General features: G+C 42.4%; 3 protein-coding genes across 9 annotated transcripts; 1 reads left to right on the top strand and 2 right to left on the bottom strand.

The window, feature by feature from the left end:
* Positions 1 to 49,063: 49,063 nt before the first annotated feature.
* LOC109885447 (serine/threonine-protein phosphatase 2A 56 kDa regulatory subunit gamma isoform-like) lies at positions 49,064 to 92,381 on the bottom strand. Of its 4 annotated transcripts, XM_020477295.2 has the most exons (17): positions 92,254 to 92,381; positions 91,758 to 91,805; positions 90,139 to 90,304; positions 69,947 to 70,146; positions 61,953 to 62,063; positions 61,666 to 61,758; positions 61,430 to 61,560; positions 61,028 to 61,087; positions 60,821 to 60,929; positions 60,564 to 60,617; positions 59,988 to 60,158; positions 59,730 to 59,857; positions 59,511 to 59,612; positions 59,176 to 59,248; positions 56,947 to 57,057; positions 54,878 to 54,901; positions 49,064 to 54,371 (listed from the first exon to the last, which is right to left on the bottom strand). In XM_020477295.2, exons 1-16 carry the CDS (start codon positions 92,278 to 92,280, stop codon positions 54,890 to 54,892), a joined length of 1,596 nt encoding a protein of 531 aa, XP_020332884.1. In that variant the 5' UTR covers positions 92,281 to 92,381; the 3' UTR covers positions 49,064 to 54,371; positions 54,878 to 54,889. The 4 variants fall into 4 exon arrangements, with proteins under 4 accessions (XP_020332884.1, XP_020332882.1, XP_020332883.1 ...); XM_020477293.2 differs by lacking the exon at positions 54,878 to 54,901 and having other exon boundaries at positions 92,254 to 92,380; XM_020477294.2 differs by lacking the exon at positions 54,878 to 54,901 and having other exon boundaries at positions 90,139 to 90,301; positions 92,254 to 92,380.
* An 8,286-nt stretch (positions 92,382 to 100,667) lies between these two features.
* On the bottom strand, positions 100,668 to 113,683 carry LOC109885444 (heat shock protein HSP 90-alpha 1). Of its 3 annotated transcripts, XM_031800463.1 has the most exons (12): positions 113,435 to 113,683; positions 112,021 to 112,170; positions 111,704 to 111,814; positions 104,892 to 105,150; positions 104,644 to 104,777; positions 103,977 to 104,303; positions 103,618 to 103,783; positions 103,262 to 103,452; positions 102,333 to 102,480; positions 101,969 to 102,237; positions 101,417 to 101,750; positions 100,668 to 101,175 (listed from the first exon to the last, which is right to left on the bottom strand). In XM_031800463.1, exons 2-12 carry the CDS (start codon positions 112,168 to 112,170, stop codon positions 101,066 to 101,068), a joined length of 2,199 nt encoding a protein of 732 aa, XP_031656323.1. In that variant the 5' UTR covers positions 113,435 to 113,683; the 3' UTR covers positions 100,668 to 101,065. The 3 variants fall into 3 exon arrangements, with proteins under 3 accessions (XP_031656323.1, XP_020332881.1, XP_020332878.1); XM_020477292.2 differs by lacking the exons at positions 111,704 to 111,814; positions 112,021 to 112,170; positions 113,435 to 113,683 and adding exons at positions 105,552 to 105,701; positions 107,649 to 107,872 and having other exon boundaries at positions 104,892 to 105,261; XM_020477289.2 differs by lacking the exons at positions 100,668 to 101,175; positions 101,417 to 101,750; positions 101,969 to 102,237; ... (4 more) ...; positions 104,644 to 104,777; positions 104,892 to 105,150 and adding exons at positions 108,306 to 108,762; positions 109,001 to 109,334; positions 109,453 to 109,721; ... (3 more) ...; positions 110,683 to 110,991; positions 111,167 to 111,300 and having other exon boundaries at positions 111,448 to 111,814; positions 113,435 to 113,664.
* Positions 113,684 to 117,052: 3,369 nt separating this feature from the next.
* On the top strand, positions 117,053 to 128,349 carry LOC109885443 (WD repeat-containing protein 20). 2 transcript variants are annotated; one of them, XM_020477288.2, is made up of 4 exons: positions 117,053 to 117,369; positions 121,312 to 121,494; positions 125,088 to 126,540; positions 127,097 to 128,349. In XM_020477288.2, the coding sequence occupies exons 1-3, from the start codon at positions 117,121 to 117,123 to the stop codon at positions 126,498 to 126,500; spliced, it is 1,845 nt and encodes a 614-aa protein (XP_020332877.1). In that variant the 5' UTR covers positions 117,053 to 117,120; the 3' UTR covers positions 126,501 to 126,540; positions 127,097 to 128,349. The 2 variants fall into 2 exon arrangements, with proteins under 2 accessions (XP_020332877.1, XP_020332876.1); XM_020477287.2 differs by having other exon boundaries at positions 117,054 to 117,369; positions 125,088 to 126,482.
* Positions 128,350 to 144,179: the final 15,830 nt, after the last annotated feature.

Here is a 144,179-nt window from a genome sequence, read left to right as displayed (position 1 = left end):
TGCTGCAAACATGATTAGATGTGCTGCAAACATGATTAGATGTGCTGCAAACATGATTAGATGTGCTGCAAACATGATTAGATGTGCTGCAAACATGATTAGGTGTACTGCAAACATGATTGGATGTGCTGCAAACATGATTAGATGTGCTGCAAACATGACTAGCTGTGCTGCTAACATGATTCGGTTTATTGCAAACATGGTTAGCTGTACTGCAAACATGATTAGATGTACTGCAAACATGATTAGCTGTACTGCAAACATGATTAGATGTGCAGCAAACATGATTAGCTGTGCTGCAAACATGACTAGTTAGATGTGCTGCAAACATGATTAGGTGTACTGCAAACATGATTAGATGTGCTGCAATGATTAGCTCTACTGCAAACATGATTAGCTCTACTGCAAACATGATTAGATGTGCTGGAAACATGATTAGATGTGCTGCAAACATGATTAGATGTGCTGCAAATATGATTAGATGTGCTGCAAATATGATTAGATATGCTGCAAACATGATTAGATGTGCTGCAAACATGTTTAGGCGTGCTGCAAATATGATTAGCTGTACTGCAAATATGATTAGCTGTACTGCAAATATGATTAGCTGTACTGCAAACATGATTAGATGTGCTGCAAACATGATGAGTTGTACTGCAAACATGATTAGATGTACTGCAAACATGATTAGGTGTACTGCAAACATGATTAGATGTGCTGCAAACATGATTAGATGTGCTGCAAACATGATTAGATGTGCTGCAAACATGATTAGATGTGCTGCAAACATGATTAGATGTGCTGCAAATATGATTAGCTGTACTGCAAATGTGATTAGCTGTACTGCAAACATGATTAGATGTGCTGCAAACATTATTAGCTGTACTGCAAACATGATTAGATGTACTGCAAACATGATTAGCTGTACTACAAACATGATTAGATGTACTGCAAACATGATTAGCTGTGCTGCAAAGATGATTGGATGTGCCGCAAACATGATTAGCTGTACTGGAAACATGATTAGATGTGCTGCAAACATGATTAGGTGTACTGCAAACATGATTGGATGTGCTGCAAACATGATTAGATGTGCTGCAAACATGACTAGCTGTGCTGCTAACATGATTCGGTTTACTGCAAACATGGTTAGCTGTACTGCAAACATGATTAGATGTACTGCAAACATGATTAGCTGTACTGCAAACATGATTAGATGTACAGCAAACATGATTAGCTGTGCTGCAAACATGACTAGTTAGATGTGCTGCAAACATGATTAGGTGTACTGCAAACATGATTAGATGTGCTGCAATGATTAGCTCTACTGCAAACATGATTAGCTCTACTGCAAACATGATTAGATGTGCTGGAAACATGATTAGATGTGCTGCAAACATGATTAGATGTGCTGCAAATATGATTAGACATGCTGCAAACATGATTAGATGTGCTGCAAACATGTTTAGGCGTGCTGCAAATATGATTAGCTGTACTGCAAATATGATTAGCTGTACTGCAAACATGATTAGATGTGCTGCAAACATGATGAGTTGTACTGCAAACATGATTAGATGTACTGCAAACATGATTAGCTGTGCTGCAAAGATGATTGGATGTGCCGCAAACATGATTAGCTGTACTGCAAACATGATTAGATGTGCTGCAAACATGATGAGTTGTACTGCAAACATGATTAGATGTACTGCAAACATGATTAGGTGTACTGCAAACATGATTAGATGTGCTGCAAACATGATTAGATGTGCTGCAAACATGATTAGATGTGCTGCAAACATGATTAGATGTGCTGCAAACATGATTAGATGTGCTGCAAATATGATTAGCTGTACTGCAAATGTGATTAGCTGTACTGCAAACATGATTAGATGTGCTGCAAACATTATTAGCTGTGCTGCAAACATGACTAGTTAGATGTGCTGCAAACATGATTAGCTGTACTACAAACATGATTAGATGTACTGCAAACATGATTAGCTGTGCTGCAAAGATGATTGGATGTGCCGCAAACATGATTAGCTGTACTGCAAACATGATTAGATGTACTGGAAACATGATTAGATGTGCTGCAAACATGATTAGGTGTACTGCAAACATGATTGGATGTGCTGCAAACATGATTAGATGTGCTGCAAACATGACTAGCTGTGCTGCTAACATGATTCGGTTTACTGCAAACATGGTTAGCTGTACTGCAAACATGATTAGATGTACTGCAAACATGATTAGCTGTACTGCAAACATGATTAGATGTACAGCAAACATGATTAGCTGTGCTGCAAACATGACTAGTTAGATGTGCTGCAAACATGATTAGGTGTACTGCAAACATGATTAGATGTGCTGCAATGATTAGCTCTACTGCAAACATGATTAGCTCTACTGCAAACATGATTAGATGTGCTGGAAACATGATTAGATGTGCTGCAAACATGATTAGATGTGCTGCAAACATGATTAGATGTGCTGCAAACATGATTAGATGTGCTGCAAATATGATTAGACATGCTGCAAACATGATTAGATGTGCTGCAAACATGTTTAGGCGTGCTGCAAATATGATTAGCTGTACTGCAAATATGATTAGCTGTACTGCAAACATGATTAGATGTGCTGCAAACATGATGAGTTGTACTGCAAACATGATTAGATGTACTGCAAACATGATTAGCTGTGCTGCAAAGATGATTGGATGTGCCGCAAACATGATTAGCTGTACTGCAAACATGATTAGATGTACTGGAAACATGATTAGATGTGCTGCAAACATGATTAGGTGTACTGCAAACATGATTGGATGTGCTGCAAACATGATTAGATGTGCTGCAAACATGACTAGCTGTGCTGCTAACATGATTCGGTTTACTGCAAACATGGTTAGCTGTACTGCAAACATGATTAGATGTACTGCAAACATGATTAGCTGTACTGCAAACATGATTAGATGTACAGCAAACATGATTAGCTGTGCTGCAAACATGACTAGTTAGATGTGCTGCAAACATGATTAGGTGTACTGCAAACATGATTAGATGTGCTGCAATGATTAGCTCTACTGCAAACATGATTAGCTCTACTGCAAACATGATTAGATGTGCTGGAAACATGTTTAGGCGTGCTGCAAATATGATTAGCTGTACTGCAAATATGATTAGCTGTACTGCAAACATGATTAGATGTGCTGCAAACATGATGAGTTGTACTGCAAACATGATTAGATGTACTGCAAACATGATTAGGTGTACTGCAAACATGATTAGATGTGCTGCAAACATGATTAGATGTGCTGCAAACATGATTAGATGTGCTGCAAACATGATTAGATGTGCTGCAAACATGATTAGATGTGCTGCAAATATGATTAGCTGTACTGCAAATGTGATTGGCTGTACTGCAAACATGATTAGATGTGCTGCAAACATTATTAGCTGTACTGCAAACATGATTAGATGTACTGCAAACATGATTAGATGTACTACAAACATGATTAGATGTACTGCAAACATGATTAGCTGTGCTGCAAAGATGATTGGATGTGCCGCAAACATGATTAGCTGTACTGCAAACATGATTAGATGTACTGGAAACATGATTAGATGTACAGCAAACATGATTAGCTGTGCTGCAAACATGACTAGTTAGATGTGCTGCAAACATGATTAGGTGTACTGCAAACATGATTAGATGTGCTGCAATGATTAGCTCTACTGCAAACATGATTAGCTCTACTGCAAACATGATTAGATGTGCTGGAAACATGATTAGATGTGCTGCAAACATGATTAGATGTGCTGCAAATATGATTAGATATGCTGCAAACATGATTAGATGTGCTGCAAACATGTTTAGGCGTGCTGCAAATATGATTAGCTGTACTGCAAATATGATTAGCTGTACTGCAAATATGATTAGCTGTACTGCAAATATGATTAGCTGTACTGCAAACATGATTAGATGTGCTGCAAACATGATGAGTTGTACTGCAAACATGATTAGATGTACTGCAAACATGATTAGCTGTGCTGCAAAGATGATTGGATGTGCCGCAAACATGATTAGCTGTACTGCAAACATGATTAGATGTACTGGAAACATGATTAGATGTGCTGCAAACATGATTAGGTGTACTGCAAACATGATTGGATGTGCTGCAAACATGATTAGATGTGCTGCAAACATGACTAGCTGTGCTGCTAACATGATTCGGTTTATTGCAAACATGGTTAGCTGTACTGCAAACATGATTAGATGTACTGCAAACATGATTAGCTGTACTGCAAACATGATTAGATGTGCAGCAAACATGATTAGCTGTGCTGCAAACATGACTAGTTAGATGTGCTGCAAACATGATTAGGTGTACTGCAAACATGATTAGATGTGCTGCAATGATTAGCTCTACTGCAAACATGATTAGCTCTACTGCAAACATGATTAGATGTGCTGGAAACATGTTTAGGCGTGCTGCAAATATGATTAGCTGTACTGCAAATATGATTAGCTGTACTGCAAACATGATTAGATGTGCTGCAAACGTGATGAGTTGTACTGCAAACATGATTAGATGTACTGCAAACATGATTAGGTGTACTGCAAACATGATTAGATGTGCTGCAAACATGATTAGATGTGCTGCAAACATGATTAGATGTGCTGCAAACATGATTAGATGTGCTGCAAACATGATTAGATGTGCTGCAAATATGATTAGCTGTACTGCAAATGTGATTAGCTGTACTGCAAACATGATTAGATGTGCTGCAAACATTATTAGCTGTACTGCAAACATGATTAGATGTACTGCAAACATGATTAGCTGTACTACAAACATGATTAGATGTACTGCAAACATGATTAGCTGTGCTGCAAAGATGATTGGATGTGCCGCAAACATGATTAGCTGTACTGCAAACATGATTAGATGTACTGGAAACATGATTAGATGTGCTGCAAACATGATTAGGTGTACTGCAAACATGATTGGATGTGCTGCAAACATGATTAGATGTGCTGCAAACATGACTAGCTGTGCAGCTAACATGATTCGGTTTACTGCAAACATGGTTAGCTGTACTGCAAACATGATTAGATGTACTGCAAACATGATTAGCTGTACTGCAAACATGATTAGATGTACAGCAAACATGATTAGCTGTGCTGCAAACATGACTAGTTAGATGTGCTGCAAACATGATTAGGTGTACTGCAAACATGATTAGATGTGCTGCAATGATTAGCTCTACTGCAAACATGATTAGCTCTACTGCAAACATGATTAGATGTGCTGGAAACATGATTAGATGTGCTGCAAACATGATTAGATGTGCTGCAAATATGATTAGATATGCTGCAAACATGATTAGATGTGCTGCAAACATGTTTAGGCGTGCTGCAAATATGATTAGCTGTACTGCAAATATGATTAGCTGTACTGCAAACATGATTAGATGTGCTGCAAACATGATGAGTTGTACTGCAAACATGATTAGATGTACTGCAAACATGATTAGCTGTGCTGCAAAGATGATTGGATGTGCCGCAAACATGATTAGCTGTACTGCAAACATGATTAGATGTACTGGAAACATGATTAGATGTGCTGCAAACATGATTAGGTGTACTGCAAACATGATTGGATGTGCTGCAAACATGATTAGATGTGCTGCAAACATGACTAGCTGTGCTGCTAACATGATTCGGTTTATTGCAAACATGGTTAGCTGTACTGCAAACATGATTAGATGTACTGCAAACATGATTAGCTGTACTGCAAACATGATTAGATGTGCAGCAAACATGATTAGCTGTGCTGCAAACATGACTAGTTAGATGTGCTGCAAACATGATTAGGTGTACTGCAAACATGATTAGATGTGCTGCAATGATTAGCTCTACTGCAAACATGATTAGCTCTACTGCAAACATGATTAGATGTGCTGGAAACATGATTAGATGTGCTGCAAACATGATTAGATGTGCTGCAAATATGATTAGATGTGCTGCAAATATGATTAGATATGCTGCAAACATGATTAGATGTGCTGCAAACATGTTTAGGCGTGCTGCAAATATGATTAGCTGTACTGCAAATATGATTAGCTGTACTGCAAATATGATTAGCTGTACTGCAAACATGATTAGATGTGCTGCAAACATGATGAGTTGTACTGCAAACATGATTAGATGTACTGCAAACATGATTAGGTGTACTGCAAACATGATTAGATGTGCTGCAAACATGATTAGATGTGCTGCAAACATGATTAGATGTGCTGCAAACATGATTAGATGTGCTGCAAACATGATTAGATGTGCTGCAAATATGATTAGCTGTACTGCAAATGTGATTAGCTGTACTGCAAACATGATTAGATGTGCTGCAAACATTATTAGCTGTACTGCAAACATGATTAGATGTACTGCAAACATGATTAGCTGTACTACAAACATGATTAGATGTACTGCAAACATGATTAGCTGTGCTGCAAAGATGATTGGATGTGCCGCAAACATGATTAGCTGTACTGGAAACATGATTAGATGTGCTGCAAACATGATTAGGTGTACTGCAAACATGATTGGATGTGCTGCAAACATGATTAGATGTGCTGCAAACATGACTAGCTGTGCTGCTAACATGATTCGGTTTACTGCAAACATGGTTAGCTGTACTGCAAACATGATTAGATGTACTGCAAACATGATTAGCTGTACTGCAAACATGATTAGCTGTACTGCAAACATGATTAGATGTACAGCAAACATGATTAGCTGTGCTGCAAACATGACTAGTTAGATGTGCTGCAAACATGATTAGGTGTACTGCAAACATGATTAGATGTGCTGCAATGATTAGCTCTACTGCAAACATGATTAGCTCTACTGCAAACATGATTAGATGTGCTGGAAACATGATTAGATGTGCTGCAAACATGATTAGATGTGCTGCAAATATGATTAGACATGCTGCAAACATGATTAGATGTGCTGCAAACATGTTTAGGCGTGCTGCAAATATGATTAGCTGTACTGCAAATATGATTAGCTGTACTGCAAACATGATTAGATGTGCTGCAAACATGATGAGTTGTACTGCAAACATGATTAGATGTACTGCAAACATGATTAGCTGTGCTGCAAAGATGATTGGATGTGCCGCAAACATGATTAGCTGTACTGCAAACATGATTAGATGTGCTGCAAACATGATGAGTTGTACTGCAAACATGATTAGATGTACTGCAAACATGATTAGGTGTACTGCAAACATGATTAGATGTGCTGCAAACATGACTAGCTGTGCTGCTAACATGATTCGGTTTACTGCAAACATGGTTAGCTGTACTGCAAACATGATTAGATGTACTGCAAACATGATTAGCTGTACTGCAAACATGATTAGATGTACAGCAAACATGATTAGCTGTGCTGCAAACATGACTAGTTAGATGTGCTGCAAACATGATTAGGTGTACTGCAAACATGATTAGATGTGCTGCAATGATTAGCTCTACTGCAAACATGATTAGCTCTACTGCAAATATGATTAGATGTGCTGGAAACATGATTAGATGTGCTGCAAACATGATTAGATGTGCTGCAAACATGATTAGATGTGCTGCAAACATGATTAGATGTGCTGCAAATATGATTAGACATGCTGCAAACATGATTAGATGTGCTGCAAACATGTTTAGGCGTGCTGCAAATATGATTAGCTGTACTGCAAATATGATTAGCTGTACTGCAAACATGATTAGATGTGCTGCAAACATGATGAGTTGTACTGCAAACATGATTAGATGTACTGCAAACATGATTAGCTGTGCTGCAAAGATGATTGGATGTGCCGCAAACATGATTAGCTGTACTGCAAACATGATTAGATGTACTGGAAACATGATTAGATGTGCTGCAAACATGATTAGGTGTACTGCAAACATGATTGGATGTGCTGCAAACATGATTAGATGTGCTGCAAACATGACTAGCTGTGCTGCTAACATGATTCGGTTTACTGCAAACATGGTTAGCTGTACTGCAAACATGATTAGATGTACTGCAAACATGATTAGCTGTACTGCAAACATGATTAGCTGTACTGCAAACATGATTAGATGTACAGCAAACATGATTAGCTGTGCTGCAAACATGACTAGTTAGATGTGCTGCAAACATGATTAGGTGTACTGCAAACATGATTAGATGTGCTGCAATGATTAGCTCTACTGCAAACATGATTAGCTCTACTGCAAACATGATTAGATGTGCTGGAAACATGATTAGATGTGCTGCAAACATGATTAGATGTGCTGCAAATATGATTAGATGTGCTGCAAATATGATTAGATATGCTGCAAACATGATTAGATGTGCTGCAAACATGACTAGCTGTGCTGCTAACATGATTCGGTTTACTGCAAACATGGTTAGCTGTACTGCAAACATGATTAGATGTACTGCAAACATGATTAGCTGTACTGCAAACATGATTAGATGTACAGCAAACATGATTAGCTGTGCTGCAAACATGACTAGTTAGATGTGCTGCAAACATGATTAGGTGTACTGCAAACATGATTAGATGTGCTGCAATGATTAGCTCTACTGCAAACATGATTAGCTCTACTGCAAACATGATTAGATGTGCTGGAAACATGATTAGATGTGCTGCAAACATGATTAGATGTGCTGCAAATATGATTAGACATGCTGCAAACATGATTAGATGTGCTGCAAACATGTTTAGGCGTGCTGCAAATATGATTAGCTGTACTGCAAATATGATTAGCTGTACTGCAAACATGATTAGATGTGCTGCAAACATGATGAGTTGTACTGCAAACATGATTAGATGTACTGCAAACATGATTATCTGTGCTGCAAAGATGATTGGATGTGCCGCAAACATGATTAGCTGTACTGCAAACATGATTAGATGTACTGGAAACATGAATAGATGTGCTGCAAACATGATTAGGTGTACTGCAAACATGATTGGATGTGCTGCAAACATGATTAGATGTGCTGCAAACATGACTAGCTGTGCTGCTAACATGATTCGGTTTACTGCAAACATGGTTAGCTGTACTGCAAACATGATTAGATGTACTGCAAACATGATTAGCTGTACTGCAAACATGATTAGATGTACAGCAAACATGATTAGCTGTGCTGCAAACATGACTAGTTAGATGTGCTGCAAACATGATTAGGTGTACTGCAAACATGATTAGATGTGCTGCAATGATTAGCTCTACTGCAAACATGATTAGCTCTACTGCAAACATGATTAGATGTGCTGGAAACATGATTAGATGTGCTGCAAACATGATTAGATGTGCTGCAAATATGATTAGATGTGCTGCAAATATGATTAGATATGCTGCAAACATGATTAGATGTGCTGCAAACATGTTTAGGCGTGCTGCAAATATGATTAGCTGTACTGCAAATATGATTAGCTGTACTGCAAACATGATTAGATGTGCTGCAAACATGATGAGTTGTACTGCAAACATGATGAGTTGTACTGCAAACATGATTAGATGTACTGCAAACATGATTAGATGTGCTGCAAACATGATTAGATGTGCTGCAAACATGATTAGATGTGCTGCAAACATGATTAGATGTGCTGCAAACATGATTAGATGTGCTGCAAATATGATTAGCTGTACTGCAAATGTGATTAGCTGTACTGCAAACATGATTAGATGTGCTGCAAACATTATTAGCTGTACTGCAAACATGATTAGATGTACTGCAAACATGATTAGCTGTACTACAAACATGATTGGATGTACTGCAAACATGATTAGCTGTGCTGCAAAGATGATTGGATGTACTGGAAACATGATTAGATGTGCTGCAAACATGATTAGATGTGCTGCAAATATGATTAGACATGCTGCAAACATGATTAGATGTGCTGCAAACATGTTTAGGCGTGCTGCAAATATGATTAGCTGTACTGCAAATATGATTAGCTGTACTGCAAACATGATTAGATGTGCTGCAAACATGATGAGTTGTACTGCAAACATGATTAGATGTACTGCAAACATGATTAGCTGTGCTGCAAAGATGATTGGATGTGCCGCAAACATGATTAGCTGTACTGCAAACATGATTAGATGTACTGGAAACATGATTAGATGTGCTGCAAACATGATTAGGTGTACTGCAAACATGATTGGATGTGCTGCAAACATGATTAGATGTGCTGCAAACATGACTAGCTGTGCTGCTAACATGATTCGGTTTACTGCAAACATGGTTAGCTGTACTGCAAACATGATTAGATGTACTGCAAACATGATTAGCTGTACTGCAAACATGATTAGATGTACAGCAAACATGATTAGCTGTGCTGCAAACATGACTAGTTAGATGTGCTGCAAACATGATTAGGTGTACTGCAAACATGATTAGATGTGCTGCAATGATTAGCTCTACTGCAAACATGATTAGCTCTACTGCAAACATGATTAGATGTGCTGGAAACATGATTAGATGTGCTGCAAACATGATTAGATGTGCTGCAAACATGATTAGATGTGCTGCAAATATGATTAGGTGTGCTGCAAATATGATTAGATATGCTGCAAACATGATTAGATGTGCTGCAAACATGTTTAGGCGTGCTGCAAATATGATTAGCTGTACTGCAAATATGATTAGCTGTACTGCAAATATGATTAGCTGTACTGCAAACATGATTAGATGTGCTGCAAACATGATGAGTTGTACTGCAAACATGATTAGATGTACTGCAAACATGATTAGGTGTACTGCAAACATGATTAGATGTGCTGCAAACATGATTAGATGTGCTGCAAACATGATTAGATGTGCTGCAAACATGATTAGATGTGCTGCAAACATGATTAGATGTGCTGCAAATATGATTAGCTGTACTGCAAATGTGATTAGCTGTACTGCAAACATGATTAGATGTGCTGCAAACATTATTAGCTGTACTGCAAACATGATTAGATGTACTGCAAACATGATTAGCTGTACTACAAACATGATTGGATGTACTGCAAACATGATTAGCTGTGCTGCAAAGATGATTGGATGTGCCGCAAACATGATTAGCTGTACTGCAAACATGATTAGATGTACTGGAAACATGATTACATGTGCTGCAAACATGATTAGGTGTACTGCAAACATGATTAGATGTGCTGCAAACATGATTAGCTGTACTGCAAACATGATTAGATGTGCTGCTAACATGATTAGATGTGCTGCAAACATGATTAGATGTACTGCAAACAGTTAGCTGTGCTGCAAACATAGTTAGATGTACTGCAAACATGATTAGCTGTACTGCAAACATGATTAGATGTACTGCAAACATGATTAGCTGTACTACAAACATGATTAGATGTACTGCAAACATGATTAGCTGTGCTGCAAACATGATTGGATGTGCTGCAAACATGATTAGATGTACTGCAAACATGATTAGATGTGCTGCAAATATGATTAGCTGTACTGCAAATGTGATTAGCTGTACTGCAAACATGATTAGATGTGCTGCAAACATTATTAGCTGTGCTGCAAACATGACTAGTTAGATGTGCTGCAAACATGATTAGCTGTACTACAAACATGATTAGATGTACTGCAAACATGATTAGCTGTGCTGCAAAGATGATTGGATGTGCCGCAAACATGATTAGCTGTACTGCAAACATGATTAGATGTACTGGAAACATGATTAGATGTGCTGCAAACATGATTAGGTGTACTGCAAACATGATTGGATGTGCTGCAAACATGATTAGATGTGCTGCAAACATGACTAGCTGTGCTGCTAACATGATTCGGTTTACTGCAAACATGGTTAGCTGTACTGCAAACATGATTAGATGTACTGCAAACATGATTAGCTGTACTGCAAACATGATTAGATGTACAGCAAACATGATTAGCTGTGCTGCAAACATGACTAGTTAGATGTGCTGCAAACATGATTAGGTGTACTGCAAACATGATTAGATGTGCTGCAATGATTAGCTCTACTGCAAACATGATTAAATGTGCTGGAAACATGATTAGATGTGCTGCAAACATGATTAGATGTGCTGCAAACATGATTAGATGTGCTGCAAACATGATTAGATGTGCTGCAAATATGATTAGACATGCTGCAAACATGATTAGATGTGCTGCAAACATGTTTAGGCGTGCTGCAAATATGATTAGCTGTACTGCAAATATGATTAGCTGTACTGCAAACATGATTAGATGTGCTGCAAACATGATGAGTTGTACTGCAAACATGATTAGATGTACTGCAAACATGATTAGCTGTGCTGCAAAGATGATTGGATGTGCCGCAAACATGATTAGCTGTACTGCAAACATGATTAGATGTACTGGAAACATGATTAGATGTGCTGCAAACATGATTAGGTGTACTGCAAACATGATTGGATGTGCTGCAAACATGATTAGATGTGCTGCAAACATGACTAGCTGTGCTGCTAACATGATTCGGTTTACTGCAAACATGGTTAGCTGTACTGCAAACATGATTAGATGTACTGCAAACATGATTAGCTGTACTGCAAACATGATTAGATGTACAGCAAACATGATTAGCTGTGCTGCAAACATGACTAGTTAGATGTGCTGCAAACATGAATAGGTGTACTGCAAACATGATTAGATGTGCTGCAATGATTAGCTCTACTGCAAACATGATTAGCTCTACTGCAAACATGATTAGATGTGCTGGAAACATGATTAGATGTGCTGCAAACATGATTAGATGTGCTGCAAATGTGATTAGATGTGCTGCAAATATGATTAGATATGCTGCAAACATGATTAGATGTGCTGCAAACATGACTAGCTGTGCTGCTAACATGATTCGGTTTACTGCAAACATGGTTAGCTGTACTGCAAACATGATTAGATGTACTGCAAACATGATTAGCTGTACTGCAAACATGATTAGATGTACAGCAAACATGATTAGCTGTGCTGCAAACATGACTAGTTAGATGTGCTGCAAACATGATTAGGTGTACTGCAAACATGATTAGATGTGCTGCAATGATTAGCTCTACTGCAAACATGATTAGCTCTACTGCAAACATGATTAGATGTGCTGGAAACATGATTAGATGTGCTGCAAACATGATTAGATGTGCTGCAAATATGATTAGACATGCTGCAAACATGATTAGATGTGCTGCAAACATGTTTAGGCGTGCTGCAAATATGATTAGCTGTACTGCAAATATGATTAGCTGTACTGCAAACATGATTAGATGTGCTGCAAACATGATGAGTTGTACTGCAAACATGATTAGATGTACTGCAAACATGATTATCTGTGCTGCAAAGATGATTGGATGTGCCGCAAACATGATTAGCTGTACTGCAAACATGATTAGATGTACTGGAAACATGAATAGATGTGCTGCAAACATGATTAGGTGTACTGCAAACATGATTGGATGTGCTGCAAACATGATTAGATGTGCTGCAAACATGACTAGCTGTGCTGCTAACATGATTCGGTTTACTGCAAACATGGTTAGCTGTACTGCAAACATGATTAGATGTACTGCAAACATGATTAGCTGTACTGCAAACATGATTAGCTGTACTGCAAACATGATTAGCTGTACTGCAAACATGATTAGATGTACAGCAAACATGATTAGCTGTGCTGCAAACATGACTAGTTAGATGTGCTGCAAACATGATTAGGTGTACTGCAAACATGATTAGATGTGCTGCAATGATTAGCTCTACTGCAAACATGATTAGCTCTACTGCAAACATGATTAGATGTGCTGGAAACATGATTAGATGTGCTGCAAACATGATTAGATGTGCTGCAAATATGATTAGATGTGCTGCAAATATGATTAGATATGCTGCAAACATGATTAGATGTGCTGCAAACATGTTTAGGCGTGCTGCAAATATGATTAGCTGTACTGCAAATATGATTAGCTGTACTGCAAATATGATTAGCTGTACTGCAAACATGATTAGATGTGCTGCAAACATGATGAGTTGTACTGCAAACATGATGAGTTGTACTGCAAACATGATTAGATGTACTGCAAACATGATTAGATGTGCTGCAAACATGATTAGATGTGCTGCAAACATGATTAGATGTGCTGCAAACATGATTAGATGTGCTGCAAACATGATTAGATGTGCTGCAAATATGATTAGCTGTACTGCAAATGTGATTAGCTGTACTGCAAACATGATTAGATGTGCTGCAAACATTATTAGCTGTACTGCAAACATGATTAGATGTACTGCAAACATGATTAGCTGTACTACAAACATGATTGGATGTACTGCAAACATGATTAGCTGTGCTGCAAAGATGATTGGATGTACTGGAAACATGATTAGATGTGCTGCAAACATGATTAGATGTGCTGCAAATATGATTAGACATGCTGCAAACATGATTAGATGTGCTGCAAACATGTTTAGGCGTGCTGCAAATATGATTAGCTGTACTGCAAATATGATTAGCTGTACTGCAAACATGATTAGATGTGCTGCAAACATGATGAGTTGTACTGCAAACATGATTAGATGTACTGCAAACATGATTAGCTGTGCTGCAAAGATGATTGGATGTGCCGCAAACATGATTAGCTGTACTGCAAACATGATTAGATGTACTGGAAACATGATTAGATGTGCTGCAAACATGATTAGGTGTACTGCAAACATGATTGGATGTGCTGCAAACATGATTAGATGTGCTGCAAACATGACTAGCTGTGCTGCTAACATGATTCGGTTTACTGCAAACATGGTTAGCTGTACTGCAAACATGATTAGATGTACTGCAAACATGATTAGCTGTACTGCAAACATGATTAGATGTACAGCAAACATGATTAGCTGTGCTGCAAACATGACTAGTTAGATGTGCTGCAAACATGATTAGGTGTACTGCAAACATGATTAGATGTGCTGCAATGATTAGCTCTACTGCAAACATGATTAGCTCTACTGCAAACATGATTAGATGTGCTGGAAACATGATTAGATGTGCTGCAAACATGATTAGATGTGCTGCAAATATGATTAGATGTGCTGCAAATATGATTAGATGTGCTGCAAATATGATTAGATATGCTGCAAACATGATTAGATGTGCTGCAAACATGTTTAGGCGTGCTGCAAATATGATTAGCTGTACTGCAAATATGATTAGCTGTACTGCAAACATGATTAGATGTGCTGCAAACATGATGAGTTGTACTGCAAACATGATTAGATGTACTGCAAACATGATTAGGTGTACTGCAAACATGATTAGATGTGCTGGAAACATGATTAGATGTGCTGCAAACATGATTAGATGTGCTGCAAACATGATTAGATGTGCTGCAAACATGATTAGATGTGCTGCAAATATGATTAGCTGTACTGCAAATGTGATTAGCTGTACTGCAAACATGATTAGATGTGCTGCAAACATTATTAGCTGTACTGCAAACATGATTAGATGTACTGCAAACATGATTAGCTGTACTACAAACATGATTGGATGTACTGCAAACATGATTAGCTGTGCTGCAAAGATGATTGGATGTGCCGCAAACATGATTAGCTGTACTGCAAACATGATTAGATGTACTGGAAACATGATTACATGTGCTGCAAACATGATTAGGTGTACTGCAAACATGATTAGATGTGCTGCAAACATGATTAGCTGTACTGCAAACATGATTAGATGTGCTGCTAACATGATTAGATGTGCTGCAAACATGATTAGATGTACTGCAAACAGTTAGCTGTGCTGCAAACATAGTTAGATGTACTGCAAACATGATTAGCTGTACTGCAAACATGATTAGCTGTACTACAAACATGATTAGATGTACTGCAAACATGATTAGCTGTGCTGCAAACATGATTGGATGTGCTGCAAACATGATTAGCTGTACTGCAAACATGATTAGATGTGCTGCAAACATGATTAGGTGTACTGCAAACATGATTAGGTTTACTGCAAACATGATTAGCTGTACTGCAAACATGATTAGATGTACTGCAAACATTATTAGCTGTACTGCAAACATGATTAGATGTACAGCAAACATGATTAGCTGTGCTGCAAACATGACTAGTTAGATGTGCTGCAATCATGATTAGTCGTACTGCAAACATGATTAGATGTGCTGCAAACATGACTAGTTAAATGTGCTGCAAACATGATTAGATGTGCTGCAAACATGATTAGATGTGCTGCAAACATCATTTGATGTACTGCAAACATGATTAGATGTGCTGCAAACATGATTAGATGTGCTGCAACCATGATTAGTTAGATGTGCTGCAAACATGATTAGATGGGCTGCAAACATGATTAGGTGTACTGCAAACATGATTAGATGTGTGCAAACATGATTAGCTCTACTGCAAACATGATTAGATGTGCTGCAAACATGATTAGTTAGATGTGCTGCAAACATGATTAGATGTACTGCAAACATGATTAGCTTTACTGCAACATGATTAGATGTGCTGCAAACGTGATTAGATGTGCTGCAAACATGATTAGCTCTACTGCAAACATGATTAGCTCTACTGCAAACATGATTAGATGTGCTGCAAACACGATTAGGTGTGCTGCAAACATGATTAGATGTGCTGCAAACATGATTTGCTCTACTGCAAACATGATTGGATGTGCTGCAATGATTAGCTCTATTGCAAACATGATTAGATGTACAGCAAACATGATTAGCTGTGCTGCAAACATGACTAGTTAGATGTGCTGCAATCATGATTAGTCGTACTGCAAACATGATTAGATGTGCTGCAAACATGACTAGTTAAATGTGCTGCAAACATGATTAGATGTGCTGCAAACATGATTAGATGTGCTGCAAACATCATTTGATGTACTGCAAACATGATTAGATGTGCTGCAAACATGATTAGATGTGCTGCAACCATGATTAGTTAGATGTGCTGCAAACATGATTAGATGGGCTGCAAACATGATTAGGTGTACTGCAAACATGATTAGATGTGTGCAAACATGATTAGCTCTACTGCAAACATGATTAGATGTGCTGCAAACATGATTAGTTAGATGTGCTGCAAACATGATTAGATGTACTGCAAACATGATTAGCTTTACTGCAACATGATTAGATGTGCTGCAAACGTGATTAGATGTGCTGCAAACATGATTAGCTCTACTGCAAACATGATTAGCTCTACTGCAAACATGATTAGATGTGCTGCAAACACGATTAGGTGTGCTGCAAACATGATTAGATGTGCTGCAAACATGATTTGCTCTACTGCAAACATGATTGGATGTGCTGCAATGATTAGCTCTATTGCAAGCATGATTAGATGTACTGCAAACATGATTAGCTTTACTGCAAACATGATTAGATGTGCTGCAAACATGATTAGATGTGCTGCAAACATGATTAGCTCTACTGCAAACATGATTAGCTCTACTGCAAACATGATTAGATGTGCTGCAAACATGATTAGGTGTGCTGCAAACATGATTAGATGTGCTGCAAACATAATTAGATGTGCTGCAAACATGATTAGATGTGCTGCAAATATGATTAGATGTGCTGCAAACATGATTAGATGTGCTGCGAACATGATTAGGCGTGCTGCAAATATGATTAGCTGTACTGCAAATATGATTAGCTGTACTGCAAACATGATTAGATGTGCTGCAAACATGATGAGTTGTACTGCAAACATGATTAGACGTACTGCAAACATGATTAGGTGTACTGCAAACATGATTAGATGTGCTGCAAACATGACTAGTTAGATGTGCTGCAAACATGATTAGATGTGCTGCAAACATGACTAGTTAGATGTGCTGCAAACATGATTAGATGTGCTGCAAACATAATTCGATGTATTGCAAACATGATTAGATGTGCTGCAAACATGATTAGTTAGAAGTGCTGCAAACATGGTTAGATGTGCTGCAAACATGATTAGATGGGCTGTAAACATGATTAGGTGTACTGCAAACATGATTAGGTGTACTGCAAACATGATTAGATGTGCTGCAAACATGATTAGCTGTACTGCAAACATGATTAGATGTGCTGCTAACATGATTAGATGTGCTGCAAACATGATTAGATGTACTGCAAACTGTTAGCTGTGCTGCAAACATAGTTAGATGTACTGCAAACATGATTAGCTCTACTGCAAACATGATTAGCTCTACTGCAAACATGATTAGATGTGCTGGAAACATGATTAGATGTGCTGCAAACATGATTAGATGTGCTGCAAATATGATTAGATGTGCTGCAAACATGATTAGATGTGCTGCAAACATGATTAGGCGTGCTGCAAATATGATTAGCTGTACTGCAAATATGATTAGCTGTACTGCAAACATGATTAGATGTGCTGCAAACATGATGAGTTGTACTGCAAACATGATTAGCTCTACTGCAAACATGATTGGATGTGCTGCAATGATTAGCTCTACTGCAAACATGATTAGCTTTACTGCAAACATGATTAGCTTTACTGCAAACATGATTAGATGTGCTGCAAACATGATTAGATGTGCTGCAAACATGATTAGCTCTACTGCAAACATGATTAGCTCTACTGCAAACATGATTAGATGTGCTGCAAACATGATTAGGTGTGCTGCAAACATGATTAGATGTGCTGCAAACATAATTAGATGTGCTGCAAACATGATTAGATGTGCTGCAAATATGATTAGATGTGCTGCAAACATGATTAGATGTGCTGCGAACATGATTAGGCGTGCTGCAGATATGATTAGCTGTACTGCAAATATGATTAGCTGTACTGCAAACATGATTAGATGTGCTGCAAACATGATGAGTTGTACTGCAAACATGATTACACGTACTGCAAACATGATTAGGGGTACTGCAAACATGATTAGATGTGCTGCAAACATGACTAGTTAGATGTGCTGCAAACATGATTAGATGTGCTGCAAACATGACTAGTTAGATGTGCTGCAAACATGATTAGATGTGCTGCAAACATAATTCGATGTATTGCAAACATGATTAGATGTGCTGCAAACATGATTAGTTAGATGTGCTGCAAACATGGTTAGATGTGCTGCAAACATGATTAGATGGGCTGTAAACATGATTAGGTGTACTGCAAACATGATTAGATGTACTGAAAACATGATTAGATGTGCTGCAAACATGATTAGGTGTACTGCAAACATGATTAGATGTGCTGCAAACATGATTAGCTGTACTGCAAACATGATTAGATGTGCTGCTAACATGATTAGATGTGCTGCAAACATGATTAGATGTACTGCACACTGTTAGCTGTGCTGCAAACATAGTTAGATGTACTGCAAACATGATTAGCTCTACTGCAAACATGATTAGCTCTACTGCAAACATGATTAGATGTGCTGGAAACATGATTAGATGTGCTGCAAACATGATTAGATGTGCTGCAAATATGATTAGATGTGCTGCAAACATGATTAGATGTGCTGCAAACATGATTAGGCGTGCTGCAAATATGATTAGCTGTACTGCAAATATGATTAGCTGTACTGCAAACATGATTAGATGTGCTGCAAACATGATGAGTTGTACTGCAAACATGATTAGATGTACTGCAAACATGATTAGGTGTACTGCAAACATGATTAGATGTGCTGCAAACATGACTAGTTAGATGTGCTGCAAACATGATTAGGTGTACTGCAAACATGATTAGATGTGCTGCAAACATGACTAGTTAGATGTGCTGCAAACATGGTTAGATGTGCTGCAAACATAATTCGATGTACTGCAAACATGATTAGATGTGCTGCAAACATGATTAGTTAGATGTCCTGCAAACATGATTAGATGTGCTGCAAACATGATTAGCTGTACTGCAAACATGATTAGCTGTACTGCAAACATGATTAGCTGTACTGCAAACATGATTACATGTGCTGCAAACATGATTAGGTGTACTGCAAACATGATTAGATGTGCTGCAAACATGATTAGCTGTACTGCAAACATGATTAGATGTGCTGCTAACATGATTAGATGTGCTGCAAACATGATTAGATGTACTGCAAACAGTTAGCTGTGCTGCAAACATAGTTAGATGTACTGCAAACATGATTAGCTGTACTGCAAACATGATTAGATGTACTGCAAACATGATTAGGGGTACTACAAACATGATTAGATGTGCTGCAAACATGACTAGTTAGATGTGGTGCAAACATGATTAGGTGTACTGCAAACATGATTAGATGTGCTGCAAACATGACTAGTTAGATGTGCTGCAAACATGATTAGATGTGCTGCAAACATGATTAGATGTGCTGCAAACATGATTAGTTAGATGTGCTGCAAACATGATTAGATGTGCTGCAAACATGATTAGATGGGCTGCAAACATGATTAGGTGTACTGCAAACATGATTAGATGTGCTGCAAACATGATTAGCTCTACTGCAAACATGATTAGATGTGCTGCAAACATGATTAGATGTGCTGCAAACATGATTAGATGTGCTGCAAACATGATTAGCTCTACTGCAAACATGATTAGATGTGCTGCAATGATTAGCTCTACTGCAAACATGATTAGATGTACTGCAAACGTGATTAGATGTGCTGCAAACATGATTAGCTCTACTGCAAACATGATTAGCTCTACTGCAAACATGATTAGATGTGCTGCAAACATGATTAGGTGTACTGCAAACATGATTAGATGTGCTGCAAACATGATTAGATGTGCTGCAAACATGATTGGATGTACTCTAAACATGATTAGATGTGCTTCAAACATGATTAGATGGGCTGCAAACATGATTAGGTGTACTGCAAATATGATTAGATATACTGCAAACATGATTAGCTGTACTGCAAACATGATTAGCTGTACTGCAAACATGATTAGCTGTACTGCAAACATGATTAGCTGTACTGCAAACATGATTAGCTGTGCTGCAAACATGATTAGCTGTACTGCAAACATGATTAGCTGTACTGCAAACATGATTAGCTGTGCTGCAAACATGATTAGCTGTACTGCAAACATGATTAGATGTGCTGCAAACATGATTAGATGTGCTGCAAACATGATTAGATGTACTGCAAACATGATTAGATGGGCTGCAAATATGATTAGGTGTACTGCAAACATGATTAGATGTACTGCAAACATGATTAGATGTGCTGAAAACATGATTAGGTGTACTGCAAACATGATTAGATGTACTGCAAACATCATTAGGTGTACTGCAAACATCATTAGGTGTACTGTCAGAGTGACCATTGGGTTCTTGGTCAACTCCCTGACCAAGGCCCTTCTCCCATGATTGCTCAGTTTGGCTGGGCGGCCAGCTCTAGCAAGGTTCCAAACTTCTTCCACTTAAGAGTGATGGAGGCTACTGTGTTCTTGGGGACCTTCAATGTTGCAGACATTCTTTGGTACTCTTCCCAGATCTGTGCCTCAACACAATCCTTTCTTTGAGCTCTATAAACAATTCCTTCGACTTCATGGCTTAGTTTTTGCCCTGACATGCACTGTCAACTGTGGGCCCTCATGTCCAATCAATTGAATTTACCACAGGTGGACTCCAAATCAAGTTGTAGAAACATCTCAAGGATGATCAACGGAAACAGGATGCACCTGAGCTCAATTTCGAGTATCATAGCAAAGGGTCTGAATGCTTAGGTAAATAAGGTGTTTTTTCCCTTTTTAACACATTTGAAGAAAAAAAATGTAAAAACCTGTTTTCGCTTTGTCATTATGGGGCTTTGTAGTTAGATTGCTGAAGATTATAATTTTTAAATCTATTTTAGAATAAGACTGTAACGTAACAAAATGTGGAAAAAGTCACGGGGTCTGAATACTTTCCGAAAGCCCTGTATATATGCTTGGTTTAGAGTTATTTGGCAACTTTAGTTGAGTGATACAAACCTTAGAATGATATCAAATCATATATTGGCAGTATGATGTGACTATAGGATATTGATGATTTCAAAAGGTCTCAAAAAATGCTTGTTCTTACCTCAGGCTACACACGCTGTTCTCTCATCAAGTGATCATATTGTCAACCATAAGACTATTCTCAGTTTAGTCTTGTCTTTACTAATATGTAACATTTGATTCGGAATGGCACATTATGAAATGGGCAGGAACAGGGGCAGGGGATTAAAGACTCAGGGGGGGCAGGGGAATGCACTCAAATAGGGAATGGAGGACACTTTCTGTTTTTCAGTCATGGGGGGTCGGCTACTGGCTTTAGAGTGGAGCATGTGCTTAAATACAGCTCTGATCCTCCTCTTTTTATTGGCAAGTGGCAACCATCAAAATTCTGCTTTCACATGGAATTGCTTGTTTTTGCTTGTTTGTTTTTTTCACCTTTATTTAACCAGGTAGGCTAGTTGAGAACACCTTTATTTAACCAGGCAAGTTGAGAACAAGTTCTCATTTACAATTGCGACCTGGCCAAGATAAAGCAAAGCAGTTCGACACAAACAACGACACAGATACACATGGAGTAAAAATGTATGTATGTATGTATGTATGTATGTATGTATGTATGTATGTATGTATGTATGTATGTATGTATGTATGTATGTATGTATGTATGTATGTATGTATGTATGTATGTATGTATGTATGTATGTATGTATGTATGTATGTAGAAATGTCTGGTTTGAAAAGCACACAGCCTATTTCACTACATGCATCAGACACTGTTTGACGAGCAGGCAGCCTCTCGTTGCATGACAGGTGATATTGCTCCCAAACTGTGTATGTCATGGGCTCGCCAATCCTGTTCCTGCAGCTACCCAATGGTTCATTTGGTAGACCAAGGGAAATATGTTCGGGAACATCGATACAACATGTTTTCACTACTAAACATATTTAATTAAAAAACGGTTGTCTCTGTGCGCTAGAGATAGGAATGAAGGAGAGAGAGGAGATGTAAACGCACAGTGGTGATAGAATGTATTCTGTTTATAAAATAATGTGCCAGCCTATTAATTATTGAAATATAAAAAAATGACCTATTACTTGGCTATTCAAAATCAAATTCACTATAATTGTTGGCTAACTCAAAGCAGCCCTGCACAATCAATAAACCGGCAGCACAATCAATTAACCAACAGCATTGCCTAGGGCTATACGTTCTCTCTCAGAATCATGGATAGAAATTTGAGCATAGCATTAGATAATCAGTCCATCTAGTATGCTCAATAATACATTCCACACTTAAAGGCGATTTCTATAATGTGTTTACCTTTGGAATAGAGCAACTATGTACCAAAGACATCTTAAATCTATGTTTTATAAATGTTTTTCTGCCGTTGTAAAATGCGGTAGGCTAATTATCGTTTTTTTTTTCTCGTTTTGAGCTCATATATAGTAGGCTTATGCTTATCCATCAGCTCTAATATGTGTATGGGTGTTTTGAATGAATCATCACCTTAGAAAGTGCTGTTCATTTTTGTTGTGTTTGGCTTTGAAACAACATCCATAATGACCATGTTTTCCACTCAGTTTCAGCCTGTTGTTGAGCTTCTTTCTTCAGATTGATCAATCACAGTGAGGTGAGTTTTTAAAGCATAATAATGTTTTGATGAGTGTGTGATGTAATTATAGATGGCATTTGCGTTAAATTCAGAGTGGTTAGAGGGACAGTAATAGCCCTGAGTAGCCATTAGTGACCTGACTGTCATTAGAGAGATGGGTACTGAACTTATGTACATAAAAGGAGATTACTGTGACTGTTGTCAGTATATGTGGAAAACAGCAAGACCGGGAAGAGGTGGAGATGTACAGTTCTGTGTGGGCTCTTTTGGCTTGTCCTCGATGTTTGAGCTTTTTCTGTAGGATTCCAAGTTGAATAAGTCAATTTGATGGTTTAATCCTCTTGAAACTATGAAGGAATCCTCCTGAGTAAAACATGCGAGTGTCCCCCATTTCTGTACTTTGTGGTCCTCTGTAGTCCTCCCCGAGATAGTAGGCGAAACATTTCAATGCAGGTATTCAATGCAGGTATACTCAAAAGAAAACAAACATCTTTCTATACTTTGTTGATGGCAGGAAAGTACAATTTCTTACCCTATTTTAACATTGAGTCTCAAAATTACTAGATTAAAATGATCAGTACTTGATTACCTACTCAAAAACAAAAGGTTAAAAAAAAGCACATTAAAACACAACACAAATTCCAAATAAAATAGCTGAACAATCAGCCTAGGCTTCCATAAGTGTGCCATGGCAACCTACAAAATTATGACCACACATTTCTATAGAATGGAGTGTGTACTTGTAAGTATTATAAATATCACCAGCATTTTGTAGATTATATATGATCTCTTACACATATGAACATACAAGTAACTGCCAGACTAATGGAGGAAACGAGGATACAGGTGCTTCCACACAGGTGTAGTTCCTGAGTTAATTAAGCAATTAACATCCCGTCATGCTTAGGGTCATATCTAAAAATGCAGGCCATTATTTTGGCTACCATGGCTATGCCCCCTAAGGATGACAATGCCCCCCATCAAAACAAATCAAAGTTTATTTGTCATGTGCGCAGAATACAACAGGTGTAGACCTTACAGTGAAATGCCTACTTATAGGCTCTAACCAATAGTGCGGAAAAAAAGGTATGTGTGTGTGTGTAGGTAAGTAAAGAAATAAATCAACAGTAAAAAAGACATTTGAAAATAACAGTAGCAAGGCTATATACAGACACCGGTTAGTGAAGCTTATTGAGATAGTATGTACACGTGGATATGGTTAAAGTGACTATGCATATATGATAAACAGAGAGTAGCAGTAGCGTAAAAAGAGGGGTTGGCGGGTGGTGGGACACAATGCAGATAGCCCGGTTAGACAATGTGTCGGGCTAACTGAGGTAGTATGTACATGAATGTATAGTTAAAGTGACTATGCATATATGATAAACAGAGAGTAGCAGTAGTGTAAAAAGAGGGGTTGGCAGGTGGTGGGACACAATGCAGATAGTCCGGTTGCGGGTGCACCGGTTAGTCGGGCTAACTGAGGTAGTATGTACATGAATGTATAATTAAAGTGACTATACATATATGCTAAACAGAGAGTAGCAGCAGCGTAAAAGAGGGCTGGGGGGGGGGGGGGAACACAATGCAAATAGTCCGGGTAACCATTTGGTTTCGAACAGGAGTCTTATGGCTTGGGTTTAAAACTGTTGAGAAGCCTTTTTGTCCTAGACTTGGCACTCCGGTACCGCTTGCCATGTGGTAGTAGAGAGAACAGTCTATGACTGGGGTGGCTGGGTACTTTGACCATTTTTAGGGCCTTCCTCTGACACCGCCTGGTGTCAAGGTCCTGGATGGCAGGAAGCTTTGCCCCAGTGATGTACTGGGCCGTATGCACTACCCTCTGAAGTGCCTTGCGGTCAGAGGTCGAGCAATTGCTGTACCAGACAGTGATGCAACCGGTCAGGATGCTCTCGATGTAGCAGCTGTAGAACCTTTTGAGGATCTCAGGACCCATGTCAAATCTTTTTAGTCTCCTGAGGGGGAATAGGCTTTGTCGTGCCCTCTTCATGACTGTCTTGGTGTGTTTGGACCATTCTAGTTTGTTGTTGATGCGGACACCAAAGAACTTGAAGCTCTCAACCTGCTCCACTACAGCCCCGTCGATGAGAATGGGGACGTTCTCGGTGCTCCTTTTCCTGTAGTCCACAATCATCTCCTTAGTCTTGGTTACGTTGAGGGTTAGGGTATTATTCTAGCACCACCCGGCCAGGTCTCTGACTTCCTCCCTATAGGCTGTCTCGTCATTGTCGGTGATCCGGCCTACCACTGTTGTGTCGTCTGCAAACTTAATGACGATGTTGGAGTCGTGCCTGGCCATGCAGTTGTGGGTGAACTTAGAGTACAGGAGGGGACTGAGCACGCACCCCTGGGTAGCTCCAGTGTTGAGGATCAGCGTGGCAGATGTGTTGCTACCTACCCTCACCACCTGGGGGAGGCCCGTCAGGAAGTCCAAGATCCAGTTGCAGAGGGATGTGTTTAGTCCCAGGGTCTTTAGCTTAGTGATGAGCTTTGAGGGTACTATGGCGTTGAACGCTGAGCTATAGTCAATGAATAGCATTCTCACATAGGTGTTCCTTTTGTCAAGGTGGGAAAGAGTAGTGTGGAGTGCAATAGAGATTGCATCATCTGTGGATGTGTTTGGGCGGTATGCAAATTGGAGTGTGTCTAGGGTTTCTGGGATAATGGTGTTGATGTGAGCCATTACCAGCCTTTCAAAGCACGTCATGGCTACGAACGTGAGTGCTACGGGTCTGTAGTCATTTAAGCAGGTTGCCTTTGTGTTCTTGGGCACAGGGACTATGGTGGTCTGCTTGAAACATGTTGGTATTACAGAGTCAATCAGGGACATGTTGAAAATGTGCTGAGCACCTGCCAGTTGGTCAGCACATGCCCGGAGCACACGACCTGGAAATCCATCTGGCCCCGCAGCCTTGTGTATGCTGACCTGTTTAAAGGTCTTACTCACGTCAGCTACGGAGAGCGTGATCACACAGTCGTCCAGAACAGCTGATGCTCTCATGCATGCCTCAGTGTTGCTTGCCTCGAAGAGAGCATAGAAGTGATTTAGCTCATCTGGTAGGCTCGTGTCACTGGGCAGCTCGCGGCTGTGCTTCCCTTTGTAGTCGGTAATAGTTTGCAAGCCCTGCCACATCCGACGAGCGTCGGAGCCGGTGTAGTATGATTCGATCTTGTGGAGACGACGTCCTCGATGCACTTATTGATAAAGCCAGTGACTGATGTGGTGTATTCCTCAATGTCATCGGAAGAATCACGGAACATGTTCCAGTCTGTGCTAGCAAAACAGTCCTGTAGTTTAGCATCTGTTTCATCTGACCACTTTTTTATAGACCGAGTCACTGCTTTCATTTTTGACCCTGCTTTCATTTTTGCTTGTAAGCAGGAATCAGGAGGATAGAGTTGTGGTCGGATTTACCAAATGGAGGGCGAGGGAGGGCTTTGTACGCGTCTCTGTGTGTTGAGTACAGGTGATCTAGAATTGTTTTTCCTCTGGTTGCACATTTAACATGTTGATAGAGATTTGGTAGATCTGATTTAAGTTTCCCAGCATTAAAGTCTCCGGCCACTAGGAGCGCCGCCTCTGGGTGAGTGGTTTCCTGTTTGCTCATTTCCTTATACAGCTGACTGAGTGCGGTCTTAGTGCCAGCATCTGTCTGTGGTGGTAAATAAACAGCCACGAAAAGTATAGCTGAGAATTCTCTAGGCAAGTAGTGTGGCCTGCAATTCCACAGGGCACGAGTGGTCATTGAATGATTTGGTGAGAATGAAAACGATGTTAACCATATGCCTTGGCTGTCTCAGTCACCAGATCTCAACCCAATTGAGCCCTTTCTGGAGCGGCCCGAGACAGCGTTTTACACCACCATCAACAAAAAGACCAAATTTGGAATTTCTCATGAAAGATTGGTGTTGCATCCCTCCAACAGTAGACACTTGTAGAATCTATGCCGAGGCGTATTGAAGCTGTGCTGGCTCGTGGTGCCCCAACATCCTGTTAAGACACTATGTTGATGTTTCCATTATTTGGGCAGTTACCTGTATGTACGTGTAAAATATGATTAGACTACATTTGTAAGATCATTGAAGATCTCTTGCACATATGAACATAATTGTATCCATTGATAATGCTGCCATCAGAAACTGTCACATGTACAATCTTTCACATTGTGGTCTGTGAAGCTTATGTTAGGAACTCAGTGCTGCCAGTGATCAATTGACAGGACTTAATCCTAAATGGCTCCCTGTTAACAAGCAAGTGAATAGACCACTTGTCCCAAAAGAGGTGGGGGAAAGTTGAAGGGGGATTGGAATAGGGGAGGTGAGTAATATTTTGAAACAGTCGTCTTTTCACTCACAGGATACAGTATTGTTGATTCGCTGTCACCTAAGACAACTTTTAACCCTAACCTTGACCTCAAACACCTAACCCCCTACACCTAACCCCTAACCCTAACTCTTAAGCCTAAAATAGCCTTTGTCCTTGTGGGGATCAGCGAATTGTCCCCACTTGTTCCCAGTTTTGCTATCCTTGTGGGGACAAGAAGTCCTAAAAATCAAATACACACACACACACACAAAGTGATTCTTCACCCCATATCACCTGTAAACTAACTCCACTCCATTCACACACTGGCTCCTATTCACATGGGTTTGTTTTTATTGACCCAATGTATTTTTTGTGTTGACACCATTTGACCTGACCCTTGACCCCTATGACCAGACATCTAACAATTATCCTGGGGATTATTAACCCTTTCTAAAGGCGAATCTGCTTGACCCATGCAGTTGTTAGACCAGAACAGCCTTTTGTAGGGCCTTTGTACCAACAGGGAATGTGTCCTGCATGCCCGGTCAGTAATTTGTTTAGATAGCTGGCTAGACTAAATTACCAATCAAAGAATGTTGAGCTGACATGGGCTGCTAATGCACAACCACATTTCGAAATGGCACCTTGTGTATTCTAATATTATAGCTCAACAGTAAGTAGAGACCCTGACTGTGTCCCTCCCTCCTATGTCACCTGTGCCTAGGGTTGGCCAGAGAGAACAGAGAGAACATGTAGTCTGGGCTCTTTGGCACTGCCATTGCAGATATAGAACCAGGAATGACAAAACCACAAACAGATCAAACTAAATGAAATAGTCTTCCATATCCACCTTTATTGTTCCCGAAGGTCAATTTTATTGAAGTGAATTTTAGACATACAATACCCTCTCTGACCCCGGTGAACTCCACTGTCTCTGGTTGATTCATTCATTTAGTGATTTATTGATTGATTTAATGAATTACTTAGATCATTTAAAACATTCAGTTAAAACACCAAAGCAATAGCAGTACGTTGGTTGTTTATTCCTTTATCAATCATTCAGTACTTTTGCAGGTTCTTCAAAAAGCTGAATAATATCAAAATAAAAAAGAAAGCTATGATTACATATCATGATATTAAAAAACGATTCATTGATTTGAACATCTATTGAGAGAGGGGGACATTTAATTTAAATTATTAATTTGATAGAAACTATTACATTTGCTCCTTACTACACAGTAGACCAGAGTATTACAGCAGACCAGAGTATTACAGCAGACCAGAGTATTACAGCAGACCAGAGTATTACAGCAGACCAGAGTATTACAGCAGACCAGAGTATTACAGCAGACCAGAGTATTACTGCAGACCAGAGTATTACTGCAGACCAGAGTATTACAGCAGACCAGAGTATTACAGCAGACCAGAGTATTACAGCAGACCAGAGTATTACAGCAGACCAGAGACTAGAAAGGACAGTTATCACAAGGAGGAATCCCAGTTGTCTGCATACCTTTAATGAGCTCTGAGCAGAGTATCAGGCTGTGTTGGGTTCACTCTTCTTCTCTAGTGCCATGGAGAACATGGCTGACCTACTATACCCACCAGCCAGCCACCTTCAAACGTTTTCAATTATGTGTTTGAGTTGTAGTTGCAGTTTCATTTAGCTCGTGATGACCCCATAATAAGTGTGCTATTTCACCCTCACATAGCATCAAAAAGGTTACACCATTGTTTTTGGTAAACGTGTCAACTCACTTGCTGAACATTACTTAGCTTAGATTAAGGGGTTTTCCACAGAATCATTGATAAACCACTAATATCACCACTGAATCCACTGATAAACTGAATGAACCGTGACTGACGTCTGTCGGTCTCCGTCTGCTGACCAGTCAAATGTTTCTGCTCATATTTACGCTTCTCGCTTTCTACTTTGACCCCTTTGTAGCTATTCCAGAAGAACCATCATCACAACACATCTAAATAAGGTAATTGAAGTCATAAAATGTATTTAAACTCTTTGTCACAGCTCCTCCTGCTGAACAGTGGCTCCATTAGTATCGGTCTCTGAGTTTCTAGAAAACCACATTCCCATGGTCTCAGCTGAGAGGGTGAACTCAAATCAACTCCCTTCAACACTCCAAACCCCCCGCCCATGCCACTCATTAAGCTAATCAGTGGAGAGCATTCTGTTGAAAAAGAGCATTCTGTTGGGGGAAGATTTAATTCGATATAACGTCGTTTGAGTTTGAGGAACAGTGCTCTGTATGCGCAAATCATTGTCATTTGGAGAGGTAGGGGATGTAAAATATGTAGTTTAGTCTGATGAGCTTATAGACCTCTCCTCTCCCCCACCCTGACCCACCAGAGGCAGTGACAGCATCACTATCTGTGGGTAGAACAGAACCAGAGGCTGAACATCAGGTGACTGGAGTCATAGCAGAGTGATGCTCACAGATCTGGGACATCTCAGAGCACTCCAGGACAGTGTGCACGGGACTGTGTGCACGGGCCATCTGTGCAGGAATGAACACCAATCAACTGAAGCCAAACCAACAAACTGATACAAAAAAAATGTTTTTACTACAGAATCAAGTGAAACATGTAAATGTAATGACAAGGGGCCTGTTTGAGGGGACGGACAAACAAGCAATTTTCCAGAACCACAGCAGCAACACATGTCCCAGAGTAGGATGGAATCAGAACACCATAACAACAGTCTAATCTCTCTGTGTGTGTGCCACTCTAAATGTTTCATTCAGCGGCCCTATGCGGACCACTGTGAGGTTACACTGACGTTACACGAGTGGTCAGAACATTACGTGAGTGGTCTGAACACTGCTTGTCCTATCTGGCACAAATTGAATCTCGTGAAATGGCCACACTTTAAGTCACGCACAGTGAAGGTCTGCTGAAATGAGAGGGACGGGTTGTTGTTCGGTAGAGCAGGGGAAACTGGGGCTTCGGTTAGTGTTTACAAATTACATGCATCTTCCTTTAAATATATATGGCCACTGTTTTACCAATGCCTCTGTATCTACCTGGTTGAATACATGTTATGCATTCAAATGGTAAAACTTGTGTACATGTTACAGAACAGGAGTACACAAGACACATGCTCCTCCACCCCACTTGTGACACAAAGACATGTACTGTATGGGACTCGAACGTATCAGTCAAACAGTATGTACACACACACACACACACACACACACACACACACACACACACACACACACACACAATGGAGGAGAGAGAGAGAAGAGCAGTGTTCTGCTGGGATGACATTTCACTCAATAATCTGATGACCTTTTATGATAATATTTAATTTGATCAAACACTCCTTTCCTCCGGGGAGACTTAGAGATAGATGAAAGCCTGGGTGGCAGACACATGGACACGAGAGGAGGCTATAAGTGTTGTTCCTGCCAGTCCCTCAGTGCGTCAGACTCTGTAAAACACAAGACCAGTGTTCTGATTGGATACAGGAAGTTATGCTGTTATGAAAGCTGCAATGCACCGTCAGGTGGATATCTATTCTTTACCCATTCTGGGGAATTTAGAAAATGTGTAATGATCATGGTCAACAGTTAATGCAAGACCCAAGTTAAATTAAAGTATATGTCATCACACACATGATAATTACACACAGGATAATTATAAACATGATAATTACACAACAATCCTAAAGTGGATGGAAATTAATAGCAGCCTATTGGAGAGCTGTATGGGGATGGTGTGAATGTTGCAATGGATAGAAGAAAATAAAGAAAGGTGGGAACAAGACAAGATGTTGTCGTCAGTTTTTTTTTTTGGGGGGGGGGGGTCAGTCCAGCATCCAATCATCACTCGTCATGTTACCTCAGCGTGGTATCTGTATCCCAAGTTGCCATGGCGATGTGGTTGCTATGAGATCAATCCATCTGTAGATCACATAGTGGCTGGCTGAAATCGGACTCGGTTCTCTGCTCAAAAAGGACTCAGTTGCACTCAGTTAAAACTCCTAGCTCTTTACACTCTGGCTTGTCACTGAAATCTTATCACCTATCACAAAGATTTAGAAAATACATATCTTTCTAACAGTAGAATCAATAGCCTTAATAGGAGATCATGCTCATGCTGCAATGAGAAAGAACTAATGACTGATTCTCCATAAGCATTTATCTTAGTGGAGAGTGTGTTGAATATAAGATGGACTGTTATAGATCCCCTAACCACAGCTGCTCCCCTCACCCTCATAATCAATGAGATCAGTGAATAACTCCAGTATAGAACTACTCTCAACAGTTTCCGGGTTAAAAAAATCAATAGGACGTGTTTCGACAACAGCATTAGTCATACCAACAAAAACAATGAGGTCAGACTGCATTGCATAGCTAGTTATAATTAGCTACCTTTCACTGCACAACTAAGGCCCGTCTGTCAGTCATGTCTAGATGGGATGCAGCTTTTGTCAAATTTGACGTGAAAATTAGATTTGTTTTGCATTTTCGCTAAACCGAAACCTTTTCCTACTCTTAGCTTTATTCTCCTAACCTGCTATGTCAAATCTCCTAACCTGCTGCATAAATGATTTTAAACCTGCTACAAAAAGTCAATTTTTACAAAAGCTGTATCCCTTCTAGACAATACCTTGTCTGTCTGGCCAACTCCAAGTGCCTCTTGCCACCCAACACAGACTGTCCCTCCCCCTTCCCCTCTCTCTCTACCCCCGTCCCTGCATATCCCAGGGACTCTCATGCTCAACATGGTGTCACCGTATGACGCATGGCCCAGTACCTCTGACGTGGGGCAGTGGAAGAGCCCTGGCTGCCAATATACAGTACACTCACCTTCCTAATACCACCAATCAGCTTATTTCCCCTGTGACCTCAGATACCTGAACTTCTGGTTGATTTCTCTCCTCCATCTGCACTTCCTCTATCAGTGTCCTGGATTATCATTATCCTTCTCATCTCCCATGGGAACTGGCCTTGAACCCGCATAGAGAGAGAGAGAGCACATATTACAGACAATATGGATGGTGTGTGTGTGTGTGTGTGTGTGTGTGTGTGTGTGTGTGTGTGTGTGTGTGTGTGTGTGTGTGTGTGTGTGTGTGTGTGTGTGTGTGTGTGTGTGTAGGCTTTGTGTTACACATGGGTCTGTTGAGGGTCTCTATAAATAGACTCATGTTACATGGATGTTAGAGCCTCAGGCCTTGTACAGGGAGATATCAATCACAGCAACAGCTGTTGGCAGTCTACAGTACAGTACAATACTAGATTATAATAATTTGTCACAACAGAAACTGGTACCGACATACACCGGATATTGGAAACTACAGAAATTGAACACAACATAAATTGGATACACACACTAACAGACACACACAGGGTCAGGGGTCAAAGGTGATGGTGGGCCCCAGTGCAGAGCCCCTGGTCCTGGTTCCAAACTGGGAAATGGGAAGCACACATACCTATTGACTTTTTCAGTAAAGTGAATGAAGTTTTCTAGCATAATGCAGCTAGTCACCATCCCACCTGAATCTGAAGGAGGTTGGTGTCAGAAGTGGGATTGTGAGTGGAATAAGGAGGCATAGGAGTCAGGTCTCCATTATGCAGGAACTGTGTGTGTCTGGTTGGCTTTTCTCTTCAGAGTTTCAGCCACAGAGGTGTGATAACGCTAAGGATCAATCAAAGGATATCACAAAATCAATATGAAAGTTACAGTCTGTTCCAATAGCTCATCATGGACCCTGTAACCTTCCCCTGTCTGGTGTTTATGATATAACTCTGACTCACAGTTGAACATCTGAATCTCTCCCTGCCGCCAGAGGTTACACTCAGCCCCCCTGATGTTATGTGGCCACCTTTAGCCTGCATCCCCCCGGAGTGAGCTGGAGAGATCCCTTGTTGCAACATTAATTAGCAGGATATGTTCTGTACAACACAGAAGAAACACCCTCGGATTGACAGATTACTGCAGTCAGCGATACTCAGGTATAATATATTTTTTATATTTTCAAAATAAAACAACATTTGTTTTAGGCTGTTCAAAAATTATATACATTTAATTACAGAGATAAAACCAAAATGAATTGCATTGAATACTGTACTTCTAAGAGCAACAAGTGATTAAAATCAGTTTTATGTGAGTGTGGCGAAATAGTAATTAATCCATTCTCTTTATTTAGCACATCAAAGACATTCATTATGGCAGATTTATCAAGTTCATGGTCTGCTCAAACAGCAGAACAATGAAGCAGTTTTTTCTGTTTAAATGTTCTGATGGTATTTCATTAAAAATGGAGTGCCGAATTTAACTTTAAAAAGTTTATTATTATACTGTATTTTACACTAATTCTACCAATAGTGTGATTATGTTGAGCAGTTGGACTGTAAAAAATGTGATCAGATGTCTCTACTGTCATGACTGTCCTGTGAGGATCAGAATGGGTCAGATCAGCTTGGCAATGGATGACAGTAACCAGACCCTCTCTCACACACAGATGGGGGGAGAAGGGAGCTGATGTGGGGTTGACAGCTCACACCCTGTTATAAATCAAGGTGAAAGATCTAGGGTCTCCCTCTCCAGTATTAACCAAAGGAATGTTCTTTGTTAACATACCTTTCCTGCTGAAACTAACATGTTTAAAAGTGAATACTGGAACAATATTTCTAACATAAGAATGTGGGGAATGGTCAGAGGTGATCTAAAGAATAATAACTTCATATTGTTTTTTGTGATGTCATTAAAAAGGTTATAAAGGAAATACTGTAACTTGAAAAGTAGACCCACTACATGTACGAAGTCTCCATCCTCTATGTTGTATATTAAATATGAACAATTATAAGAATTTTTGTTAAGATAGGAATGTGATTTTAAGAGCCATGAGATCATTTGTCTCCTATAAACTTTGTATAGTAAGTAGCCATGCCCCGAGTGAGTTCAGAGAGTGTGTCAGCCTGACGGAACCATCCCTTTCTACCAGAGTGCACAAAAGGATTTAACTTAACTTTGAACCTCAACACAAGGTGAAGAAAATAAACTTACCTCCCAGACCAGGAAAGATGGGGAGCTGCAGCCCATGTCTAAAGCGGTTTGAACTCTGAATATCAACACGAAGAAGAGGCAAGAAGCCCCAAATTCCTAATGAGTTAATTGTTACATGATTAATTTAAATCTGGTAACAATTAAACATAGTTAGTTGATTCGATAAATAACAGTCATCAGATAAATGAAAGTAAACTTTTTACTTACGAAGGCCCATCGTTCCCCAGGGACCATAGCCATGGATGACTTCTCTCCATCACATTCTGTTCCCCAGGGACCATAGCCATGGATGACTTCTCTCCATCACATTCTGTTCCCCAGGGACCATAGCCATGGATGACTTCTCTCCATCACATTCTGTTCCCCAGGGACCATAGCCATGGATGACTTCTCTCCATCACATTCTGTTCCCCAGGGACCATAGCCATGGATGACTTCTCTACATCACATTCTGTTCCCCAGGGACCATAGCCATGGATGACTTCTCTACATCACATTCTGTTCCCCAGGGACCATAGCCATGGATGACTTCTCTCCATCACATTCTGTTCCCCAGGGACCATAGCCATGGATGACTTCTCTCCATCACATTCTGTTCCCCAGGGACCATAGCCATGGATGACTTCTCTCCATCACATTCTGTTCCCCAGGGACCATAGCCATGGATGACTTCTCTCCATCACATTCTGTTCCCCAGGGACCATAGCCATGGATGACTTCTCTACATCACATTCTGTTCCCCAGGGACCATAGCCATGGATGACTTCTCTCCATCACATTCTGTTCCCCAGGGACCATAGCCATGGATGACTTCTCTCCATCACATTCTGTTCCCCAGGGACCATAGCCATGGATGACTTCTCTCCATCACATTCTGTTCCCCAGGGACCATAGCCATGGATGACTTCTCTCCATCACATTCTGTTCCCCAGGGACCATAGCCATGGATGACTTCTCTACATCACATTCTGTTCCCCAGGGACCATAGCCATGGATGACTTCTCTCCATCGCATTCTGTTCCCCAGGGACCATAGCCATGGATGACTTCTCTCCATCGCATTCTGTTCCCCAGGGACCATAGCCATGGATGACTTCTCTCCATCGCATTCTGTTCCCCAGGGACCATAGCCAATGATAACTTCTCTCCATCGCATTCTGTTCCCCAGGGACCATAGCCAACGATAACTTCTCTCCATCGCATTCAATTCCCCAGGGACCATAGCCATGGATGACTTCTCTCCATCCACTCTGTTCCCCAGGGACCATAGCCATGGATGACTTCTCTCCATCCACTCTGTTCCCCAGGGACCATAGCCATGGATGACTTCTCTCCATCGCATTCTGTTCCCCAGGGACCATAGCCATGGATGACTTCTCTCCATCGCATTCTGTTCCCCAGGGACCATAGCCATGGATGACTTCTCTCCATCGCATTCTGTTCCCCAGGGACCATAGCCATGGATGACTTCTCTCCATCCACTCTGTTCCCCAGGGACCATAGCCATGGATGACTTCTCTCTATCCACTCTGTTCCCCAGGGACCATAGGGCATTTATGACTTCTCTCCATCCACTCTGTTCCCCAGGGACCATAGGGCATTGACGACTTCTCTCCATCCACTCTGTTCCCCAGGGACCATAGGGCATTTATGACTTCTCTCCATCCACTCTGTTCCCCAGGGACCATAGGGCATTTATGACTTCTCTCCATCCACTCTGTTCCCCAGGGACCATAGGGCATTGACGACTTCTCTCCATCCACTCTGTTCCCCAGGGACCATAGCCATGGATGACTTCTCTCCATCCACTCTGTTCCCCAGAGACCATAGCCATGGATGACTTCTCTCCATCCACTCTGTTCCCCAGGGACCATAGCCATGGATGACTTCTCTCCATCCACTCTGTTCCCCAGGGACCATAGCCATGGATGACTTCTCTCCATCCACTCTGTTCCCCAGGGACCATAGCCATGGATGACTTCTCTCCATCCACTCTGTTCCCCAGGGACCATAGCCATGGACGACTTCTCTCCATCCACTCTATTCCCCAGGGACCATAGCCATGGATGACTTCTCTCCATCCACTCTGTTCCCCAGGGACCATAGCCATGGATGACTTCTCTCCATCCACTCTGTTCCCCAGGGACCATAGCCATGGACGACTTCTCTCCATCCACTCTGTTCCCCAGGGACCATAGCCATGGATGACTTCTCTCCATCCACTCTGTTCCCCAGGGACCATAGCCATGGATGACTTCTCTCCATCCACTCTGTTCCCCAGGGACCATAGGGCATTGATGACTCTTCATCACAATCTGTTCTGGGTTGTCTGCTCAATCTCGTTCCACCCCATGCCAGATCTTTTGGTGTCTGCAATAAAATGCCATTGATATCAAATTGATAATTAGCTCATTATCATTTCAGAAATATATTTGTCAATGCACCTTTGATCTGGTGTACTTGGCTGTTATAAATACATATCAGTACACATCATTCTTCTTACTCAAATGTACAAATGCTCCATCCAAGCAGAAACATACCTGATTCTACAAATCAACTAATTGTAATGCTCCGGGTGTCGTGGGTGTGGAGTCAAACGCAGGAGACAGAGAGTGCAATGCTGTGCGTCTTTAATAGCACCAACGCACCACAGGGTGCTCACAATAGAAACGTTCCCAAACACAGGGAATGAAAATGTACAACGGAAAAAATCACGACCAGGCACTAACACGTACCTCTACAACAGAGCCGAAGGTTACACTGAAATAATCCCGCACAACAACCAGGCGGGCCGGCTGTCTAATAAAGACAAACTAATTATACATAAACAGGTGCTACCAATAAACATACAAGGAGGGGGAGGAAAGACAATCAGTGGCAGCTAATAGGCCGGTGACGACGACCGCCGAGCGCCACCCGACCGGGAAGGGGAAACACCCTCGGTCGGACTCGTGACACTAATCATATTCTCTAATCAAGGCTTTGATTAGTAGAATCCCTGTGTTACAGCTTGGCTGAAGAAGAAAAAAGCCTGGACGCACACACACGCACTGGCAGGGTAAGATTGTCTACTCCTGTTCCTGACTGTCAGAGTGTGGTCTTGGATACCTGTGGTTTTCCAGTGTGGTCTGAATGTACCTTTGGCCCAAATACAGTACAGCTGCAGCCAGACACACAATAACCTATCCATTAGACTCTCACACAGAGAGGGTGTTGTTGTTCCCATTTGACTCTGGTAAACAATAGCATAGTCCCTGTGTGTGTGTGTGTGTGTGTGTGTGTGTGTGTGTGTGTGTGTGTGTGTGTGTGTGTTGCTTCAGACGGTGACAGCGGGAGTGTGTCCTGGTGTAACTCTGTGGTATCCTGACAGTCATCCGTCCCAGCTTCCCTGTTGATTGGATTACTGCTGAGGAGACCGAACCAGCTTTATCCCCTTGACACACACACACAGCCCTGCCTGCCCCTTATTAACTGAACTGAGATCACGGCGGCGCTCATCCTCTCACCTCTCCTTACCTCAGACGAACTCTCAGCACCCCCCACCTCCTCCTCTCCTCCCCTTCTCCCCTCCTCCTCCCCTCCTCTTCAGGCAATTGGATCTTGGTTTCTAACTCTCAGCTCGCCTGGACTGATTGCTCATCTAACACTGTCTGCCCCTTGTCTTCTAAATATATCATATTTATCCAACTTTTCTTCTCCTACACTTTTAGAAAAAAGGATTCCAAAAGGGTTCTTCGTCTGTCCCCATAGGAGAACCCTATTTAGTTCCAGGTAGAACCCTTTTGGGTTCCATGTAAAACGCTCTGAAAAAAGGGTTCGGCGTGAAACCCAAAAGGGTTCTTCGTCTGTCCCCATAGGAGAACCCTGTTTAGTTCCAGGTAGAACCCTTTTGGGTTCCATGTAAAACGCTCTGAAAAAAGGGTTCGGCGTGAAACCCAAAAGGGTTCTTCGTCTGTCCCCATTGGAGAACCCTATTTAGTTCCAGGTAGAACCCTTTTGGGTTCCATGTAAAACGCTCTGAAAAAAGGGTTCGGCGTGAAACCCAAAAGGGTTTTTACCTGGAACCAAAGGGTTCATCAAAGGGTTCTCAGAAAGGGGAACAATTGCAGCACCCTTTATGGTTCTAGTAGCACCTTTTTTTCTAAGAGTGTAGCAACCATGGCTAGGTTCCAATATCCACACTATCATACCGTTTAGAAAGCATGCCCAAGACATACCTTCATTCTAAGTGGTATGTTAGTGCAGATATCAGAACAGGGCCAATGTCTATAGTATACTAAGGGCATCTATTTCCTGGAAAATCGGGGTGTCCTCTTAACACTGAACACACTGTGAAATCTCATAATGGGGCAAAGGCGGAAATTGGAATCAATCTTTAAGATGGTTCCTGGGCAAGAGCCAGAAAATATCCACCAATCACAGAAGTGCTCTCTGCTCCTGGAAGACACACAAGAGCCAATCAAGATAGCAGAATTCCTGGAAGTTGCATCTTCTATTAAGAAGCAAGAGGGTTCCAATTAAAAACAACATACCCACTGGGCACAGACGTTAGTTCAACATCTGGTTTTGATTTATATTTGGCTGAGTTGACAATATTTCACCATGTCTTTGGATTTAGGTTTGGGGGGAGACGGAATGCCCTTACGTTAGTGACTTTTTGCAAATCTGATCAGTTTACTACGTTGATTCAACGTCAACATATAGATTTTTTGGGTTGAAATTACGTGGACAACATTCTGATTCAACCATTTTTTTCCCTAGTGGGAGGTCACTAAAACTGTACTTCGTCAAAGTTATGCCCTATTACTTTGTAATTACAATGTACAAAGTCACAGAGCAGTTATAGACAATGAGCCTGTTGTAATACTACAGAAATGTATATCTTCCTTTCTTGGATAGTTAGGGAGCTAACAAAATTAGGTAGCCAAGATGCCACGACATTCAATAATCCAGTCAGCTCAGATCAATAAACATTTCCCAGTGAACATTTCCAAATAAATTAGGATGTAACGGGGTTATTCCTGGGAAGGAGAGGAGGACCAAAACGCAGCGTATTTGAAATTCACGTTTGTTTTTAATAAGAAAACTATACATGAATAAACTACAAAAACAACAAACGTGTAAACCCGAAACAGTCCCATGTGGAACAAACACTGACACAGGAGAAAATCACCCACAAAACCCAACACCAAACAGGCTACCTAAATATGGTTCCCAATCAGAGACAATGACTAACACCTGCCTCTGATTGAGAACCATATCAGGCCAAACACAGAAACAGACAAACTAGACACACAACATAGAATGCCCACTCAGATCACACCCTGACCAAACAAAACATACAAACATACAAAGCAAACTATGGTCAGGGTGTGACATAGGAGGAAATGATCCATTCTATTTTCAAGAACTAGACTAGAATATTGCTGAGCCGTCGTTTTTCTTTTCAGGGCTAAGTGGCACTCTTTCTGAAGGGAAAAGGCAAGGTGCAAAAAGTCCAGCCTATCGCGGACAGCTTTTTGTCTAGGGTGAACTTTGAGTTCATAGAGTACATCCAAACACCTAACGGCAGATTGACAAACCAGCTAACTGTGCCAGCGACTCCAATCCCCATCTGTCTGCTTTCCATCCATTTTCCATTCCTTGTGTGGCCGATTAGTAGCTATGTAACCCTCTCTTCAGGACAGAACATCCCCAACACCAGTTCTATATATTTATCTGGTAAAAACCTGTTAGGAGTTACTACAATCTCTCTACGATACTAAATTAGGGGTGGGAAAACATTTCGGCTCGAGGGCCACATGGGGATTTTGAAATTCAAAGAAGGGCTGCATTTTTGGGGGGACCAATTGTTTGTTAAAATCAATTTGCGGGGACCTCCCGAGTGGCGCAGCGGTCTAATGCACTGCATCGCGATCCCAGGCTCTGTCACAGATGGCCATGACTGGGAGACCCATGAGGCGGCGCACAATTGGCCCAGCATTGTCCAAGTTAGGAGAGTGTTTGGCAGGCCGAGATTTCCTTGTCCCATCATGCTCTAGCGACCCTTGTGGTGGGCCGGGTGCAGGTACGCTGACACGGTCGCCAGGTGTACTGTGTTTCCTCCGACACATTGGTGCGGCTGGCTTCTGGGTTAAGCGGGCATTGTGTCAAGAAGCAGTGCGGTTTGGCTGGGTCATGTTTCAGAGGACGCACGGCTCTTGACTTTCGCCTACGGGAGTTGCAGCGATGGAACAAGACTAACTACCGATTGGATATCACGAAATTGGGGAGAAAAAAAGGGCGAAAAAAATATCTCAATGGCTGGATTTGTATGTCTCGCGGGCAGGATTTGAAGTGCCTTGTGAGCCGTACTTTGCCCCCCCCCTTGTGCTAAATGCATACTGTAGCTGACAGAAATGTTTGTTTCTGTCTAATGCATTTATTTGTTAAAGGCATAGTTAATTGAAATACAGTAGGCTACTGATGTCTGAGTCTCAATAACCCTTTGAAGCATGTTTCTGAATGTTCAGCCTATTTTATTCAAGATGGAGACAAAGAAGCTTTGGTAAAGTGTGACGGACTCCAGTATCTTCAGCGGACGTCTTGTGTTATGGTTCTAGGCTGGACCAAAAGCACACAGGGTAAAAACAGCCAGTCTCAAGGTTTTTGTCTTGTTGTGCCCCTTGGACAGGGTGAGAAAGGGACATTGGCTAAACTCCACCCGCTCTGTAGACGCCACTCATATTAAGTCAATGCTGGGCACTCAATTCAATTCAATTCAATTCAAGGGCTTTATTGGCATGGGAAACATGTGTTAACATTGCCAAAGCAAGTGAGGTAGATAATATATAAAGTGAATATATAAAGTGAAATAAACAATACAAATTAACAGTAAACATTACACATACAGAAGTTTCAAAACAATAAAGACATAAAAAAATGTCATATTATATATATATACACAGTGTTTTAACAATGTACAAATGGTTAAAGGACACAAGATAAAATAAATAAGCATAAATATGGGTTGTATTTACAATGGTGTTTGTTCTTCACTGGTTGCCCTTTTCTCGTGGCAACAGGTCACACATCTTGCTGCTGTGATGGCACACTGTGGAATTTCACCCAGTAGATATGGGAGTTTATCAAAATTGGATTTGTTTTCGAATTCTTTGTGGATCTGTGTAATCTGAGGGAAATCTCTCTCTAATATGGTCATACATTGGGCAGGAGGTTAGGAAGTGCAGCTCAGTTTCCACCTCATTTTGTGGCCAGTGAGCACATAGCCTGTCTTCTCTTGAGAGCCATGTCTGCCTACGGCGGCCTTTCTCAATAGCAAGGCTATGCTCACTGAGTCTGTACATAGTCAAAGCTTTCTTTAATTTTGGGTCAGTCACAGTGGTCAGGTATTCTGCCGCTGTGTACTCTCTGTGTAGGGCCAAATATCATTCTAGTTTGCTCTGTTTTTTTGTTAATTCTTTCCAATTTGTCAAGTAATTATCTTTTTGTTTTCTCATGATTTGGTTGGGTCTAATTGTGCTGCTGTCCTGGGGCTCTGTAGGGTGTGTTTGTGTTTGTGAACTCTCCTGCTCTCTTATGCTAGGTTTCACCATCTCGCTTTACCTCCCTCCTTGTTTATCTTCCTCCTCTCTTTCCCCCCCTTACTTAATTTCGGCATCACTCTCCCCCCTTCTCAGGGTCAATTTAACTTGAAGTGTGTTTTAATGAAGATGGAGCCGACATAACCTCTGAGCTGAGTGAAGCACAGGCCCTTGCTCCTGCACCAGCAAAGACTTTTCCCGGCTAACTTTTATGTTCTCTGACAAATGTGGTTCATTATTAAAGTAGAAGAGCAGCACAGGGTGATGTAGAGTATCCCAAACTAGGTATGTCGCTTAAAGCCACTCATTCACACACTCGCTCTTTCCCCTCTCTTCATATCTTTCATTTGCTCTACATCTTTTTTTCGCCATCCTTTTCCCTGTTTTTCTCTCCCTCTCCGGGTAGATCGATTCGCGCTACCTTGATCAGTGTCATAACTCCACACCTCTCCCTTGCTCTTTTCCTCATTCTCCCACTTTCTCTCCCCCCCCCCCTCCTCCCGTCTGTCTGCCCCCCCCCTCTCCTCCCTCTGTCTGTCTGCCTCCCCCCCCCCCCCCTCTCCTCCCTCTGTCTGTCTGCCCCCCCCCCTCCTCCCTCTGTCTGTCTGCCTCTCACCCTCCCTGGCCCTGCCTGCTGCCACACCACTCCAGTCAGTCTGCTGACCACAGAGAGAGCTGTTTTGGTGGTGAGTGAGTCGCATGGTCCCATGACTAAGGGAACAGAAAGAAAATAGGTCAGGGAAAACAAACGTATCCCTCTCTGAAGCAGCACAGCGGAAGGCCTGATCTCTTTATGATGGAATCACACGCTGCTTCTATACTGAGTTCTGGCACTACAGGAGAGAGATGCGGGAAGGAAACAGGTAGGGAGAGAGTGTTTGTGCAAGAGAGAAATACAGTGAGAGAGAGGTAGATAAAGACAGGTACATGAAGAGAGAGAGACAAAGACAGAGAAATTAAAAGAGACGGAGTCACATCCAAGCTGCTCCAGACCCCCAGGGCAGTGTGAATCAGTTTCCTGGTCCTCAGTAGCTCTTTCCTGGGTAGCTGACCCCTCCATCTTCTCTCTGTCTCCAGTTCATCCACAAGCTGCTGGAGAGGGGTGCTGAGTCATGTAGAGGTGGGAAGGAACACACACACAGACATTGTTGAATGTTTTTTCTAAAATATGATTGGACGCAATCTCAATGGGGTCCCTTAAAAGTTCCGAGCCGTGTTTCCATGGCAATAGTAGCTGACACCATCCTGTCGTGACAAGATGTTTTTGGATACAGAGACCTCGGGTAGTGGCGCAGCAGTGAGATTTAACACTGGAGATAGAGGGGCTATGCAGGACAACAGGCACAGAACCAGTATATCCTCTCTGAAACTCTCTGGTAGCCTACACAAAGCAAGGCGCTTTGGCTGTTCGCAAAAACATTAAACGAACTCAACGACCTCATCTGAGAGACAGAAAGCTAGAAAGAGCGAAGAGGAAAGAGGGAGGGTAACCACAGGAGGGAGAGAGAGAGAGAGAGAGAGAGAGAGAAAAATACTCACTTTGACAACCAACCGTTGACGTATTTTCTACGTCTCAGATTCCTTAAAGAGAACATTTGTTTTGGGATAAATGGCAAGCAGTGTCGATAAAGCTAATTATTTGTTTTTAAGAAACACCTCCAAAGGGTCAAATGCGGACACTCTTTTCACTTACATGAAGGAATGATTATGACACAGACTGAGGTTAGCCTGTGGCTAATGTTGTTCTAACTGGGAGTGATCCACACTGTCTATTACAACACAATATGTAAGTATATTCTAACTAGGTTATCAACGAAATTAAGAATTACTGCATGTATCATCATCATCATAAACGCTATTACCATCACAATAGTCATTATTATCATCCTGATAAGGATCATGGCGTTGAATGAGCATATTAATTATAGACATGATTCCCTGAGCGGCTGGGCGTGTCGGTCCGTTGGATGGATGGATGGTGTGCGACCAGAGCAGGGCTCAGCAGGGGTACTAGACACAGAAAGGTGTGCCTAGGTGGGGCGGTCGCCAAGCGACAGTCAGCCCCGTCTGTTCTCTAAGTCGCTGGAGAACTGCATGACCCTGGAACAACCTATTAACAGTCAGGGGCTGGCACTGTTTGGCCAATTGCCCCACTACACCACCATCTAGACAGCACAGCCCAGAATTACACTTACCTCATCTACGGGTACGTCCCAAATGGCACTGAATTCCCTATATAGCACACTCCTTTTAACCAGAGCCCTATGGACCCTGGTCAAAGACAGTGCACTAAATAGGGAATGTGCCAATTGGGATATAGCCCAGGAAGCCTATATTGGTAGATAACTAATAAAGTTAAAGGTTTGGCCTCAAAAGGTTATGACTTGGTTCTGTGGTCCAATATCCACACTAGAATCATTGTCAGGTGGCATCACTCATGCGTGAGGTTTATCCTTCAGTGCAGGCAGAATCTGACGTAAGACAACGCACTAGAACACCATTTAAGAGGTCATGTATTTGGCATACATTGAGACTTGGTATGCTATGGATATTGGGACGTAGCCTGTTAGGTTAGTTTCAAGAGAGAAACTCTGGGCCTGCACAAGGCCTTCCTGCAAAATTAAGTTTCATATTTGATTTTAATTTCCTCTTAATGTCTTCTGTTGGATCACATATCTAACATACTGTATATAACATAACCCAACATGAAATAGGCCAGAATTCAATCTGATCAAGCTTGTAGACAACACGAAGTTCAAACACAAGGCAATCTGTCGCTAAACCATCAATACATGCTAAAATCACCCATATAGCTTATTGCTCAATTGCAGCCAATTTACCACTCCCTAAAGCGAATATCGGGGAACATTTTTTGTCCTGATTGCTGTCCATATTGGTGTCGAGGGAGTTGGGATATGCAAAACATTTACAATTCACATAACTGACATTTTCAACCACTCCCTGACCGAGTCTGTAACACCAACATGTTTCAAGCAGACCATCATAGTCCCTGTGCCCAAGAAATCGAAAGTAACCTGCCTAAATGACTTACGCCCTGTAGCACTCACGTCTGTAGCCATGAAGTGCTTTGAAAGGCTGGGCATGGCTCACATCAACACCATCATCCCAGAAACCCTACACCCAGTACAATTTGCATAACACCCCAACAGATCCACAGACACAATCTCTGTTGCACTCTATACTGCCCTTTCCCACCTAGACAAAACAAACAACTATGTGAGAATGCTGTTCACTGACTACAGCTCAACACCATAGTGCCCACAAAGCTCATCACTAAGCTAAGGACACTGGGACTAAACACCTACCTTTGCAACTGGATCCTGTACTTCCTGACGGGCTGCCCCCAGGTGGTGAGGGTAGGTAAGCAACACATCTGCCACATTGATCCTCAACACAGGGGCCCCTCAGGGGTGCGTGCTTAGTCACCTCCTGTACTCCCCGTTCATCCACGACTGCGTGGCCAAGCACGATTAACACCATCATTAAGTTTGCTGACGACAACAGTGGCCTGATCACCGACTACAATGAGAGAGCCTATAGGGAGGAGGTCAGAGACCTGGACAACAACCTCTCCCTCAACGTGAGCAAGACAAAAGGAGATGATCGTGGACTACAAGGAAAAAGAGGGCCAAATACGGCCCCAATCACATCAACAGGGCTGTAGTGGAGCAGGTTAAGAGCTTCAAGTTCCTTGGTGTCCACATCACCAACAAACTATCATGGTCCTTGGTGTCCACCTCAACAACAAACTGTCATGGTCCTTGGTGTCCACATCACCAACAAACTATCATGGTCTTTGGTGTCCACATCACCAACAAACTATCATGGTCCTTGGTGTCCACATCACCAACAAACTATCATGGTCCAAACACCAAGAAAGTAGTGAAGAGGGCACGACAACAACTATTCCCCCTCAGGAGACTGAAAAGATTTGTCATGGGTCCCCAGATCCTCAAAAGGTTCGAGAGCATCCTGACCGGTTGCATCACCCCCTGGCATGGCAACTGCTCGGCATCCGACCACAAGTCCTTTCAGTGGTTGGTGAGTACGGCCCAGTACATCACTGGGGCCAAGCTTCCTGCCATCCAAGACCTATACACTAGGCAGTGTCAGAGGAAGGACAAAAAATGATCAAGGTCTCTAGTCACCCAAGTCATAGACTGTTCTCTCTGCTACCGCACAACAAGCGGTACCGGAGCGCCAAGTTGAGGTCCAAAAGGCTCCTTAACAGCTTCTACCCCCAAGCCATAAGACTGCTGAACAATGAATCAAATGGCCACCCGGACTATTTACATATACCTACATTGACTCGGTATCGGTGCCCCCTGTATATTTTTGTTATTTATTTATTATTAAATCATGTATTTTACTTTAGATTATTTTGTAAATATTTTCTTAACTCTATTTCTTAAAACTGCATTGTTGGTTAAGAGTTTGTAGGTAAGCATTTCACAGTAAGTTCTACACCTGTTGTATTCGGCGCATGTGACAAATAAAACATGTATTTGACGACAAGTATTCCCCATTGTGTCAGTGAACAGACTCTGGACTAATCTCAACATTGGAGTATTTGACATATGAATTTGACCCTGGTCTGGTTCAAATGTGTAAACTAAGCACCCAGTCAGTTGGCTGTCCCATTTACGCAACAGGCAAACTAAAATGAGTATAGTGTTTCTAAGCAATGACAAGCCCCCATCTGCTCCATTTAATTAGTTTCATGCAACTGGCCCGTCTAGCAAATATGTTCAGAATGTCTGGTTCACTATGATCGAAAGATTCCTTGTTACTTGTATTTGATTGATTTCTGGTGCTGTGTAAAGTGACCATTTTAAACCACAAGATGGTAGCAGACGGTTTCAATAGGATGCTCTAGTTGATACTGGGCCCAGGTTTCAATGCTTGGAAAATGCTTGTTGCTTCCTTCCTTTCGGACATCATAGTTGGTGTAAGTTGGTATGCATGACAATGAGACAAAACATAAAAAGTCCTACAATGCATTATGACTGCATCATCAGGTTTATTGGGTGTTCTACCTAACTTTGTTTTTTTCCGGGAAGCCCATTTCAAAACTATTAAATTGTTTTATTTTTTATCAATGTAAACTTAATAAAACAAAAATCAGATATGTAGAAAACATTTTAAATTGTAAGGTCATCTTTGAAAACTAACAATTATCAAAATAAAAGCTAGACAGTCAGGGAGAATCTAAAATGTACAAAAATAGGCATTAAAACAGGTTTCCATCCAACCTTAACAGAGTAAAGTACTTTTTGTATTTTACAGCAACAACCTGGGAAATGAATGAGCCAATTGGAAGCTGGGGATGATTAGGTGGCCATGATGGTATGAGGGACATATTGGGAATTTATCCAGGACACCAGGGTTAACAACCCTACTCTTACAATAAGTGGCATGGGATCTTTAGTGACCAGAGTGAGGACAACTGTTTAATGTCCCCAACACAGGTCCATGTTCCCAATCACTACCCTGCAGCATTGGGATATTTTCTTTTAGACCAGAGGAAAGAGTGCCTCCTACTGGTTCAGAGCTTCATAGGTAAACCATCAGTGGGATATGCTGCTGTCAAAAATGCATGTGGGATAAAAAAATAAATCATGACAGGCCTGGTGGAAAAATTACATTTTTCGTTAAACTTTTCAAATGTCGACAAAACTAAATACGCTGTGTCGGTAAAATTAGATGAGAAATGTCAGTGGAAACGCTTATGTGCAAATATTGATATAATAACCATCATATCGAAGTAAACCTCCCAATACAACTCGTCAGGAAAGCATGCAGTTTATTAGGTAAATGAGAATTTAACCGAAAAGAGTATTTTTATGTGAACTATGTCATCACACACAGCCTTTTATCTGGTGAGAAAATGCACTTAAAAAAAATGTATATCTTAGAATATTAAATCTGTCACCAATTGGATGGAAACCTAGCTATTCAGGAGTATTTGTCATGGCATGTGGCCCCCATTGATTGTGTTTGTTTGTGTCACAGATGGCATAATTAATGCCAGCAGCATACCACTACTGGTCTCCTGGATGGGAGACCAGATGCTGCTAGAAGTGGTGTTGGAGGCACTCTTTCCTCTGGTTGAAAAAAATAACCCAATGCCCAGGGCAGTGTTCGGGGACACTGCCCTGTGTAGGATGCCGTCGTTCAGATGGGACATTAAACGGGTGTCCTGACTCTGAGGTCATTAAAGATCCCATGGCACTTATCATAAGATTAGGGGTGTAAACCCCGGTATCCTGGCTAAATTCCCAATCTGGCCCTCAAACCATCACGGTCACCTAATAATCCCCAGTTTACAATTGGCCCATTCATGCCCCTCCTCTCCCCTGTAGCTATTGCCCGGGTCATTGCTGGAAATGAGAATGTGTTCTCAGTCAACTTAACTGGTAAAATAACAAATAAAATAAGCTGTGTAGAATCGAGAGAAAAAAAAAAAAGAAAAAAGAAAAATCGCTTTAAAACTAACATTTTATTTCCGCAAAATGTGTAGAATTCCAAGAAATTTGCCTTAAAACAGTTAAATTTGGTAACCAACCACCTGAAACCCATTTTTATCCATAACAGAAATTATGCATTATACCAGCAGACTTAAAATAATATTAACAATTGTTCCAATATCTAGCATACAATGAACCTGTCAATAAAACAGCTCAGGTGTTAATGGAATCGGTATTGTTTGCATAAAGCATTTAAATGTTTGGGAGCATAATTAGTGCACAATTGTCTTTTTATAGTTTACTCTCCGATAGACAGCACTGCTATAAAATGTTCTCTGGTATGAGTCAGTGTATGCCTTCTACTGTATTAAAGATGAAAAAAAAACACAGGCTCCTAAATGTACATATTCTCTCTCGGTGATGTGTTGTGTGGAGATATAATATTCTAGTCAAAGGCAATCTCCAGATTCTGAGTGACGGAGATAAGTTGGAAACATTGATAAGTGATCATCCGTGTCCACGGATACAGAACTAAATAAGGATAGGGGATGGAGTTCGTCAAGGAGTAGTCTCACATGGCCATCCTTCCAAATCGTGTCACAGGCTTCCCAGGGTAGTAAATGAGGAATTAGGCAGCAAATCATGAAAGCACTGCCTGTTCTAGGGTGAAAATATAAAAACTCACATGTTCTCTTTATTTACCATATACAGCTAGATAGATGTACACCACTGGAGAATTTGGATAAAAGCACACAATGCAGATGTAGGAACTCATCACATACTTTAAAATGCTGAAAAAGAAAATCTTGGATTACAAATCGATAAAAAAAAAATAGTAGAATCCAAATTCAAAACTGTTCTAAAATGCATATAGGTCACGTGTTGACGTCTGTGCCACATCAACTGTGGTAGCTAATAACCTTCGTTTTCTGTACACAGGGGACATTCTGTACAAAATATTACATCTACCATGTAGTAGCTATAACAAAACAAAGTACATTATATGTACAATATTAGATGAGGCCAATTATCATACAGGGTGTAAACCAAAAGACACTTGCAGAATCATTTTCAAAATAAACAAAACCATACAGTGCCTTCGCACTGTAAGTATTCAGAACCCTTGACTTTTCCCACATTAGCCTTATTCTAAAATGGACGGAGAAAACAAACTACTGAGCAATCTACACAGAACCCCACAATGACAAAAGGGAAACCCGTTTATTTTTTTAACGTTTGCCAATTTATAAAAAAACAGAAATACCTTATTTACATAAGTATTCAGACCCTTTGCTATGAGACTAAACATTGAGCTCAGGTGCATGCCGTTTCCATTTACCATCCTTGAGATGTTTCTTCAACTTGGTTGGAGTCCATCTATGGTAAATTCAATTGATTGGACATGATTTGGAAAGGCACACACCTATCTATATAAGGTCCCACAGTTGGCAGTGCATGTCCGAGCAAAAACCAAGCCATTGAGGTCAAAGTAATTGTCCGTAGAGCGCCGAGACAGGAGTGTCGAGGCACAGATCTGGGGAAGGGTACCAAAACATTTCTGCAGCATTGAAGTTCCCCAAGAAAACAGTGGCCTCCATTCTTAGAGGAAGTTTGGAACCACCAAGATTCTTCCTAGAGCTGGCCGCTCACCGTTCTGGGGAGAAGGGCCTTGGTCAGGGATGTGACCAAGAACCCGATGGTAACTGACAGAGCTCCAGAGTTCCTCTGTGGAGATGGGAGAACCTTCCAGAAGGACAATAATCTCTGCAGAACTCCACCAATCAGACCTTTATGGAAAGAAAGCCACTCCTCAGTAAAAATGCACGACAGCCTGCTTGGAGTTTGCCATAAAGCAACTAAAGACTCGCAGACCTTGACAAAGAAGATTCTCTGCTCTGATGAAACAAAGATTAACCTCTTTGGCCAGAATACCAAGCATCTGAAGGAAACCTGGCACCATCCCTACATGGAAGCATGGTGGTGGTGGCATCATGCTGTGGGGATGTTTTTCAGCGGCAGGGACTGGGAGACTAGTCAGGATTGAGGCAAAGATGAACAGAGAAACGTACAGCGAGACCATTGATGAAGTCCTGAGTGTTCTGGAACAGGTTCTCAGACTGGGGCAAAGATTCTCATTTCAGCAGGACAACGACCCTAAGCACAGAGACAAAACAATGCAGGAGTGGCTTCGGGAAAAGTCTCAATGGCCTTGAGTGGCCCAAATAGAGCCTGGACTTGAACCCAATCGAACATCTCTGGGGAGACCTGAATATAGCTGTGCAGAAATTCTCCCCATCCAACCTGACAGAGCTTGAGAGGATCTGCAAAGAGGAATGGGAGAACCTCCCCAAATACAGGTGTGCCAGGCTGGTAGCATCATACCCAAGGAGAGTGAAGGCTGTAATCACTGCTAAAGGTGCTTCAACAAAGTACTGAGTAAAGGGTCTAAACACCTATGTAAATGTTCTAGATTAAAAAAAAATACAAAATGTGCCCAAATTTTAAAAAAGAAAAAACTTTCTGCTTTGTCATTATGGGGTATTGTGAGTAGATTGGTAAGGGGGAAAACTGAATACATTTTAGAATTAGGCTGTAACATAACAAAATGTGGATCAAGGGGTCTGAATACTTTCCAAATGCACTGTATGTAAAATATAGAGAGCGTCACAGATGCTACAATATTAAAGCAATTTGATGAACAACAACAGTCACAAAAAGAGTCCTCTCTGCTCTCAGGACACTGGGAACAGCCAGGGATCCATTCACATTCAGTCAACTGAATTTCCAAATTCTCCTCTGTGAAGCAATGAGGAACATTTGTATTTCAGATTACTTCCTTAATTGACCCAAACCCTGGTGCCATCCAGTTGTTTGTGCCATCTATAAAAGCACTCTACCTCCTTTTAGTAATTTTACAGCAAAATAGTTGGGGGGGCGGCATACATTTATGGTGAATGATATTCTTTAAGACAAAGAAAATAATCTAGAAAGAGACAGTGAAACGTCATGATAGTAATATAATTACAATTTGCACATTCAATCTGAACATCAGAGTTTTTGCAGGCAATGAAAAAGACCCTGCACACATCCAGAAGTAGTGTCTCACACACAGCTTCTCTACAGGGATACAGCCAGAGTGCATGTCTGTCTGGGGACTCAAACAATGGTGCATCTTAAAATGGCACACTATTTCCTATATAGTGCACTTCTTTCGATCACGGTCCATAGGGGAATAAGGTGAAATTTGGGCGACATCCTAAATGGAACAGGGCGAGGGCTAATAAGATCAGGTTGAATGAGAAGCATCCTTCTCTACACGTTTTTCCATCAGGCACACAGAGGAACTGACGTGACTAAACAGACCAGACGAATGATTAATTCATTTTGGATCTTGGGTTTTTATTCTTCAAGTTTTATCAGGAAGTGCTTCTATCTTAAGTCTTTGGGGCTTACCCACTCCTCTCTAGCTTGACCACAATCATTGATCTGCTTTGTAGATTTAACAAAAACAACTTGTATGCGTTTTACACTAAACATGGCCCTAAATACTCTGTGGGTAGGTGTGAGTGTCATTGTGTTTCAACGTGCGTCTCTGGTCTGTTGGGAAGCTAATGCTAAATTGAACATGGTTCTGCATTCACATAACACTGCTATTCTACTCTGTTTAGCCGCTTGTACAATAAAGGCACTATGAAAGGAAAGGCTTGTGATGAATTTTGACTGACTACAGACAATGATCTTATGTGACTGAACTAGGCTACTTAGTTATCAAGGTATAAAAGCAACATCAGAAAGTGGTTATGAAGAGTAGAGAGCAGTGAGGAGCAGGTATTCCTCTGTGTGTAGCCCAGTACAGCTCCTCCCACACTACAGCTCAATGGGAGTCTGTAAACACTGAACTAGAACACAGACCTCAGCTTTCACAACACTAACATGACTTGGATGTCTTGATCAATACTGATTATGAATGAAGACACGAACAGACCGACAGGGAATGGGATTGACGTGTTCACATGGACAGTAAACTCCAATGGATCCAGAAAACAATTGATGTGCTGTGCCCTCAGTCTTAGAAAACCATTAACCATTGTTCGAACCAACCAAACACACTGCAACTTATTGCCTACAATATCATACAGCTAAGGGTGGATACGTTTTTAAAAAAGCAAGAAAAAGCAAGCGTGAGGTTGGAACCAAACTAGGTCTGTACAGACCAGCTGATGTCCAGTGGACAGAAGAACCCCCCTTTCACTAAGCCAAGCACATTTAGAGCCACAACTTTATTACGTCTCTTGGCGGTCCCCAATAATTCCCCTCCCATCAAATCAATCCTAGCAGAACACAAGAAAAAGATTACGCTTATGGCAATAGCAGCAGTAACTAGGCAACAAAGAATAAACATGAGATAGGACTGTGCTTTCCTCTCTATGCTGAGAGAGCGAGAGAGGAGACTAAACTGCTTCTTCCTTCGCCCATTACGTACAGTATGCATCTATAATACATGTCTGTCTGCCAATCCTATTGCCAGTGCCAATGACATCTAGAATGAGGATGAGAGAAAAACAGAAAGAACCCAACAAATTAAAACAATAACAGAAGACCTGAGAAAAATGACCACAAGGGGACAGCACTGCTTTTACAAGACAGAGAGAGGGAGGGAGGGCAACAATGTCATGTTTGGTGGTCATGTCATACAGTCCTGTGCCATTGACATCTCTGGGCAGGGCTGCAGCGAACTGGGGAACACTTCAGAGTTGGACTGGTGGAGTTGTTTGAGCTGCAGCTTCTTTCAGCCAGGCCATTCTGTTTTGTTCTATTCTGGTCTGGACCGTGTCTGTGCTGGACTGTTCTGGGCCCCCCGGGGCTGGTCTGTCTGTCAGTATGTGGTGTCTGACTGTGTATGTGTGACTGTCTGTACGTCTGTATGTGCGACTGTCTGTACGTGTGTGTGTGAGAGAGAGGGAGACTGTCTGTACGTCTGTGTGTGCGACTGTCTGTGCGACTGTCTGTACGTGTGTACGTGTGTGTGTGTGTGTGTGTGTGTGTGTGTGTGTGTGTGTGTGTGTGAGAGAGAGGGAGACTGTCTGTACGTCTGTGTGTGCGACTGTCTGTACGTGTGTGTGTGTGTGTGTGTGTGTGAGAGAGAGACTGTCTGTACGTGTTTGTTCGTGTACGTGCGTGTGTCTTTAGTGTCCGTCGTGTGGTGTGACCATATCATTGGCCCTCCGGTGCGTCTCCAGGGCCTTGACGGTGGAGATGTCCTGAGGCAGCTCAGACTTCCTCCTGACCAGCGGACGCTCCTTACGCTCGTTCCTCTGGAGCTTTCGGGGGAGAGGGAGAACAGTTATAGAACAGTCAAACCAAAATCTACGAAGTAGTAAGGAATCGCGGAGATCATCCTATGTGGATGTATTCTCCAAATAGCATGCATGAGGTTGCGCTGGCTGTTAGCCTATTCAGCGTGGTGTCTAAGCAAGCTAGATCCTCCCGTCCCTGATTGTTATTAAGCTGCTGCTAATTTGCATAAACGTCGGACTCTTTAGTCACCGACAGTTGAAGTCTGCGTTCGGGGAAGCATCACGACTGTGTTGCTTTGTGGATGTGAGGTGCAATTTAGGGAAAAGAAGATGCATCACTTATTCTGCTGTTATATTGCACATGCAGTGAGAGGAAAAAAAACTGGTTCTTTGTTAGTTGTAATTTCCCAGACGGACGTAAATGTTTCACCATTAAAAGATCCCAGCTCAGTAGCTAAGCCACATTTAATTTATCACATGCTCCGAATACAACAGGTGTAGGTAGACCTTACCGTGAAATGCTTACTTACAAGACCTTAACTTTATTTCTTGAACTGCATTGTTGGTTTAATGAAAATAAAAAATAAAAATACATTAAATATATTTAAATTAAAGTTACAATAAAATAATAACGAACCTATATACAGGGGGTACCGGTTAGTCGAGGTAATTTGTACATAGGTAGGGGTAAACTGACTGTGCATAGATAATAAACAGTGAGTAGCAGTGTAAAAATAAAGGGGGGGTCAATGTAAGTAGTCCGGGTGGCCATTTGATTATGTGTTCAACAGTCTAATGGAGCATTTTGGACCTAGACTTGGCGCTCTGGTACCACTTGCCATGCAGTAGAAGAGAGAACATTGTCTTGCTGTGTTTAGACCATGATAGTTTGTTGGTGATGTGTACACCAAGGAACTTCAAACTCCTGACCCACTACACGACAGCCCCGTCAATGTTTAATGGGGGCCTGTTCAGCCCTCCTTTTCCTGTAGCTAACGATCAGCTCATTTGTCTTGCTATCATTGAGGTAGAGGTTGTTGTCTTGGCACCACACTGTCAAGGTCTCTGACCTCCTCCCTATAGGATGTCTCATTGTTGTCAGTGATCAGTCCTACCACCATTGTGCCTTTCTAGGGAGTTTTTCCTGGCCACAGTGCTTCTACATCTGCATTTCTTGCTGTTTGAGGTTATAGGCTAGGTTTCTGTACAGCACTTTGTGACATCGGCTGATGTAAAAAGGGCTTTATAAATACATCTGATTGATTAATTAATGATGGTGTTGGGAGTCATGCTTGACCACGCAGTTGTGGGTGAACAGGGAGTACAGAAAGGGACTAAGCACGCACCACTGAGGGGCCCCCCGTGTTGAGGATCAGCGCGGCAGATGTGGGGATGTTGTGTTGTTTTCTACCCTTACCACCTGGGGGCGGCCCGTCAGGAAGTACAGGATCCAGTTGCAGAGGGAGGTGTTTAGTCCCAGGGTCCTAAGCTTAGTGGTGAGCTTTGAGGGCACTATGGTGCATCCTTGTTTCTCGCTCCCACCTTTGATAACGAATGACCTCCAATTGTTTGATTGCTAGAAGTAGTGCCTGGTCTTATGGAGGCATTAGACTGATCACACATCCTCTTTAAGAGACGGGGGAACAGTTACACATCCAGAGCCCATAAACCTAAACAAACCTTCTCTAGTCCTTGATAGTCCTCAGTGTTGCTAGAATTTAAATAGCATGTTTAACTAGGTCTATCACGTCTTGACTAGATCTCAACTTGTATACCCAACTCAGCCCAATCCATCATGTCCTAGATATGTAGTAGGCCTGTATGAAGTGTACACTATAGTATAAATTACCATCAGCTCTCCCGCCTTAGAAATGTGAGCCTGCCGTTAGATGATTGTCGATAAGTACATCACTCACAGCCCTCTTCCCCGACCATGTCCCTCTCCAACCTACATTACATCCCAAATGGCACCCTATTCCCTATGTAGTGCACTACTTTGTACCAGGGCCCATAGGGCACTGTTGAAAGTAGCGCACTATATAGGGGATATGGTGCCATTTATGACAGCCTGGGCAGTAGGCAAGGAGAGGGCTGTGAATGGCATACTTCTACTCCTAACCATGCGGCACTATTCCTGTTCCTACACGTCTGTCTCCACCCCTCTTAACCCTTAGCCTACAATTTCTGCACCCCAGCGGGAATCTAATGAACATAATACAAAATCCCCATCAACATCTGACTGTTGAAGCTAGAGATGTTTTTGCATGGGCAGCGTCTCAAAACACCACATCCGCCGATATCACCCTCTACCTTCAGGGGCCTTTAAATTACACATCTAATAGATACATGATACTTGGTATGACCATCTTAAACAATTCCATAGTGTTAGCTTAGAACATCCCCCACCCAGGCTTAGACTCCAGGGTTAAAACTGCAACAAGGTGTGACAGGAAGCACCAAATTCTGATGCTACATTTCAAACAGCTCGGGAGACTGTGCTCTGAACCTTCACACGAACAGTCTAATTCAATGCACTGACTGCATGGAGGACGTCAGAGGAATAGCACGGTAGCCCGCCCGCCCCCCCAACACACAGTACCTGCGTGGCTTCTTCCTCTATGGTCTTCTTCAAGATGTTAACATCCTCCATCATTGGTCCGTCTGTCTCCATAGGACTACCCAGGTCTGATGGGTCCACGTACACCAGGAACTAAACACACCGAGAGAGAGAGAGGAGGGTAGGATTATAATGAGACAACAGGAAGTAAACCCAGCGGAGAGGTGAGGAACTCCCAGAACCAAAGATAATGATATAGACCTTTTTAGATCATTTGGTCAAATCCATGATGAGTCAGATGATTTCTGTTTGTTGGGTTTTGAGCCATAGAATACACCTACGTATCTGGTGCTGCCTGGGCTGTTCTGTGGTGGAGGACTAGTGGCAAAACTACTGGCTCAGTTGGTAGAGCATGGTGCTTGCAACACCAGGGTTGTATGTATGTATGTATGTATGTATGTATGTATGTATGTATGTATATATGTATGTATATATAGTGGGGAGGACAAGCATTTGATAACCTGCAAAAATCAGCAGTGTTTCCTACTTACAAGGAATGTAGAGGTCTGTAATTTTTATCACAGGTATACTTCAACTGTGGGACGGAAACTAAAACAAAATCCAGAAAATCACATTGTATGATTTTTAAGTAATTAATTTGCATTTTATTGCATGACATAAGTATTTGATCACCTACCAACCAGTAAGAATTCCAGCTCTCACAGACCTGTTCATTTTTAATCCCTCCTGTTCTCCACTCATTACCTGTATTAACTGCACCTGTTTGAACTCGTGACCTGTATAAAAGACACCTGTCCACACACAATCAAACAGACTCCAACCTCTCCACAATGCCCAAGACCAGAGAGCTGTGTAAGGACATCGGGGATAAAATTGTAGACCTGCACAAGGCTGGGATGGGCTACAGGACAATAGGCAAGCAGCTTGGTGAGAAGGCAACAACTGTTGGCGCAATTATTAGAAAATGGAAGAAGTTCAAGATGACGGTCAATCACCCTTGGTCTGGGGCTCCATGCAAGATCTCACTCCGTGGGGCATCAATGATCATGAGGAAGGTGAGGGATCAGCCAAGAACTACACGGCAGGACCCGATCAATGACCTGAAGAGGGCTGGGACCACAGTCTCAAAGAAAACCATTAGTAACACACTACGCCGTCATGCATTAAAATCCTGCAGTGCACGCAAGGTCCCCCTGCTCAAGTCAGCGCATGTCCAGGCTCGTCTGAAGTTTGCCAATAACCATCTGAATGATCCAGAGGAGGAATGGGAGAAGTTCATGTGGTCTGATGAGACAAAAATAGAGCTTTTTGGTCTAAACTCCACTCGCCGTGTTTGGAGGAAGAAGAAGGATAAGTACAACCCCAAGAACCCCATCCCAGCCGTGAAGCATGGAGGTGGAAACATCATTCTTTGGGGATGCTTTTCTGCAAAGGGGACAGGACGACTGCACCGTATAGAGGGGAGGATGGATGGGGCCATGTATCGCGAGATCTTGGCCAACAACCTCCTTCCCTCAGTAAGAGCATTGACCATGGGTCGTGGCTGGGTCTTCCAGCATGACAACGACCCGAAACACACAGCCAGGGCAACTAAGGAGTGGCTCCGTAAGAAGCATCTCAAGGTCATGGAGTGGCCTAGCCAGTCTCCAGACCTGCATCCAATAGAAAATCTTTGGAGGGAGCTGAAAGTCTGTATTGCCCAGCGACAGCCCCGAAACCTGAAGGATCTGGAGAAGGTCTGTATGGAGGAGTGGGCCAAAATCCCTGCTGCAGTGTGCGCAAACCTGGTCAAGAACTACAGGAAACATATGATCTCTGTAATTGCAAACAAAAGGTTTCTGTACCAAATATTAAGTTCTGCTTTTCTGATGTATCAAATACTTATGTCATGCAATCAAATGCAAATTAATTACTTAAAAATCATACAATGTGCTTTTCTGGATTTTTGTTTTAGATTCTGTCTTTCACAGTTAAAAATGTCAAAATTACAGATCTCTACATGATTTGTAAGTAGGAAAACCTGCAAAATCAGCAGTGTATCAAATACTTGTTCTCCCCACTGTATGCATGTATGTATGCATGTATGTATGTATGCATGTATGTATGTATGCATGCATGTATGTATGCATGTATATACACAGTCGCTCTGGATAAAAGCATATACTAAATGACTAAAATGTCAAATGCTTAAGAGAGCAAGAGACAACGGGGCTGGATTAAAACACACGAGGAAAGATGCTTAGAGCTCACCTGAGGGTTGGACTTGGCCAGATTCTCAATCTTCACCCACGCCTCTTCTCTCTCTTTCCACTTGGCCTTCTCTCTTCACACACAAACAGGTTTAGGGAGACAGTGGAACAGATCAGACAATGACGGGTTTAGGGAGACAGGGGAACAGACATCACAACGACAGGTTTAGAGAAACGGGAAGAAAGATCAGACGACAGCGGAACCGTCATTTCAAGATGAAATCTGCTAAGTGGAGACAGACGTAGAATGAAACTATGTGGGTGGACGCTGCGAATGAATGAACAGTTATGACAAAGGTTTTATTCAGTGTGCGTTTAGAGGTAAAGTAGTCTTACTTGTTCTTCTCTGTTCTGAACTGCTGTGTGCAGTCATCAAACAGCTTCTGGTTCATCTCCATGAAGAGCTTCAGGGCGTTGTATATCAGACCGTGGATCGTCCTGCACACACACATTAACCATACATATGGACCCATGTTTACTTCTCGTTCACAGGGCAGCAACAGAGAGACTGAGAAAGAGTCTGCTCCATAGTGGTAGGTTAGCAGAGTGGCTCACTTGTTCCAGTGGGTCTTGGAGTTGAGGTAGAGCGAGGGGAACATGATAGGGAGGATCCTGGCAGCATTGTCACTGATCAAACTCATGATGTACTCATTGTTCCAGTAGTACAGCGCTCTCTCTGCCACCTGATACACACACAGAGAGGGATGCCTGGTAAGGCCACACCATAGCACAGATAACAATACACACACACAAGCCTGGACATGCACAACACACACTGCACACTGCATGAGTTCCACCAGATCAAGAACACACCTGGAAGTGAGGGCTGGACACACACTTGGCCAGCTGTCTGAAGAGAGGCTCCATGACCTTGACGAACTCAGAGGGTTCGATGACGTCCAGGATTTCTTCCAGCTCATTGAGGAACATCACCTCCTTCGGACTGTGTGTCTTCGGCCAGTACTTCAACAGAGCCATCACCGTCTACGAGATTAGTCATACATTAATACTGAACTAACCAGTCCCTCCCACAGAGCTGTGGGTCTAACTAACCAGTCCCTCCCACAGAGCTGTGGGTCTAACTAACCAGTCCCTCCCACAGAGCTGTGGGTCTAACTAACCAGTCCCTCCCACAGAGCTGTGGGTCTAACTAACCAGTCCCGCCCACAGAGCTGTGGGTCTAACTAACCAGTCCCGCCCACAGAGCTGTGGGTCTAACTAACTAGTCACACAGAGCTGTGTGTTTTGGCCAGTACTTTAACAGAGCCATCACTGTCTATGGAGAAGATTCACACATTCACACTAAGCCAGCATTAGAGCAAAGTACTAACCTCACGCATTCCATGGGGGAATGGTGATTTTTGCCCAGCGAACAGCAAGATGTCTTACCGGTTCTGTGAGAGTGCTGTCCTTCTCTAGAAACTGCACCACGCAATAAGCCAGCTAGAACAGACACAGAAACAAAAAAGCAGATTAACTACAACCATCATGTCGATGCCGCTTAATACAACTAATAAAACACTTATTACAACCTATTACACATATAGGCCTAATCAAAAGGTTTATTGTATTGCAGGCCTAAGGCTTTAACTGCATGGTCTTTAACAGTAACGTGTTTGAAACCAAAGGTAGTTAGGGAAAGCTACCTGTGGGTGATAGACACTAAGGGACTTGACTTTGTGTAAAGGCAGCAACACTTTCAACAGGAAAATCTTGTGCTCCTCTTTCAACGGTAAGGCAAAGCCATTGATTATGCTGCAAAACAGAAGGATTTGAAGGTTGTGATCAGCAATGTAATACTTCTGATCAACACAAAACAATATAGGCACAAAAACGATTAAAGAACCACATACCTTCCTAATATTTCCAATAACTCTGCTATTCCGTTATGACGTTCTGTTTCATAAATGAACCTGGAAAGAAATGACAATGTCAAAGCAGAACAGAGCAGTTCAATAAATGGTCATTTAAACATTGGCAATCGCCATGTTGTGTCTCCCCATTCAAAGGCCTTTAAATATTTGGTCTTGCCCATGTCTCAAGGCTTAAATATCCTTATTTAATCTGCATCCTCCCCTTCATCTACACGGATTGAAGTGGATTTAACAGGTGACATCAATAAGGGATCATACTGTAGTTTTCACCTGGATTCACCTGATCGGTCCGTCATGGAAAGAGCAGGTGTTCTTAATGTTTTGTACACTCAGTGTATGATAATACAATTTCATAGTACAGTATTATGACCATTTACTCACTTATAGAATATGTTATTGATCTGTTTCCTGATGTACGCTCTCAGGCCCAGGAACTTTCCGTAGATGCGATGCAGAGTGGTCTTTAGAAAGTCCCTTTCCCTAGGGTCTTCACTGTCAAACAGGTCTAATAGCTGTGGAGACAATGCAGCAGGTGACCTTAGATCACATGTACTTTCTCACACAATCTCACATCCTGTTTATTTACTTCCAGTGAGAAAGGTCCAGTGCTTAGCTACCTGCATTACAAATTTCTGGTCGATATACTTCTTGGCCACATTTGGTTGAAAGTCTGGAGACTCCAGAAACCGGAGGAAGAACTCGTAGACGAGCTGGAGAAAGAGCAGAGGTGTACATATCAGTGGTATGAAACGGTGCAGCGTTAAATTGCTTGTTTGTGTGACTGTGCGCACGACCGTGGCGTGTGTGCGTGCGCGCAACTCCAAGTGTGTTGCACCGCCGTGCGGTACGTGGTGTGCGGTATGCAGTGCATGACTGTGCGGTATGCGTGACTGTGCGTGTTTACCTGGAGGTGTGGCCACGCGGCCTCTAGAGTGGGCTCATCCTCCTCTGGGTCAAACTCAGCCCCTGTGGGGTTGGATGATGGAGGCAATGTCCTGAACATGTTCACTGCAAACTGAAGGACAGACAGACAGGCAGGTCACGACACAGCACTTCATATTATTACCATAAGGGCTATTGGAAGAACTATCCTAAGCATGTGTCAATGGTTGGCCAACTCCAGCACTTCGGAAACTGACATTTTGGGTGTCTCAAAATGAATACTACCATGCTCTGCTCACACGTCGGAGAAAACATTTCGAAGTATGCATCGCTCCAAGCTTCAACGGAACGTATGCACAGAAATATGACGCAACCACATAAAAAAAGCAAAAATTATTGAAATCAATGGAAGCCATTATTTTGGGCTTAAGAGATGAAATAAACTGCAACTATGTTGCCGGACTACAATATTTTCTTGATATGTTAATAAATACATAGTGTTCATTTTGGCATGTTTACCTGCCTACAATACCCATTGTGCAACCCCATAGTACGTCAATAGGTCTAACTGGCCACAAACAATTGGTAACTAGCTAGCCACGAAGAACTGACAGCTCGTCATCTAGACTGCATAACATCGGTTATCAGTCATTTTTGCCTTTTAAAATAGCTGGCTAGCTAGACTATTACGATTCACATATAGCTAGCTGATCATTCCGAAGTTAAGTTTATGTAGTCTTGTGTTGTCTGTATTGCCATTAGACTGGCTGGCTCGCAGCAGATCGAGTCTTACAGGCAGTAATGCGTTACAGGGCAAAGTTGTGCTGAGGTGACTGAGGCACGAACAGCTCGTCTCCCGACTCGTGTAAGTATTTGTAGCGTAGCTAGTAACAGATTATATGAATGTTTTCACAGTTTTCACAGAGTACTTGCAGGCTGTGTCGTAGCCCATACAGCCATGGGTCATGACGAGTGCTAACTTAGCTAGCCCGCTAACTTGGTCAGCTTTCTAACCATGGTTCATGAGGGTTAACAACCTATAGTTACAGCACTAGCAAGTTACCTTTTACTAGTAAACAAGTATGGTCATTGTCTAGGCTAATATTTTAAGTTGCAAGCTAATGCATAAAGTTAAAACAAGTGGTCTCTTGCTGAAGTTAGCTAGCTTGTTACTTTCGTTAAATGTCTGTTGGTGTTGTGAAAACACTAACATTTTACTAACGATACCAGGCCAAGCATCACAATCACAATTGAGGATGTGCTACACCAAAAACCTGCCAGTGATACTCAATATGTTATATGAATATATTCATATTATAATTACTTGCTACTATGGCCTATTTATTGCCTTACCTCCCACCATTTGCACACACTGTATATAGACTTTTTCTATTGTGTTATTGACTATGTTTTGTTTATTCCATGTGTAACTGTTGTTTGTGTCGCACTGCTTTGCTTTATCTTGGCCAGGTCGCAGTTGTAAATGAGAACTTTATCTCAACTAGCCTACCTGGTTAAATAAATAAAAAATATTTAAAAACTTCTACTCAATACAACACGTATTGAATTTAACTTCACACTGTATAATAGAATACTGCAAAGAATGGCTGATTTGCCCCAACTTGCAAAGGTCTACCTGTGATTTGTCTGGACGAATGGGAGGAAGGAATACACATGCATAATGATCTGCATATCATTGTGGCAGTACAGGGAGAACACTGCTTGAAACCAGCTTGAAACCCTCCCTCTTCAGTAAACAGAACCACACGCTCTCCCTCCATCTCAAAAACACTCCCAAACATACTGCTGCCAACTTTAAAAACCTTATGCACCAAACAGAATTTCTGGAGCACCAGAAATCTTAGGCTTCCAATAGGCCAACATGATTCATTTCTCATGAGTAGCAAAGCAGACCCTTTCTTCCTGTGCCAATCAAATTTGCCTAGACCTACTGTCAAGTTAGGTTGTTAGCTAGGAAACATGACTGAACATTGTTATCAAACCGATAGAGACCCGGGATTTGTTTCAAACGGCCAGCGACATGGTTTGTGAAATTATGTTTTTAGAAAGGGGAGCTCCGGTAAAATTGTTCCTTTTTTTAACCGTTTGAGCTAGAGACAAGCCATTTTCTTTGCTGTAAGCATGCCTTTTGCGAAGCTGTGCCCTATTTGTCCTCTCAAACTTGCAAAGTCTACTCAGACTGGCTTGTGCTCTTGGTTATACAAGGGGTGAAATTATACAATGTATCAACTTTGCTTGATCTGCAAGCTGCTCCAATGTATCAGAAGACTGCGTCCCTACTCGCCATCACATCCCCACACGCCATCACATCCCCACTCGCCATCACGGCTATATATTTGTTATAATTGATGGAGGACTAAATGCCGCAGGAAGACCAGACAGAGATGCAGGTGAGTGATGGCTGGAAGGGGATCCAGCTGCCGGCTGGCTGTGTACAGCTGCCACATGTGATAGGCGCATGAAAGTGAAGCGGACATTATTGGACTGGCGCATACAAGAGTCTAGTTAATGTTGCTTAAATTCAACTTAATTTCTAAACAAAACCGACTATTAAGATTGCATAAACAGGCGTAAGCGGGTTCTTTAGATTGGTAGGGACAACAAAAAAACGTGGTAGTATCTTATGAAACAGTACTACGGTATTCTAAAATGTTGGTATCATAAGTACCATGAGGTTTTGATACCATGATATTACCCTGGTACCAGTATACCATGCAACACTAGTCTATGTAGATAATTTTCTTTACTGACAATATTGCAATGTTAAACCGAATCAGACGTTTAAATCTACAAATGTTTGACGTATAACGGCTGAGAGTAGTCGTGATCCAGGAAAGTCAAGCATAGATGAGCAGCCGACATGACTCAATTTACTCTAAAAAGGTCCAAAGTAATGAAATAGCACGGGAGTGCCTAGTGCCTCAAAATGTATGCACTGAGGATGGGGGTGTGGAGCAGGGTAGAAGGCATATTAAGAAACACACTTTGTTTCATGTGTATTGTGAATACAAGAGTATAAGAGAACAGTACAGATGTCCAGCCGACCTCTTCACCCATCAGGCTGCATATTCTTGATAATTTACATATTCATAAATTAAAAACCTTTTCAATCAACACAGCCACAGACCAGTAGAACCAGAGAGAGGATGATGTCAGGACCTTTAAGATTACATTTATCAGCCCCCCCCCCCCAATGAGAAGCAGAATTTTTTTGTTTTAACCAGCCGAAGCTACTCTTTTTGTTCACCTCTCCAAGCCAGCAGCATCCCACCCTACATTCCAATGTTGGCTTGCCTCTGAAGCTAAGCAGGGTCGGTCCTGGTTGGTCCCTGGATGGGAGACCAGGTGCTGCTGGAAGTGGTTGGCAGACCAGTAGGGGGCACTCTTCTCTGGTCTAAGGAGATCCCAATGCCCCAGGGCATTGAAGGGTACATTGCACTGCATAGGATGCAGTCTTTCAGATGGGACGTTAAATGGATGTACTGACTCTGTGGTCATAAGAAAATCCCATGGCACTTATCATAAGAGTAGGTGTGTTAACCACAGTGATAAGGCAAAATTCCAGACCAATTTCATCATCCACCTGATAGTTCATGTGTGGTGAGCGTTCTGGCACAAAATGGTTGCCGTGTGTGCCACACGGTGGTGGATGAGGCGAGTTTCTCTCCGTAAAGCGCTTTGAGTACCTCAGTTTGTAGAAAAGCGCTATATAATTCCCATTCATTCTCACCTTTCAGATGACGACCCCCCCACCCCCAGCAGGTTGAGTTAAAATGCACTCACTTAACTGAATTATCAATGTAACATTTGTTTCTGATGCTGTAACAATAATGCATCAATTGGGCGCCCCCTCAAAGAGCCACCCATCATGGTCTATCTAACCATAAAGAACACACCCTTTAGAGTCCGCCTCGTCCACACTTTGATGTTAAAAGCAGTGAACACATCAAAGTGAAAGACTCAGGAAGGGGAGAACTAAAGTAAACCAAGAGTATATTCTTATGCTGATTTGGCAGCGGCCTTGCATTTTCTGCTGCACTGATCAAATAGAGGCAGGATCAGGAGAATGAAGGGACATTTGCACCTTGATCATCCTTGGTTTCCTGCTTTGATAAACATCAAAGCCTGTTTTAATTCAGACCTGGCTGGCTGGCTGGCCGGCAGGCAGGCAGCACCACGACACATCACATCCCCAGCCATGTATATCTGTTACAGAGGTAGGTGAGCCCATGATGACGAAACCACAAAGGATGAGTTCAGATTTTCACACCAATCTGATTTCAGTCATATGTGGCGTAACACAGATATTGAGCCCACAGTGCTAGCCCTTGGCCGATGTCTAGCTAGGTAGACAATAGGCCTACTGCTAGCTGTACTATAGAATAACAAAGTCGGCCCCGCCTCTGACTCTGGGTAACAGATTCAAATTCGGTGAGTGTAAAGCAGTTTCCACTCTCTGCAATGTGCTGGTTTCACAGAGTTCACCTGGAAGGGAATGGGACGCACCTATGCCTCAGGAACTAGAAAAGAAAACATCTAGCCTAACTAGAACTGAAATAACTTGAAGAATTTCTGCCAAAGGCACCCTCGAGAAAAAATGTGAGACTGAGAAATGCGAAAACTTTGTGGTATGTGAAATATGCCATTTGAAAGCTTCTGTGACAACTTAATTGATTGAAATGGCTTATAGCTTTCATGACCACTTGATAGCAGGGTTATGAATTCACTCAAGCCAGAAAGACAGAGGCCTACACAAAATGGTTGTGTCTATGGACACTAAATGTGTTTGCAACACAAACGTCAGAGGGTCGTTTTTGGTGACCATTAAAAGCAAGTTTGAGGACAATTTGGAATGTGACAAATGTAAAATGTTCCTTAATGTTTAAAAACATTTGTTAAAACGCTAAGAAACATTGTTAAATCAATTACAAAATTCCACATCAATTTACAATACAGAATGGTTCGATTACGTATGTATGAACAACTAGGTCCGGGCGATGAAGTTATATCTACCACATCCCTTTACAGACAGATTACTGTAGATGCGTTATGTCGATAGCGACAATTGATAACTTAAAAGTTTTTAAAAGTGCCGCATCAGGTCTGTATCTTTTCAGTCGTGGCCAAAAGTTTTGAGAATGAGACAAATATTAATTTCCACAAAGTTTGCTGCTTCAGTGTCTTTAGATATTTTTGTCATATGTTACGATGGAATACTGAAGTATAATTACAAGCATTTCATAAGTGTCAAAGGCTTTTATTGACAATTACATTGATGCAAAGAGTCAATATTTGCAGTGTTGACCCTTTTTCAAGACCTCTGCAATCCACCCTAGCATGCTGTCAATTAACTTCTGGGCCACATCCTGACTGATGACAGCCCATTCTTGCATAATCAATGCTTGGAGTTTGTCAGAATTTGTGGGTTAAAAAAATAGATGTTCTGTTCCCCGAGCCACTTAGTTATCACTTTTGCCGTATGGCAAGGTGCTCCATCATGCTGGAAAAGGCATTGTTCTTCACCAAACTGTTCCTGGATGGTTGGGAGAAGTTGCTCTCAGAGGATGTGTTGGTGCCATTCTTTATTCATGGCTGTGTTCTTAGGCAAAATTGTGAGTGAGCCCACTCCCTTGATTGAGAAGCAACCCCATACATGAATGGTCTCAGGATGCTTTACTGTTGGCATGACAGGACTGATGGCAGCTTTTTTTTCCGGATGCCCCAAACAATCGGAAAGGGGATTCAGAGACAATGACTTTACCCCAGTCCTCAGCAGTCCAATCCCTGTACCTTTTGCAGAATATCAGTCTGTCCCTGAGGTTTTTCCTGGAGAGAAGTGGCTTCTTTGCTGCCCTTCATGACACCAGGCCAACCTCCAAAAGTCTTCTCACTGTGCGTGCAGATGCACTCACACCTGCCTGCTGCCATTCCTGAGCAAGCTCTGTACTAGTGGTGACCCGATCCCGAAGCTGAAACAACTTTAGGAGACGGCCATGTCGCTTGCTGGACTTTCTTGGGCGCCCTGAAGCCTTCTTCACAACAATTGAACCGCTCTCCTTGAAGTTCTTTTTGATCCGATAAAAGGTTGATTTAGGTGCAATCTTACTGGCAGCAATATCCTTGCCTGTGAAGCTCTTTTTGTACAAAGCAATGATGACGGCACACGTTTCCTTGCGGGTAACCATGGTTGACAGAGGAAGAACAATGATTCCAAGCACCACCCTCCTTTTGAAGCTTCCAGTCTGTTATTCGAACTCAATCAGCATGACAGAGTATCTCCAGCCTTGTCCTCATCAACACTCAAACCTGTGTTAATGAGAGAATCACTGACGATGTCAGCTGGTCCTTTTGCGGCAGGGCTGAAATGCAGTGGAAATGTTTTTGGGGGATTCAGTTCATTTGCATGGCAAAGAGGGATTTTGCAATAAATTGCAATTCATCTGATCACTCTCCATAACATTCCGGAGTATATGCAAATTGCCATCATACAAACTGAAGCAGCAGACTTTGGGAAAATTAATATTTGTGTCATTCAAAACCTTTGGCCACGACTGTAGAATTCTGCTTCGGCGTAAGAATGTTCTGTATTTTTTCCCTGACAACAATAGACGCTGCGGTGTTATTTATGCAGTTTAATGGTATGGTAGCTAGATGTGTCTTATACTAAAATGTATTGGTAAGTCACGGTATTTAACAAACTTTAAAGTACTTTTTTAGGAGTGAGTAGTCTGCGAGCATGCAGCAGGCGAGCCGGCTTCGCGCAGTAGCTCGAGATTATGATTGACAGTTCTGGTTGCCTAGTAATGGAAGCAGTAATTCCTTTAAAAGACAAGTAAATGTCAGTTCATCTCACCAGAGAAGGTTTCGTGTGGGCATTTAAAAAAAAAATACATAGTGTAGACTACCCTAACAGACAAACATGCTGCAGCGCTTTCAAGGGGCCACATTCCATTGTCTGAAAAGCGTAATCAAAACAGGCTACTGGTATTGTGATTTCATACGAGGCAAAAAAAAACACAGTAGGCTACGCTTGGAGGCTATACCAGTTATAATGTTAACATGGGCATTTTAAAATACTGACTATGGTTTTCAATAATGTAAAATGTATAACACATATTACAATAACCACCTAAGATATGCCAAATAAAATATCTCCAGCTCGGGGCTCCAACTATGCATTTAGTTTGCGAACTTGTTAGCTAAGTAGCTAGCTTGCAAGATCAAGCAGTTTTATTTATTTTTTTACAGCAGAGAATCAAATCGCCTCCTGGATCAAGATCCCTGCAGCTTACAATTGTTTTGTGCGAAGATATGTATTTTTACGGTCTATATTATGGTCTGGAAACAAATGGCGCTTCTTGTGTATGAAGGTCAGGATATGAAGATCCGGATACCGCCCAACCCTAGAGTAGACTACCCCATGCTCGCGAGACTGGCCCAAAACCGTAGGTGACAGAATAGGCTAGGATATTCTATTCGCAACAGACCGAAGTCTGCACACCGCTAGCCAAGAGACAGAGCAGGCAGGCCAGCACGAGAGAGAGAGGCAGGCATGAGAAGGCCGGCTGGCGGTCATATGTTAAGATAATCTATAAACACAGAAAACAATATGTTTTTATAACTGAACTGTGATTTTAAGTTAATTAAAAAAAATGTTTTTCAGTTAAGGGTATATTTGTTTAACATTACGGGTCCCAACTTCGTTTAAACGTTTTAACTTTTAAACGTTCACACCCCTAAGGACAATACATCAATGTGACCAGAGGGCCTTCTCCACTGACTAGGCCTATGTGCACCACACAATAAACAGAAGAAGAAAAACATCATGAAGGTGTAGAAGGGTTGAAAAACCAGGAACCAAAAATAAGCAAAACAGGTCCAAAAGAGGGAGGGAGTACTAACAAACACTTTTCTTTCCCTTTTATGTTTAAAAATGTTTTGGGACAGTGTGCACTAATAATTACAACCAAGGCATTATTCACTGTGTCTACTGACCACGTGCACCACCTCTGGGTAGATGGGCTCTGTGATGACGTTCCTGTTGTGGGTGATGTACTCCACCATCTCGCTGAGCGCTGCCCGCTTCACCTCCTTCCATTTCAGGTCGCTCAGAGGGTCCGACAGAAAGTCAAACAGGACGCAGCACTGACGCAGCTTCTGGACAAACAACTTTTCCTGCTCCGCCGGAGGGACATCTGGGGAGGGGAGGGGGGGGGGGGGAGATGAGTCAGATTCATTATCCACACAAGGAAATTCATTTTCACTGCTTGACAAAATACAGAATAAAGAAAGGCAAAATAACCAAAAATCCAGCCACAAAAAGAAAAGGAAAAAGAGTATCAGACACCGACGCTCCTGATTACAGAGCCTACTGAACGAATACAAATGTAAACACGTTCAATTCAGGCTCAGGGGCACAGAGCGTGGCAGCCATAAAATAAACATTAACATCCAAATATCTGCTCAGTCTCCTTTCTGTGCATGAAGGCTCACTCAGGTAGATACACTACATGATCAAAAGTATGTGGAACATCTCATTACAAAATCTAGGGCATTAATGTGGAGTTATTGCAGCAAGGGGGGGGGCTAACAGCCCTATACTTCTGGGAAAGCATTCCACTAGGGTTAACATTGGAAACAAGTCCCAGCAGCATTCAGCCACAACAGCATTAGTGAGGTTGGCCGCTGACGTTGGGCGAATAAGCCTGGCTCGCAGTCGGCGTTCCAATTCATCCCAAAGGTGATCGATGGGTTTAAGGTCAGGGCTATGTGCAGGCCAGTCAAGTTCTTCCACAACTCAACAAACCCATTTCTGTATGGACCTCGCTTTTGTGGAAGGCGGCATTGTCATGATGAAACCGTAAATGGGCTTCCCCAAACTGTTGCCACTAAGTTGATAGCACAGAATTGTCTAGAATGTCATTTTATGCTGTAGTGTTAAGGTTTCCCTTCACTGGAACCTAGCTCGAAACATGAACAGCTCCAGACCCTTATTCCTCCACCAAACTTTTGTTTGCACTATGCATTCAGGCAGGTAGCGTTCTCCCAGATTCGTCCGTGGGACTGCCAGATGGTGAAATGTGACTCATCACTCCAGAGAACACGCATATCCACTGCGCCACAGTCCAATGGCAGCGAGCTTTACACCACTCCAGCCAACAGTTGGCATGGTGATCTTAGGCTTGTGTGCGGCAGCTCGGACATGGAAACCCATTTCATGAAGCTCCCCACGACCAGTTCTGATGACATTGTTTCCAGAGGCAGTTTAAACTCAGTAAGTGTTACAACCAAGGACAGATTTTTTTTGCGCTACAGCACTTGGTGGTCCCGTTCTGTGAGCTCGTGTGGTCTACCACTTCGACTGAGTCGTTGTTGCTCCCAGACCTTTCCACTTCACAATAACAGCACTTACTCACTAGCAGGGCAGACATTTGACAAACTGACTTCTTGGAAAAGGTGACATCCTATGACTGTGCCACATTGAAAGTCACAGCTATTCAGTAAGGCCATTCTACTGCCAATGTCTATGGAGAATGCATGGCGGTGTGCTTGATTTTATACACCTGTCAGCAAAAGGTATGGCTGAAATAGCCAAATCCACTCATTTAAAGGGGTGTCCACATACTTTTGTATATAGTGTAGCTAGCGAGCTCATCACGCATCATTGCCGTGTGCACTGTGCATGCGATGACTGACCACAACCTGACAGAAATCAATATTTAGCAGCAGCCAGCTTCATACACTAGGCCTACATGACAATTCCAATCTGAAGAGAAAACAAATGCAGTCTAACAAAGCTCTCCGACGGTACATTCTGGTAAACCACTCAGAATGTTTCTTTTAACCTGTGTTAGGTACACAAACCCTATTAGTTTAAAAATGATTTATAAATGAGTGCCTTGAATTTTTTTGTTGCAAGTTTGTCATTTTGATCTTGGTTGAACTGACCTACTACCACTACCTGCACACTAGGTCACCACTGAAGCAGGAGAGAGAAAGGACTTTGGATCAGGGGCCATATACACAAAGCATATTTGACCAAGATGGTGGTATATACTGACAAGATACTGGAGTCACCGCTCTTACAATGGGTTAAATGTTCCCAAAGACCAAAGGCAGGCGGGAACATTCTGGCCAATGAGAAGGCAGAAACTCAGATATAAAATTGTTTCTCAAAGATGGAGGAAAAACTATGCTCGCATGATGGGTACCCTAACCATGGCTGGTTAGCTGAGACTTAAACATTCATTTTGGTTCCCAGAACTAAAACCTTGGCTTTAGCTCAGCGAGATATTGCTGTCTTGAGTTCAATTCCTTACCTGGTCAGGTACATTGGTGCTAAGGATGGCATCTATACAGACATGCTGGATTTAAGCCCTTATAAATCATTTCTGATAGGTTAATTTGTACATTGAGGGTTTTATCTATTTTAACAAACCTTTATTTATTTTTTCACTTTTGTATTGTAGATTACTTTTTATATAAGCCCTTGGGCTTCCAACCACATCCACTTCATTATAAAAAATGTTTTGGGGGGGGTGGGTATTTTCTTCAAACTGCATTGTTGGTTAAGGGCTTGCAAGTAAGCATTTCACCTGTTGTAGTCAGCGCATGTGAGAAAATGTGATGTATTTTTTTAAATCTTTGTTGTTTATCACTTGTTTTATTTGGTGCAAATAAATTATATGTTAAACCTACAAAACCACTGAGAAGGACAACCTCCACCAGTATCATCCCACCAAACACACAACCTTATGAGTGAAACACTGCCTGGCTCTCAGACTTTTAGTTTCCACAGCATGACCAAGAGTGTGTCCCAAACAGAACCCTATTCCCTATGTAGTGTGCTACTTTGACCATAGGTCATTTGGGACAAAGCACCAGAGAGAATCCTACAGAAAAGGTTGAGGAAACAGGGACGAGGGCTTTTGATCATATAGCACAGCAAATCATAGCACAGCAAAATTCACCAAACCTGCTGATTGTCCAAACTAGACAATTCTATATAGGCCTAAACCTGTGTGTTTTTTTTTTTTTTTAAGTAAAAAGAAACTACCTGATTTGGCAGCCCAATGCTAACACGACCCCTCTTCTTCATTATCCCCTGTTGCATAAAGCTGCTCCTGCTGTGGAACATGCCTGTGTCAGGAGTGTTCAGACACATTGTTGTTCTAACATGCATGTCCCATTATCCACTCCTCCATGCCTACCCTACCCCAGTCCTAGTGCCATTACACAACAGCCCTAGGGTTTCCCATCATGCCTAAAATATTAAAGGGAGGTGTACCCCACACACACCTGACAGTGTATGTGTGCATGGGCTCATGCCCTTATTGCCTCCACAGACATTTACAAGTTAAGAGAAAGCATCTGAACATTCACTATGGGTGTAAAACAGGGCACAGACTTAGGATCAGCTTCATCATACCTCCCAGTGAACACAAGCACATCTGAAGGGTTGATGCACAGACCCGGACTCAGCCAAGGCAAAACGGTTAGGGCAATTGTGTGTCAAGAAGGGCCTACTTAATGCTTTAGGACAAGCTGAAAGTGTGAACTGCTTTGCCTAAACCAACTGCTTTGAATGTTTGCACCATTTTTATGCAAAATAATAGCATGAATGCATTTCTCATAACTAGGCCTAGTAACACCAGTGTTTCCCATAGGATTGTTTTCAGCAGTGGTGGTAAGGGGGGGGGGGGGGGGGGGTGCTACTAGCGCTAACGTAATGACATGCTAGCTGTTGCCATAGACTTCCAGTCAATGACTATCCATTTAAAAGTGTATCTCGCCAGAAATAGACAGTATTCCAAACATTAAGAACATCTTCCTAATATTCGAGTTGCGCACACCCCCTTTTGCCCTCAACAGCCTCAATTCGTCGGGGCATGTACTCAACAAGGTGTCGAAAGCGTTCCACAGGGATGCTGGCCCATGTTGACTCCAATGCTTCCAACACTTGTGTTAAGTTGGCTGGGTGTCCTTTGGGTGGTGGACCATTCTTGATACACAAGGGAAACTGTTGAGCGTGAAAAACCCAGCAGCATTACAGTTCTTGACAAAAAACGGTGCATCTGGCACCTACTAACATAGCCCATTCAAAGGCACTGACCGAAAAAAGGACATTATCTTCCAGCTGATGGCACAACTCGAGTTGCACCGCATTATTTATGTCTCATGCACAAATGCATGTTGTTACTCCTATGAACAAAGGAAGTTACAGTTTCAACGATAGTGAAAAAGACCTAAGCCAATAATAATAATAATAATAATAATAATAATAAATAATAATAAATAATAATAATAATAGCATAAGCCTATCGATACACATTCCTACTCATGCATTGCAGCGGCAGAGCTGGTTGAAGTAGGGAGAACGAGCTTTTTATGGATTATATAAAGTGTGAAAGTAAATCACCCAAAAACAGCAGCTCTTTATTGTATTCACTGACGGTCTCTAGTTAAGGTCAGAAAAGTTTTGAAATTTCATAGTATTCAGTGCGCTCGAGGAATCTTTATTTTACAGGTTACTGTATGATAATCTGAGACATCCGATAGGCCTAGCGCTGGCCAATAGGTGCACTTGCTTGCTCCCCATGCCCGCCGGGAAGGCAGAGTTTGCTCCTTTAGATACATGAAACCATTTAAAAAAAAAAAATGGGAACACTTCGCCTACCCGGCACTCAGGGCAGCTGAATCCGGTGCACCACACCCCCCCCGTTAAAAAAAAGGAAATCAAGGTTTTATTGTTTGGCCATTGACTGGTTGGTGACCACTTACCTACACTGATTGAAGTGGATTTAACAAGTGCCATCAATAAGGGATCATAGCTTTCCCCTGGATTCACCTGGTCAGTCTATCATGGAAAGATGTCCTTAATGTTTTGAACACAGTATATTTTGAAGCGATGCCGAGGTCCAACGCTGCTAAATGAAGAGTGGAAACACTGAACACAAGTCTACACCTCTAAGCCAAAATGGTAGTGTCACTCCTACAGTGTCTCAGCAGACTACTCACAACAACAGTGCCAGAGGCCATAAGCTTTTATGGAGATTTGAACGACAGCTGATGCATAATACATTGCCAGAAAAAATGTCATGACAACAATATGCAGCAGCAGGTCACAGGTGTCTTGGCAAAATCTATGTGCATAATAATACAAGACTGTGGCCATGGGGACAATACAGTACGGTTTCCATAAAAATGCACTCGTTTTGCAATCAGGAAACCGTAGTTTCTTCACTATTAGTAAAAACAGAATACCAAACAATGTATATTCAATGACTAGTGTCTGCTACTGTTGTACTAATTTGGTCCTTAAAGCTACTGCTTAACACTGAAGATGTATGAAACAGATGTCCTTCAGTAGTGGTTGCACATTTGTCTGTTTTAAAGCTACACATTTTGCCATGGGGCAGAGAACATTTGACCTTTTAAGCCATTTTCCTGCAATCCTACATATTTTGCCATGGCTTATGCTGTGTTCTTATTCTATCGGAGTGACTCAAACATAGCTGATTAGTTTTAAAATTTGTTTTTATAAACAATGGTTGTTAGTTCTCAAGATGATCCCATTTAAAAATATGTAGCTCCATTATCTGTTCTACATACTTTATATATCTGGTTATAGTTTACACTGAAATAATTTTACCATCCCAAAAAATGATTTTTTTAAATGTAGTAATATTTTTGGGAGCGGCAACAACTAAATGAATATAGGGAAAACACATCCATCTCCACTGCGAGGGACAGAGTAAAGCAAAAGGGCTCTGGGTGACACCAAACACACAAACGACTGTGACCTCACATCCTTTGACATCAGCAGTCTTGGTGGGGGATGGTAGAGGCAGAAGGCAGTAAACTAGCCCCCTTCCCCTCCCTTTCTCCCACACTGAGCTATGCAATGCCCTAGCAAAAACCTTCCTTTATTGCCTACGACAAAAACAATCTTCACTTGCTCCAAAAACTCCCCAGGTGCCCAGACAGTAGATAAGACACCCTTCCCTGCCGCCTCCTAGAGTAGTCTCAAACCCTTTATATCCGCAAAGCACATTAAAACAGCTACAGATGGTAAATGGCAACATTTTTGCCCACCTCCCCTAGCGTGCGCACACACACACAGAGAACCAGATATAAGACAGAGAAAAGAAAAAGCCAGCTAGCATTGCTCACCTCTGAAATGCATGAGGGCCACGGGCTGAAAAGGCCCATTTGAGCTCGGTGCATCCAGAACCATGACGCTGGCAGCACTAGTGCCTGTCAACATCTAAGGGCTGGGGTAGAGGAGAGGGTAGCACAGGCTAAGGCGAGGAGCCAGCCTCCATTTTAACACCAAACACTCCGAGCAGAAAATGAAACTCTGCTGCAGTTGGAGGGAACAGGCTAGTTTGTGATGTCATCACTCTACAGAGTCTGATTGGCCAACCTGGGTCACATGGGGCAGGCTGTCAGAATGCATAAGCATGAGGCAGGTCGAGGGGATTTGCTGGTGGGCTGGGGAAGAGGCGGGACCTTTGCAGTGATTGGAGCAGACCCAGGAGGTCTGGCTAACAACCTCAGTGGGAAAGATGACTGAAGCTCTGAAAACCTTACCCCTCATCTCTTTTCCTTCTCTGTCTCACAAACATCTACCCTGCCCCCGCACCTATTACAATAAATGGCATTCCATCAGAAAGAGCAATGTAAATAAATCAATCAAGACTTTCAGACAAAGTAACCCCCTACAAACAAACAGTGTAGGATCGGTCTAAAAGGCTACACATTATCACCCGCCTTATCTTGGCTCTAGGAAAAACACAGTCCATTGATACTTTATACAACGTACAGTAGGTCAGACCTATACACACCTATTGTTAGGCTGCATCTTATCTCTGGCTCACAACAACAATAAGAGGATACATAATGACAGTGATTGATGAAAGACGTGAAAAATAGCAAAACACTTGGAGGCATTGACTATCATTCAGTAAAATCGGAGGTCCCGTGTGGGTGCGTGCACATACAGATGGCCCAGGTATAAGAAACAGGAAGCCACAGTTATAACACAGGAAGCTAGTGAGCAAATGTTCTGCCTCAGCTGCTCTCAGAGTGAGCAGTTACATCACTAACACCAGCACAACAGGCAGACACACAGTGCGCACACAACCACTATGGCTCACATTCTTCTCTTGCTCTTAGTCGTGTATGCATGTCAGACATAGGATTGCCTACCTGTCACCAGCCAAGAGTAATTAGCACCTCTGAACAGTGTCAGTAGTCAAGCTCTTTAGTTCACACCGCAAAGGCCATGAAGTTGGCAGTCACAAGGCCTTGAGGTGGCAGTAGCATTGTTTGGCAATGCATGTCCGTTTGCGTTGCTTAGTGTTAAGGTCTAGATTCCAATGTTAGTTAGCTAGATGTGCCAATGTTGCTATTTTGTAGAAAGTCATTTTTGAAAGAGATGGCCACAGCTAGAAAAATATCTATCAAATGACGAACAATGTAATTCTCTCCATAATCCCATACTGCCACTGCCAGCCCATAGCGACATTTTTAGCTAGCGCTAGCATATTTGCTAGCTAGCACAACATAGCTATTGAGCTAAGGACAGGCATTGTGATTGAATTATAATGGAAATACTAACTACAGTGGTTAGCTAGCTAGGAGGAAGAATTTCAAATCAAATTTTATTAGTCACATGCTGTAAGGTTGTAACCGGTGTAAACCGTACAATGAAATGCTTACTTACGAGCCCCTAACCAACAATGCAGTTAAAAAAATATGAATAAGGAGAATAAAAGTACAAAGTAAAAGAGCAGCAGGAAAATAACAATAGCGGGACTATGATTCACCGAACAATATTTTTAAAGTACTTTAAGTTCTAATTTCAGTCTCCTCAATCTCCACTAACCGAAGCAAATTGTATGGATTTTTTTCCTATTAACAATGTAAAATCAACATCTGTACAGAAAGGCAGATGAAGGCCACATCAGAGGAGGAACTTCTTGATGCAAGTAAAGCCTTTAAGTCCGGGAAAACTCCAGGGATGGATGGCAGACCAGTGGAAGTATATCAAACAAAGATTGATATATTCAGAAGACCATTATTAGCATGTTTTAACCACTCCTACATAAAACGGTGGATTATCAGACATGCAAAAAGGTCTGATATTATTACTGAAACAGGATCCAAGTGGTATATAAACTCAGCACAAAAACAATAACCCTTTTACAAGACCCTGTCTTTCAAAGATAATTCATAAAAATCCAAATAACTTCACAGTTCATTGTAAAGGGTTTAAACAGTTTCCCCATGCTTGTTCAATGAACCATAAACCATTAATGAACATGCACCTGTGGAACGGTTGTTAAGACACTAACAGCTTACAGACGGTAGGCAATTAAGGTCACAGATATGAAAACTTAGGACACTAGAGGCCTTTCTACTGACTCTGAAAAACACCAAAAGAAAGATGCCCAGGGTCCCTGCTCATCTGTGTGAACGTGCCTTAGGCATGCTGCAAGGAGGCATGAGGACTGCAATGTTGCCAGGGCATTAACTTGCAATGTCCGTAATGTGAGACGCCTAAGACAGCACTACAGGGAGACAGGACGGACAGCTGATCGTCCTCGCAGTGGCAGACCACATGTAACACCTGCACAACAGCTGCCCGAGATACACCAGGAACGCACAATCCCTCCATCAGTGCTCAGACTTGGTGGAAGATTGGGGTAACATATCACAGTAAGAACTGGCATATCTGGTGCAGTCCATGAGGAGGAGATGCACTGCAGTACTTAATGCAGTTGGTGGCAACACCAGATATTGACTGTTACTTATGATTTTGACCCCCTCTTTGTTGTTCCATTTCTGTTAGTCACGTCTGTGGAACATGTTCGGTTTATGTCTGTTGTTGAATCTTATGTTCATACAAATATTTACACATGTTGAGTTTGCTGAAAATAAATGGAGTTGACAGTGTGAGGTCATTTCTTTTTTTGCTGAGTTTATATAAGATCCAGTCCATAAAAAAATAAAATGGAGGCCTCTTACACTTCAGTGTTGCGATACAAAGATTCTAGCCAAATGCTTGGCTCATAAAATTAAAAAGGTTTTGTCAAGATATATTATTCATCCTAATCAGACAGGTCTTTTTTTTATTTCACCAGGTAGGCTAGTTGAGAACAAGTTCTCATTTACAACTTCGACCTGGCCAAGATAAAGCATAGCAGTGTGAACAGACAACAGAGTTACACATGGAGTAAACAATAAACAAGTCAATAACATAGTAGAGGGGGAGAAAAAAAATCTATATACACTGCTCAAAAAATTATAAAGGGAAGACTAGAATAACACATCCTAGATCTGAATGAATGAAATATTCTTATTAAATACTTTTTTCTTTACATAGTTGAATGTGCTGACATAATCACAAAAATGATCAATGGAAATCCAATATATCAACCCATAGAGGTCTGGATTTGGAGTAACATTCAAAATTAAAGTGGAAAACCACACTACAGGCTGATCCAACTTTGATGTAATGTCCTTAAAACAAGTCAATGAGGCTCAGTAGTGTGTGTGGCCTCCACGTGCCTGTATAACCTCCCTACAACGCCTGGGCATGCTCCTGATGAGGTGGCGGATGGTCTCCTGAGGGATCTCCTCCCAGACCTGGACTAAAGCATCCGCCAACTCCTGGACAGTCTGTGGTGCAACGTGGCGTTGGTGGATGGAGCGAGACATGATGTCCCAGATGTGCTCAATTGGATTCAGGTGGCGGGCCAGTCCATATCATCAATGCCTTCCTCTTGCAGGAACTGCTGACACACTCCAGCCACATGAGGTCTAGCATTGTCTTGCATTAGGAGGAACCCAGGGCCAACCGCACCAGCATATGGTCTCACAAGATGTCTGAGGATCTCATCTCGGTACCTCTGGCGAGCACATGCGAGCACATGTGCGGCCCCCCAAAGAAATGCCACCCCACACCATGACTGACCCACCACCAAACCGGTCATGCTGGAGGATGTTGCAGGCAGCAGAACGTTCTCCACGGCGTCTCCAGACTCTGTCACGTGCTCAGTGTGAACCTGCTTTCATCTGTGAAGAGCACAGGGCGCCAGTGGCGAATTCACCAATCTTGGTGTTCTCTGGCAAATGCCAAACGTCCTGCACAGTGTTGGGCTGTAAGCACAACCCCCACCTGTGGACGTCGGGCCCTCATACCACCCTCATGGAGTCTGTTTCTGACCGTTTGAGCAGACATGCACATTTGTGGCCTGCTGGAGGTCATTTTGCAGGGTACTGGCAGTGCTCCTCCTGCTCCTCCTTGCACAAAGGCGGAGGTAGCGGTCCTGCTGCTGGGTTGTTGCCCTCCTACGGCCTCCTCCACGTCTCCTGATGTACTGGCCTGTCTCCTGGTAGCGCCTCCATGCTCTGGACACTACGCTGACAGACACAGCAAACCTTCTTGCCACAGCACGCATTGATGTGCCATCCTGGATGAGCTGCACTACCTGAGCCACTTGTGTGGGTTGTAGACTCCGTCTCATGCTACCACTAGAGTGAAAGCACCGCCAGCATTCAAAAGTGACCAAAACATCAGCCAGGAAGCATAGGAACTGAGTGTGGTTACCACCTGCAGAACCACTCCTTTATTGGGGGTGTCTTGCTAATTGCCTATAATTTCCACCTGTTGTCTATTCCATTTGCACAACAGCATGTGACAGTTATTGTCAATCAGTGTTGCTTCCTAAGTGGACAGTTTGATTTCACAGAAGTGTGATTGACTTGGAGTTAAACCACACAATGTAAGTGTTTCCCTTTATTTTTTTGAGCAGTGTACATTGTGTGCAAAAGGCATGAGGTAGGCAATAAATAGGCCATAGGAGTGAATAATTACAATTTAGCAGATTAACACTGGAGTGATAAATGATCAGATGAACATGTGCAGGGTAGAGATACTGGTGTGCTAAAGAGCAGAAAAGTAAATAAAATAAAAACAGTATGGGGTTGAGGTTGGTAAATTGGGTGGGCTATATACCGATGGACTATGTACAGCTGCAGCGATCGGTTAGCTGCTCAGATAGCAGATGTTTAAAGTTGGTGAGGGAGATAAGTCTCCAACTTCAGCGATGTTTGCAATTCGTTCCACTCGCAGGCAGCAGAGAACAGGAAGGAAAGGTGGCCAAATGAGGTGTTGGCTTTAGGGATGATCAGTGAGATACACCTGCTGGAGCGCGTGCTACGGGTGGGTGTTGCCATCGTGACCAGTGAACTGAGGTAAGGCGGAGCTTTACCTAGCATGGACTTGTAGATGACCTGGAGCCAGTGGGTCTGGCGACGAACATGTAGCGAGGGGCAGCCGACTAGAGCATACAGGTCGCAGTGGTGGGTGGTATAAGGTGCTTTAGTTACAAAGCGGATGGTACTGTGATAAACTGCATCCAGTTTGCTGAGTAGAGTGTTGGAAGCTATTTTGTAGATGACATCGCCGAAGTCGAGGATCGGTAGGATAGTCAGTTTTACTAGGGTAAGTTTGGCGGCGTGAGTGAAGGATGCTTTGTTGCAAAATAGAAAGCCGACTCTAGATTTGATTTTGGATTGGAGATGTTTGATATGAGTCTGGACACCTAGGTACTTATAGATGTCCACATATTCTAGGTCGGAACCATCCAGGGTGGTGATGCTAGTTGGGCATGCGGGTGCAGGCAGCGAACGGTTGAAAAGCATGCATTTGGTTTTACTAGAGTTTAAGAGCAGGTGGAGGCCACGGAAGGAGTGTTGTATGGCATTGAAGCTCGTTTGGAGGTTAGATAGCACAGTGTCCAAGGAAGGGCCAGAAGTATACAGAATGGTGTTGTCTTCGTAGAGGTGGATCAGGGAATCTCCCGCAGCAAGAGCAACATCATTGATATATATAGAGAAACGAGTCGGCCCGAGAATTGAACCCTGTGGTACCCCCATAGAGACTGCCAGAGGACCGGACAACATGCCCTCCGATTTGACACACTGAACTCTGTCTGCAAAGTAGTTGGTGAACCAGGCAAGGCAGTCATTAGAAAGACAAAGGCTACTGAGTCTGCCGATAAGAATATGGTGATTGACAGAGTCAAAAGCCTTGGCCAGGTCGATGAAGACGGCTGCACAGTACTGTCTTTTATCGATGGCGGTTATAATATCATTTAGTACCTTGAGCGTGGCTGAGGTGCACCCGTGACCGGCTCGGAAACCGGATTGCACAGCGGAGAAGGTACGGTGGGATTCGAGATGGTCAGTGATCTGTTTGTTGACTTGGCATTCGAAGGCCTTAGGCAGGGCAGGATGGATATAGGTCTGTAACAGATTGGGTCTTGGATGTCACCCCCTTTGAAGAGGGGGATGACTGCAGCAGCTTTCCAATCCTTGGGGATCACAGATGATACGAAGGAGAGGTTGAACAGGCTGGTAATAGGGGTTGCGACAATGGCGGACAGTTTCAGATCCAGATTGTCAAGCCCAGCTGATTTGTATGGGTCCAGGTTCTGCCGCTCTTTCAGATCATCTGCTATCTGGCTTTGGGTAAAGGAGAAGCTAGGGAGGCTTGGTCGAGTAGTTGCAGGGGGGGGGGGGGGGGGGGGGAAGCTGTTGGCAGAGGTTGGAGTAGCCAGGAGGAAGGCATAGCCAGCCGTTTAGGAATGCTTTAAGTTTTCGATTATCACGGATTTATCGGTGATGACCGTGTTACCTAGCCTCAGCTGGGAGGAGGTGCCCTTGTTCTCCATGGACTTTACAGTGTCCCAGTTAGAGCTACAGGATGCAAATGTCTGCTTGAAAAAGCTGGCCTTTGCTGTGTGTATTGGTTCATGACTTCACCTGAACAGTTGCATATCGCGGGGACTATTCGATGCTATTGCAGTCTGCCACAGGATGTTTTTGTGCTGGTCGAGGGCAGTCAGGTCTGGAGTGTACCAAGGGCTATATCTGTTCTTAGTTCTGCATTTTTTTAACGGAGCATGCTTGTCTAAGATGGTGAGGAAGTTACCTTTAAATAATGACCAGACATCCTCAACTGACGGGGTGAGGTCAATATCCTTCCAGGATCCCCGGGCCAGGTCGATTAGAAAGGCCTGCTCGCAGAAGTGTTTTAGGGAGCGTTTGACAGTGATGAGGGGTGGTCGTTTGACCGCGGATACAGGCAATGAGGCAGTGATCGCTGAGATCCTGATTGAAGACAGCAGAAGTGTATTTGGAGGGCAAGTTGGTCAAGATAATGTCTATTAGGGTGCCCATGTTTACGGATTTAGGGTTGTACCTGGTGGGTTCCTTGATGATTAGTATGAGATTGAGGGCATCTAGCTTAGATTGTAGGACTGCCGGGGTGTTAAGAATAACCCAGTTTAGGTCACCTAACAGAACAAACTCTGAAGCTAGATGGGGGGGGCGATCAATTCACAGATGGTGTCCAGGGCACAGCTGGGAGCTGAGGGGGGTCGGTAGGAGGCGGCAACAGTGAGAGACTTATTTCTGGAGAGATTCATTTTTTAAATTAGAAGTTCGAACTGTTTGGGCATAGACCTGGAAAGTATGACAGAACTTTGCAGGCTCTCTATGCAGTAGATTGCAACTCCTCCCCCTTCAGCAGTTCTATCTTGACGGAAAATGTTATAGTTGGGTATGGAAATCTCCGAATTTTTGGTGGCCTTCCTAAGCCAGGATTCAGACACGGCAAGGATCAGAGTGTGCTAAAGCAGTGAGTAAAACAAACTTAGGGAGGAGGCTTCTGATGTTGACATGCATGAAACCAAGGCTTTTTCGATCACAGAAGTCAACAAATGAGGTTGCATGGGGACATGCAGGACCTGGGTTTACCTCCACATCACCAGTGGAACAGAGAAGGAGTAGGATGAGGGTGCAGCTAAAGGCTATCAAAACTGATCGCCTAGAGCGTTGGGGACAGGGAATAAAAGGAGCAGATTTATGGGCGTGGTAGAATATATTCAGGGCATAATGTGCAGACAGTATGGTGGGGTGCGAGTACAGCGGAGGTAAGCCCAGGCACTGGCTGATAAGAGCGGTTGTATCTCTGGACATGCTGGTTATAATGGGTGAGGTCACCGCATGTGTGGGAGGTGTGACAAAGGAGGAATCAGGGGTATGAAGAGTGGAACTAGGGGCTCCATTGTAAACTAAAACAAACCTGAACAACAGTTTACGTTGACGATACATTGGAGATAATACAAGACATGTACTGGAAACAATAGAATACTGACATATCTGGGAAAAAAGGCATGGTTTTCATAGCTGATTTTGAAAAGGCTTTTGATAAAGACTTGAGTTTATATATATAAAATGCCTAGAATATCAATTTTGTAGAATCTCTTAAAATGGGTTTAAGTATAGTAACCCTATGTAAAAAAAAAAAAAAATTATAATGGCTACATCTCAGTAAGTTTAAACTGTCAAGAGGAGAAAAACAAGGTTGTCCACTATCGGCATATCTATTTCTTATCGAAATGTTAGCTGTTAAAATTAGATCCAACAATAACATTAAGGGATTAGAAATCCATGGCTTAAAAACAAAGGTTTCATTGTATGCTGACGATTCATGTTTCTATTAAAACCACAATTAGAATCCCTCCACAGCCTCAGGAGGATCTAGATACTTTTGCTAACCTCTGGATTTAACCAAATTATGGTAAATCTACTACATTCTGTATTGGATCACAAAAAAAAAAAAGTTTACATTACTGTGTAGTTGACCAATAAAATGGTCTGACGGGGATGTTGACATACTCAGTATACTTATGATAGAAATTCTCACTCCAATACATTTTTTATTGAAAGTTAACAAAAATAGATAAGCTCTTGCCATCAAAGGGGGGGGGGGGGGGGAGAAATCGCCCTGATTAACTCTAGTCACATCACAGTTTACCCATTTGCTTATGGTTTTGCCTACACCTAGTGACCCACTTTTTAAATTGTATGAACAAAACAATATTATATTTGGAATGACAAGCCAGACAAAATTAAAAGGGCCTATTAACATAACGAATATGAATTCGGAGGGCAGAAATCAGTCATACAAAAGTTACTCAAATCCGAAATGGTTCTCTAGTAAATTACTAAGGATGTCTCACCCCATGTGCAAAGGCAGGCCTTTTTTCCCCTTTATTCAGATTACACTTTCCGTTACTTGAAAACTATATCTCCAAAATATTTTTATTTATTTTTTAAACAAGGGGGGTAGAAGCTGTTGTACCTAGACTTGGCGCTCCGGTACTGCTTGCCGTGCGGTAGGAGAGAGAGAACAGTCTATGACTAGGGTGTCTGGAGTCTTTGACAATTTCTCAGCCTGGTGTAGAGGTCCTGGATGGCAGGCAGCTTAGCCCCAGTGATGTACTGGGCTGTACTCACTACCCTCTGTAGTGCCTTGCGGTCGGAGGCCAAGCAGTTGCCATACCCGGCAGTTATGCAACTAGTCAGGATGCTCTCGATGGCGCAGCTGTAGAACCTTTTGAGGATCTGAGAACCCATGCCAAATTTTTTCAGTCTCCTGAGGGGGAACAGGTTTTGTCGTGCCCTCTTCATGACTGTCTTGGTGTTCTTGGATCATGTTAGTTTGTTGGTTTTGTAGACGCCAAGGAACTTGAAACTCTCAACCTGCTCCACTACAGCTCCGTCGATGAGCATGGGGGCATGCACGGTTCTCTTTCCTGTAGTCCACTATCATCTCCTTTGTATTTACTGTTGTGTCTATTGCATCTGTGCACTTAACCAGCTACCATCCCATAACTTACATTGCACATGAAGTGTGACTGGCTCATGACATTTAACCGATATATGGAGAAAATTCCAAATTCCAAACTCCGGTCCCCACGTGGGGGTTTGTGCTCTCGGATTGGGGAAAGGGGGATACCTAGTCAGTTGTACAACAATGCATTCAACTGAAATGGGTCTTCATTTAACCCAACACCTCTGAATCAGAGAGGTGCAGGGGGCTGCCATAATTGACATCAAAGTCTTCGGCGCTCGGGGAACAGTGGGTTAACTGCCTTGCTCAGAGGCAAAACGACAGATTTTTACCTTGTCAGCTCGGGAATTTGATCCAGCAACATTTTGGTTACTGACCCAACGCTCTAACCACTAGGCTACCTGCTGCCCATTGGTTAAAAGTCAAGTTGTTGGCCGAGTCTACAAGTAGAATCGGCAGGTTTGTCGCTACCGGCTCAGCACGCAGCAAGTACTGCTTTCTGTCTAGCAAGAGAAGGAACTCCCTCCCAGTGTGATAAGTACCCATCGGCAGTGAGATTCTTGGCATGTTTCATGCTTTCCCCCCCTACTGTGGTTTCTGACCTAAATCAAATAGGTGAAGTGAGTCATAGTGCAACTTGTGAACTCAACTGCGTTTTCAGAAAATGTTCCAACTGAAAGCGGGATTCCTTAGCTTTGTTTGTAGCAGGGTCGAACTGAACATGACCAGTCAGGTTAGCTGCTGCGTGTTTTCGATCTGGATGTTCTGTGTCCAGGGTCACTATAGGAAGGTATGAGTAAGTATTGATGTTGCTATAGATACAGACTGAACCAACAGTCTTTACATTAGACGTGAAGGAGGCTGCGTGTCTATTGGCAAAGTAGCACATGGGGAGAGAGCTAATGTCACTGTGCGCCACACTGAATACTCTGCAAGAAGGTTAAAGGAAGAAGCCTCTCTTGTAAGTTAACTAGTACCATTGGCAGTATTCAAGAGGAGAATAGTTGGTAAATGTATCGTTACCAGTAGAACTAATTACAATTATAAAATACTGATAACAGGTAATTCAGTTAAGTTATATAGGAATTCCTGGTTTGTGTGTGTGGTGGCGCTGATATTTGGCAGTCTCAGCCTCGTACATAGGTTTACAGTACGTTAATTAAATATTGCAGGCCTGCATAAGACTAGAGCAAAGCAACTGGTGAAGTAATGCTCTGTTTTAGCAGTTATGGGCAGCCTAGCTGTGTGGAGAAGGGAAGCTTTTTGTATACAAGAGCTTTGAAATGTTTGAATCATTAATGTAATTTCTGGATTCAAGTATTTAAAGTATGTGTGTAGTGTGTAGGGATGGACATAAAGTACAAAATACAACTACAAAAGACCAATGTTTCAATTAAAATACATGTACTTTAAAATATATTTGGAAGTAGCCGAGCTAAAAGCAACAACATTGTCAGTAACCGTTAAAGAAACTTCTATGATTGTGATATATTGTTTATCCATCTTAGTTGAATGCACTCTCACTCTGGATTAGAACATCTTTTAAATGACAAATGTAAATATGCAAAACTGAACAACTGCAAAGCACACTGGGTATTTCCATTGACCTCGTTTCAGGGCGGAGATCAGAGTAAGTCAACATGTTATGCAATGGTTAATTTTTAAATTACATATAGTTAATTTATCAGATGCTCATATCACACCATAGTGCCATCAGACTTGATGTAGGTTATACCAATGTAGGGTGAGAGGGACACAAAATGTTGAACTGCTATAAAGAAATGGTATAGTGAAGTATTTTGAAAATACAAATTATAGCTTTCAAAAGTATCTGTTACAAAATACACTGGAGTGTAGTTCAATACATCATACAAAATCCTCAGAAGTCATTCAAATACATGCAACAGAAACACCGGCCATCTGTGTGTTGTCTTGTTCTTCTATCCTCGTGTCGACCTGAAATACCCAAAAGTCCCCACAAGGATAGTAAAACAAGAAATTCTCCCTTGTTAGGACATTTCCCATGTCCACACAAGGACAAAGGCTATTTTAAGCTTAGGGGTTAAGTTAGGGTTTGGCGTTAGAAGTTAACGTTAGGTAAAATTGGATTTTGAATGGAAATACATTTTAGGTTCCCACAAGAATTTTTAAAAACAAGTGTGTGTGTGTGTGAGAGAGCGGTTTCTGGCCTACTTAGTCATGGGGCATTCTCCTGTCTGAAGAGCTGTTGTTCTTCTGATAACCAATGAGTGAGTGCGTGCAGTCTATCCTCCAAACTCTCATTTGGCACAGGCCACCGGGCTCCAGCCATTTATATAAACTCTCCCGCTAGCCTCTGCAGAACAACTGGACTAAACTTGTGACACGTCGGGCTACTCTGGCTATGACAACAAGGTCTGTATTGTAGCGATTTCAAAGATGTGTCAATGGAAATAATTGAAGAATTATTTTATGAGTCTGCTGACACTTCAACACCACATTCTATTGACCTCAAGCTACTACTGAAGCCATATGTCATCCAGCCAATGACTTGAGTTCACAGTCACACAGAGTGAAGTTCCTCCGCTCTGAAACAACAGTTCCTCCAGACAACAGTTCCCAACAGAGAGCGAGAGAAACTGTATCCCTCCCAAGACAGCTCCTCTGTCACGGGATCTCAAACAAAAACACAAGCTGCTGTTCGTTCCTTTCTTCACCACCTTTTGGCAAACCATTGCAGTGGTGGGAGAGTTGAGAGCCAAGTGGGGGGTTAACTAAAAACAGACACTCGTCTGAAACACTGTGGTGTTGTTTTTCCCCCAATGTAGCAAGTTGCTCATGCTTATCAAACTGTGGAAAAGGTCAACATTATCCTGGAACAGCTTTTTTTTTTGGCATTACCACCACGTGAACAGGATGCAGACTGCATATTCCACTCAGCAATAATGTGAGGTGGTATCAGGCTGCATCTTCCCCTGCCTGGTCAGTCTGCTGTCAAAAAGAGGCACCTACTAAAACACCTACTAAACAACCCCTAAAGTTCATTGTAGCTCTCGGAAAATCAGCTCTTCAGCTACACAGAACTAACTCTCCAAAAGCAGCACTCTACCTCTTCATGTGGCCCAGGTGTCCAGAGACAACCCGTTTGGTAAAGCTCTATGAAGCAGTCTAGTCTGCAGTAGTTCAGCCATTCACAAAGCAGCAGCACTAAAGCTCGGTGTAGCCTAACTGCTGCCGTCCAAAAGAGTCCATCTCCATCCAGAGGAGAATGTGTGGAATGAAAGCAGGCCTTGCTAGGTGCCTGACTGCCTATTAGGACAGGACCACTGGCAACACCCACAAGGTCATGGTCCATCTGACAATATTTGCAGAACAACCTTATCAAAAGCCCTCGTTGGGCCCATGGATGTGACCAGCTGTTAACACGACTCTGAGCTTATCGAACTCGTAAAGAACACAGTAACACAAGAGAAAGGAAACAAAGGTATTACATGATCAGAGATGAGTGTCTGCCTGAATGTAAGCGGCCTGACAGAAGACACAGGGAAGAGTGAGAGGTGTACAGGACACACTATCACTGCTGAAGCAGTTGGCTTGCGTGATTACTCTAGACAGAGTTGAATGTATAGACAGAAACTAAAGCAGCTCTCCACTTTGCCCCAGCTCTTAAACACCAAATGTCCCATGTTATTTCAAACCCTGCATCTAGGCCTAAGTACTGCACGGGTCCTGTCCTTTTCACGTGGTGTAGCATAGCTTATGTACTTATGAAATCTGCTGGATGTGCATACTGCACACATATATACTAGTTTGCCATGGACAGCCAACTGCATACCAGTCACTCACAGTAGTAACATTATAACACTGCATAGGATTTGCATACGCCAGTGCTGATATTGTCCATGAGAAATGCAGGGGAGGGTAGGTGGGTTGTAATGTAGCTCTCTGCCAGCCACCCGCTTATCTGGCAACCGGCAGCATCCTGAAACAAGGACCTGGCAGCATCAAAGCCTTATCTCTGGATTACCCCCTAAATATAGACACTTGTTTTAAATCCAGCGCAAAGTCAGAGCCCTTTACGTCCACTGTTTGTTTCCACGTCTTGAGCAACGCTGTCAGAGGTACATTTTATAGCATGGCAGAGCAGTGGAGAGGTACAGAGACTTGCACAGAGAGCGAGAGAGTGATGGTGACGTTGCTGTGATTTACATCAGAAAATAATGCAAGAGAGCTTTTGGAGATGGCAGGCAGCTATGCTAAAGCTTACCAGGGTTAAACTTAGAGGATAAGCCAGAGCTGGGGGTAATGGGACATGGGTAAAGGGACAGGGGCCAGCACATACATCAGTTGGGAGGGCTGAGAAACCAAAACAATGCAGGATTCAGACCATTGCCTAGGTAGCTTGATTTATTTTCAATTATGGAGTGAACAGAGACAAAATATATGTCTTTGAATAGGCCGAGTTAAGGCTAGCCTAGATTAGGTCCAATCGTACCTTTGAAGGCAGGTAGCTTCTGCAGCTCTCTGTTGTTGCTGAGGCTGAAGCGGGACGAGCTCTGCCTCTTGTCCTTCTTGACCGGCGTCTGGGAACCCGGCTGCTTGCCCTTCAGCAGCTGAGTGGCGGGAGGGACGCTGTTACTGCCTTTCCTATTGGAACCCTGCTGTGTGGAGGGGGGGCATGGATCAGAGCATGCACCAAGGTTTGTTCATTCGACACCAAACAAAACAATGAATCAGAGGGACTATTCATTTTTATCTAATTTCTCCCTACTTAACACAACCCCGTGAAGAGTCGTCCCGCCCCCCCCTAGGTTAGATATGAAAACTGGTAAATGTGGGCAGTTTCTTATAGTCTTGTCCCACCTGCCTGCTGGGATCCTTTAAAATCACCATATACACCTGACAAGGCTGTCTTTCCACTATGGAGTTACATCAGAAGGGGGATATGTCAAATTCACTGAACTCAACTAAATGTTGCCTTTCACACTACAAGACAGGGGTTTAGGGTTTTAGGCCTTCTTAGTGAGCAGCCGGCCTGCCGACTGTCTAGTAATGGGAGGAATAAAGCTGCTGGAACACATGACGGGCCTGGATTACTGACCCATGACACAACAGAAGGTCTTCTCTCCCGCTGATTAATTTACCCAATGTGTTAGCTTCCTAACTGTATACCTTCATAGCAGTGTCAGCTTCATATACTGTATTAGCTTCATACTGCAGCTGGTCAGGGCCTTGGGTAAGAAAGTGGTGTGGTTCACACATCCAAAAAACACAGGCGACAAGATAGGAAATAAGTCTAGCTACATGTAACCAAAGAGGCAGACATGGCTGTTCAGAAACAAGCAGAATAAATATCAACAAACTTCTGCTTGCATCTATTGACCTGTTTAACCCAGCTCAAACAATGAGAAGGTCGTGCCAGCTCAGGCCATTGGCGCTTAAACAAAGGGTATTACTAAGCCTGAACCAGCCTGTATAATATGACTCCCATGGTTTCATTGTCATCATCCCACTGACGTCAAAAGCTTAGAACCCCAGTGGCCACAAGCATCCCAGAGGAGAGCGGAACCTGGCTGTATGCAGAAGGGTTGGATTGGGTTGTGGGAGTAATAGAGCGATTTCAATTCGACACACCGCTGGTAATTAGCAGATCGGCTGCATGGCTGATGACACAGAGTACAGATAGATAACCCCGGATTACACCCCCAGAGAGAGAGAGGAGGGCAAACCGTTTCTATGAGGGCTTAATCACTGACTGGTGTATGTTCCTGTGGATTCATGGCCATATCTACATCTTCAGTACATCTGATTTTAACTGACATAGCTAGCCTTCTTAAGTGGTCTCAGATCACAATGGTAGTAGCTAATGTTATGCAAGCATTCTTTATATTCTGACACAGTAATGGGATAGTGGCTACCATGTTTTAGAAACGGACAACCAGCCTCTCTACATGCGTACATGCGAATCAGGTTCATATCCACTGCTTGGGTAGACCAAAATGGCATCGAAATGTTTGCAATATATACGTTTTTGGTGCTGTAGTAGCTAACGTTAAGTGTTTATCTTGCACATTCATAGACAGGTTCTCAAGAGCTAGCGAGGTGTTTAGTTACCTCATGGTCGTTTTCTTGACCTCCAGTTTTTACAACTTTTCCCGACTCCTGTAAAGAAAACATATTTTAGACATGCCTTATTCACAAGTCATTTAAGTCATGTGTAGGGACAGGGGGCAAGTTGACTAATGTCAAACGCTAGCACTTCTTCATGTTTACATTCCCAAGCAAAGCTAATATTTGACAGTTTTGTTGAAGTTGAACAAGTTAATTAGTAACTTTAAGACGTTAACTTTAAATTGTAGCAAACGTTAGCTATGCGTTCATGTCCCTCAAATCGTACTGTACTTTTTGTTACAAATAATCTGACTAGCTACATGCAACTAGCCAGCTAACGGTAGCTATCCAAGTTAGCATAGCTAGCTAACATTAGCTAGTCATAATGGGACATTGCAAATGTCGAGTCGATGGCCGCCTGTTCGTAATTTAAAACATCAAACGAGTTGTACATTCCACTACTCGTATCTGCGGTTTTGCAAGCCAACTCCCAACTTACCTTCTCTTTTTTCGCTTTATTCGGCATTGCAAAAATGTAGCCGCGCTCGTTCCCTCTGACGCTCTCCAGAAGCTAAAGCCTAACAACGTTTAGCAGTTCTTCTTCTTTGGTATCATGGCGTTCGCACATTTTGTTTGTGCATGCCGCCACCTATTGTGCGGTAGTGTGTGGTCGATCAAGTTATATTTTGTGATACAAAAATTAAAATTAAATAATTACACCACCAATTAACCTACACCTATGTAACCTACCACTAATAAAAATCACCCCCACATTTCACTACTTCGCCCCTTACTGATCCTATACCAGGCTGACGGCCTGAGAGGGTGTTCAAAACCTTATGTCTTCTGCAGTAAAACCTCTACACACAGTGGCGATATTAGCATGGGGTGGGACGAAAAAATGTAATAATGTTTTATGCATGCCAGCAAAGCCACTCTACAATACTAAACAAAACATGCATTGCACTGTTAGGGACTACATATAGCTGTCCCAACAGCAGAGCTTTCTTTTAAGCCCCATGGAGTAAATCCTTGCTATCAGAGGAGCCTTGCCTGGCAGCCAAACTGTTCATTCAGCCTCATTTACTGCCTTTTAAAATAACATAGCTGATATGGCTGACTTGCTTAAACAAATGTGGTTTCTACTGACAATTGAGATGTACAAACTATGGCATAAGGGAACTATGAGCGGATAAGAGGCAATCCGTAATTTCAATTAAGACAATAATGAGCGAGCTAAAACAGACATAGTCTATATAACTTCTTCTTCTTCATCTATGAGGTTTAACGGCTAGACTGGAGTACAACTCCCTTATACTTTAATTGAAAAAGAAAAATGTACTAAATAAATACCCTATCATCTCACACTATACTCTATAATATCAAAATTATATAAAATAAAATGAACACCCCCCTACTCCACTAATTAAATGTATATATTCCTACCTCATGCCATCACCCTGAAAGGATGAGACATCACCACTTAACACATCCTGTAACTCTTCTGATGTCAAGTCTCGCACACCCAATTACCTCTCTGCAGCTGCCACCACAACCTCAATTTTCTGAGACTTCCGATCCATCCCTGCAGTACAATTAATAACCATTTTTATAAATGCTAAAAATCCAATCTTACTGAAAGGTATTTAACTTTTTGGCCTGTCCCTCTGTACTGGTATATCTTTACTACTCTCACCACTCCTTTTTGGCCTGTCCCTCTGTACTGGTATATCTCTACTACTCTCACCACTCCTTTTTGGCCTGTCCCTCTGTACTGGTATATCTTTACTACTCTCACCACTCCTTTTTGGCCTGTCCCTCTGTACTGGTATATCTTTACTACTCTCACCACTCCTTTTTGGCCTGTCCATCTGTACTGGTATATCTCTACTACTCTCACCACTCCTTTTTGGCCTGTCCCTCTGTACTGGTATATCTTTACTACTCTCACCACTCCTTTTTGGCCTGTCCCTCTGTACTGGTATATCTCTACTACTCTCACCACTCCTTTTTGGCCTGTCCCTCTGTACTGGTATATCTCTACTACTCTCACCACTCCTTTTTGGCCTGTCCCTCTGTACTGGTATATCTTTACTACTCTCACCACTCCTTTTTGGCCTGTCCCTCTGTACTGGTATATCTTTACTACTCTCACCACTCCTTTTTGGCCTGTCCCTCTGTACTGGTATATCTCTACTACTCTCACCACTCATTTTTGGCCTGTCCCTCTGTACTGGTATATCTTTACTACTCTCACCACTCCTTTTTGGCCTGTCCCTCTGTACTGGTATATCTTTACTACCCTCACCACTCCTTTTTGGCCTGTCCCTCTGTACTGGTATATCTTTACTACTCTCACCACTCCTTTTTGGCCTGTCCATCTGTACTGGTATATCTTTACTACTCTCACCACTCCTTTTTGGCCTGTCCCTCTGTACTGGTATATCTTTACTACTCTCACCACTCCTTTTTGGCCTGTCCCTCTGTACTGGTATATCTCTACTACTCTCACCACTCCTTTTTGGCCTGTCCCTCTGTACTGGTATATCTTTACTACTCTCACCACTCCTTTTTGGCCTGTCCCTCTGTACTGGTATATCTTTACTACTCTCACCACTCCTTTTTGGCCTGTCCCTCTATACTGGTATATCTTTACTACTCTCACCACTCCTTTTTGGCCTGTCCCTCTGTACTGGTATATCTTTACTACTCTCACCACTCCTTTTTGGCCTGTCCCTCTGTACTGGTATATCTTTACTACTCTCACCACTCCTTTTTGGCCTGTCCCTCTGTACTGGTATATCTTTACTACTCTCACCACTCCTCCCCCTTAACCCATCTTCCTCTACTTTCTTCACTGCCTCAGCATATGACATCTTCTGCTCTACTCTAACCCTGGAAACCTCAACCTGCCTCTCTCGCATGGAACGTTTCTGATTCCCAACTCAGTGGGCACCCCTACAATTTCCACTACTTTCCGCAATACTACACATTCCTTTGTCTCATGCCCTTCTGCACATTTCTCACACATTGGACCCTCCCTCCTACACACTGCTGCCACATGTCCATAAGCTTGACACCTGTAACTTCTTAATGTATTCGGCACATACACTCGTACATGATAACTTATATATCCTAACTTCACTTTGTCAGGCAAAGACTCAACTTCATACTCAAAAGAACAGACAATGACTCTTCTGTTTTTCCCCACTCTCGCCACCCTGTCTGTGTCGCAAACAACAGGCATCACATACACCGGGAATCTTTGCCCTCAGCTGGTCAACGTTTATATCTACTGCTACCCCAGTTATCACTCCTTTCATTGGTGCCCTTTTCTCGAGAAAGAAACAATTCACTTTTCTTGCCCCCATTAGTTTTACTTCGAAAGCATTCTTCCTTTGCCCAACAGAAACAATTATCACTAAACCACTTCTAGTTACCATCACCGATTCCACATGACCCAACTCTTTTTTTGCCCACCGTGAAACCACAAGTGGATCAGCCAAAAGGCAGGAGTCCACTTTTTCTGTAAGCTTCACTCCTACTGTCACAGACTCTTCTTCATCATGATCCCTGGTGCATACCTCAGTCTCCGATAACTTTACCGCACCTACCACCTCTGATACTTCCCCCTCATTCACTTCCATTTCTCCTCCTGTCTTCAGCTCTGTCATGCCCTGACCTTAGGGAGCCGTTTTGTTTCTCTATTTGGTTAGGCCAGGTTGTGATTAGGGTGGGCATTCTATGTTTCCTATTTCTTTGTTTTTGGCAGAGTGTGGTTCCCAATCAGAGGCAGCTGTCTATCGTTGTCTCTGATTGGGAATCATACTTAGGTAGCCTTTTTCCCCAGCTGTGTTTTGTGGGTAGTTATTTTCTGTTTAGACTCTGTTACCTGACAGAACTGTTCGCTGTCGTTTTATTACTTTGTTCGAGTGTTTTTTGATAATAAAAATAATCATCAACACTTTTTTCACGCTGCGCTTTGGTCCACTCCTTCCGACGACAGGTGTTACAAGCTCCCTCTGCTTACACTTTCTACCATTCTTCTTTGACAAACCATCTCCCTTTTCCCACCATTTTAATCCGACTCAAGCTCACCCTCTTCTCCCTCTCTTTTCCCCTCCATTCCTTCTCAGTTTTGCAAGTACACATCTCCTTATGATAATACTGCCGCTCCATCTTGTACCTGCTTTCTCTAGGGACTTCTGTTATTGTACCTGCTTTCTCTAGGGACTTCTGTTATGTCCCCAATAACGCGCCTACAACAAAGCAGCTGGGCCTTCCGACCTTCCAATATAATTTCCTCCATGTGTACTCCAAACCTCCAAATGTACTGCGACATAATTCAGAACTTGGGCCGTTCTTACAGTATTCTCCCTGTACACCAAGTCAGAACGTTAGGATAAATAAAATTGGCCATATAAGCAGATAATGAAAGTTCTTACTATATTCGATGATGACATTTCTTTAAACAGATTATAGGCTACATGTGCACCAGCAAGTCAGAACAGTAGGCTAACTTGTGAGAAGGAAAAGGACCAAAATATTAGGGTGATGCACATGGGCTACTAACATCTTACTACACAACATACAATTAGTATTACTTTCTTAACTACAGTATACATATCTCCCTGGCATATTACATAATTTATGCAGAATCATACAAGACATTTTTGGACCACTGTGAACACTTGAACAGGAAGATGGAGTGGTCCTGCTTGTGGGCAAATTTTGTCATGAAACTTCGCATTCAAAGTCTGGCATTCTCTAGATTTGTCAACTCTGGCAAAAAAAAGAGCGTTGAATCATGTCAGTGATCTTCAGGTCCAAGCTCTAGAAAGAGGCCAGAGTTCCCGACATGGAATTCCAAGTTGGATGACTGTTCAAAACGTATTTTCCCAGTCTGAGAATTTTTTTCAGCTTTCCCAGTTGTCGTGAACTCACTGAAGTCTGAGATTTCCAAGTTCTGAGTTTCCAGTTGTTTTGAACGCGGCAGAATTCATGCTGGATTGATAGCATGGCCAATTTATTCAACCTTTTCTGACCCATCGTGTTGTGTGTGAATGTTTATCCAGACTTGGATCACACACACTCTCCATCAAATAGCAGCGGAAGCAAAATAGTGATTGCTTTGCAACGCTTGCAGTTAGGCATCGATTCCTTCCTAACTACTCATTGTTGAATTTGCGATTTCCAACTTTTTGTATAATGTTTATGTCCAATGAGCACTGATACGTTTCATCAAGGATTTGACAGTAGATTGTCGAGGTGATTCATGATGATGACTGCTTATCTAGTTGGCTTGCTATGATTTTGAATATATGACTTTATTTATTTAACTAGGGAAGTCAGTTAAGAACAAATTATTATTTACAATGACAGCCTACCCTGGGCAAACACTAACCCAGATGAGGCCAGACCAATTATGTGCCACCCTATTGGACTCCCAATCGTGTCTGGTTGTGATACAGCCTGGAACTGAACCAGGGTCTATAGTGACACCTCTATCACTGAGATGCTGTGCCTTAGACCACTGCACCACTCAGGAGCCTGAGTGTTGTTCATGAGGTTGACATGATCAGTCCAATCAAAGCTACGGTAGATATAACGTGATTTGAGTAATTTTATCTGTGGCCAATGATCCTGCCCCTTCTTTGGATAGGCACTTCTAATGTAAATCTATGGCAGCACCCAAGGGGGCTTGAACTTTCTAGCTCTCCCTGTAGATTTGGCGGTGACGTAGTGTCCCATGAGTGATGGAACACTAAACCAATCACGGCGCAACTAGAGAAGATTACCAACCCCTACGCTCTGTATTTTCCCGATGGCTGCCCTTCCACCACAGAAAGCACTTTATTAACTCAAAATATATATTTATACATATTTATACATTGTTATACATTGTTAAACTGCGTATTAATGGCAAAATAACATGCAAAACAGGTGGGGCTCAAAACATGTGGGCTCTGCATCTATTTTCTGTGATTTACATTCCATTTCTGTGGTACAGTTGATAACCAAGGCAAAGATTGCAAAGAAGCCAACCTCACTGAAGCACAAATTCATATCACTGTATGGGCCTAGGCCTACTGCTCACCTTTGACCATTCATCCTTCACTGCCTCAGCATATGACACATTCTCCTCTACTCTGACCCTGGCAACCTCAACCTGTCTCTCTTGCACTGGGCACTTCTGATCCCCAGCAACATCGGCACCCCCACAATTGAGGCATTTTTTTTTCCACCAATACTACACAACTCAAAAGGATAGATGATGTCTTCTCCGTTTCACCATGCTCGCCACCGTGTCGCACCAAACGACGGGTGTCACAGACAGGGAATTTTCAATTTCAGTTGCTGCATCTCAACACTTAACACCAACCCAGTAATCACTCCTTTCAAAGGCGCCCTGTTCTGGAGAACAAAGCAAGTCACAGGTCTTGTTCCTAGGCGTGTGATGAGAAGAGCCCGCTACCTCTGGACAAAAGTCACAAGTCATCTTTGAGCTATCTTCACAGATTTAACAGTACACAACTTATTTTCTACCCAGCCTGAAACTACATATGGATCAGCCAAAAGGCAGGAATCATCCTTTGGATGACCATCGGGGCAAGGCTTGGACCTCGGAGGGCTTCACCACACCTGCCACCACAGGTCATCCATTCTCACTCTCATCAGGTTAAAAATCTGAGCCATCAGAGACAACAGAATACAGTTTGTACTTGGCCATTCTTCATCAACACATATCTTCCCGCTGCAGCCAGCTCTTCTCATTCTTCGCTGCCATTTCCATGGCATTCTGTTCACCATGCTCATGCCGCGCCTTCATCCACTGTACTGCTTGCAGAGCATTCACTGATGGCCTTTCTCCAATACCCAACTTCTGTAATTCACTAGTCTGTCTGTCTCTGGCCTCTACATGCTCCCAAAATGTGGGCTACTCTGCCCATAGAACTTTGTGTCTCACAACTTGTCTGGATGAAGCATCATCAGAACATTTTCGCCTATCCTCGCCGATATATTAGGCTGCTAACTGTCAGGCGACTAGACATCTCTTTTTAATTAACAGACAGTGCTCGAGTGTGCATGGGAACACCAACCCATTGGCAACCGCCCTGCTGGCAAAACACGCTACAACTGCAGATGTTTGACATCAGTTAGGTTGGATGGGTGTCTATCTGGCTCCTACTCCAACATGGCAGGTACATAGCAGTTTTTCTTTTGTATGGTTAAACTTTTTTTTACATTTTCAGCTGCTGGAGACAAATAGCAAATAGTATGTAGCTGGTAGTAGTATTGCAGTTCCTCATCATGTTTAATATGCCAACTATCTCTGTTAGTCTGTTTGGGATAGCATAGTAGATGCCATGACAGTGCATAATGTTGTGTTGCATATTTATTCTGATTAGGGAGTTCTTCTCCTTCCATTCGTGGTGTCTATTCATAGGCTATGCAACTGTGTAATTGTTATCGTAGACAATGATTGTAATGCAAAGTATTTGTCAGCACAGTAGGGGAGAGTGGGGTAAGTTGAGCCAAACGAGTAAGTTGAGACACCCACAAAGTGTATAATTAATAATTTGACCAAATATTTAAGAGGTCATTTCATGGAATGTGTGGAGGAAGAAACATGGAGAAAGTGGTAAGAAATTTCACCAAGTCAAATGAATTTGTCTTACAAGTGTCATGAAACCTCTAAACCAAAGTAGATAATTTTAAGGTTGTTTTTTTCATCAGTTGGGTTATTAGTTTCAATATGAGGTGTTTAAATCTAGCATGAAAGTGCATCCTTGTAGCTTTGTGGGCTAATTTAGTCAAAATGTTTTCCTTGGGGTAAGTTGAGCCAATGGCCTTGGGGTAAATTGAGAAAATGTGTAAGCCAATGGCAAGTTGAGCAAATTTAAATGTTTTCTTCCAAGGGATAATTCAAGGCATTATCACTTGGGATATGAGTTAACAGGGCCTGCATCATGTTTAAAGTGTTTTAAAAAAGTAAAGTGTAAGGTGTTATGCCTGTGTTAAAATATGTTTAAAATTATTAAGACAAAAAAGCACTTGTGATTGTGTTGAATTGAGTTAGGGAAATAAAGAAAATATTTTAAAGAGTGGTAATATTTAATTCAGTACAGAAATGTGTAGGTGGCCTAACTTATGCTGTACCGTGGCTCAATTTACCCCAGTCCTGGGATAAGTTGTGCCAGGAGACCCGTTTTTTGGACAAGCTATGGTTTTCAAAACTGTAATGTTAAAATGACTTTTGATCATTTCCAGGGATACACAACATTGAGATATGTAGACATCTTTGTTAGAAATAATACTTATGGCCTCCCGTGTGGTGCAGTGCTATCTGTGACACTAGAAATTCTGGGTTTGAGTCCAGGCTCTGTCGCAGCTGGCTGTGACGGGGAGACCCATGGGGTGGTGCACAATTGGCCCAGTGTCATCCGGGTTAGGGGAGGGTTTGGCCAGCAAGGTTGTCCTTATCCCATTGTGTACTTGCGCAGTGCACAATGACATGGTTGCCAGGTGCAGTGTTTCCTCTGACACATTGGTGCGGCTGGCCTTTGGGTTAAGTGGGCATTGTGTCAAGCAGTGTCGGCTTGGTTGGGTTGTGTTTCAGAGGATACACAGCTCGACCTTCATCTTGCCTGAGTCCGCACGCGAGTTGAAGCTTTGAGACAAGACGAACTACCAATTGGATACCATGAAATTGAGGAGAAAAAGTGGTAAAAGTAAGAAATAACTAATTTCCCTTGATGGCAGGATGCTGAATATAATGGTTTTAAATCAACTTACCCTACTGACAGAAGAAGCTGTACACCATTATAACTTGAGTATTTGTACAGTATCCAACTAAACCGCTAGAAAAGCTAATTTTATTCGAAAACACAAATAGCAAAATGAAGCAATGCAATTGGTTAACGTGGTAAACTTTATTATTTTTTGGGTCCCCAAAATTTGAAGTTCGTATCAATTCGAGAAGATATTTACAGTCAAGTCATACAGTCAACACACAAAATAACATTGGAATGTCAATAAATACAAAAATGCTTGATACAATTCAAGATACAAAAAAAAAAGAAAAGAAAAAAAGTGTTAACAGGCTCTTGTTTTTCTTCAAAAGATTTTAACATTTAGGGGAATTAATCTGAACTGCATGTGGTCAATGCGGGTCAAGGGATTTTGGATCAAGTAAGAGGGCAAGGGGGAGGCATTCCAGGGTTATGAATAAACAAATTCGTCCTGTCAACACTACTAGTGCCAAAGCTAACTGCCATAGTTACTGTAACACAGCAGCTGAGCAAGCTGGTCTAGTCAACCTCCTCCATCCTGGATGTATCCTCATCTCCCTCCAGTTGAGGCATGTCCTCGATGGGGGCTGAAGTTGGCTCCTCAGGGGTCAGCTCATCCTCGTCAATACCTGGACAGGGGAAGAGGGGGAGGAATGAGTCACGGTCAGTTACTGAAGCTTTAACAAGGTTCTCTCTCATATCTAGGCCACTTAATGTTAAGTATAGCATAATGGAAGGCTAGATGGAGACAATATGACCTTATTGATTACACCAACATGGGTCCTTCAGATCAGAAAACACAAAAGGACTACAGGCAAAGGGGTTACAATTGATCACAAACATCGTCCTTGTTTGAGCAAATCAACTAACCCAGGCCTAGCTTTATCATCCGGTAGATTCGGTTGGAGTGTGTCTGAGGGTCATCCAAGGTGAACCCAGAGGACAGTAGAGCCGTCTCAAACAGCAGAATGACCAGGTCCTTCACAGACTTATCATTCTTATCAGCCTCTGCTTTCTGCCTCAGGGTCTCCACAATGGGGTGGTCTGGGTTGATCTCCAGGTGTTTCTTGGCAGCCATGTAGCCCATGGTGGAGTTGTCCCTCAGGGCCTGGGCCTTCATGATCCTCTCCATGTTGGCCGTCCAGCCGTAGGTGCTGGTCACAATGCAGCAGGGGGAGGAGACCAGGCGGTTGGACACTGTCACCTGGGGGGAGGGGGGGAGGATAGGATAGGTTGGTTATTAGGAAGATGATCAGAACAGCATTGAATCAGGCAATTGTTGTACTGTCAGTGAGCTTGTAAATAAAGTTGGGTTTATTGGTGACATTTTGAGGTAAAGTGAAGCCTCCTGACATTTGCCTTATCATAAAGGACCTCTTCAGCAACATGATATCTGTAAGCAGTGTGATTAAGCGTCCTCACCTTCTCAACTTTCTTCTCCAGGATGTCCTTCATGATCTTGCAGAGGTTCTCAAACTGAGACTTCTGCTCTTCTTGTCTCTTCTTCATGTCCTCATCCTCAGGCAGCTCCAGACCCTCCTTGGTCACAGAGACCAGGTTCTTGCCATCGTACTCCTTCAGCTGCTGGACACAGTACTCATCAATGGGCTCAATCATGTAGATCACCTCCAGGCCAGCCTTGCGAAGGCGCTCCACGAATGCGGAGTTGGCCACCTGGTCTTTGGTCTCGCCTGGAACATGCAGTAGGTAAAGAAACTTGAGCAAACAGGTTCCTACCATCTGACAACCTATGAACTGGGCTGTACAGTGAGGAGTGTTTCCTCACCAGTGATGTAGTAGATGTGTTTCTGGGTGTCCTTCATGCGTGTGACGTAGTCCTTCAGGGAGACCATCTCGTCCCCCGAGGCTGAGGTGTAGTAGCGCAGCATGTCTGACAGCCTCTTACGGTTCTGAGAGTCCTCATGGATACCCAGCTGGGAAAGAAAACACAGATCTAAGTTAAACAACAAGTCACCCAGAAAGTATCTTGGTGCATTACGAGACTTTTACATTTTCCAGGAAGTAACCCAAAGTTCTGACAAATATGATATCTAGAAGGGGCTTGTTTGTTGCCTTGTGTCAGTAAGGTAAACGTCCTTTAAGAATAGAGCCAGATTTCACAGAATTCCGGAGGACATGAAAGGTGCGCCCCCTGCAGATTGTTTTAACTTGGAATCCAAGGCCTACCTTAAGATTTATGCAAGAACTAACAATATGCCATAGAGGCTGACCCTAGTCATGCAAACCCACTTCAGAAAGACAGAAGATGGCAGTAAGGAGCACTCTGAGCGACAGGGCCCTAAGCAGCTTATATCAGGTTTAGAGGAGACAAGATGGCGAGGGGATCAGACCAGTTAAAGGTTAGTGGAACATTCTACAGCTACACCTTTCAGAATGTTCCCCAATGATTCTTCAAAGAACAGGTGGGTATATGACATAGTATCCACCTAGATTGTCTCCTGCATCCTATTATACCACTAGATACAAGGTGACTGTCGCAACCTAGATTTAGTTCAGGCTGACCTTGAAGGTAATGTTACAATGATGATAGCTAATGTGTGGTGAGCATGTTGGCACAAAATGGTTGCCGTGTACCACCCATGTGGTGGGTGCTGCTGTTACACATCAATTGTCTGAAAACTAGTGAAAAGCTCTGTATAAATAATATAATCCATTATTACTATGTTTACAGTGTCACATTAGTATGAAACTGACCTTGATGTTCTTGGAGAACTGCTCGTAGTACTTCTTGTAGTTCTCTCTGTCCTCTGAGAGTTCTGTGAAAAGCTCTATACACTTCTTGACCAGGTTCTTGCGTATCACCTTGAGGATCTTGCTCTGCTGCAGCATCTCTCTGGAGATGTTCAGGGGGAGATCCTCAGAGTCCACCACACCCTTGATGAAGTCTGGAGAGAACGACCGAGACAATTGGTCAAACATCTTACTTACAGCTTTATTTGAAGTCCTGATTGAGGACTTCAAGACAATATGGGTCAGATGAGACTATAGCTGTGTTAATCATTCACAGACCTGCTCTATGTGAGCATCTACTTCAGTTCTATCTGACTTACTGAGGTACTCAGGGATCAGATCGTCACAGTTGTCCATGATGAAGACCCTCCTGACGTACAGCTTGATGTTGTTCTTCTTCTTCTTGTTCTCAAAGAGGTCAAAGGGCGCACGGCGAGGCACAAAGAGCAGGGCACGGAACTCCAGCTGGCCCTCCACTGAGAAGTGCTGTAGAAGAAAACAGAAGGTCAACAACTAACTAAAACAAATCTTCATGTACACTGTATGCCATTATGAAATTAGCTCAAGCATTATTAAATGACCAATATTGGTACTACCTATGACTTTACAAATCAGAGTGAAACTTTGTAAATAGTGTGGAAATGTATTCTGTTGGCCAATATAAAAAGAATATCCTCACCTTGACAGCCAGGTGTTCCTCCCAGTCGTTGGTCAGGCTCTTGTAGAACTCTCCGTACTCCTCGTTGGTGATGTCATCAGGGTTACGAGTCCAAAGGGGCTTGGTCTTGTTCAGCTCCTCCTGGTCAATGTACTTCTCCTTGATCTTCTTCGTCTTCTTCTTCTTGTCCCCACATGCGCCGTCGTGGCCATGATCATGGTCATCCTCCTCGTCTGAGCCTACATCCTCGATATCAGGTTTGTCCTCCTCTCCTTCCCCATCTTTCTTCTCCTTCTCCTCCTCCTCCGCCTCATCATCACTCACTTCCTTGTCGCGCTCCTTCTCCACCTGAACAGAGAGGATCATGGGCATGTTAGCGGACAGAGTTGGTGTACAGTAAGTTATTTTTAGAGGGTAGTTGGTAGAAATATTTCATTCACTGAGTCTTTCACATTTGATATAAAAATTAAAAAAGTGAAAAATGTTATCAGCATCAATTTATCGTCCAAACAGTTACTTGTCCAATCTGAAATCTCTTCCTACCCCCTTGACCTCTTATGCAAATCTGAAAGGATCCTTGAGATGTACTTCCAACAACATAGTAATCACTCAGTGGAGTTCCCACTACATCTAGGGGTTGATTTCACACTAGTTACAATTTAATCCACTCACGCCTACTAGTTCTTACAAAGAGTGTGATGGGGTATCCGATGAACTGGGAGTGCTTCTTCACGATTTCTTTGACCCGTTTCTCCTCACAATATTCTGTTTGGTCATCCTTCAGGTACAGAATCACCTTGGTGCCACGACCAATAGACTCAGCTATAGGAGAGAGACATGGGAGTCAAGTCAGCGTTTAGGACAGACCATACCAGGAAAATAGTCTTAACAGAGTTAAGTGGTACAGTTCACTGTAAAACTATAATCTGTCTTTACCTGATGTGTCGACTTTGACGGTGAAGGATCCACCAGCAGAGGATTCCCAGATGTACTGCTCATCATCATTGTGCTTGGTGATGACAGTCACCCTCTCAGCCACCAGGTAGGCGGAGTAGAAACCCACACCGAACTGCCCGATCATAGAGATGTCAGCTCCAGCCTGCAGGGCCTCCATGAAGGCCTTGGTGCCAGACTTGGCGATGGTTCCCAGGTTGTTTATCAGGTCGGCCTTGGTCATGCCGATGCCGGTGTCAACCAGGGTCAGGGTGCGCTCCTCCTTGTTGGGAATGACCTCGATCTTCAGGTCCTTGCCAGAGTCCATCTTGGTCGGGTCTGTCAGGCTCTCATAGCGGATTTTGTCCAGAGCCTAGTAGTCGATTGAAAATAAATAGGTCTAAATACATCTGAATTTTGATTTCACACCGACCTCAGCACAATATTAACAAAACTCTTAATTATATGTAAATGTATCCTGCAGGCTACGTCAATATTTTGTGTTTAATAAAATATGAATTTAAACAATCTAAAGATACTTCAAATCTTAATAGTGGTGCAATGAACTAGGAATGTAAGAAAAATGCCTGTGTATTTTATGAATTGTCAAATAATACTAAACTACCAAGAAGTCTAAGTGCTTGTGGTGTCTGAAGTACTCACATCTGAGGAGTTGGAGATGAGCTCCCTAAGGAAGATCTCTTTGTTGGAGTAGAATGTGTTGATGATCAGCGACATCAGCTGGGCGATCTCAGCCTGGAAGGCAAAGGTCTCTGCCTCCTCCTCCATCGGAGCGTCATGGGCTTCCGGCATCTGTGGAGACAGACACACACTCTGAGAAGGAGACAACACAACACGCCAGATTGTCTTCTGACGGGTTGCAACACTCCTTGGACTGTCAGTGAAGCCGAAGTTGTGCAATCTGACGTCACTGTCAAAAACACATTTTTCAACTCCACCCCAAATGAACCACTGTGTGTCAGTATGGTCATGGCAGTCCAGACAGCTCCATCAGGTCAACGGCAGTCATTGAGTGGCTAGTAGGGATGTTACTGACACAATACTAGTTCTCCAAACCATAAGACATGGCTGGACCTGACATTTGTGTTTCAGACTTAAAAAAAGGTCCAATGCAGTCATTTTAATCTCAATATCAAATAAGTAAGTACCTTACTGTGATTTTTTTTAACCATTTTAATTGAAAACAGCAACAAAAACAGCTTTTTAGCAAAGAGTTATTTTCTCAAGCAAGAATTTTGCTAGGACTGTCTGGGAGTGGTCTGAGTGGGAAACTGAAAACTAGCCATGATTGGCAGAGAGGTTTGGAAGTCTCTTTCTTATTGGACTATTTTAAAGGTGTACTATGTAGAAATCACTGAACCATTTCCTGGTTGCAAAAATTAAAATAGTTTAGCTAATTTCAGTTCATGTGACAAGTAGTGTCGAGAATCATTGTACAAACTAAACTGCCGTGAAATATATTTTCTATAACAATTTTATGCTGTTTGAAGCTGGTGTACAAAACCAAAAGTAAGATGCAAAATCTAAACTTTAGGGAAGCATAACAATAGTGCACATAGAACAGATCTACCGCTTCTTAGACTTGCTTTCAATGAAAATTCAGATCATTAACTCACATTTCTATATGCATTTGGTCAGGTCACCCAAAAAGTTACATATTGCATCTTAAATCATTTACCACCTGGTGATGTCACCAGGCAGGCCAAAACTCCATCCCACCAAAACAGGCTGAAATGTCAGGTGTTCTTTTCAAACCGCTCTTACACTAAAAGGGAATTATCGTCCTTTTCAAAATGTCACAGTATTATTGCAACCTCGGTGTGGAAATATATATAAAACACAGGAAATCATCTTTTTGACAGCACTGGGCCTTTAATGTGCACACTAGCTCGTGCACCTGCATGGAGTTCTTTAAGGGATTTATAGCTTAAAACAGACAGATGGTGTGTGACAGACTGTCCTCTCTGTTCCTCACAGCTGCATTGACTTCATGACTGTAATCCACCAAATGCAAACCATCAGCAGAGAAGCCACAGGTCCTTGCCACATTTTAGTCATTTAGCAGATGCTCTTATCCAGAGTGATTTACAGTTAGTGCATTCATCTAAAGATAGCAAGGTGAGACGACCACATAGTCATAAATATAATCCCATAAAACTCATTCATCGTAAAATCTCAGTGTAATCTGACAGAAAAGCACGTGGCTTGAAGTAACATCGGACAAACATGCTCCACCTGCCGGTTGGTACGGTAAATAACATGATTCTAGAACCTACCAGCGCATAATCCGTTTCTATCTATCATATCGCAATCTCCTCCTCGCGACTGTGTATTATAACGAGTTATGTTTATATTTATGAATGTCCTTCTTGAAGAAATATTATCCAAATAGTGATGAATAGTTATTGTTTAGTAAAGTGAATGAAAATCATTTTCGGAAAATGATCAAAGTGTGACAGACAGTCAAGGTCCATGACGGGATATACTGCAGGTTTTATAGCTTCATAATATAATGAACGCAAACGTATGGATGGTGGGCTATGCTGAAATAATGTAAGGAAATTAGGAAAAGTACAATGGAATTCATTGCAACAAAATAATGTTTTGGGTGGATTTTTCTGATGGCAAAGAAATTAAATATAATCTATATATTTCGTTAATAGACTGGACTACCACTGACTGTATGACTTGGAGAGTGACACTCATCTTACTGTTGGAAAATGTTATTTCATTTCTTACCTTACTGTGGATGGAAATGTCCCTGTACTCTTCTTCAGAAGTTGGTTCCTGACCAAACACAACCCAGCCAGCTAACGCCAAAGATGGGGAGAGGAGGACAACTGGCAAGGTTTTATCCCAGCTGGGTGTCTTCGAGAAATCCTCAGCTTCTAGAACCGTCTGGACTCTTCCAAAACTGTGCTTCTACAGTGTGTAGGATGAGTGTGTGCACTGAGAGGAGCGATGGAATGTCAATCAAACGCTAGAACTCTGTCCACGCCCCTCTGGCATTCAATTCTGTGAAGGCGGGTTTATGGGCGTGGCGATATCAGGGTTCATTTTGTATTTTATTTTTTAAAATCAGGGTTAATACCTTCATATAAACAAACAGTCATTGGTACAGTACATACCAATATAGTGTTCCTGTGTTGAATTTCCACGGCAATATCATGACATGTTCATCATCATGATAACTCAAAAGAATTCACAAGAAAACAAGATGTGAAATACTGTCATTACAGGGAGCACTTAGGAGAGGGTAAGGTGATGCAAAATAAATAGTCCATTCATCCATCTCTGAGATATTAAATTGTGTTGAATTATAAACATGGCTGACATCACAATAATCCAGACTATTTGAAAAAGAGGATTCATCAACCAGAAAGAGACAATGTAAGATATTTTTCTAAATACATCTTTATTATAAATCTTGTCGTTTTTCATAGAAAATAGCTCACAGTTACAAAAAGACAAGTCAAATCCCTGTTGATTTGACATTAAATAGCCTATTATTAAAGTACAGTTGAATAGGGTATACTATATGAATAGGCAGCCGGTATACTATATGATTATGGTAGTGATTAATTATGATTGATTAAATACAATACTTTCTCCACAGCTCGACAGTCATGGAAAATGTAAATTGGAAAGTCTATTTGGGACAAACAAAAATATTACTTAAATAAAAATATTACAAAATAAAGAGTTAAAAGGCAGAAATAAAATGATGTACTTCTGTCATATCTTTAGTCAACTTCCTCCATTCTAGAGGTGTCATCATCTCCCTCCAGGACAGGCATGTCATCCTCACTGGGCTGGAGGATGTCCTCCACTGCTGAATCATCATCATCGATGCCTGTAGATGGGAAGAAATAGCCTACATTAGAAAACCATCTTCAGTTGGTGTACTAACTGCTATTCAGACAGCCAAAGTATGGAAAAAGCTACATCCATATTCATTACCATTGTACTACCATGATATTTATGTCAGTTACTTGGTGTTTGCAGCCCTGACTGTATATTGCTCTAGGAGGAGACTTTCAATCCCATCAACCAAGACAAAAGCTGAGGGCGAATAAGCTTGATCAACTCACCCAGGCCAAGCTTGATCATCCTGTAGATGCGATTTGCGTGGGTCTGAGGGTCGTCCAGTGTGAATCCAGAAGACATCAGAGCAGTCTCGAATAGCAAGATGACCAGGTCCTTCACGGCTTTGTCGTTCTTGTCGGCCTCAGCTTTCTCTCTCAGAGTCTCGACAATAGGGTGGGTTGGGTTGATCTCCAGGTGCTTTTTGGCTGTCATGTAGCCCATGGTGGAGTTGTCTCTGAGAGCTTGAGATTTCATGATCCTCTCCATGTTGGCTGTCCACCCGTAGGTGCTGGTCACAATGCAGCAGGGGGAGGAGACCAGGCGGTTGGACACTGAAACCTGTCAATATTGAAAAAAGATGATTAGTAGTCATAGTGACGATTGTTGTAAGTGGTCTGATATTAAAAGGTGAAGACACTTTGCAGAGGGATTAGGTTCAGGTAAATTGTGCTTGTACCTTCTCAATTTTCTTGTCCAGGATGTCCTTCATGATCTTGCAGAGGTTCTCAAATTTAGAATTCAGCTCCTCCTGTTTCTTTTTCTCATCCTCATCCTCAGGCAGCTCCAGACCCTCCTTGGTCACAGAGACTAGGTTCTTGCCATCGTACTCCTTCAGCTGCTGGACACAGTACTCATCAATGGGCTCAATCATGTAGATCACTTCCAGGCCGGCCTTGCGGAGGCGCTCCACAAAGGAAGAGTTGGCGACCTGTTCCTTGGTCTCACCTAGAAGAGGATACACAGTTATTTACATTTGGATTGCCCTGTTTCTTTCTCAAGTTTTCAATGTAACATTGATTTAACAAAGGAAAAATAATGGAGAGAAAAAATGTAGGGAAGCTCACCAGTAATGTAGTAGATGTGTTTCTGGGTGTCCTTCATGCGGGAAACGTAGTCCTTCAAGGAAACCATTTCATCACCGGAGTTGGAGGTGTAGTAGCGCAGCATGTCTGACAATTTCTTGCGGTTCTGAGAGTCCTCATGGATTCCCAGCTAAAAGGTACACAACGATGGAAGATGTTAAAGCTAAAGCTCCCTCAAAAAGAGAAGGAGAAGTTTGGGAGAAAATCTGTAGTACCTTGGAAAAGCCATTTCAAAGGGAGGAACAGCGTACCTTGATGTTCTTAGAGAACTGCTCGTAGAACTTCTTGTAATTGTCCTTGTCCTCTGAGAGCTCGATGAAAAGCTCTATACACTTCTTGACCAGGTTCTTGCGGATCACCTTGAGGATCTTGCTCTGCTGCAGCATCTCTCTGGAGATGTTCAGGGGGAGATCCTCAGAGTCCACCACACCCTTGATGAAGTCTGAAGAGAACGACCGAGACAATTGGTCAGACATCTTACTTACAGCTTCATTTGAAGTCCTGCTTGAGGTAGGTGCTCAGGAGGTATCCATGAAAGGTTTTAAGGAACAGTACTCACTGAGATACTCTGGCATCAGCTCGTCACAGTTATCCATGATGAAGACCCTGCGCACATACAGCTTGATGTTGTTCTTCTTCTTCTTGTTCTCAAAGAGGTCAAAGGAAGCCCTCCTGGGCACAAAGAGCAGAGCGCGGAACTCCAGCTGGCCCTCCACTGAGAAGTGCTGTGGGAATAAAAAGATAAACATTGACTCATACAGTCCTAATAATATATTAATTCATAGGTTGGATCAAGAGTTTTCGGGTTGCTATCATAGACTCACCTTGATAGCCAGGTGGTCCTCCCAGTCGTTGGTCAGACTCTTGTAGAACTCTCCGTACTCCTCATTGGTGATGTCATCAGGGTTACGGGTCCAGATAGGCTTGGTCTTGTTCAGCTCCTCTGCGTCGATGTACTTCTCCTTGACCTTCTTCTTCCTCTTGTTCTTGCTGTCCTTGGTGTCCTCGTCCTCATCAGAGCCGACGTCCTCGATCTTGGGCTTGTCTTTGTCCTCAGCTGCAGCATCTTTATCAGCCTCCTCATCCTTTTCTCCCTCCTCAAGGTCCACCTCCTTCTCTCTAGACTTCTCCACCTTGATGAAAATGTTCATGTTATTAAAACGTTTTAAGGAATTGCCTACTATAGGGAGCAATGTTTGGGTCCACTATTATCGAAAGGTTACTTTCCTAGTTTATACAGTATATTTCAGTTAATCTCCCCAATATTTTGTAACGACTAAAGAAATATAGAGCTCTATTAGAACTTACATAGAGTGTGATGGGGTAGCCAATGAACTGGGAGTGCTTCTTCACAACCTCCTTGACGCGCTTCTCCTCACAGTATTCAAACTGGTCCTCCTTCATGTGCAGGATCACTTTGGTGCCACGGCCAATGGACTCACCTTCAGGTCGGACAAATCAGACTCACACATTGGATCTAGGCTTACTACCTTTAGAATGACATTGTTGTGTGGAAGAGGGTTTATAGTGTTGTATTGGAGAAATGTGTTTGTAGTAGCATATTAATCAATACTGTTGAAAAGGCTTACCAGTGTCAACTTTGACAGTGAAGGAGCCACCAGCTGCAGACTCCCAGATGTACTGCTCATCATCGTTGTGCTTGGTGATGACAGTCACCCTCTCAGCCACCAGGTAGGCGGAGTAGAAACCCACACCGAACTGCCCGATCATAGAGATGTCAGCTCCAGCCTGCAGGGCCTCCATGAAGGCCTTGGTGCCAGACTTGGCGATGGTTCCCAGGTTGTTTATCAGGTCGGCCTTGGTCATGCCGATGCCGGTGTCAACCAGGGTCAGGGTGCGAGTGCGCAGGTCAGGGGTGACCTCGATCTTTAGGTCCTTGCAGGAATCCAATTTGGTGGGATCTGTCAAGCTCTCGTATCTGATCTTGTCCAAAGCCTGTCAGAACATTAAAAAAAGAGGTCACAATGGTAAAAAGAAGTCTCTTGGTTGATAGCTTGAGCTAATTTAACAAGGTGGTTAGCATGCTAACTCTGAGCTATATACTTGTTTTCTCTATTGGCTCAGAGTGCAGTGTATGAGTGGTTGGTTACTAAGGTAAAATGTTACATGGGACAATTCAGCATTATGATTAATCTACTCACATCTGAGGAGTTGGAGATGAGCTCCCTAAGGAAGATCTCTTTGTTGGAGTAGAAGGTGTTGATGATCAGGGACATCAGCTGGGCGATCTCAGCCTGGAAGGCAAAGGTCTCCACTTCCTCCTCCATGGTGTGGCTGGCTATCTCTGGCATCTAGAGAAACAAAATGGCAGACATTGAAAGATCTTTAATTGTACTTTTATTATCCTAAGAATGGCTGAATATCCTTGTATTAAGGCTATTCAGAAGACATGCGTTTTAAAAGCACTTTAGGCTTTTTGCTGCATTTTGCAATAAGTCTTGCTTCAGCGCAATTGAAGAAAATAAAACGTATAGTAGCTTACAAATATTCATTGAAGGAAATGTTGCCTTTTTAAAGCTTTTAACATCTGGAGACACCAGATTTTTTCTTGAAAGCCTCAAGACTAGTCAGCCTCAAGTCTAGTCAGCCACATGGCAATGAGAGATAGAAGTGCTGAGGAAGAAAGGCAGCTGTTATACAGCCCTCCATTGGAGGCTCCTGTTGCACAGGCACCATCTGTCAATCAAGGCCTCTGCCATTTGAAAAGAGGGTGGAGTTTACAGAATCTTCACACCCTCTTGCCAACAGCTGTAGTGGTGCCATGTGAAGACTTTTGTCTTGAATAGAGAAATGTTGAGTTTTATTATGTCTTCAGCATGGAATCTACTATAGGGTTTTGTGTGTTATTTAATTTCAGCAAAACTATTATAGTTGCTCTTAAAAGTCCTGATTGTTTTAAAGCACTGATATACTGAGAAGTATTCATCAAATGCCATTAACATTCTTCCCCATTGAAGACACTTTTTCCTAAAGCAGCATCTTGTCCATAAAAATTATCAAGGCTTCATAAAACTACTTTTCCCAGATCAATGCATCTATGAATCCATCATTGCCCTTCGCTTCAAACTGACTATATTAGTCATATTGGTTCTGGTCTAAGATACTTTGAGGTCTGGTAAATGCATTATTTAATAACTTGTTATAGGTAACTTGATTGTAATTGTTCTCTGTGCCGACTGCCAAGCCTCTCTTCTCGTCCTTCTCTTCAGCTGCCATGTCTCTCTCTCCCTCTAACCAGGGTCATATTCCATGTGCTCATCTCCTAGCATGCTCACACAAAGGGCTCTACCAGACCCAGGAAAACGGTCTGTTAAATTGTCCCCACTGATTTAATGCTATTTCAGATGAATACGGTTCAATTCTTCCCCGGTATACATTATTCCGTATGGAGTACCAACATACTGTAGGCTGCTTGTTTCCTGCTGGTCTTTCACCTTTATAAAATTAATGCATAATGTATATCCATAATATTTTCTATTGACCTTCCTTACACTCCTGAGTTGCAAGTAACTATTAATTTGGTTTGCCTTTCATCTTTCTCCCTCTCCCTCTTACCTTGACTAGATAAGAATGTGCTCCTGTGCTTCACTTGGCGTTTTCTGATCACTGTAGATTGAATCTCAGAGCGTCTCTGCTGTTCCTTTGCAGACAAATCTAGTATTTAAATCTCTGTATTTCACTGGTCCTAATCCTCTATGGATTCAGGTGAATGTCCTCTCACTCGCTGTATCTGAGGACCCCTGGGCCTGCTCCTGTCTTTTTATACAAGAGGCGCTTTCTCGAAGCTCCCATTCAGAAGCTTCCAGAAGGAATGCCCAGTCCCACTACAGTATAGAGTAAGGGGGGGGGGGGCTAAAGAAAGGACCAGTAGGGTGAGGGTGATAGTGAGAGCTGTGAGGGGTCTGTCGCCGTAAACCACATGTGTCCTTATAGGGCAGCACAGTCACAAGGGGTGCCTGTCACTCAGGGGCCAGAGGCGTCGTGATAGCGTCTGTCAGGCCTGGCCCAGCAGGCCCCACCATAGCCTTTCCAACCACCTGCTCCCACCAGAACCCTTCGGACAGACAGACGCAGGGCAGAAGGCCTCCGAAAAGATAACAGGCAACAAGTCTTTTTTTGGCTAGTGAGATTGAGAAAGAATAGCTGATGTGTTAGAGTAATGGTTCAGTTCCAGGCCTGTGTTGGGAGATTGGCTACAGAGTTTACTTCCACAGTCTTTGATCCTGTCTATCCTTAATACACATGCATGTCTATAGAAATAAATCATTTTGCGTGGTTTTACCTCAACAAGAGGGCCTTTTTTGTGTCCTAATGGTGACACTACTGCTGATTTAGTTATAATGATGATATAAACAAGATGTGGAATATGTTGATTTTGTTTGAGTGGAACATGAGTAGGCTATTTTCTCTGCATTGTTGTAAAGGGGCCGTAAGTGAGCAGTTCACTGTTAGTTGACACCTGTTGTTTACGAAAGCATGACGAATACAATTTGATTTGATTGATTTGAAATTCGAAAATGTATATAATGGAGAATGCAGTACGATGCAACTCGTGCCTTAATTTTTAGCAGTCATCATGGTAAGACAAATGTCAAATCATGAACATACAGAAAATGATGGAAAAGACCAGAATTCTCCGGCATGTGTGTTTGAGCAGAGACTGCCCAGAGGATGGCACTATTAGCAACAGGCGAGTAAAGCAGTATGTATCTAGTTGTTTGGAGAAGTTGCATCTCCCCTGATGTCTGGAAACATTGAGAGGCAACTGCTAGAGGAGACATACAATTCAATTTTTGACTCAGATCATGATATGGGGAACTTATGGACCGGACAAATAATGAATGTTAAGGAATACATGTAATCACTTGCAACTCTGATGATTGGGACTGGATGACTCGAGTATGCAATTTGAATGGTAATAAACGTATGTAATTAATTCAAGCGTATCCTTACATTTGGGTTAGACGTGTTCCCTGTGAGTTATTTTCAATTCAGAAGAATTGTGATCAGATAAAATAGAGATCTGATGTTGCATGGATGAAGAGTGGGCTACAGACGAAAATAATGTAGTAGGCTCGATCAAATTAATTAAATATGAATATCCACAACATGAATATACATTTCACAATTGTAAAATGGTCATATCCAAATTGAAGGATTACTTTTTAAGAACGACTTCGACATTTGCAGCATTCACGAGCGTTTTTCGCTTGATGGTCTACCTAGCCTAAAGGCCACCAGATGGCGATATTGAGCCATTTCATCTTACCTTTGGATGGTTTCACATCATACACAGTTTCATTCACGTTTCATAAACTGCCTTTGGATGGTATGATGAAACGACTCAATATCGTATGTAAAACATGATTCAAGGACCGAATTCTCCACAATAAGAAAGTATGTGTCCATGCAATTCCACTGGAACGTTTTGCTACCTAGACAAACTATCACATGCATTTTGTTGAGGGTTTATAAATGTATTTTGCCTCACCAAATTCCTCACTTCTCTCGCTAAACTGAAGTATTAACACATTGAAGCTTTTAGCGCGTTGGTTGTGGTCTCAACTGAGGAGCGCATGCTCTATCAGTACCAGTCAAAAGTTTGGACACACCTACTCTTTCAAGGGTTTATTTTTTTCTGCATTGTAGAATAATAGTGAAGACATCAAATCTATGAAATAACACATATGGAATCATGTCGTAACCAAAAAAGTATATTTTATATTCTTTCAAGTAGCCACCCTTTCCTTGATGACAGCTTTGCACACTCTTGGCATTCTCTCAACCAGCTTCAACTGGAATGATTTTCCAACAATCTTAAAGGATTTCCCACATATGCTGAGTACTTGTTGGCTGCTTTTCCTTCACTTTGCAGTCCAACTCATACCAAACCATCTGAATTGGGTTGAGGTCAGGTGATTGTGGAGTCCAGGTCAGACAAGCAGGTTAAGTGTGCCTTGAATTCTAAATACATCACTGACAGTGTCACCAGCAAACACCCCCACACCATCACACCTCCTCCATGCTTCACGTTGGGAACTACACATGCCGGAGATCATCTGTTCACCTACTCTGCGTTTCACAAAGAGACAGAGTTTGGAACTCATCAGACCAAAGGACAAATTTCCACTGGTCTAATGTCCATTGCTCGTGTTTCTTGGCCCAAGCAAGTCTCTTCTTCTTCTTATTGGTGTCCTTGAGCAGTGGTTTCTTTGCAGCAATTCGACCATTAAGGCCTGATTCACGCAGTCTCCTTTGAACAGTTGATGTTGAGATGTATCTGTTACTTGAACTCTGTGACAGCGTTTATTTGGGCTGCATTTTCTGAGATTGGTAACTCTAGTGAACTTATCTTCTGCAGCAGAAGTAACTCTGGGTCTTCCTTTCTTGTGGCTGTCCTCAGAGAGCCAGTTTCATCATAGCGCTTGATGGGTTTTGCAACTTCATTTGAAGAAACTTTCTAAGGTCTTCAAATTTTCCAGATTGACTGACCTTCATGTCTTAAAGTAATGATGGTCTCTCATTTCTCTTTGCTTATTTGAGCTTTTCTTGCCGTAATATGGGCTTGGTCTTTTACCAAACAGGGCTATCTTCTGTATACCACCCTTACCTTGTCACAACACAACTGATTAGCTCAAACGCATTAAGAAGGAAAGAAATTGCACAAATTAACTTTTAACAAGGCACATCTGTTAATTGAAATGCATTCCAGGTGACTACCTCATGAAGCTGGTTGAGAGAATGCCAAGAGTGTGCAACGCTGTCATCAAGACAAATGTTGGCTACTTTGAAGAATCTCAAATATAAAATATATTTGATGTATATAACACTTTTTTGGTTACTACATGATTCCATATGTGTTATTTCATAGTTTTGATGTCTTCACTATTATTCTACAATGTAGAAAATAGTTCAAAAAATAAAGAAAACCCTTGAATGAGTGTCCAAACTTTTGACAGGTACTGTATATATATATATTTTAAATGTTTAGCTCACATTATACAATTTAAAACTATGTATTAAGGTGTCTGTAATATAATAAACGTACCAAAAATGAATTTAAACATTATTCAAGCATTTATATAACTTCCAAATCTTCTTTTAATTTATTTTTTTACGGAGGAGGAGTACCAAGATGGGTGCGCGTTGGCTTTAATACCCAGGCTCGGTCTATCATCCAGGATGAATACACATCGTTGGTAAGATCCGGGTTTTGGACAGGATGAACGCCAATTTCCAAGATGGCTGCGGAGGGAGGAGGGAAGGAGATGAACGAAATTAAAACTCAATTCACCACTCGGGAAGGTGTCTATAAACTCCTCACTCACTCCGAATATAGCCGCCCTAACAGGGTGCCTTTTAATTCACAGGGCTCAAATCCGGTAAAAGTCTCATTCGTGAACGTGAACGACCAGTCAGGCAACGGCGACAGAATCTGTTTCAATGTGGGCCGGGAACTGTACTTTTACATCTACAAAGGCGTAAGAAAGGTAAACAGCACTCAAATATGACAACTTTTATTATTAAAAAGCTAATGTGCGTGTTCAAATGCATAGCAATGTGCTGTCCAGTTTAGAAGTTTCACTGACGTGCGCAGATAGCTAGCCAGAGTAGGCCACTTAGCTATGGTGGCTAACTAGCTAGTTAGTAGCATCGCCACAGTTTGTTTTACCCGCACCCTGTGGAGAAGTGCTGGTATGTGCATATCGCCCACCTAGTTAGCCAACTAACCGGTTCGATTCAAGTGAATGGCCTCTTGGACTGTTTGTTTTCTCTAGCTATGTGAATATGCACGCTTTAACCTTGGAGCTGCCCGTCTTCAGTTCTGACATGTTGATTGACATCTTCTGCAGTTGCAGAGTACGTTAAATGCGACACGTTAAGTAATATACATCTTGTGCATTTTGAGGTTAGAGTGATAACTGACAACAGTGGTGTGTTTTTAGTGCTCTTTTTTAAATTTACTCTGCACAGGTTCTTTGCGATCATAGAATAGTCAACTACTGTATAGACAACTAGTTATGTGTCCTATGCTAGTCCTTCAAGGCCCCAAAGCCAGCTTGGTACTGTTTATTGTGAAAGTGTTTGGTTGGAAGCGAGCTGTGTTTCTGGATGATGATATGCAAGTGATTTGTCTGGGTCTGATAGTGGCAGGGATGATGTCATTGCATCGAGCTGTTTAAGGCATCTCGTGATAATGACGATGATGATATGTCCTATTGTTTGTCTTCACATTTCTAAACTTAAAACAAGTGAAACTTACATCACATTGTCAGACACCATTAACTTATCGTGTGTTGTGGCTGCTTGGGCATTTCTATTGTTATGATGAGGAAGATGTTGGACTGCTTCTAGGACTTGCTGTGTTGGCCTAGTTGGTGTTAACATGGGGACTTCGAGGATGGAGTAGATTTGTTTGGGTGATTGTAAGATATTTTAAGTTTTTAAGTTATCACCTCAATTTTTGCAAGTGTTTCTGACTAATGGATGTTGGGTTTTAGTGGTATACCGGGGTATTTGGAAAGCCATGGGATGGTTTTTCAATATCGTTGAAATTGTCTAAGTACATTTGAATATTTGAAGCTACTTTTCAAGTAAATAACTGCAGTCAACTTGTGTAATATGTTAATAATTTCAGCTGTCACATAATGTTTCATTATGAAGCTTACCGGTAGGCCCCAGTCACGTGGTGTTTGTTTACAAGCACACAACGAGACCAGAGCCTTGTGAGTCACTCACTGTTGTGCAGGAAGCACTAGGTGATATAGTTTCAGTACGGAATTCACAACTAAATGTTTGCCAGCTAGATATCTTGTAACTTCTAAGTTAACTGTCTAAAATGTGCTAAATGCTCTGCAGTTGTGCATTTGATTAGCTAATTTAGTAGATATCGCTATCTAGCAAAGTGATTAGTTGCTTGGACGGTATCCAGATTGTTGTACCTTCATACTGACCTTGTGCGATTCCGGGATATTCGGTAATACCGGCACAAGGGGCGCATTTGTTCAAACCCCACTGAGCGTCTGTTATCCGAACGTTAGCAATGCTAACACGTACATGTAACATCCCATAGAGAATGCAAACTAAATGCTAACGAGCACATTGCAAACATTTTATACATTCTCTGACCTGAACTGTCTGCCGTTTGTCTGTCTGCAGGAGGGGATTATCTGCTGTTACCAAGAGAAGCTTGATTTTGGGAGAAGCTAACCACTAGGCTTTGGCGGTGTATATCGGGCTATTTGGCAATAGCCACGGTACATGACTGAACTGAGGTCTCTGTAGTCCTTCCTGTAATCAGCGAAGACTAGAGGGGTATTCTACAAAGCAGGACCAATGAGTTAGCCAGTGAGTTAACTTCCCCAACTATTAAAAAAAAAAAAAAAAAAAAAAAGATAAGCAGGAAATCGGCATGGTCTAATTTGTCTGAACAACCACAAACACATCTAATTTTAGCTTTCTTAATGAACCAGAAAATCAATAGTAATTTCTGGTGTTCAAAGATAGCTGGCTAACTCATTGGTCCTGCTTTGTAGTATACCCATCAGGTATAGGACAGCAGAGCTACTGCCTGACTAGAAAACCGAGCAAACAGCTGAGATGTCAGCTAGCCCAGTGGGTTGGCTTTGTGAATAGGCCTACAGTCTCTCGCTCATTACCAAAGACTTAGGGCATAGCCTAGTCTGTGTTGAAATCTCTAAATTAATTTGATAGTGGCATTGGATTATATTTTAGCAGTGTCTGTGAGGACATTTCTAAGTTGATGACAAGGAGGCAGAAGGCTAAGCATCCTCTTGCCTAATTGGCAAAATGTTTTTTTTCTCTTTTTTTTCCGCTCACCCAGTGTGCAGTCACTCACACTTTTATCTCTCTTATGCTGGAGTTCAGAGTTAGGTCTGTTATGGATCATATCTGTGCCCCCTGTTGTGGCCCTTGGTGTGTGATTGAATTTGCCATGGTATTATTCATCTGATGATGGTACACAGATCAGCAGGATATTGTACTGGATGGGACACAGATGTTTCACATTAGTAAAAGTTCAGTGGATAGATTAGGGCTTTGGAACTGCATGGATTCTTGGCATATAAAGTGTGTAAAAGATCCGAATTTCATTAGTGCTGGCCCTGCTCTGACAGAACTGTCAACAGTCTTATGACAGCCTTACGTCCCTCACTGCCTCCGTTGGTCCTCCACTCAGTTAGGTTTCCCAAACTCAGTCCTACGGTGAGTTAGACCACCAGAGTCCTACAGTATCAACCCTTGGGCCAGTAGGTTTCCTGGATTTCCTAAGAAACACTTGAAGTCTGGACCCCAGTTATAAAACTAGGGCCAGGAGGTTTTCCTGGTCAGTTCATGCTGACAGGAAAACTATTGTCCCTCATCAATATCGCTACTCATCTTACGGGTGATAACCTAACCTATACATTCCGGGGGCCTCAAATCCATCTACAGCGTCCTACTGTACCACCAACTGCCTAGTACCCACCAGCTGTCCACAAACTCGGTGCTCTTAGATGTTTTACACCTATGAATTTGACAACAGCTGTTCTTTTGTCCTGCTGCCATGTTGTGCTGCTTCCGTGCTATGTTGTCTTGGGTCTATTTATTTAGTGTTGTCTCTTTGTCGGGATGTGTGTGTTGTCCTATATTTTTATCCCAGCCCCCATCCCCGCAGGAGGCCTTTTGGTAAGCCGTCATTGTAAATAAGAATGAGTTTTTAACCGACTTGCCTAGTTAAATAAAGGTTAAATAAAAAAAACTAAAAATAACTGACATAACCCCCTCAGTGTTTACACAAGCATCTGTCTGGTTAGAATCAAGTTGTCTCGCCATAGGCCTGTCTCTGCCCAAGACAACTGTTGGTAGACACTGGCACTGCAAGGTAACCTATATTTCCCCACTGGAGTGGACAGCTCTTTTTCTGTCTCTCTCTCTCTGTCTCTCTTTTGGTCTGTCTCGCTCTCTGCCGGTGCTAATGATTGTTTGGGCAGCAAGACCGGTATCTGGTGCCTCTGAGGTAGCCTAATAAAGTAGAATTTGCAGACATGCGATACCTCTAATGCCCTTGACATGATTGTCCTTGGGCAAGTTTGACAGAATGTTGCTACTTGCTAGGTAATGATTTGTAGGTCACCAGGATGTTTTTTTGGGGGGTTGTGTGAAGGATGGTGGAAGTCCTTGGAGAGAAGTAAAGGAAGCGGTGGGGCTGAGGCTGCTTGAGTTCACTGCAGACAAGAGGTCCAATGCTTTCATGTCTGTATTTCAGTTAGCTAATAGGCCTTCTGTTGCATTACCACTGGTTCTCATTAGGTCAGTGCATTACCTGCAGGTGTTATAGTGACAGGAGTGGCCTTGTAAAATCACTGAGGTGTATGTTGAACTAAGATAATTGCTAAATGTGATTCTGACTGTGTCTTGTGTTTCTTCACAAGGCTGCTGACCTGAGCAAGCCCATAGACAAGAGGATCTACAAAGGAACGCAGCCCACGTGTCATGACTTCAACCCCCTCACGGCCACGGCGGAGAGCGTCTCCCTGCTGGTGGGCTTCTCGGCTGGCCAGGTGCAGCTCATCGACCCCATCAAGAAGGAGACCAGCAAGCTCTTCAATGAGGAGGTGGGTTCAGCAGAGTTCACTTTAGCCAGACTGGCTAAGATGAGTCTCCTGTGACTGAATATCAAGTAGAGTTCTACCCATTATGATTTTTCAACGCCGAAACCGATTTATTGGAGGACCAAGAAAATGCGATACCGATTAAATCGGCCAATTTTTTTAAATGTATTTATTTGTAATAATGACAATTACAACAATACTGAATGAACACCTATTTTAACTTAATATAATACATCAATAAAATACATTTAGCCTCAAATAAATAATGAATCATGTTCAATTTGGTTTAAATAATGCAAAAACAAAGTGTTGGAGAAAGTAAAAGTGCAATATGTGCCATGTAAAAAAAGCTAACGTTTAAGTTCCTTGCTCAGAACATGAGAACATATGAAAGCTGGTGGTTCCTTTTAACATGAGTCTTCAATATTCCCAGGTAAGAACTTGTTGTTATTATAGGAATTATAGGACTATTTCTCTCTATACGATTTGTATTTCATATACCTTTGACTATTGGATGTTATTATAGGCACTTTAGTATTGCCAGTGTATCAGTATAGCTTCTGTCCCTCTCCTCGCTCCTACCTGGGCTCAAACCAGGAACACAACGACAACAGCCTTCCTCGACGCAGTGTTACCCATGCAGAGCAAGGGGAACAACTACTCCAAGTCTCAGAGCGAGTGACGTTTGCAACGCTATTAGCGCGCACCCCGCTAGCTATTTCACATCGGTTACACCAGCCTAATCTCTGGAGTTGATAGGCTTGAAGTCATAAACAGCTGCTGTCAAACGCACGAATGTGCTGTTTGAATGAATGCTTACGAGCTGCTGCTGCCTACCACTGCTCAGTCAGACTGCTCTGTCAAATCATAGACTTAATTAAAATATTATAACACACACACAAATACGAGCCGTAGGTTATTTAATATGGTTGAATCCGGAAACTATCATCTCGAAAACAAGACGTTTATTCTTCCAGTGAAATACGGAACCGTTCGGTATTTTATCTAATGGGTGGCATCCATCAGTCTAAATATTCCGGTTACATTGCACAACCTTCAATGTTATGTCATTATTACGTAAAATTCTGGCAAATTAGGCGGCCCAAACTGTTGCATATAACTGACTCTGTGTGCAATGAACGCAAGAGAAGTGAGACAATTTCACCTGGTTAATATTGCCTCATCTGGATTTCTTTCAGCAAAATATGCAGGTTTAAAAAATATATACTTCTGTGTATTGATTTTAAGAAAGGCATTGATGTTTATGGTTAGGTACACATTGGAGCAACGCTATGCACCGCATCGATTATATGCAACACAGGACACGCTAGATAAACTAGTAATATCATCAACCATGTGTAGTTAACTAGTGATTATGATTGATTGTTTTTCTAAGATAAGTTTAATGCTAGGTAGCAACTTACCTTGGCTTACTGCATTCGCATAACAGGCAGTCTCCTCATGGAGTGCAGTGAGAGGCAGGTGGTTAGAGCGTTGGACTAGTTAACTAAGGTTGCAAGATTAAATCCCCCGAGCTGACAAGGTAAAAATCTGTCGTTCCTCCCCTGAACGAGGCAGTTAACCCACCAATTCTAGGCCGTCATTGAAAATAAGTGTTCTTAACTGACTGGCCTAGTTAAATAATGCTGTAAAAAATTGTTTTGCCAAATCGGTGTCCAAAAATAACGATTTCCGATTGTTATGAGAACTTGAAATCGGTCCTAATTAATCGGCTATTCCGATTAATTGGTCAACCTCTAATATCAATGTACAGTGGGGCAAAAAAGTTTAGTCAGCCACCAATTGTGCAAGTTCTCCCACTTAAAAAGATGAGAAGCCTGTAATTTTCATCATAGGTACACTTCAACTATGACAGATGAAATGAGAAAAAAAAATCCAGAAAATCACATTGTAGGATTTTAAATGAATTAATTTACAAATTATGGTGGAAAATAAGTATTTGGTCACCTACAAACAAGCAAGATTTCTGGCTCTCACAGACCGGTAACTTCTTCTTTAAGATGCTGCTCTGTCCTCCACTCGTTACCTGTATTAATGGCACCTGTTTGAACTTGTTATCAGTATAAAAGACACCTGTCCACAACCTCAAACAGTCACACTCCAAACTCTACTATGGGCAAGACCAAAGAGCTGTCAAAGGACACCAGAATCAAAATTGTAGACCTGCACCAGGCTGGGAAGACTGAATCTGCAATAGGTAAGCAGCTTGGTTTGAAGAAATCAACTGTGGGAGCAATTATTAGGAAATGGAAGACATACAAGACCATTGATAATCTCCCTCGATCTGGGGCTCCACGCAAGATCTCACCCCGTGGTGTCAAAATGATAACAAGAACGGTGAGCAAAAATCCCAGAACCACACGGGGGGACCTAGTGAATGACCTGCAGAGAGCTGGGACCAAAGTAACAAAGCCTACCATCAGTAACACACTACGCTGCCAGGGACTCAAATCCTTCAGTGCCAGACGTGTCCCCCTGCTTAAGCCAGTACATGTCCAGGCCTGTCTGAAGTTTGCTAGAGAGCATTTGGATGATCCAGAAGAAGATTGGGAGAATGTCATATGGTCAGATGAAACCAAAATATAACTTTTTGGTAAAAACTCAACTCGTCGTGTTTGGAGGACAAAGAATGCTGAGTTGCATCCAAAGAACACCATACGTACTGTGAAGCATGGGGGTGGAAACATCATGCTTTGGGGCTGTTTTTCCTCAAAGGGACCAGGACGACTGATCTGTGTAAAGGAAAGAATGAATGGGGCCATGTATTGTGAGATTTTGAGTGAAAACCTCCGTCCATCAGCAAGGGCATTGAAGATTAAACGTGGCTGGGTCTTTCAGCATGACAATGATCCCAAACACACCGCCCGGGCAACGAAGGAGTGGTTTCGTAAGAAGCATTTCAAGGTCCTGGAGTGGCCTAGCCAGTCTCCAGATCTCAACCCCGTAGAAATATTTGGAGGGAGTTGAAAGTCTGTGTTGCCCAGCAACAGCCCCAAAACATCACTGCTCTAGAGGAGATCTGCATGGAGGAATGGGCCAAAATACCAGCAACAGTGTGTGAAAACCTTGTGAAGACTTACAGAAAACGTTTGACCTCTGTCATTGCCAACAAAGGGTATATAACAAAGTATTGAGAAACTTTTTAGTTATTGACCAAATACTTATTTTCCACCATAATTTGCAAATAAATTCATTAAAAATCCTATCCTTTTCTGGGTTTTTTTCTTTCTCATTTTGTCTGTCATAGTTGAAGTGTACCTATGATGAAAATTACAGGCCTCATCTTTTTAAGTGGGAGAACTTGCACAATTGGTGGCTGACTAAATACTTTTTTGCCCCACTGTATGTGGTTGACTTTCCTCACCTGGGAGGAAACTGTCTTCAAATGCAAATTAGAATGCGACTGTTCCGTTCCCATATCCACACGATGTGTTGGGCATCTGTTTAGGTGTTACGGTAGTGTGACTATTGGAACTTAGACGGGTTTGGGTAGCATGTCCTCGGTTTAAAACGTTTTCTTTTGAATGCATGTTTGACAACACTCATGTCTACGTCTCTCCGTCCCTTACCCTCAGAGACTCATAGACAAGTCTGGTGTGACGTGTGTGCGGTGGGTCCCTGGCTCAGAGAGCCTCTTCCTGGTGTCTCACTCCAGCGGCAGCCTGTACCTGTACAACGTAGAGCACACCTGTGGCACCACACCACCCCACTACCAGCTCCTCAAACAGGGCGATGGCTACGCCGTGCACACCTGCAAGAGCAAGTCGGCCCGCAACCCCTTACTGCGCTGGACAGTGGGTGAGGGGGCGCTGAACGAGTTCGCCTTCTCCCCCGATGGGAAGTTCCTGGCGTGCGCCAGTCAGGACGGCTTCCTGCGTGTGTTCGGCTTTGACGCGGCCGAGCTGCATGGCACCATGAAGAGCTACTTCGGTGGACTACTGTGTGTGTGCTGGAGTCCAGACGGACGCTACATAGTGGCTGGGGGGGAGGATGACCTGGTGACAGTCTGGTCCTTCTCAGACTGCAGGGTGATTGCCAGGGGCCACGGCCACAAGTCGTGGGTGAGCGTAGTGGCGTTCGACCACTGTACGACCAGTGTGGAGGACAGCGACCCGCCCGCAGAGTTCAGCGGAAGCGATGAGGAGTTCCACGAGCAGATCCATTTTGCAGGTGGGCGGGACCGGGCCAACAGCTCCCAATCACATCTCTCCAAGAGGAACTCTACAGACGGCAGGCCGGTCAGCGTGACCTATCGCTTCGGCTCAGTGGGACAGGACACCCAGCTGTGTCTGTGGGACCTGACTGAGGACATATTGTTCCCCCACCTGCCCCTGTCACGCACCAGAACTCACACAAACGTTATGAGTGCCACCAGCCCCCCAGCTACTGGGTCGGCCACTAATACTACTACTACTATTACTACTACTACTACTAACACACCTGGCACCAATGGCAACAACACCGTGAGCAGTAGCAGTGGTAACAGTGGCGCCCTCTCTAACTCAGTCCCCGCTCCCCTGCCGCGCTCCAACAGCCTGCCGCACTCCACTGGCCCCGCAGGGGGCAGCACCACGCCTAACAGCCACATGAGCAGCAAAGGAAGCAGCATCATCGACAGCGCCTTCATCGCCACCGGGGTTAGCAAGTTTGCCACGCTATCGCTGCACGACACGCGCAAGGAGCGCCACGAGAAGGACCACAAACGCAACCACAGCATGGGCCACATCAGCAGCAAGAGCAGTGACAAGCTCAACCAACTGAGCTCTGCGGCGCGGACAGCCAAGGCGGATGCCGCTAAGACTCTGGGCACGCTGCTGTGCCCGCGCATGGAGGAGGTTCCTCTGCTGGAGCCACTGGTGTGTAAGAAGATCGCTCATGAGAGACTCACTGTGTTAATCTTCCTGGAGGACTGTCTGGTCACAGCCTGCCAGGAGGGCTTCATTTGCACATGGGCCAGGCCCGGGAAAGTGGTGAGTCTAGACCCCTAGCCTCTACCCCTTTCAGCACTATGCCAGGCCTGGGAAAATGGTGAGTCTAGACCCCTAGCCTCTACCCCTTTCAACACTATGCCAGGTCTGGGAAAATGGTGAGTCTAGACCCCTAGCCACTTCCAACCGCTAGGGAAGATCTCAATTGAATCCTTCTCGAAACCTATTGGATGAGAAAGCCAGAGGTCCCGCCCCTCTGACCTTGTCCAATGGGTTTTGAGAAGGAGATGAGGACGCAAGGAGTATGCAATTGAGATCTTCCCCTAGACACTATAGTTTGACATCTGGCACCTAGACTAGACACTTCTCATAGATTTCTGAAAATGTTGATTGACTATTGATTGGCAGTTTAGGTTTGCTATGCAGCATCCTCTTTTGCCCACTGATACCCTTACAGGGATGGTTATCAATCCAGGAGCTTAATTGGCAATTTAGAAATGTTATGGATTTGTTTTGGTGCTAAAAACATTTTTTGTGATGATGATGTAACCTACTGTTTCCCATTGATGACAAGTTTCAAATAGCATTGTTTTTTCCTTTCTGAGTGTCCAAAAAGTCTCTCCTCCTCTAACTCATTCCCCTCTCCTCCCCTGCAGGGCTTACTGCCATCTCAGAACCCGACCAACTCTCCTAGTGGGACTGTAGTATAGCCCTGGTGCTAGTGCTGCTAAACTAAACCGAGCTCCACCAGACGACAGATGGGACAGGATGACCTGGCCACGCCTCGCCATAGCCCATTAGTGCTGTTCTTCACTCTCACACCTTCACCACCACTGAAAGTCTCTTTTTGTTCAGTTCGTCTTTAGATAGGATATATAGCTTATGTGGGCCAGTGAGGGTAGGTGGAGAGGCCCACAGTCTGAAAGGGGTGTAAAGGATCATGCAGAAAGCTTGAAATGGTCTATGAGCATTGAAACTGTTGTTCAGGGACAGGATGCTGGCAGAACTGTGTTTTATTTGTTTCCACCTCTGTTCCCCCTCAACCTTCTCTAGTCCGCTCCAGAAACAAACCCTGGAAGAGCTCGGGCTTGTTTTCAGACTCTCTAAATAGCTTAGCCCGGTCCAGAAACACAACCCCTAGCCACTACTACTTCTGACATTTTGTGTAGATCTGAAATACTTGGATAGGTTTAATCAATATGGTAGGAGCCACATTTCTTCCCCTATCCAGTCCTCAGATCTACCTGAGTACCTAAGGGTTAGGGGCTGTTTAGGGACTGGTGCTATCTCTTCTCACTAGTCCCTCATCCCTGACTAACCCTGGTGAAGTTTGATCTCATGTTCACAGCAAAGGGAGAACCGAGGAGTTAGCTTCCTTTAACTACAAGAAGAAAATAAACTGTTTTTTATTTAAATCGGAACATCACACCTTGAGTATTTTGCACTGATTATTTTGTTTCTTTCTGTTCTGTGTTCATTTTTAATTCATAATTATAATGGGACAAAAACAAGATATTTGAAGACAGCCTTTGGATGCACTTGGGTTGATGTGAGGTATCTCTGTCTGGACGCTGCAATCATAGGGGTTTAAAGAAGGAAAAAAATGAGAATTGTTTGCACTTAATAGTTAGAGAATGGCTTTACAATTTTGGAGTGTGCAAGGACTCCCCTGACAAGGCTGTTAAACATATAAATAGAATGAAAACCTTTTTATATCTATTGAACATTTATTTTAATATTATTTCAGATTTAAAAATGGGCTCTGTATTATATGTAAATATTGTACTTTGATGATTTATGGGTGAATTTATTATTACACCAGTTGGAAGTTCTTCATTTCAGAAAATAGTGATATTTCTAATGCAGAAAAATATATACATAATAATATTAAAAATTCATCTTGAATATGCAGGTTGTTTTTGCTTTTCTGTTGTACATAGAGAATTCAGGTGTATTTTTCTTAATGATATGTTTGTCTCCATGGAAACCTCTATCTAATAGGTAGTGCTGAAAGCTAGCCTGTTGCTGCAGACCACTATGTAGGCAGGTACAGTGCCTTGCGAAAGTATTCGGCCCCCTTGAACTTTGCGACCTTTTGCCACATTTCAGGCTTCAAACATAAAGATATAAAACTGCATTTTTTTTGTGAAGAATCAACAAGTGGGACACAATCATGAAGTGGAACGACATTTATTGCATATTTCAAACTTTTTTAACAAATCAAACTGAAAAATTGGGCGTGCAAAATTATTCAGCCCCTTTACTTTCAGTGCAGCAAACTCTCTCCAGAAGTTCAGTGAGGATCTCTGAATGATCCAATGTTGACCTAAATGACTAATGATGATAAATGCAATCCACCTGTGTGTAATCAAGTCTCCGTATAAATGCACCTGCACTGTGATAGTCTCAGAGGTCCATTAAAAGCGCAGAGAGCATCATGAAGAACAAGGAACACACCAGGCAGGTCCGAGATACTGTTGTGAAGAAATTTAAAGCCGGATTTGGATACAAAAAGATTTCCCAAGCTTTAAACATCCCAAGGAGCACTGTGCAAGCGATAATATTGAAATGGAAGGAGTATCAGACCACTGCAAATCTACCAAGACCTGGCCGTCCCTCAACTTTCAGCTCATACAAGGAGAAGACTGATCAGAGATGCAGCCAAGAGGCCCATGATCACTCTGGATGAACTGCAGAGATCTACAGCTGAGGTGGGAGACTCTGTCCATAGGACAACAATCAGTCGTATATTGTACAAATCTGGCCTTTATGGAAGAGTGGCAAGAAGAAAGACATTTCTTAAAGATATCCATAAAAAGTGTCGTTTAAAGTTTGCCACAAGCCACCTGGGAGACACACCAAACATGTGGAAGAAGGTGCTCTGGTCAGATGAAACCAAAATTGAACTTTTTGGCAACAATGCAAAACGTTATGTTTGGCGTAAAAGCAACACAGCTCATCACCCTGACCACACCATCCCCACTGTCAAACATGGTGGTGGCAGCATCATGGTTTGGGCCTGCTTTTCTTCAGCAGGGACAGGGAAGATGGTTAAAATTGATGGGAAGATGGATGGAGCCAAATACAGGACCATTCTGGAAGAAAACCTGATGGAGTCTGCAAAAGACCTGAGACTGGGACGGAGATTTGTCTTCCAACAAGACAATGATCCAAAACATAAAGCAAAATCTACAATGGAGTGGTTCAAAAATAAACATATCCAGGTGTTAGAATGGCCACGTCAAAGTCCAGACCTGAATCCAATCGAGAATCTGTGGAAAGAACTGAAAACTGCTGTTCACAAATGCTCTCCATCCAACCTCACTGAGCTCGAGCTGTTTTGCAAGGAGGAATGGGAAAAAATGTCAGTCTCTCGATGTGCAAAACTGATAGAGACATACCCCAAGCGACTTACAGCTGTAATCGCAGCAAAAGGTGGCGCTACAAAGTATTAACATAAGGGGGCTGAATAATTTTGCACGCCCAATTTTTCAGTTTTTGATTTGTTAAAAAAGTTTGAAATATCCAATAAATGTCGTTCCACTTCATGATTGTGTCCCACTTGTTGTTGATTCTTCACCAAAAAAATACAGTTTTATATCTTTATGTTTGAAGCCTGAAATGTGGCAAAAGGTCGCAAAGTTCAAGGGGGCCGAATACTTTCGCAAGGCACTGTATGTCCACTCCCAAAACCACCCCTGCACCCTATGCCCTTGCGGAGATCTGGATTATGTAGGTAGATATAGCACCACATTTCCCTGAAACACTTTATTCAATTTTCACTATATTGCTTATATGCCTATCCAATCCTCTCAGATTTGCACGAGGGCACAGGTCGTAGGTGCTAGAGGTTGATTTAGGACCGGGCCATAGGCTAAGATAGGAGCCGTCTAATTCAGCCATCACTCAGAGCTCAGGTAAAACATGGAAGACTACTGCTGACATAGGTCTCTCACCCATTAATAGGCACCAGTACTCTAAACGTGTCAATTCACTTACCTACCTAGTATATAACAAATATGACTGAACTGGTGTTATGGTTGTGTGGACTATGGCGGTACAGGAGTTATGTGATCCAGACAACTGACACTTCTTGAACGTCAATACTTGGTGGTATGAGTGCTGGGGCTAGCTCAGGGGAGTGAAACGTTCACATCGAAATGTATTCGGTGAAAATTGTCTATTCATTGCATTGCTTAAAGCTTTGTAGCTCTAAGGTCATCTTCCAACCATTGCTGACAATGGACTTCTATAAGCATGATCGTAGCGCTACGAAGCTTCTGGGAAGTTCTCCCCTGACAGTTTCACCTCCCTGAATAGGGAGGATGTGATTCACCCAGGTAGGCAGTGGAAGGATTCTCCAAGGTCTAACAGTGGGAGTTTTTTTCCCCCCACTGTGTGACTCCTATTAAACAGCTTTGACAGACCTTGTTGTCTCTGACCTCCAGTCTTTTACTAGTGGGCTGAATGGACAGTCAGTCACCAGAGGACTTTCCTCTAAATGTTTCTCATGAGTTTATCTTCAGCACTGTTTGTTTTAGTAGTATTGTATGGGCACATGAGACCTAGTAGTTAATTCAAATGAAATCAGTCTTGAGGCTTAACACAAGTCTGTTGGACCAACTGTTTAGCTGTGGCTCTTTTTTGGGGACTTTAAATTGGGACTTTACCTCCCACACCAGTATTATGGGGCTGGGAGTAGTGAGGCAGTCAGTGTTTTGGGTCTCCACTGGTCCTATCTGGGGGGGTACAGCTGTCCAAGGCCCGGCGATGTGACTCCTCTCTGGGCTAGAGGGACAAGACAGCATCTATAATCATCTTTATCAGAATAGGATAAATATAACTTTTGTCCAACCAGAGATTGAAATATGCCTGTGAAATCAACTAACAAGTACAATATAAGTGATAATGCCAGGGAAGCCTGTATTTGGAGTATGTATTGGCACAGGTGTTGTCGGGGCAAACCACTTTTATACAATAGATTACGAACATATTCAAATAATGATTGACATAATTTCATAAAAGTATTCATGCTATTTCATCCTTTCACAAGATATAGTCCTGACACAAATCTAAGGTTGCTACTGAAGCCGGCTGGTCGTTCATTCTATCGGTTCGGTTGCCAGATGTGACCCAGTCATTAAGTATTTTTGTTCTGTATCTATGGACGCGACCCAGTCGTTGGTTCTAAATGTTCCATTGCCCAACTGATTGGTAACGTTATTACCCCTTGCTTAATGCTAGCCAACTATTTCACGTCAAACAGTGCAGACAGAATAACAACAGTAGCCTCATTTGCCTTTGTTTAAGATGTTTTCTAGTGAAGTTAATTTGGACGCATCCATAACAATGAGATGAGGTGCGATTTCACATAGAAATGTGCTCTCTCGTCAGGACACTTGTTCTGAGGAGCTAGTCATTACTATCGGACAGCTGGAGATCGAATTTGAATATTGAAACAATGTTGCAAATGTTGGAGACAGACAGCAAGGTTTATACAAGTAGAGAGGGTGTCTAAGGGGAAGTATTGTGGATGTCGGTGTACAGTAGGCTACAGTGTAACACAGTTCTAGATTAGCATCTTTAAGTGCCACATGGGTTTACATGTGTCTGTGAGGGGTCACCAGTCTGCCATGCCTAGGGTGGTCCCCAGCACCCTCTCTCTTCAGGATCCTGCTGACTCTGTCTGGCAGCTTGCCATGGCACAACACACACACACTTTACATGAGTCACCACATCACACTGCCTTAATACGTCCCAAGTTCAACTGTGGGCCTAGTAACATGGATAGCTTTGCTTTTCAATCAGCTCGCCACATTGATCCTATAAAAATATGGATGGGTGAAGGGAGAGTGTGTGGACATTAAGAGGACAGCACTCTGTACTGTAACATTTGAACCTTTAACTAGGCAAGTCAGTTAAGAACTAATTCTTATTTTCAATGACGGCCTAGGAACAGTGGGTTAACTGCCTGTCTGTGGCAGAACGACAGATTTGTACCTTGTCAGCTTGGGTATTTGAACTTGCAACCTTTCGGATACTAGTTCAACGCTCTAACCACTAGGCTACCCTGCCGCCTCTATACAGGCCTATACTGTATGTGGATAGTAAAATATAGTTGTTCTCTGAAAAGGGGAGATGGTAAAATATATATCTATAAACCTGTCTTGCTGTGCGTCCCAAATGAAACCCTATGCCCTATATAGTATAGAGCTCTATTGGCCCTGGTCAAAAGTAGTGCACTACATAGGAAATAGGGACATAGACATGCCCCATCGTATCATCGTATGAGACCTGGCTGAAAGGGAAATAGACCCCTTTTCCAGAAACTGACAGAATATGTCAAAGTTAGGCTATGTTCAAGCAGTGACTTCTATCAATAACAAAGTAGCAGTCATGATAAGTGGTCTCTGCTCATGGCTTGAATTTGCCGAGGACAGCTACTTTGGGCGTTCCAGGGGCATCATGTATCTTTGAGCCCTGGTCCAGCTCGTTTGACCCAGGAAACAGAGGCCAGAGGCTGCAAGAGACAGGAAGAGGTGGAGTGTTTCGCATAATCAAACGGGGTGGAGGCAGGGTTACACAAGTGATGTCCCAATGGTCTCTCCTTTCTCCCAAAGTGCACTTGCTCACTTCCCTTCTCTGATTTAAAAAAAATATGGTGGTGGAAACTCCTACCAGTCCAATGATTTTAGATTTGTGGGAAGTAGTGAACGAGTGCACTCTTCAGGAGAAAGGAGATACTATTGGGATGCACACACTTGCACTAAACAAGTAGGGACTAGGTTTAGGACAAGAAGAGGATCCCACTTCCCTTTAACTAGTTACATGGCACCACCTAGTGGTGCAACTCACTGGTACGTCTGTCAGAGTATTATGTGATTGGTTTGCTTCCTTATGATCTTGTACAAGACACAGCCCTGGAGGCTACCTGATTAATGAATACTTGTGTCTGTCCGTTACGAGGCACTCTGGGGTTCTGTACCAACGTGTAGAGATTTACTCTGTGTAGGACGGGAGTAAACACTCTAATACGAGCCAAAGTCCCCCAGCTTCAGAGTGTCCTTCTGTTTAGGGGAGAAGACACAGAAGACTACTACTGTGTTATACTGTCCTACCACCAAGTACTGCATGAGGCTGGCTGATTGATGAAGGCTGGAATGTGTGGCTTTTAAATGATAAAGAAACATTTTACTGAGCATCCAGATTGTTCTCTGGTTTGATGTACCGGTGGAAGAGCCCATGACTGTGGGGAGAGAAGATACATGTCAATAAACTTAACTGAAATTACCCTTGATACACACACACATCAGAAGGGAGTCCGCTCTCCTAATGCTCATCTGTGATTACTTGTGTATGTGGTCCAGAGACTTGCAGAGCTGATACATGTAGTAGTTGTGGATCCTGCTCTCTGGCATGGGGTACTGTCGGGTTAAACCAGGGGTCAGAAGTCAGGGGTTATGGTAGAAATGAAGCACAGTTTTACACCTCAGCCACCCATGATAAAATCACCAGTTTACTGCTGATAGCATTTGAAATTCCAACAAAGGTAAAGGCTGTGTTTCATTCCTGTGGGATGTGAATGTTCCCTCTCTTTTGTCCTCTTTAACTCTGGTAGGATTGGAAATGTGAAATATGGCTGAAAACTACATGGAACAACGCCTTACGACCACCTGTCAGATCTACGAAGGGGAGTGAATAAGGGAAGAAGGAAAGGAAGACATTTTTTTTGAACGAAATGTAGCCATATACTAAGAGTAGACTGATACTAGGAGAAGAATATTCTCTAAGTTAATTTTTAAATAACTCATCAGACACATACAGTAGAGAGCAGTATGCTTGTTCACTAATCACTGATATCAGGAGAAAGGATCAGCTTTGACATTCACTTTAATGTCATTACAGATCTTGTTAACCTTATTTACAAATTATAACATAGGATTATAACAAGAATACTACATATCTTCCTGAGAACATGGAGGTGAAGTCAATGGACGGCACTTTTCCTCCTTCAGTCAGCTGACGTGTCCACTTCCTGTTGTTGTCCTCCCTCTGGATTGTCACAGTGACGTCACAGGAAGAACGCTGTGTGACCTGGTATCTGGAGTCTCCCTGCAGATCAGTACTTGTCTCATCCACCAGCTCAGTGTAACACCACTAATGATGTGTGAGTTACACTTTACATCAAAAGTGAATAGAGACCACCTGACTGTCACTGTTCCATCAGGCTTTAGATCTGTTACTGTTCTATCAGGCTTTAGATCTGTTACTGTTCTATCAGGCTTTAGATCTGTTACTGTTCTATCAGGCTTTAGATCTGTTACTGTTCTATCAGGCTTTAGATCTGTTACTGTTCTATCAGGCTTTAGATCTGTTACTGTTCTATCAGGCTTTAGATCTGTTACTGTTCTATCAGGCTTTAGATCTGTTACTGTTCTATCAGGCTTTAGATCTGTTACTGTTCTATCAGGCTTTAGATCTGTTACTGTTCTATCAGGCTTTAGATCTGTCACTGTTCCAGCAGGCTTTAGATCTGTTACTGTTCTATCAGGCTTTAGATCTGTTACTGTTCTATCAGGCTTTAGATCTGTTACTGTTCTATCAGGCTTTAGATCTGTTACTGTTCCATCAGGCTTTAGATCTGTTACTGTTCTATCAGGCTTTAGATCTGTTACTGTTCTATCAGGCTTTAGATCTGTTACTGTTCTATCAGGCTTTAGATCTGTTACTGTTCTATCAGGCTTTAGATCTGTTACTGTTCTATCAGGCTTTAGATCTGTTACTGTTCCATCAGGCTTTAGATCTGTTACTGTTCCATCAGGCTTTAGATCTGTTACTGTTCCATCAGGCTTTAGATCTGTTACTGTTCTATCAGGCTTTAGATCTGTTACTGTTCCATCAGGCTTTAGATCTGTTACTGTTCCATCAGGCTTTAGATCTGTTACTGTTCCATCAGGCTTTAGATCTGTTACTGTTCTATCAGGCTTTAGATCTGTTACTGTTCTATCAGGCTTTAGATCTGTCACTGTTGTGGATAGGGAGACTGTGAAAGACAAGGACATATTTCAATTTTACTGTTACGTATATTTTTATATTATATATTTTTATATATTTTATTTCTATATATTTACTGTTATGATATTTTGAGTTGCAAAATGCAAATGCATCTCAATATTTATTTGTATTATTTTGAATGCATGAAATTACTAGCTATGTTATTTTTAAGAATGAGGTGTGAGGACCTCTTTTTCTCTCTCTCTGCTCAGTCTCAGAAAAACAGAAGTGGTCTGCGCTGAAAGATGCACTGAAAGAAGGACCAGTTGCAGACATATACATACCTATTCATTCTTCCGTTTATATAGCTACATCATTGGTTGCAGTTACATTCACATCTCTAACAATTGAAATTCCCTCCTATACCAAGGTGGGATATCAGCCTTTAGAGGAAATGTTTTGATATAAGATGGAACCTTTAGTTTGTAAACACATAACAATTCTGTAAATCTATCATTTTTAAGACCTTTTAGCAACATTCACAGTTATGTGCTGCTTCCATATGCAGGAACGTGATTGGATGTCCAGTTCTTCACAGGTTTAGAACATATTGGTACATATGCAGAAACATAACATGTGATGTCATACACAAACAGGTAGAATCTGCCTTAATATATGGACAGTGCATCATCAAACATTGTACTAAACAAATAGGAACAACACCAAATCACTGGAACTACCCAGTGGGGGCATGGTGCAGCTGTCCAAGGCCTGGTGATGGGACTCCTCTCTGGGCTGGAGGGACAAGAAGACAGAACATATAATTATCTTTATCAGAGTAGGGTAGAATATAACTGCTGCCCATACAGAGACGAAAATATGCTTTTACGTCACCTCACCTAAAATGTACACTACCGGTCCAAAGTTTTTAGAACTGTCACGTTGATATAAAGGGTTGGGAGACAGGCGCAGGAATGCGGAATAGTTTTTTTACGAAGCCCAAATTACCGCGTGCTGTGTAAAGGCGAAGACGGGGACGAAGACCAAACAATCATGTAACAAAACACAGGGTAGAAACCCAAAACAAAAGAGCTTGGAGTACCTGGAATAAATAACACACGGGACAAGACCCTTAATCATCTGCGCAATCCACAAGGGCACGAAAGCCCAAAACACACATCACTCCAAACGCACATTGTAACAATGATCGACTGCCCAATGGAAACCAAAGGGCAAACTTAAGTACTAATCAGTGGGAATAGGGGACACATGTGCGTGATGAACGTTCTGGAGGGATCCGTGACAAGAACACCAACTCATTCAAGGGTTTTTCTTTATTTTTACATTGTCGCATAATAACGAAGACATAAAAACTATGCAATAACACATGGAATCATGTAGTAACCAAAAAAGTGTTAAACAAATATATTTTATATTTGAGATTCTTCAAATAGCCATCCTTTGCCTCGAAGACAGCTTTGCACACTCTCGGCATTCTCTTAACCAGCTTCATGAGGTAGACACCTGGAATGCATTTCAATTAACAGGTGTGTCTTGTTAAAAGTTAATTGTGGATTTTTTCCCCCTTCTTAATGCATTTGAGCGAATCAGTTGTGTGGTGACAAGGTAGGGGGGATATACAGAAAATAGCCCTATTTGGTAAAAGACCAAGTACATATGATGGCAAGAAAAGCTCAAATAAGCAAAGAGAAATTACAGTCCATCATTACTTTAAGACATGAAGATCAGTCAATCTGGAAAAAATAGTTTCTTTAAGTGCAGTTGCAAAAACCATCAAGCGCTGTGATGAAACTGGCTCTCACGAGGACCGCCACAGGAAAGGGAGACCCAAAGTTACCTCTGCTGCAGAGGATAAGTTCATTAGAGTTACCAGCCTCAGAAATTGCAGCCCAAATAAATGCTTCACAGAGTTCAAGTAACAAACACATCTCAACATCAACTGTTCACCGGAGACTGTGTGAATCAGGCCTTCATTTGCTGCAAAGAAACCACTATTAAAGGACACCAATAAGAAGAAGAGACTTGCTTGCGCCAAGAAACACGAGCAATGGACATTAGACCGGTGGAAATCTGTCCTTTGGTCTGGAGTCCAAATTTGAGATTTTTGGTTCCAACCGCCGTGTCTTTGTGAGACGCGGTGTGGTTGAACAGATGATCTCTGCATGTGTATTTCCCACCGTAAAGCACGGAGGAGGAGGTGTTATGGTGTGGGGGTGCTTTGCAGGTGAAACTGTCTGTGAATTAGTTGGAATTCAAGGCACACTTAACCAGCATGGCTACCACAGCATTCTGCAGGGATCACCATCCCATCTGGTTTGGGTTTAGTGGGACAATCATTTGTGTTTCAACAGGACAATGACCTAACACACCCCCAGGCTGTGTAAGGGCTATTCCACCAAGGAGGAGAGTGATGGAGTGCTGCATCAGATGACCTGGTCTCCACAATCCCCCGACCTCAACCCAATTGAGATGGTTTGGGATGAGTTGGACCACAGACTGAAGGAAAAGCAGCCAACAAGTGCTCAGCATGTGTGGGGACAAAGGGTGGCTACTTTGAAGTCTTTAAAATATAATATTTATTTGTTTAACACAAACTTTTGTTACTACATGATTCCATATGTGTTCTTTCATAGTTTCGATGTCTTCACTATTATTCTGCAATGTAGAAAATAGTAAAAATAAAGAAAAGCCCTTGAATGAGTAGGTGTGTCCAAACTTTGACTTGTACTGTACTTCGGAAAATATTCAGACCCCTTGAGTTTTTCAAAATGTTGTTAGGTTACGGCCTTATTCTAAAATGTATTCAACAGTTTTTTCCCCCTCATCATTCTACAGAGAATACCTCATAATGACGCTACAAGCTTGGCGCACCTGTATTTGGGAAGTTTCTCCCATTCTTCTCTGCAGATCCTCTCAAGCTCTGTCAGTTTGGCTGGGGAGCGTTGCTGCACACAGGTTTCTCCAGAGATATTCGGTCAGGAACAAGTCTGGGCTCTGACTGGGCGACTCAAGGACATTCAGAGACTTGTCTCAAACACATTTCTGGCGCCGACAGAGATGGCCGCCTCGCTTCGGGTTCCTAGGAAACTATGCAGTATTTTTTATTTTATAGTTATTTCTTACATTGGTACCCCAGGTAATCTTAGGTTTCATTACATACAGTCGGGAGGAACTGCTGAATATAAGAGCAACGTCAACTCACCATCAAGCCGACAGGACCTTGTGCAGTTCTATTTTTGTTTCATCAGACCAGTGGAAGTGCAATCTTTGTCCCCATGTGCAGTTGCAAACCGTAGTCTGGTTCCTTTATGGCGGGTTTGGAGCAGTGGCTTCTTCCTTGCTGAGCGGCCTTTCAGGTTATGTCGATATCGGACTCATTTTACTGTTGATATGGATACTTTTGTACAAGCATCTTCACAAGGTCCTGTTTAAAGTACATTCAACTTAGGGTATGTTAGCTTCTGATCCACTGGAATTGTGATACAGTGAATTATAAGTGAAATAATCTGTCTGTAAACAATTGTTGGGAAAATTACTTGTGTCATGCAGAAAGTAGATGTCCTAACCGACTTGCCAAAACGAAAGTTTGTTAACAAAAAATGTGTGGATTGGTTGAAAAATGAGTTTTAATGACTCCAACCTAAGTGTATGTAAACTTCTGACTTCAACTGTACATACGGCCCCTGGCCTTTAGAGGCCATATGCAAAAGTTACTCAAACGTTCAAGCATATCGCATAGTTACATCAATGATTTCATCAAATGTTTGATTTAAGCATGTCAATTCCTGTCAGAACTCCTGTCAGAATACAGCCCTAAGTCAGCAGCAACTTAACGGTAACACAATGACAGCAGTGGATCCACTCACTTTGTACCTCTGTCTGTCTGTGTCTCAATTAACTGTGGGATCAATAACATGGGCAGTAACATGCAACTGTAAGTAACTGAATGTGTGTACACTACTTCTGAGTTGAATGTAGTGGAGGTCCTTTGCTAGAAACAAAAACTCCTTCCTTTTGGAACAGGCCCTTGATATGTTTCTTGACATATGAGTGTACAATGTGTGGGTTTGTTTTCCTTTTTAGATACAGTATGTGCTCATAGACCACCGTCCACACAAACTTTAAAGGGCGACTGCACTTCCTGATTTGGCCTAATTTTTCATTTGGTTCATTAAGAAATGCTACCGGACATGACTGAATTCAAACGTGGGTTGTTTTCTGGGTGTGGTTTGATGTGGGTATCTCTTGTGTGTGTTCGCAGGTGGAAAGAGTTAGCCCAATAATTTAGACAATTAGCTTCAGCCGGCTGGGGATAGTTAGGGACTGTCAATTAATTACACAATGTAAATGGGACAATATTTTCATCTTGCACATCTTTTTGTTGTCTTAATAAATGCTTTCAATATTTGTATAAGACTTTTTACAATTTATACTTCATTTGAGTTGAAGTCATTTCAATTTGGAGCTTTTGACCTTTTAAAATATTTTCTAATTGTGTAATTTACTGATGGTCCCTAACTAGCCAAATTGACCATGGTCATTATGATCAGGTCGCATACAGCTGCACTCAGAATTTATGATTACTTGGGTACAGCCAGCTTTGGGCAGGATTAAAATCAACCCAAACCATGGTAAACGGTTATGGTACCCTTCATTCCGTGACATACAATTATTTTCCTAACATATCGCAAATCTCAGATTTGGATAAGATTTACTTTATGACCAAAATGATCAAATTAACACTTGGTAGACAATTTTGACACTAGAATAAATGTTTCTGTCTTGATATCGATGCCACACAGGCCATTTTCAAAACAAGAATTAGCGTTTTAGGAGTGAGTTGGCTGCACCTAGCAAAGCAAAGGCAAGAGGAAGTGGTCTATGGACCAAGACTTTTAACACACACACACACCATTCTGTGTTTTCAGTAAATCAAACAACCAAATTGTGCAATCCCCCCAAAAATCATTGTCAACATGACAGGATCATGCCAAATCATCCTTGATGATCCTGATGGACATGTATCCACAATCAAAGTCTTGATGTAGCCAGCCTTTTGATGTACTGTAGCCAGTCCTTCAAGCAACTGTTTTTCCACTGAACAAAAATATGAACACAACATGTCAAGTGTTGGTCCTATGTTTCATGAGCTGAAATAAAAGATCCCAGAAATGTTCATTAGTTGTTTTAGAGAATTTGGTCATACGTCCAACCGGCCTGACAACCGCAGACCACGTGTAAGCACGCCAACACAGGACCTCCACCATCCGGCTTCTTCACCTGCGGGATCATCTGAGACCAGTCACACAGACAGCTGATGAAACTGAGGAGTATTTCTGTCAGTGATAAAGCCCTTCTGTGGGGAAAAACTCATTTTGATTGGCCGGGCCCCCAGTGGGTGGGCCTTGCTCCCAAGTTGATGAGTCTATACCCACCGAGGCCCACCCAAAGCTGAGCCCCTGCCCTTTCATGTGAAATCCATAGATTAGGGCCTAATTTATTTATTTAAATGGACCGATTTCCTTATATGAACTATAACTCAGTAAAATCATTGAAATTATTGCATTTTGCGTTTATATTTAATATTTTTGTTCAGTATAGTTGGTGGTGTGGGAATGTACAGTTTTAGCCATCATCATTACACATCAACTTCAAATCGAAGCTAGAGTTGATGAGAGTATCTTCTTTGTTTATTTGTTGTGCATTTCACAAATAAATATGTGGAAACCATATCACGCTGCATCTTGGTCCGATGATTCCAACGACGATCGTGACAGTAGAGTCCAGCATCCTCAGCTCTGACATTACTAACATGTAAAAACTGTTAGACCCTAAACCGAGTCTGTCAGCTATGTTGTTCTGTTCTTTATTTTTCACCATCCCTAGATGGACTTCTTTAATAGCTCCATTAGATCCAGCTCTGTTATAGTGTCATGTCGATGATCCACATTGGTACATGCTAGACTGACATCATCTCCCTCTCTGGAGAACATAGACAGTGTCTCCACTGAAACCTAGATAGACAGAATACGTCTTCCAGAAAAGGTCTCAGCGTTAATTGCTGAAATTAAAATACTGTAATAAACAAATGCTGAACGCTAAGCAAGTAAAACCAAGACAGGTGCTTATTGAAAAATAAATCGAATTCTCTTTTAGACTCATATGTATCAAACGAGCCCCTTTCCCCCATAACATCCAGTGTCCTAGCAGTCAAGAGAAGAGCAGATCAGTAGCTCCACCAGAATTATATTATGTTTGTTTACAGCCATGACCTCGAATTCTGTGTTCTCTCTGTGCAGTAATACCATATGTCTCTATATTGCACCCCGATGTCCTCTAATTAGAGGCTAGAATGGAACTTCCGCTTTCAGTATGAACCACACATAGATGCACTGTGATGACTTCAGATCATTGGTCTTCTAGAAGTCTCTTGACTGATGGGCCATGTGATACTATGTAATGTGCGTTGTGTTCATTTGGTTCACAATTCATTGATCCCAGTATGGGTTGGTGACCAGAGGAGTCTTATTTTTCAAAGTTAAAAACAATCAAGATCTTCTTCTTCTTTTGAAGTTGCAAAATGACTATGTTCTTTTAAAGTGCAGATGCAGTGGTCAAAAGACCCATAACCACAACCTCTTTTTCTCTCTCTCTGCTCTGCCTCAGAAAAACAGAACAGAACTGAAAGAACCACTGAAAGAAGGACCAGTTGCAGACATAGACATTAATATTCATTCTTCTGTTTATAAAGCTACATCATTGGTTGCAGTTACATTTACCTCTAACAAATGAAATTCCCTCCATTACATAGCTCGGATATTAGCCTTCAGAGGAAATGTTTTGTATATTTAATTTGTAAACACAACCATTCTCAAATATATCATTATTTTAAACCTTTGTGCTTGCTTCCATAATCTGGTAAGAGGAATATACCCTGGCATTACAGGAACGTGATTAAATGTCCACTTCAGTCCTTGACAGGTTTAGAACATATTGGTACATATGCAGAAACATACATAAAATGTGATGTCATACACAAACAGGTAGAATCTGCCTTAATATACGGACAGTGGGTCATCAAAAGTCACACACAACAAAGACACATCACCAAATCAATAAATAGTCATATTAAATATCTTTAGTGGTGGAGAATTACATTTGCATAGTTTGAGAGCTCTTTTCAAGAATGATCTGTGGTGTCTGGTAGTGCAGCTTGTTGTATTGAACCCCTCAGATCATACTGTTACTGTGTAAAGGGTTAGACACTTGTTCAGAGGACTGGTGGTTGTGCAGGAGCACTTTGAAGGCCTTGGGAGGGAGTTGTAGGAAGTGCCAATGATGTGGCAGCAGCATCTCTGAATGACATCCAATCCTGGAGAGACAAGAGACTTGATTACACTGATATGTCATGTTGACGTGTTGACTATGTCACTTGACTATGTCACTTGACTTATTTCCGTCCTGTAAACTATTTAGATAAAAGCTGAATGTACACAGAATCTGTAAACTTACACAATAATTATGGTAACTTCAGGAGGACATCCGTCAACATATCAGAGCTCTTGCAACATGAACTGACACCCAATCAAAGGATCAGAGAATTAATCTAGTATCGAGAGCATAATCTACAAATAGCTCACATATAAGGTGGAGTATATGACTCAAGGAGAGAGAAACAACAGTTTTGAACAAATTCATTTCTTAAAAAATTAAGGAAAGTCTTAGTCCAGAGAGAGAGAGAGAGATAGCTATATTTAGTTGTATGTTTGAGCAGCCTACTCAAACATCTTGCACAAAGAAAGAGGGATGCTATGTTAGCTAGCAGGCTATGGCTGTACAACACTGGAACTCTTCCAAGGCAAGGTAAGCTTCAGATTTGATTAATTTATTGCCACCGGGGCCACCTTGCTAACTGTACACTCTACAGCATTATTGTAGAGGGTTTATTAACACGTTAGTTCTAGTAGCTATGTTGACTGACCTTAGCTAATATGGGGACAATGATGTAGGTTGGTGGCAGCGGTTATGATATGAAGTTTTGGCTTGGAAAGGTTTTGTCGCCTGGTCACAGACAGCTGATGTGTTGTTGCACTGATCCCACAAGCAAAGGGAAACGATGAGAGTGTATAGATGCGAGAAGGAATTAACAAGCAAAGTGATCATGCTGTTTGTATGGCGCTGCTGTGAAAGTGAACTATGTTTGCGTATGATCAGGGGTGTATTCATTCCGCTGATTCTGTAAAAACTTTTCTTAAACGGAAGCAAATGGAACGATACGGCAATTAAGATACCTCAATTTGTCAAATAAAAACTTGTTTGCACCTGTTGGAGTAATGACTACACCCTAGATCAACTAGATGCAGGCAATAGTGTGCAAGAAGGCATTGAATGTGCCACTGTCTGTCACTTTAATTATGTTTAACTTGACCTATGCACCTGGGTACAGGAACAATTCTAGTATCATGTAGTAGTCTAAACTCTTCGATGTTACACTGAGCTGGTGGAATGGAATATTAATGACAGACATCCAATATGTCGGCCTCACTCATCTTAACCCTCCTGTTGTGTTTGTTTCATGTTAATTAATTCTGTGTGCCCGGTCCAAAATGACAGCCCCATTATAGCTGATTATACATCCATAATAATACATATATTAGCACCTAATGTTGTTAGATCTTTTTATCAACTTAAGTTCTTGTGAATATTACAAGTTTTGGACTTTTA

This window comes from Oncorhynchus kisutch, linkage group LG21, assembly GCF_002021735.2.
Source record: "Oncorhynchus kisutch isolate 150728-3 linkage group LG21, Okis_V2, whole genome shotgun sequence".
NCBI lineage: Eukaryota > Metazoa > Chordata > Actinopteri > Salmoniformes > Salmonidae > Oncorhynchus > Oncorhynchus kisutch.
The sequence above is the reverse complement of the archived record's forward strand: the minus strand, read 5'-3'. Positions and strand labels throughout refer to the sequence as shown.

Bases quoted from the DNA above. Each gene is read 5' to 3' on its own strand.
- LOC109885447 (XM_020477293.2), bottom strand. From the start codon at position 92,280: ATGCCGAATAAAGCGAAAAAAGAGAAG. The intron at 61,759-61,952 runs GTAAACACGCAC...CTCTTTCTCCAG, and splicing joins CCGCGTGGCCACACCTCCAG to CTCGTCTACGAGTTCTTCCT. The intron at 57,058-59,175 runs GTGAGCTCTAAG...CGGTGTGTTTAG, and splicing joins TGGCCAAGTCCAACCCTCAG to TTCCTGGTGTACGTGGACCC.
- LOC109885444 (XM_031800463.1), bottom strand. From the start codon at position 112,170: ATGCCAGAGATAGCCAGCCACACCATGGAGGAGGAAGTGGAGACCTTT. The intron at 101,751-101,968 runs GTGAGGACGCTT...CCCTCCCCCCAG, and splicing joins TGGAGAAGAAAGTTGAGAAG to GTGACAGTGTCCAACCGCCT. The intron at 101,176-101,416 runs GTTAGTTGATTT...TCCCCTGTCCAG, and splicing joins GATGATAAAGCTAGGCCTGG to GTATTGACGAGGATGAGCTG.
- LOC109885443 (XM_020477287.2), top strand. From the start codon at position 117,121: ATGGCTGCGGAGGGAGGAGGGAAGGAGATGAACGAAATTAAAACTCAA. The intron at 117,370-121,311 runs GTAAACAGCACT...TTTCTTCACAAG, and splicing joins TCTACAAAGGCGTAAGAAAG to GCTGCTGACCTGAGCAAGCC. The intron at 126,483-127,096 runs GTGAGTCTAGAC...CCTCCCCTGCAG, and splicing joins GGGCCAGGCCCGGGAAAGTG to GGCTTACTGCCATCTCAGAA.